We start from the raw sequence: 144,179 nt of genomic DNA on the forward strand, positions 1-144,179 counted from the left end.
AAAATACCATTTCTGAACTACATGTTCCCTCCCTCTTACTCTGGTCAAGCTAAATTCTGGCTATATTGTTTAAAAAAAGATTTGGAGAATCCGAACAACCAATAAATATAAGGCACCATATTCAATTTTGCCCAGGAGATATACAGTCTAATCAGATGTGCACACATTTTCTGAACCTCCTTTCTCTTGGCTGTACACTGCTGGTGATAGATTCTGCCTTGTCAGACACAGCAAAAACCATCCTCTTTGTTCAGTTGTGCTGTGGCAAATCCACAGTATGAAGAGTCACCTCCAACCTCAAAGACTAGTGACTGTACAGGAGCCAAGGGGTCCTGTCTCACACTCACCCAAAATGCCAGCCTGGCCATCAGTCAAGGGAGCTTTCATCAATGGCCACCTCCATCACTGCCTCTGACCGAAAGCATCTTCCCCTTCAAGTTAACAAGTACTTTTTGAGCACCTACTCAGTGTTTAGCAATATACACAGCAAAAGGAAGTGGAAGAAATGGATGTAGGAAGCATGAGCCCAACCGTCAAGTTTAATGACATGGCAGGAAGCCGAGGCTGAGATGCAAGAAATCAAGAAAGCACATGGCCTGGAGACGGTAGGGAACCTGGATTAGACTTAGGAGACCTGCTGACCGTGGGCAAGTCCTCTCCCCTCTGCAGCCTAAGCTCTCTCATCTGCAAAACTGGGAGGGCACGCAAGGCCTTCTGGAAGGTCTCTTCCAGTCTATAGGGCTGCGGAGTTGTGACCATTCAGGCAGGCTGCCTTGTTTGGCTGCAAAGACAAGCAAGTTACCTCCAGGGAGGTGGTGGGTGAAGATAATTATTGTCAGATACACAGGGGCTGGACATGAACCTGGAAACCCAAGGAACAAGCAACGTGGGGCTGGTCTCTTGATCTCTCCCTCCATGGTTCTGATTCTCTCTGTGATTCACACAGTTCTTTTCTCTCTGCCAACATATTCAAATTTCCTGCTCCATCATAATCTCATTTTACACTTGGCTTTGGCCGTGACTCTGTCCTGACCCTCTGCCTCAGTAAATCACTGGTAAATCTTCCCCATGTTCAGTAATTCCTGAGGAAGAACATCTGATTGTCCTAGAACATCTTTTTATACCAGATTGTAACCATAATCCAGCCCTGGGACACCGATAAGATGAGGCTAAGGCCCAGGGCACCTTGGCACTAAGCCTGGCAGGTGAGGCAGCAGAGGCAATGGCTGGGCAGCTTCCCTTGGAAGAGGGGATGGGTGGGTAAGGATCTGGAGGTCAGAGGTCGAAAGACAGGTAGAGTCCACAAGTGCTTAACACAGTACGTCATCTGGAATGCAGGTTGGATTACCCCATAAATGATGGTACTTTATCTTCTACACCTTCCCTCTCAGCATCTATAATTAGACTGTACCGGGAGGTGTGTGGGTCCTTACCCTCTGACTCAAACCTTCTGGAGACGGGGAAGGAAATAACAGTCAGTCTCGCGGCCATAAATAATCCCAGGGCTATCCCACTGATGGGACAGGCCTCTATACACAGTGAGGACTGGGACAGGACAGAAAGACCCCTTGATGACAAATGACCTGGACCACTTGTGTAACCTCGAGAAAAATCACTTAACCTTTTGGACCTTGATTTCTCACTTGTAATATGAGAATAAGATCCTTCCCACATCCTTTATTGAATTATAATGAGCAGCAAAGGAGGAAACAGATTGTTTATGGCTTATAAAAGCATACAGTCCTATGTACATTTAAATTAAAGAAATTAACAATAACTCTAATTAAATAAGAAAATAGTCTATATTCAGGCATAGAAAAAAAGAAAAAGACAAGAAGGAAATACACCAAAATGGTCAGTTATCTCCAGTAGATAATGGTAGTTATTTCTAGATGGTAAGATACAGGTGATTTTCATTTCTTCATACTTTTATCCTATATTTTTCAAATTTTCTACAATGCAAGTGTGATAAGCAGAAAAATCTTCTTTAAAAAAATGTGTGGGTCGGTGAGATCTCACTACCTTCCTTGGCGACACTAGTTGCCTTCTGAACATTTTATCGTTCTGTTCCTAAGCATTTCACTTAGAGGCTGGGCAAAGAAAATAAAAGAAGGTCAACTTCAAATCAGTCAATTTCTGTGGCGTGTTTGTGCCCCTTTAAAAGGATGCGCTGGAAAGAGAAGGCTGAAACCTCACAGCTGAAATGAGGCTTAGCCAGCGGGTTTGCATTTCAACTGTTCAGGCTGCCCTTGCTCCCTGCTACTAAGTTTTCACTCTGCCAAGCTGTTTCATCTCATTTGGGGAATCCATATTATGTTCTCATGAAAATTACTTAAAAGAAAACAAAGTTCTCAGACCCTCAAGTAAAGAAGGACGATGTGTAAGTTTCGCACCTAGGTGATTTATAAAGGAATATTGCATAATCGGACCCAACCCATCAGCAGTGGGCATCTGACTGTCCTGGTAACAAAAACACACACTTTCATCACTGAACTAAACATTTCTTGAGTCCCCACCATATGCCAGACTCTGTGCTACACAGAATATTATGGTGACAAAGACAGGCCCAGTGATCCAGCACCTAACACGGTGCCTGGACAGACAGGAGCTCCCGATCAACAGTCATCAACAGTCATTGAATATATGAGCATCTCTGCCCCTCTGGCTGTCCTCTTGCCCACAGACGTGGGCAGGGCTGTCTCCAAAGAGAATGAGAACAGAGTCACACTGAGGAAAAGGGGCAAGTAACCAGGGGTGTCAACTTTATGCCCTTTTCACCAACTCTACTACTTCCAAGATGGGGAGAAGGGGACATTATTCATCCCTTTGGAATCAAATTAAAATCAAAGATAAAGGAGAGACAGGAATGTCTCAAAAGCTAAAGTGTGTACCAAAGATAGGATATTAGATGGTACTAGGGAATCACAATTTTTTTGGAGTGACAATGTTATTGTGCTTATGTTTTGTTTTCAGGTTCTCAATGTATTCTGAAGCATTTAAGGAGGAAATAAGTCTGCTGTTCACTTTCAAATAATCTGGGGGGCAATGGAAAATTGGGGACCTAGGACACAAGAGCTACAAGATCAGCAAGACTGGCCACTTACTGATAATTGTAGAAGCTGGATGACAAGGTCACAGACATTGTACATGGAAACCAGCCAGAGAGCTTCAAAAATACTGATGCCTCTGTTCCAACCCCAGAGATGGTGAGCTAAATGGTCTGGGAGGTTACCTCGGCATTGGGATTTTTCAAAGATTCCCAAGTGATTCTAATATGCAGGAACCATTCGGTTTATGCTATTCTCTATACTTCTGTGTATGTGTGATTATTTGCAGAGCAAAAGTGGTTTTTTTGGGTTTTGGTGGGTTGGCTTGTTTGTTTAGTTTGATAATGCAATGAGAACAAAAGGTAGTTAAGCATATGAGGAAGGGCAAGGGGCAGGTCTTATCTGAGGATAGAGGACTTGCTGGTCCCTCTCTCTTTTCTTTTTTTTTTTTTTTTTTTTTTGCTGTACGAGGGCCTCTCACTGTTGTGGCCTCTCCCGTTGCGGAGCACAGGCTCCAGACGTGCAAGCTCAGCGGCCATGGCTCACGGGCCTAGCCGCTCCGCGGCATGTGGGATCTTCCCGGACCGGGGCACGAACCCACGTCCCCTGCATCGGCAGGCGGACTCTCAACCACTGCGCCACCAGGGAAGCCCCCTCTCTCTCTGTTCTTTAATCCCAGCCCCCTTCCACCTGCAGCTGACTTCCCACCTCTTGGTTCTTGAAGCAGGGTGGGAACATGCAGAACATGGTGCCACCATAGAAACCCACTGACACCTATAGATGGCTCCACCCTCAAGCCCCCAAAAGGAAGAAACCTGAGTGTGAAGTCTGGACCTCATGATGCAGCCTCCTGCCCCCCTCCCTCTTCCATTTACCCACCCCCCATCCCACACTCCCTGGGCTCCTTTTGTGACAGTGAATTATCCACTTTCACCTCCTGCCGGGAAGGGAAGGCCAGGGCTTCCTAACAGCCACATGACTGAGATTAATCATCCTTGGATGGATGGATACTTTTTACCCACTCATTTCCAGCAGGACCTGCAAAGCCCTCTCAGCTGGCTTCCCACAGACCCCCACGGACAGGCCCATCTGATGGGATAATGCTCTCTTTTAACCAGAATGTCTCAATAGTAGGTTTCATGTTCTCAGCTGTGCTCACGGTAGGCATGTGATTTTTCTTTCATGAAAATGCTGTTATTATAGAACCCTAGGCTCACCACCCTCCCTACAATAGTTCACTATTATTTGTGGGGGAATGGTACTTTGGAGAAGGATTTGCATGTGGTTCTCTAAAATGAGCCAAGCCTGGCTGACAATCAAAGGCCTCCACACAACCATAACTCCAGCCAGCCTCCAGACATTCACCAGACCCCTGGCTATGGCCAGAATGTGAGAGGACCCCCAAAATGAAACAGAAAACCCAGCGGACTGAATCCTGACTTTACACCTGTGGCTCCATCTAAAGTGTTCCCTTTCCTTCATTTTTCTTTAGTTAAGCTCTTCATAGATGTCTGTCATCGTTGGGGAAGCAGCCTCTGAGGCCCTCTCAGCCCTCAAAAGGGAAAGGAAATAGGTATGAAGAACCCGTTGAGTGCCACTGTTCTAGACACTTCTTATAGTGGAGGTTGCACCTCCAATGTCCATAGGGTCTGAACACGGGAAGCAAGTTGAGTTGGGCGAGCACTTGGGCATGGTGGGGACTGGGGTGCACACTGTCTCAAGGCATCCGCGACTTAGTGTCATACCACAGTTTCCTGCAGAAATATTGGCTTCATGTAGCCAGATCTATTTTTGTCAGAGGAGCTGGAAACCTAGAATTCCAAGTGAGTGCAATCTCTCCACTTTTAAATGATGGTAAAGAATTCCATTTTTAGAAAAAACATAGTGGCAAACACTGTACATTCCAAACTACAGGTGTGTTTGGGCTGGACCCCTCTGGACTGAAGTCTGCTGCCTCTGTTTGTATGTCAATCTCTCTCTACTCCTTCCCCAAATACCCCTTAGCCAGTGCCCTGGTCCCCAGGGCACCCCAAGTGAACTTCTGGTAGGGGTGCTTCTCCTACTGCATGGAAAACTTCCATGGACATGTTGGTCTCCCCACCTGACTGCAAGGGACCAGGGCTCATTGTCTGGGCACCCTCAGTGCCCAGCTCGTGCCTGGCATATAGGTCTTGAATGTGTGTATGTTTGTTGCATGAGTGGATGAATGAATGAATCCACATTTCAGTTACTCCTCATCACCAGCCCATGATGCTGGTGTTCTTATCCCCGTCACACAGATGAGGAAACTGAGCCTTAGACGGGACGAAGAACTTGCCCAGAACCCCAGTTCCCACCACATCTGCCCAAACCCAAACCTGTGCTCTTTGGGCTGCACCCACCGCTTTCTCCATGTCATTTTTCTCCTCGCGTGCCAACATTCTGTACCTACTGAAAGCCACAGTCTTGGCTTGAGACAAACAGCACGTTAAAATCATGTCAAAAGTCCTCCACTTTTCGGCTCAACGTGTCACCAAATCACTCACCGAGTTATTTACTGCTGTGGCCTCTGACCCCTTGCTGGGTCAAGGCCTGAAGTGGGTCAGCAAATCAATATTTTTAAGATGCCTATTAAATATCCAACAGCTGGTGCGTGTTAACGGGCGTCACCCTCCCCCATCACATAAGAGTTTTCAGACAACACAGAGCATCTATTCCGCCTCCGGCCTTTTAATTATTGGAAGGAAAATATCACCAAAACATTGCTCCCCCTCCGAAGAAGCAGAGCAGCTTGTGAACATTATTCCTCCTCCGCACGTGCACCCACTCGAACGCCCGCCTCCCGGGGAGAGACGCTCCGACACCACCCCCCACCCCCTCGCTGCGGCGCGGCGCTCATTGCGGGGAGGGCACAGGAAGTGCTCGCCTTCCCCTGACAGCGAACCCACGCCTGCTCCCGGGAAACTGACCTGCCGGCTTCAGTTCTAGGCTGGGCATCAGCGGGAACCCCACAACCTCCTCCAGGCACCCCCAAACCGTGCAGAGTCCTGGGGTCCCTCACCCCTTCGGCGAACTGCTGGGCGCTCCGGGCTGTGGGCTGCGCGCACCGTTGGCGGCCCGAATCCAAGTGCCTGGCCTGCCACCTTGTGGACACTTCTAGGAAAACACCCTGGCGGGCGGGCTCCCAGGGATCCCTCTCCACTGGGACAGAGAGAGCAGAGAGATGGAAATACAGATGAGAAGCAGATTAACGTGGCAAAATGAAAGAGAACCCATGAGGAGGGTTTAGGGATCATTTTTTCCTCCATTTAATTAAGCCTTTATATGAGGGATGGTGCAAGGTTTAAATGCTCTAAGTGCAAACCACAGATGCATCCTTAAAAAACGGTCTAGTGTTCCTTAAAGTTTGGTGAGTGTCAGAATCTCCCAAGGAGAGTTTTAAAATGTAAATGCCCTGCCCGCTCCGACCTATTTACTTGGAATCTAGGTCCGGCATGGTTTATTTATTTTTATTGTGGTCAAAAAAATATAACATAAATTTTCCACCTTAACCATATTTAAGTATACAGTTCTGTAGTCTTAAATATGTCCACACTGTTATGAAACAGATCTCCAGAACTTTTTTATCTTGTGAAACTAAAACTGTACTTTAAACAACAATTCCTCATTCTCCCCAACCAGCCCCTGGTAATCCCTATTCTTTCTGTTCCTGTGAAGTAAACTTTAGATACCTCACATAAATGGAATCAAGGTAGTATTTTTCCTATCATGACCGGCTTATTTCACTTAGCATAATGTCCTCAAGGCTCATCCACGCTGTAGCATTTGACAGGATTTTCTTCCCTTTTAAGACTGACTCACATTCCATTGTATGGGTAGACTACATTTTGTTTATCCATTCATCTGTCCCTGGACATTTAGGTTGCTTCCGCCTTTTGGCTATTATGAATAATGCTGCTGTTGACATGAGTGTGCAAGTATCTTTTCAAGACCCTGCTTTCAATTCTTTTTGATACAAACCTAGAAGTGAGATTTGGGGATCATATGGGATTTCTACAGGGCACCTCTAGTTTTCACAGGCTCCCTGGGGATTTGGATACACAACAGAACCACAGATATGGTCCCAGCCCTTCACCACACAGGGTAGGAAACCAGGGCTCTGGGTCGGGGTTGGGGGGCGGGGAGGGAGAGGGGGGATGGGACACATGAGGATGTTATTGAGGAAGTTTTGCTCCATCCTCCCCTATCTAAGGAAGAAACTTTGAGTTCTGTGTAGTTCCAGTTACTCAACCTGCATATAGCCTGGAAGACAGAGAGTAAAGAAGCAAATAAAGTAACTTCAAACAGTGATTACTGCTGTAAAGCAAACAGAGCAGGGTTCGTGACTTGGAGTGGGGGGCTGCTATAACTTCTGTGGCACTGACTGCGCCCAGGCACTGTCCTAAGGGCTTTACTTACACTAAATTCTATCAACTGCACAAACAACCTTATGATATAAGGATATCATAATCCCCACTTACAGCTGAGCAAAATGAGGCACAGAGCTTGCTAATATTACACAGCCAGCACGTGATAGAACCAAGACCTGAAGCCAGGCAGTTGGGCTCTGGAGACCTCGCTAAGGGCTGGCAACATCTGAGCTGAGACCAGAGGAGAAGTCAGGCAAGCATAGTTCTGGGACGAGCATTCCCAGGCAGCAAATGCAAGTGGGCAGGAACCAGCCTCCAGAAACTGAAAGAAGACCAAAATGGCTGAAGCAACATGTGGAGTCAGAGGAAAAGAGGAGAGCGTGCAGGAAGGCAAGGTCAGATCATAAAAGATCTCATTGGCTGGAATGAGGAGGCTGGATTGTATTCTCCTGACCCCGGGATGCCACTAAAGAGTTACCAGAAAGGGAGAGACTCGAGCTTTTGCTTTCCTACTAACAGTCTTCTTCAGTGATGTATATTCAATATGGTTGCAACAAGAAACCAAAGTCTGGTGGGGACCCTGAAGGTCCAAGTCTCTAGCCATGTTTCACTAATAATATGTGCACACTTCGAATGTCTGAGGCCAGAGCATCACATCCGTTTCTCTACTCATGAGAGTGTTGACACTGAGGTCAGCTCTTCTTGGCAGCCCTTACTTAACTGATGACCTACAGTCCACCTTAACTGCAGACTCTATAATTTGCTTTTACCTCCCTATGTTACCATCACACCTCAAAGCCCTGGGAACAGTATTTGATTTTTCTGGAGTTCTGACTTTTCACTGTGAAGGACGGGATGACTTGCCCGCACTTAGGCAAGACCCATAATTGCTACGGTGGGCAAATGAGTGGGAATCAGAAATTGCAACCCGTTAAGGGAAGAAGAGCCAGCCAAAGAAATAGAAGTGTTAGTATTTTTACCATGAGATATCACTTACATCTACATAAACTCAGAAGATTAAAAGAGCTCTTTTACATGATGCCATTTTTATAAGCCTTTGTTCCCACGGTGGGTGGACTTGTCAGGAACTGCTCATCCCTGAAGCCTTCGTGGCCTAACAGTCTCTGCCTTTTATCTTGACCAATTCACTTCATCAAAGAAAGGTCTAAATCCTCTGCTATCCTGAACAATTTTGTTTTGTTTTGTCTTGTTTGTTTTGAGGTAGGGCACTCAGTGCAGTATCCCTTCCGCACAGCACTCTGATTTCCTTGTGGGAACTTGCCTTTGACCCCCACTGGGATGCCATCCTTATAGTACAATAAACCCAGGTGCCTGCCCTCCCAGAGAGGGAGCTGGAGTGTTCCCAGGAAGCTCCTTCTGCTCTGTCCTTCCTCCTACCAACTTGGTACAGGTCGGCCATGTTAGCTTAGAGCAGTCGTGTGACCTTGGCTCAGCCAATCAAATCCTTGCTTCTCTTAGATGTTGAATCTTGACAGAAGGACACAAGGAAGGTGGCAAGAAATTTGGGTTCACTGATAAGATCAATGAGCAGAGCCTGCTTACCAGGACCTTCCAGGGCAACCTGGTGCCCATCTGCTCCAGGCCTAGGTCTTCAGCCCTCACTTGAAGCTTATAAACAACCCCATAAAGTTCTCAAAGGATACTTAGTTCCTTTATTCTAAAATTAGCCAGTGCTTCTGTTGTTTGCAATTTTTAAAAACCCAACCAGTGGGTTCAACAACGAACATTCAAGGATCAAAATCAGGTATCAACAAGCACCTAAAATCTGCAGAGTTACATGCCTCTGCTATGCGGAAATACAATGACGAGAAAAGGTGGGGGAATTCTTTTTCTTTCACACTGAAGTGCAGAGGTAGGTGCTCCAGGGCTGGTGTGGTGGCTCCATGATGTTCACATTGGGCCAGGCTTCTCTGTTTCTTCTCCACCATCTTTAACTCATGCTTCCATCTACAAGGTTTCCTTAATAGACGATCACTGTGGCTCTAGTCATCCCAGCCATGTTCTGGGCAGGAAGGAGGTACAGGGAAAAGGTAAGAGTCTCCTGCCAGCTAAGTGAGTCCCCTTGAAAGAACTGCTGGAAGTAACTTCTACCCACACCTCATTGACTGCCCCAACCTCAAGGAAAGCTACCAAATGGTTTGTGTTTTTTTAATTGGGCAAATTGCCACTCTCAAATTTATAGAACTCTATCCTTAAAAAGGAGAGGATGGTTAGTGAGTAGTCAAGTAGTAATCTCTTTCACATCCTGCTTTCTTTTATTTTTTGTTAAAAAAAAATTTTTTTTTATTTAATTTTTTTTTCAGGGGCACTGTGCTGCATGGCACGTGGGATCTTAGTTCCCCAACCAGGGATGGAAACTGTGCCCCCTGCAGTGGAAGTGCAGAGTCGTAACCACTGGACCGCCAGGGAAGTCCCATCCTGCTTTCTTGAGAATTGCTGAAGCTGCTGAGGACCCCCATTCATCTTTCTTCCTTGGTCAAGCCTGTCTGAAAAGATCCCCTAGTCTAAACTCTGGTCATGAGGAAAACTACAGGAAACTTCATTTCCATAGATCTGTCTTGGAATCCTGATTCCCACACATCTTTGCTGAGTGACTTTGAACAAGAGAGTTGATTCTTTAGGAGCTTAGTTGCCTCAAATGTAAAACCTGCCTCAGTCAAGGAAGACTGGCCTAGATAACAACCCACAGTCCCATCTAGTTCAAAGATGATGAGAAATTAACTTTTCCACTAGTCGGGGTGTCCAACAGCCCTGCCAAGAGCACCAAGGTAAAAGAGAGACACTGGTCATAACGTGAATAAGACTTTTAAAATTCTTCTCAGCCTTTACCCCCAGGAAGAGGCTTGAATTGTGCCTTAAACTCAGGCAGAAATCCATCTGCCTGAATTTCCTTAGAAATTAGAAAGCGAAAACTACGAGGACGCAAAACCAGGAGTGAACTCACCTGAGGCAGCTGGGGAGGAAGGGGGGAAATTGCAACTTTGGAGCAGAAATGTATCTCTGGAAGACAATTCTCCATGCATCTCTGCACATACTGAAAGCAGAGGTACTGACTGCTTTTATTCCAGCCTATCTGCTTCAGGATGATGTATAGAGAACAGTCTTGGAAGGTAGAGAGACTATCTCTCTCCAGAGCAAAGGGCCAGTCTGCCCATATAATAGCGACGTCTTCCTCTGGAGCTAAGAGCAGGCATGCTTATTGCCCATTATAAAAGATTCCAGTTCCCTAAGCTCAGGGCGCCCCTCCTGTAACACAACCCGCTACCTGTCTAGGTGTCACCTGACTTGCATCATATCACCCTGTGGGAATGGGGTCAGGGCACTGCCCCAAATGCTGATACTGTGGCTACTGCTACTGTAGGAAGTAATAAGGTTCTTTGTCTCTGAACCAGGACCAGGAGTCCATCAGCATCCACAACACTGTGGTGGGCTAAGTGAGTGGCTTGCAAGTAGAGTAAAATCCCAGACCCTTCTTAACTTTCCTTTCCTCTTCATCACCTCCCCACCTACCTTCCCTAACCTACCTCCCAAATGTAAACATGGGGTCCTCAGCTTCCAATCATCCCCCAGAAAATATAAATATTTTAACACTTTTAACCAAATCATAGAAACCTCAGAATAATTCTCCGTGTATTTTTAAGAACTTTCTAGTTGCAGAAATAATCCCTCCAGGCACTTAGCTCCCTGCTGTGGCCAAACCCTAGGTATAACACGGTTAAAGAATAGTTAACCATAATGATGGACATTTCCTGTGGGATTCAACCACGTAAGTCACAAGAAAGCAACTGTGTGTTAAACCCAAAGTTTCCCAGAAGGGACCCGAGAGCTGTGAAGGATGTGTATTTCTCTCCAGCTTTCATCCTCCAACATTATCAAGCTGAGCTGCTGATGCCTGATTTTTTTTTTTCTTTTTTAAGAACTGGAAAGTTAAGGGAATAGGACTGTAAATAATAGGCTCAGCTGATGGTGGCTGAAACGGTCCATGCTGTTTGACTTTCCAATATTAAAAACCTTTGGTCATCCCAAATACACACAAACAATGATCAGATAAGAAGTAATCTACTTTTGGTCATGCTCAGCAATCTGTTGTCATCTGCCTGGGCTACAGCAGAAGTCAAACACTGAACAGTAATAAAAACGATAGTGATCAACTCTGCCAATTCCATTCATTTCCAACCCATCTGCGCCCCATGTATGCTGGAAATTCAGCCCTCAGAGAGCAAGAAGGTGCATGTTTCAGCCATCAAACCCCAGCATGACCTTTCTTTCCCTTGTGAGAGAAGTCCAGGGTGAAAGCCACCTTTCTCAAACTCCATTCCCCTCAGAGAATCAATAAAAGTCTGTTTATTTCCATAAGCTAATCCACATTGGCAAACGGCCTCCTGTTTTACCTAAGGGAAGGGCTTTGTTGTAAAATCATCAAATGTTAGAGCTGATTGCGCCCCTGGAAATCTCCTCACTCAAAGCTTCATTTTCATATGAAGAAGTGATGCTCAAAGGGGGCTAGTGATCACCTAGAGCACAGAGCAGTGTCCATGTCCCCAGCCATTGCTCTTTCTACAACATCCCACTGCCTCAGGGCCTTTGCACTTACTGTTCCCTCTGCCCGGAATGCTTTTCCCAAACCGTATTTGCATGGAGTATTCCTTCACCTCCTTCAAGTCTTGATTTAAATGTCTTGGTGAGCCCTGCCCTGCCTATTCTATTTTAAAATTGCACCCATCCACACTTGCTATCCACTTTTCCGTTGTATCTTCTTCATAGAACAATCACCTTCCAACATATTTCTATAATTTACTTATTTGCTTATGGTCTGTCTTCCCACACTAGAATGTAAGCTCCATGCAGTCAGGGATTTTGTGAGTCTGGATAGCCGTCATAGGTATTCAATTAATATTTATTGGCAAAATGAGCAAACTACCACAATAAACCTTCATCTAGAGATCACAAATCCAAATTTCTACAGGAAACAGGCCCGAAGCGTCAAGGGTCAGCTAGGGACTATGGCAAACCTGAAATCTCATGCTACCACCTAAAAAGGACAGCATTACTTAGCACAAGCCAATCACTGCCATGTGACAATGCTGTTTTTATTTTGATTTTTTAAGAAAAACCTGAAATTGGAATTTGGGGATGAAAAGTAAAATCTACTGATTTCTACAGATGAGGAAAAAAATTTAATTGAATAATGAGTGTACTGTTCAAACTGAGCAAACTGTTCAAATTATACCGGTTTGGGACCTCTCCTTGACCCAAACTGGAAAGTGACAGGAATGGAGGGGAAGGGGAGAAGGGGCACATCAGAAGAGTTCCTCCTTTTGCTCTGTGTGTCACTGCAGATCTGAGAGAGAGGAACAGACAGCTGGGTTTTACCTAGTCTAAGAAACCAAGAGATTAATTGAAGAACTGGTTCAGGGAGGTTCAGAATAGATTATTGCATGCCAGAAGTTCCCCAAATATATTAGAAAGTCTCCCTCTCAGAAGGAAGAAACTCAAGAGGTTCCTCAATATGCATTTTGTGAAAACCACTCTGTCCCCATGGCCTTGGCTGAGTCTTGATTAAAGGTTAATGGTTTGATTAAAGACATAGAAGACCTGAAACCATGATACTCCTAGAAGAAAACATAGACTATATCCCTTGACATGAGTCTTAGCAATGATTTTTTTAGATATGACACCTAAAGCATAAGCAACAAAATGAAAAATAAATAAGTGGGACTACATTGAACTGAAAAGCTTCTGCACAGCAAAAGAAACAATCAATAAAATGAAAAGACAACCTATGGAATGGGAAAAAAAAATCCACAAACCATATGTCTGATAAGGGGTTAATATCCAAAATATAAAAAAACGCACAACTCAACAGCAAAAAAAACAAAAAGCAAAAACAAATACTCCAATTAAAAGTGGGCAAAGGACATGAACAGACACTTTTCCAGACACGCAAATGGCCAACAGGTTCATGAAAAGGTACCCAATATCATTAATCATCAGGGAAATGCAAATCAAAACCATAAGGAGAGATCACTTCACACCTGTCAGAATGACTGTCATCCAAAAGATAACAGATAACGAGTGTTAGAGAGGATGTGGAGAAAAGGGAACCTTTGTGCACTGTTGATGAGAATGTAAATTGGTGCAGCCACCATAAAAAATAGTATGGAGGTTCCTCAAAAAACTAAAAATAGAGCTACCATATGATGCAGCTTTCCACTTCTGAAAATATATCCAAAGGAAATGAAACCACTATGTCAAAGAGATATATCTGCACCCCCATGTTCATAGCAACATTATTCACAACAGAAGTTATTATATATGTGTATATATGTATATATATATATAATTACTCAGCCATAAAGGAAGGAAATCTTGCCATTTGTGACAACATGGACTTCGAGGGCATAATGCTAAGTAAAATAAATAAGAGAAAGACAAATACTGTATGATCTCACTTACATGTGGCATCTTATTTTTTAAAAAACAAAACCATGAACTTCTAGAAAAAGAGATCAGATTTCTGGTTACCAGAGGTGAGGAATTGGGGGAAGGGGGAATCAGATGAAGGTGGTCAAAAGTTACAAACTTCTAGTTATAGGTAAATAAGTATTAAGGATGTAATATACCACATGATGACTGTAGTTAACACTGCTGAATGTGACATGTGAAAGCTGTTATAGACAATCCTAAGAGTTCTCAGCACAGGGAAAAAAAAATTTTTTTTTCTTTTTTTTTTGTATGTATATGAGATGATGGGTGTTACCTAAATTTATTGTTGCAATCATTTCACAAGATATGTAACTCGAATCATACCCTAAATTTAAACAGTGCTGTGTGTCAATTATATCTCAACAGAACTGGAAAAAAAAATGGTTAAAAAATGTTGACAGTTTCCCAAGAAAGTAGAAGAGTCAAAAGCTTTTCCTTAGCGGAGGGTGGGATCCTAGGGCTTCCCTGAGTCATTCAGAGCTGAGTCAGGAGACCACAGCCTGGGGCACCCAGGACCAGCAGGGACATTCACTGGTCCCCCTCTGTTCCTATCCCCCTTTCCCCCACTTCATCCTCAACCCAGACTCCAGCAAAGCTAGTTGGCTAGCCCAGCAGGCTCCATTGGGGGGGGGGGGTACGTGCACCCCGGAGGGACTAGAAACCTCCCCAGGGTAACCACAACCATCAATAATTTGAAGGCAATCCAATTCCAGATTTCCCACTCACATCTCCACTATGGCCACGGTCTACAGTAGAAGCTCCTTGGCAACCTGTTGGTCCCCCTCTGCCACCTCCCTGCCTCTGGGCACCCAAGGCTCACTACAGACCTCAGCCCTCTCACCTGGCCTGAGTCTTCCCATGCGACTTGACCCAGGTGGTCCTTGGCTCAGGTCCTAAATAAAGGGAGAGGGTCAGATTTCAGAGCGAGGCACCGGGCAGGGCTGCTGGTCTCTCCCGGTTATACACATTCTGTTAAGGGCAAACTGGGGCCTTAGATACAAGGTATTTTGGCCATATAAGGAAGTTCTGAATTCAGATATTCAAAATTTCTGCTTAACATCCTCTCCTCTTCATCCCCAACATGCATCAAAGACAGCAAGTCTCCTGAGGCCGGGAACAAAGCAAAGAGTCACCACAGGCCTTATGTCACCAGGCAGCAGGCTCCAAGGCTCCAGGTCCCACTCATCTCTCTTTCTCTCTTTCTTAGAATTAGATCAGAAGTGAGAGAGGTGACACAGAAATGGCTACTTGAATTGGAAAATGAAGTCAGATGTTTTCTGGCAGGAAGCAAGTAGATTTGGCTGATGAGCTTGACCATGGTGGACATTGTCTATAAATTAAAATCTATAACTCCACAGTTTCATACAAATACATTTGAAGCCTTTGTATCTGATTAAAAAATATATGTATACATCACATTGGCAAAAGTGTATTGCAATGCCCTATATTTTTATTTTCTCATTTATAAGTATAGAAGGTTAAAGATGATGTCTTTAGGTGAAAAAATAAGTATCGTTAATAATAATTTGATAAAGATTAATAAATACTTTTCAGTATATTTCCAAGAAATCAAGAGAGCGAATAAGTCTAAGAGCTGGATAACAAATCTTCTGCAGTTCAGGCTGTTTGCAATTCTTTGCTTTTAATAAAATTGGAAGAGGACCTAACTGAGCTAGCAAATGATATATCATTATTAAAATAAATTCTGTGATATATCACTATGTGATTGTTGTCATATAACCGCGAAGGAATTCAAACTGGTATCATAGATCTTCTTCCATAACTGCTTATTTTATATGTGAAATTTTTTATTTGCGTCTATAAAAAATAGAAATAGAATTGGTGCTGCACCCGGCCTCTTCCCAGCAATAAGTCATACTCACCCATGAATACAGGAACTCGTTGTTAGAACCCCAATCATGCCATTTAGGAGATATCTTTCCAAAACCTTTTTTTATACTTTCTGACTAATATTGAAATTGGGATGTTATTATGCTATTGTAGTCAATAACGCACTAATAGTGTATCTGTGTACTACTGATAATAATTATAACTCAATCAGAAAGAATTTTTTAATACTTGGAGTTTTATGATCATAGGATATAAAGGAAGCATTCAATTTTAATCTGTGCATTTCTTTTGTTTGTTTTAGAAGGACATGCCACAATGATCAATAAAAACTTTCAAGCATAAACAACTATACATTAGGATAAGATTTTGTGGAGTAAGCAGAATAGATAGAAAATAAAGATGTAAAATGCTCAAATGCTAAAAAGGAGCTTGTTTAAATATTTAAAAATAGATAGTGATGAGTATCAGAGTCCTTTGGTTTTTAGATTCCACTGGATACATTTAAGAGAATAATGTAGGATATTTATTTTAAATGTCAATATTTAGACTATATCAAAAGTTACAGACTTTGCTATGCTAATTTTCTTAGGCGATAATGGTATTTATTGTCTCATGGGAAAATGTCCTTATTCTTAGAAGATGTACCAGCTGTCATGAAATTTGTCTATAGTAATGTATCAACAGGGCTATTATTACTTTATTGTTTTTATATCAGTTGACTCCTTTTCTTTTAGTTAGTTCATTTTGAAAGAAAACGCTATGTCATTAGCACAAATAGAAAATCAGCATTACTTGTTATAAAGAGAAGATAAACCTCAGTAAATAAAATGAAAACAAGACGACGTTTTAAATTTCTGGCTAGAGTCTGTCACTTACATGATGAATCTAAGCCTGAAACCTACTCTCTCTTATTTAAGAAGAGAGCAGGGTTGTGCTGGAGAAAGCAGTTTAGGGAGTGGTAAAAGCATGAAAGTAACTGCAGATCCAAACTGACTTCTTCTTTTTCTCTTAGATGAGGGTGGGGAAAAAAAGACAGTTAAAATGGAGTGTTTTACATGCTAAATGGGTGAGGTAGAGGATGCTAGGAGAACACACAGAGGGGGTGGAGGTCTCAGAAAGGCAAAGAGGGGACATCAAACCCAAGGTCTGTGGATGAAAGTAAATTAATCATGTGTGAGGAACTAAAGGTTCAGTGTGATTTGTGTTGACTGTACCTCCCGCTTTCCTTGGGAGAGTTCTAGTTCTCTCTTACTGTCCCAGAATAATTATTAACAGCACCCTCTTCCATTCTCAAATATATTTTGTCTGGAAAATCAATTATAGGTCTCCCTATGTATCACCAAAATGTGCAGAGTATGGTGAGAAGAAGCAAGAAATGAGGCTGAAGAGGTAGGCAGAGCCCAGCTGAATCTGGAGGGCAACAGGAAACCACAAAAGCCCTCAGGCAGGGGAGTGCCATGATGAGATTGCATTCAGAAGGCTCCATGTGGCCAATGGACTGGGGGGTGAAAGTGAGGAGGGTAGCATCCATGGGAAGAGGAGAAATGATCTGAGGCAAATGATTTTCAGAAGGTAGATTCACAAGGGGTTGGTAATTGATTGTGAGCATCGGATCAGGGGTAACGGAACAATACAAGCAAGGATGACAGCCAAGTTTTGGCCTGAGCGACTGTTTGCATGGTGGCACCACTCACTGAAAGTGGAGATGCAAGGAAAGGAGCAAGGTTATGGGAGAGCTTAGTGTCACTCGGGTTAGACTGAGTGTGACGTGCTTAGTGGACATCCAAGTACATATGTGTAGTAGCACCTACATGTACAGGTGACGGATTGGGATCTGTCAGCATCAGATAAGAGTTTCTCAACAGATACACACATTACATACACACACATATACAACTGAGGAACCACCATCCCCAAAAAGGACCAGTATGACAGCGAATGTTGGTGATAGCTGGTACATCGCCCGACATTGTTGACAGCCCTCCGTCTGTTTGAGAATCAGTGATGCCAAGGGCATTGGAAGCCAAGCCCATAGATGGGATTGTCCAGGAAGAACAGAGGCCTGAGGCAGAACTGGGAGAAATCCCAGGATATAAATGTAAAGTAGAAGAATGTGAGCCAGAGAGTGAGAAAGGGCGTTGCACAGAAAGGAGGAAATTCAAGGGAGTGTGGTGTTCCTCAATTAAGAGAGAATGCTTCCAGAAGAAGGAAGGGGTCAAATGCTCCCAAACAGTGACCAAAACAGCCAAGGTGGCACGGTAACTCTCAAGAGGTATCCACTAGACCTGACAACAAGGAGGCCACTATGGCCCTTGGTTGGGCAGCTTCCAGGCAGTTGATGGACAAAAGCGGATTGAGGGGTGGATAGAGGTGAGAGAGAGGACCCCGCTTCAAGACATTTGCCTGTGACCAAGACAAGAGCATTAAGTGACTCCCATTCAGCCATGCGGATTTCTTAGCACCAAGAATATGACCAGGACTCCAGGAAAGGTAGTAGGAATTACAGCTCTCCCATCCAGCCAATTTCAGCCCACAGAAGCCATCACTGGGCTCCCTGGGCTGGGGAGCCACTTGCAGCACCACACTACCTCTGTGCCACATGCCCAGCCAGGTGAATCATATTCACATTTGGACATGGGTCTTATCCATTGGTCTGCAGGAACCCCTCCATATATAAGACAGAACTATATCTCCTATACCTTCATAATCTCAACAGTAACATCAACTCTTACTACTAGACTTTACTACTATCATGTAGTTTACACTTTGACAACATTATATAATTTATTCTTTAAAAATAATCCTATGGCAAAAACACAATTATTTGCGTCTTATAATTAAAGAAAGTGAGGACCAGAGAGGTCAAAGTACTTACCCCAGGTCATACAACTAGTGAGAAGTAGAGCCAGAATTCAAGTCCACATTTGCCTGCCCCTGCTGGAACACCTCTGCTCCCCACAAGGCTTGCTAAACAGAAGCAGCTTACTCAAAACTGCCCAAGGCCTCCTGATGCTAAAATCAGGCAAAGTGTGCATCTCACTACATCTCTGAAGGAGAGAGAGTGGTGTAGAAGCTTGACCCCAGCCTAGAGACAGAAGAACCAAATTCAAATTGTGACCTTGGGTAACGAATTCACATAACCATCCAAGACCTACTTCCTCATGCATAAAAGGGGGGTGTGTGTTGACTTGATCATGTGTCCCATCAATAAAAAAAAAAAGAATACATACTACCTATACATATGCATTTATTTATCCTTTAATTTATAAGGTGCTTTAATGAAGAAATATTGCATGTATTATTAAAGGGCATAAAAATAAAATATTTAATAGGATGAGAGAAAGATGAAATAGGGAATATTAAATGTCCTGTTGATTGTGATGGCTTGATACCATCATCAGCTAATACCTCAAGGCATAATATGAACTGAGGTAAGATTGATTTATCATAATAATAGTAGATGATAATCAGTAGATCAAATATCTTGGTAATCTCAAGACATTTTGGCTGACTTCCTACCAGGTTTGATGGAGCTGTCATAATTTTTTCCTCATGATAGTGGTCAATGGAGAGAGGGGCAGTGCTGCTATGTCCCTGTGGTCCACTTGACCTTGCATCAGAGGTGTAATCTTCAAATGGGGCTGTCTTTGCAGAGTGCCCATTTGGTGAGGGATAGTTTCATTTAAACAGAAATATAATTCATAAATCTACCTACATAGGTGCGTGTTATTAGTTTCCTGTGGCTGCCATAACAAAGTTCCACAAACTAAGGGGGCTTAAAACAACAGAAATGTATTGCTTCACAGCTCTGGAAGCTAAAAGTCTGAAATCAGGGTGTCAGCAGGTTCAGACTGCCTCTAAAACCTGAAGAGGAGAATCTTTCCTTACCTCTTCTAGCAGCTGGTGTTTGCTGGCAATCCTTGGCATTCCTTGCCTTATTGATTCTTCATTCCAATATATGCCCCATCTCATGTGGCTGTCTTCTCTCTCTGTCTCTACCTCTGTGTCTCTTCTCCTCTTCCTATAATGACACCAGACACATTAGGTGTCCCACCCTAATTCAATATGGTCTCATTACTTCTACAACCAGCTCCATTTCCAAATAAATCTCATTCTGTGGTACTGGGGGGGTTAGGACTCCAACACACCTTTTTGTGGGAACGATTCAACCCATAACAGCATGCATAAACATGCCAAAAGAAAATGAAACAAGGAAGGCAGCTTTGTCCATGCTATAGACCCTCCACCTTTGACTCGGACACAGGACCTACTATACGTGACCCCTAGAGCAAGTGAAGATACTGTGTCAATCCATATACTATTTTTTTTAAAAATTCTTTTAAATACAGGGACTGGGATACTGAGAAGAAGCAGTCAGAGAGAGAGACAGAATAAAAGGTACAAGAGTGACCTCACTCAGTTAAGGGAGATGAACGGTTCAAGAAGGGGGGGTTCGGCAGGGACCAGCCGAGGAGTCACTATAATAAGGTCTAGGAGGGGCCCGTTGGATTTATCAACAGTAAGATCACCACGGCCTTTAATTTCCTTGGTTTTATACTTGTATTTTTCTCTTCCCCAATCCCAGTGGATAACCTTGTGCACCCTGTAGGGTACAAGCACTCTATTTTACAGACTTCTGTCCTAAGAGAATCTCAAAGGTCTCTTCCAGGTTAAAAAATGTAATAACGCCAAGAATATCCCTTTCCCAGAGGTCACTTCCAAAATGACTAAGAAATCAGGTGCCGTGTAATAGTATTAGATTGAACTGTATAAGAATTTTGAGTGGGCAGAAAGGGGAGACATAAAAAGGACACTCGAGGGCTTCCCTGGTGGCACAGTGGTTGAAAGTCTGCCTGCCGATGCAGGGGACACGGGTTCGTGCCCCGGTCTGGGAGGATCCCACATGCCACAGAGCGGCTGGGCCCGTGAGCCATGGCCGCTGAGCCTGCGCGTCCGGAGCCTGTGCTCCGCAACGGGAGAGGCCACAACAGTGAGAGAGGCCCGCGTACCGAAAAAAAAAAAAAAAAATGACACTCGAATCTATTATCATATTTATTTTTTTCTTAAGGGGATGCCTACAGGAAAGAATGTAAGAAAACACTGTGTTGAAAGCAACCGAGGGCCTTATTACTAGCCATTAGTAGTAGCAGCACTTACCATTTACCACCTGAAAGGCAGCAGGGTGCACTGGTTAATGGCATTAAAGTTTGTAGCCAGATTCCCTAGTTTGAATCCCACCTTTGTCACTTACTAGCTGTATAACTTTGTGTCATGTAATCTTTTTAGTGCCTGAGGTCCCTCATCTATAAAATCTGCTATAATGGTACTACTTCATAGGGGTATTTTGCAAATAAATCTATGCTAAGTGCTTAAAATAGTGCCTTTCTGGCACATAATAAGAGCTATGTAAGGGTTACTTGCTGTTGCAATGATGATAATGATGATGGTGGTGGTGATGATGGCCACTTACTGAGCTTCTAGACACTATGCTAAACATTTTATCACCTCATCTCTTTTTATCGACACAAAATAGCCTAGTGATTAAGAGAATGGACTGAGAAATCACACCGACTTCAAATCCAAGCCTTGCTAGCCACTTGCTAGCAAGTCACTCTGGACAAGTCAGTTAAAACTTCTAAGCTTTAGTTTCTTCCTAGACCTATGAAATTTTCCATGTAATCCATCTGGCATGCCACCTGATGACCAGTCAGTGTTCCATTAATGTGAACTCTTATGATTTATGACTTAATTAAGAAAGTACAATTACATCCATACTGGTCCAGTGTCTCACAGCAGATGTGGATTTGAACCTGACCTAAAGGTCAAGTCAGTTATATCGGCACCTGGTGCTATGGCTGGCACAGTTTAGGCCATTTTGTCATTCAATTCCTTGCATTTCGTGACCCCATACCAGTTATCCATTGACAGGGGTTTCTCAGAGCAGCAGGAGGTCTACATGGAAGCACCAACCCTTTCACCAGAACGACAGTAATCACGTACAATCTTTCTTAAAAGTAAAGTGCTGGCCTGCCTTGGCACTGTGGGAAAGCAAAAATTTAAGTTACCATTGAGTGGAGGGAATTTTGAACTGCTTCTAGACCCAGCCCCGAAATTGACTAAGGTGTGGCCTCCGTGGAACAGATTATCTTGTCTCTAGGGTCTCTTTGAGTTCAGAAATTCTACAAGTTTATGAATTTACAATCCAGGTGGGGATATAAGACCAAGATAACTAGCAAACGATTTGAGGCCATTTATGACCAAAGGATAAAAGTTTTGTGGGGGTCAGGGAGAACTTTAATTGATGATTTAGACAGTAATTTCTAAAATGCCCAATCATGAAAATATCCTGAGGTTCTTTTTTTAATGTAAAGATTTCTGGGCCCTATCCCAGACCAACTGAATCACAGTCTCCCAAGAATCAGTATTTTTACCCAGCACCTCTGATTCTGGTCAATGGACTCTACCACTAGACATTTAGATTTAATTAGGGTGGTGTTTCAGGAGACAGTATTTTTTTTTTTTTTTTGAGGTACACGGGCCTCTCACTGTTGTGGCCTCTCCCGTTGCGGAGCACAGGCTCCAGACGTGCAGGTTCAGCGGCCATGGCTCACGGGCCCAGCCACTCCACGGCATGTGGGATCTTCCCAGACCGGGGCACGAACCCGTGTCCCCTGCATCGGCAGGCGGACTCTCAACCACTGCGCCACCAGGGAAGCCCGGGGGGGAACAGTATTTTTTAAAAGCTCTACAGGTGGTTCTAATATAACCAGAGTTGAAAATCACTGGGTTAGATCATTGAATTGCTGGAAATTTTTTAAAAGGATCGGGTATTTGCACAGCCATATTCATAGCAGCATTATTTACAGTAGCCCAAAGATGGAAGTAACCCAAATGTCCTTTGACAGATGAATCGATAAACAAAGTGTGGAATATACATAGTATGGAATACTGTTAAGCCTTAGGAAGAAAGGAAATTCTGACACATGCTACAAACTGGATGAAGCTTGAAGACGTTCTGCTAAGTGAAATAAGCCAGACACAAAAAACCAAATATTGTATGATTCCATTTGTCTAGAGTAGCCACGCTCTCATAGAAACAAAGTAGAATGGTGATTACCAGGGGCTGGGAGGAGGGGGGGATGGGGAGCTATTGATACATGAGTCTAGTTTCAGTTTTGCAGGATGAAAAAGATCAGGAGGTTGGTTGCACAACAATGTGAATACACTTAATACTACTGATGGTAGTATTTAGTGTATCAATACATGGTTAAGATGGCAAATTGTAAGTTATATGGATTTTACCACAGGGTTAAGATTGTTAAACATGGTTAAGATGGTAAATTGTAAGTTATATGGATTTTACCACAGGGTTAAGATTGTTAAACATGGTTAAGATGGCAAATTGTAAGTTATATGGATTTTATCACAATCAAAAAAGAAATTTTTAAAGGGTAGGAATGGTAGATAAATAGCTTACTTGGTACCGCCCACATCCCCATCCCTGGCAGACATCGCTAATTGATTACTGAATACTCCCACACAGAGCCCAGGCCTTCCCAACCCCTGAACAGGTGAGAACAGTGTGAGAAGAGATGGGGAGAAAGTGAAATGATTAAGGTTATATGACTGTGTGTTTGGCAGAGGGAGTGAAAGTGGGGACGAAACGAAGGAGATTAACCTCCAAGGTGGAAGGGAGTACTAGGGAGGAAAAAAGACACAATAAACGAAATCCCCTCAAACACAATAAGCACTATCTATTCTTTTTTTTTAAATTAATTTTTATTGGAGTATAGTTGCTTTACAATGTTGTGTTAGTTTCTGCTGTATAGCAAAGTGAATCAGCCACACGTATACATGTAACCCCGCTTTTTTGGATTTCCTTCCCGTTTGGGTCACCACAGAGTACTGAGTAGAGTTCTGTGTGCTATACAGTAGGTCCACATTTGTTATCTATTTTATATATAGTAGTGTATATATATGTCAATCCCAATCTCCCAATTCATCCCACCCCCTCTTCCCCGCCCCCCCCCCCCGCAGTGTCCATATGTCCGTTCCCCACGTCTGTGTGCACTATCTATTCTTTAAAACACCACCTAGAGGGCAGAGGCCAAAAACTCCGTTTCTGTTGCCATGTTACAATATAGCCTTACCAGGGGACTAACTAGCCACAGGGGTCTGTTGGCAAGTGCCCTAGCGAGGACCCAGGGATGGGGCTGAAGGTCTGCCTGCCTCTGGAAGCCTTGGAGGGGCACCGCCTCCATCCCTCTGTCCTCAGATCCCTCTCCAGGATGCTACTGTGCACGGTGCTCCAGGCACAGACTTGGGTAAGTCCCTGTCCCCTGAGGCCCCGATGCACCAGCATGGCTGAGAGCTGTCTGAGGCGGGAGCCGCTTTATGGATGGGGAGGTGCTAGCAGAGGCTTTTTTGAGACATTCCACATGACAGTTGGCTAGACTAGGTTTCCACCTTTGCAGAGAAGGGTCGACTTTCTGCAAAGAAGAGGAGCCAGCACCTTTAAATGACTCACATCCCCTGGAGATGTTATCTCCCCTTCTCTCTTCCCAATCCCTTTTGTCTTTTAGAACCAGAGGAGACAAATGTGGTATTATGCTCTTCAATAATTCGGTTCGGGCTTCCCTGGTGGCGCAGTGGTTGAGAGTCCGCCTGCCAATGCAGGGGACGCGGGTTCGTGCCCCGGTCCGGGAAGATCCCACATGCCGCGGAGAGGCTGGGCCCGTGAGCCATGGCCGCTGAGCCTGCGCGTCCGGAGCCTGTGCTCCGCAACGGGAGAGGCCGCAACAGTGAGAGGCCCGCGTACCGCAAAAAAATAAAATAAAATAATAATTGGGTTCTTAATCCTGGCCTTAGCAAAGCCCAAAATCTATGAGGAAGGAAGCATGTGGTTCAAACTCAGGGTGTGGGTGTTTATCTGTTTGGAGAAGGTCGGGTTGTTCCCAGAATAATCATTACTACAAAGGCAAATCACTGCCTGAAGATGTGCTCCCTGCTTTCACGCTAATTAGTATACAAAAGGGAGGAGGAGGGGGGATGAGAAGCAGAGGGCAGCCACCAGCTGTGAAGATTTGTTATGTTAATTAAACAACAGGTTGAGACAGGAAAACCAGAGTCAGGTGTGATCTGTCCTGGGTGCCCAGCCTGGTCCTGTGATGCCCAGGGAGTTGGGGGGATGTGGTCGGGGGAGGGCCACCGCCTCCCCTCGGGCTGCCCCTCCTGCCCTAACACCAAGGGGTCAGCACTGAAGTCCTAAAATCCCTTCCAATGGACACCAAGAAGCAGCTCTCACTCCAACCCCAGAAACCTACTTGAGGCACCTGGGAACCACAAACAGTGTGGAGAGGCTTCTCTGTCATGGCCACAAGCGTTCTGCCAGCTCGAGGCATCACCAGAAAACCTTCCTGTGGCATCACGGCTGTATTTTATGTCGGCTTTAATTGTATGTTTATAAGAGAGGATAAATGAGTTAGTGAGCAGGGGAACACCGAGGGGAAATATGGAGCAGAGCTGAGAGTCTAGTGATAAAGCATAATGGAGCTCTACTACTAAGGAAGTAACTCTGCTTTTAAAAACGGGGTTGCAGGTCTGGGCAGCTGCTAAGTGCACTGAAAAACAGGTTGATGTGCCTGCTTTCAACCTCTTCATTTTTCCGGCACCCAAAGAAGCCACCTTGCCAATACACCTGCTTCTTGAGGTGGCGAAGGCAATCTGTCTGCTTGTCACCTTCATTGGTGTCTGGGGATGGCTACAGTAGTCTGGGCAAACGCTATGACACCAAGTCCCCAGGCAGAGCCATGGGCTAGAAAACTTTACAATTGCCTCCCTTGCTCCCTGGAAATTGTCCTTTCAAATGCAGGCAGCTCCACTAGACGCTGGGAGAGAGATGCACCATCAGAATCATGGGGATTTACAGCTGGAAGGCAACCCAGTCAGTGCATGATCTCACACTCTCATTTTGGAGGCAGTGGAACAGCTGAAAGGTGCAGTGACAGCACAGAGGGACAAATGGTCAGAAGCAGGGCCAGCCAAGAACCTGGGGCTCCACATCCAGCCCGTACTGGGGCCCCGCTCAAGGAGACAGTCGATTCTTCTCCAGTCACTGTGGGGAATCACCCTGCATGCCTTTGGTTAACTCCCAGGACCTTGGAGAAGAGGGCAAAGGGCTGGAGATCATTCATCCATTGTGCCAACTGATTATGGAGGCCCTGCTGGGTGCCACAGATGGAACTAAATTCTGGGGACACAAAGACGGGACTCAAGTCTAGCAGAAAGAGTAGAGCCACAAACCAAAAATCGACCTGTAGTTACACCGTGAGAGTGGGCACTGGAGCCCAGGAGAGGAAGCAGCAGGCTGCATGCGAGCTGGAAACGCCTTCCTGGAGGAGCTGGCATTTGAGCTGAGCCACAAACCCTCCCCTAATCAGCAGCCCTTTCCTTGGCCTTCCTTGTCCCATTGGGGCACCACTCCTTGGAATTCGGCACCTTTATACTCGCCCTCTGGCTGCTCAGGACCCAAAGGTCTGCCCTCGCCAGGAATACCTTCTGGTCCCTCTTACTCTCCTTCAAAACTAACTTCCCATCTTATTGGGATGAGGAACACATTCTAAAAATGGGTGGTGACAGTTGCATGACTCCAAGTCATTGAATTGTACACTTAGAACGGTGAACTGTAGAGTATGTAAATTATACCTCAATAAAGTTGTTTTTAAAAATTCCCAACATTTTTTATGTTATAGCACACAGAGAAAATGAGAGCATTTGCATCATGTCCTGGGGTAAACTGAAGAAAATTTAGAGTTTAGTAGGGAAAAAAAGCATTATATTTTATTTATATTAAGAGAAGAAAAATAAAATACTAAGGTTGCAGAAAGGTACTAAATATTGAATTTACAGAAAATTTCCAAATGAAATGTTTTCAAATATGTAAGTGATACGCTTGAATTCGTGTCCATGAACATACTTTTAATAAACTCTCCCCATTCTCTCGGGGGGGACACAGGTTGGAAATGGTTACTTGTAACTTGGGAACAATGCTTTAATGATAATTCTTCACATTCTTGGTGATCTCCATCAACAAGAAACTTTGTTCACACAAGAGGTAAGACAAAATTTTAAATCATTTTTACAATCATTCAAAAGTCTACACTGTCACCACTCTTATTCAACATAGTTTTGGAAGTTTTAGCCACAGCAATCAGAGAAGAAAAGGAAATAAAAGGAATCCAAATCGGAAAAGAAGAAGTAAAGCTGTCACTGTTTGCAGATGACATGATACTATACATAGAGAATCCTAAAGATGCTACCAGAAAACTACTAGAGCTAATCAATGAGTTTGGTAAAGTTGCAGGATACAAAATTAATGCACAGAAATCTCTGGCATTCCTATACACTAATGATGAAAAATCTGAAAGTGAAATCAAGAAAACACTCCCATTTACCACTGCAACAAAAAGAATAAAATACCTAGGAATAAACCTACCTAAGGAGACAAAAGACCTGTACGCAGAAAATTATAAGACACTGATGAAAGAAATTAAAGATGATACAAATAGATGGAGAGATATACCATGTTCTTGGATTGGAAGAATCAACATTGTGAAAATGACTCTACTACCCAAAGCAATCTACACATTCAATGCAATCCCTATCAAACTACCACTGGCATTTTTCACAGAACTAGAACAAAAAACTTCACAATTTGTATGGAAACACAAAAGACCCCGAATAGCCAAAGCAATCTTGAGAACGAAAAACGGAGCTGGAGGAATCAGGCTCCCTGACTTCAGACTATACTACAAAGCTACAGTAATCAAGACAGTATGGTACTGGCACAAAGACAGAAAGATAGATCAATGGAACAGGATAGAAAGCCCAGAGATAAACCCACGCACATATGGTCACCTTATCTTTGATAAAGGAGACAGGAATGTACAGTGGAGAAAGGACAGCCTCTTCAATAAGTGGTGCTGGGAAAACTGGACAGCTACATGTAAAAGTATGAGATTAGATCGCTCCCTAACACCATACACAAAAATAAGCTCAAAATGGATTAAAGACCTAAATGTAAGGCCAGACACTATCAAACTCTTAGAGGAAAACATAGGCAGAACACTCTATGACATAAATCACAGCAAGATCCTTTTTGACCCACCTCCTAGAGAAATGGAAATAAAAACAAAAATAAACAAATGGGACCTAATGAAACTTCAAAGCTTTTGCACAGCAAAGGAAACCATAAACAAGACCAAAAGACAACCCTCAGAATGGGAGAAAATATTTGCAAATGAAGCAACTGACAAAGGATTAATTTCCAAAATTTATAAGCAGCTCATGCAGCTGAACAGCAAAAAAACAAACAACCCAATCCAAAAATGGGCAGAAGACCTAAATAGACATTTCTCCAAAGAAGATATACAGACTGCCAACAAACACATGAAAGAATGCTCAACATCATTAATCATTAGAGAAATGCAAATCAAAACTACAATGAGATATCATCTCACACCAGTCAGAATGGCCATCATCAAAAAATCTAGAAACAATAAATGCTGGAGAGGGTGTGGAGAAAGGGAACTCTCCTGCACTGCTGGTGGGAATGTGAATTGGTACAGCCACTATGGAGAACAGTATGGAGGTTCCTTAAAAAACTACAAATAGAACTACCATATGACCCAGCAATCCCACTACTGGGCATATACCCTGAGAAAACCATAAATCCAAAAGAGCCATGTACCAAAATGTTCATTGCAGCTCTATTTACAATAGCCCGGAGATGGAAACAACCTAAGTGCCCATCATCAGATGAATGGATAAAGAAGATGTGGCACATATATACAATGGAATATTACTCAGCCATAAAAAGAAACGAAATTGAGCTATTTGTAATGAGGTGGATAGACCTAGAGTCTGTCATACAGAGTGAAGTAAGTCAGAAAGAGAAAGACAAATACTGTATGCTAACACATATATATGGCATTTAAGAAAAAAAATGTCATGAAGAACCTAGGGGTAAGACAGGAATAAAGACACAGACCTACTGGAGAACGGACTTGAGGATATGGGGAGGGGGAAGGGTGAGGTGTGACAAAGCGAGAGAGAGGCATGGACATATATACACTACCAAATGTAAAATAGATAGCTAGTGGGAAGCAGCCGCATAGCACAGGGATATCGGCTCCGTGCTTTGTGACCGCCTGGAGGGGTGGGATAGGGAGGGTGGGAGGGCGGGAGATGCGGAAGGGAGGGGATGTGGGAACATATGTATATGTATGACTGATTCACTCTGTTGTAAAGCAGAAGCTAGCACACCATTGTAGAGCAATTGTGCCCCAATAAAGATGTTAAAAAAAAAAAAAAAGTCTACACTGGAATTATACTGGAATAATCTAATAACTCTTTTTCTTTACTCTCAAATCAGTAATACTGACATTTTTGTGATAATGTAAACCAATTTCAAATTCAACCAACTTTTTCAAAATAATGATGACAAGGAGATCTGCAAAATGTACATAAATTATTACAACAATCAGCCTACAGCTGGTTTGGATGCCACTGAAAAGTACAGAAGCTGTAAAAAGAATTAATCAGTGTATGTGAAGACTGTAGGAGTGGTGCCCAGCAGGACACCCTGACTGACCCACACCTTGGATGACATACCTTGGTCCCTGGGCACCTGGGACACTAACCCCTTCCACTGCTCCCTGGGCCCTTGTCCTCAATGGGCAGTGGCGGTCCCCGCAAGTGGCTGCTCCCACGGATATCCAGGGAGTGGGGCAAGTGGTAGATGGGCTCATAGCAGTACTGGGGGCCAGGTCGACAGATCCCCTCCATTCATTCAGACACCCTCTAAGAGACACCTGAGGGCCAGCCTATCACCCCAGGCAGGAGGGATTCTGATCTTGGGGGGCACAGGCCGTGCTGATGCCTGCTAACACCTCCTGTGTTTGGACTCCCAGATAACCTGTGAGCATTTCTTAAGAGGCTTCAACCATGCTGATGGTCAGCGATATCCATTTGGAGGCCCTTGGGGGGATTCACTCGCTGGAGAGGCAGTGTGCTCAGAACAAGAGGAGCAGAGGGTTAAAAACATGAACTTGGAAAAATCTAGATTTAAGAAGTAGGTGGACAAGTACCACCTTGGGGAGAAAATAGAAGAGGAGGAAATCAAGTGCTGAGAGAACACAGAATTTAAAGGAAGCGAGTAATTAGCCGAGAGAGAGAATAAAGTCTGAAGTGCTTCTAGGAGGAGGGGGACGAGAAGTAAGTGATGGGAAAATGATGGAAATGATGGGAAAGTGGGCCTGAGGCTCAGGACAAGGTATACAGAGTTGGGGCAGGGGCGGTGCTATTAAAGAAAAATGATTCATGACACTTGTTAAAGATGGTAATGAAAACTGTATTGAAGAGGGACCACTGCAATGGGGGCTCTGCAGTAGGGGAGAGATTGTTGCTGAAGACGGGCCAGAGTGATGATACCAAAGGTGGAGGATCAGGACATTGATCAGATATCCAGGGTGATCAGGCACCAAGGGTGAGGAGATTTTTGCTAAACTGACTCAGCAGGATTCTCGCTAAGACGGGACTAAGCAGGTCAAGGACAGAGCCCAAGGTCAAGGATTAGACAAGAGGAGGACTCAGAGGAAACTGACTCAGGTATGGTCAAAGACATAGTCTTGCAAAAAAAAAAAAAAGGGCTTCCCTGGTGGCGCAGTGGTTGAGAGTCCGCCTGCCGATGCAGGGGACACAGGTTTGTGCCCCGGTCTGGGAAGATCCCACATGCCGCGGAGCGGCTGGGCCCGTGAGCCATGGCCGCTGAGCCTGCGCATCCGGAGCCTGTGCTCCGCAACGGGAGAGGCCACAGCAGTGAGAGGCCCACGTACCGCAAAAAAAAAAAAAAAAAAGACATAGTCTTTGGGAATTCCCTGGCAGTCCGGTGGTTAAAACTTGGTGCTTTCACTGCTGTAGGCCTGGGTTTGATCCCTGGTCAGGGATCTAAGATCCCACAAGCTGCACAGTGTGGCGGAAAAAAAAAAGAAGAGAGAGAGAGAGTCTTTGTCAGAGTGGCCCGGTAGCTTCAGAAGGTGACACGGCCAGTGGAAGTAGTGCTTTTTGATTTACTGGCCCGAGGAAAGGAGGCTTTGAGGGGTGCTACTGGCGGGGCTGGGGAGACAGCCAGGACCCAGAAAGGCAGGAGGTCAGGGATCCAGAAAGAAAGGTCTTCTTTTGGGGAAGGAAGGAGTTCCTTTGCCTTTGGGTTGGGAGCAAAGGTTTTCCCGTTGAGATAACAAGGAGATTCAAGGAGCCAAGAGCCACCAGCTCGTCAGTTGGTGCAACAGATGGGGACAGCCAGCCGATGGCAATGTTCCTTCATTATCCACGTGCCAGTGCTTTCTGGACAGCTGTTGTGCGCCAGCCTGGACACAAGTGAGGCATGGCCCTTTCCCATTAGGAGCTCAGAGTCCAGGGAACAAGCGAGCTATCAGACCACCACAGAGCCAGCAGAAATGACCGGGAGATGGCAGGATGCTGACTAGCCATAGCAAAAGCACCCAACCCGCCTTAGAGGGAGGACGGAGGCCTCCTGAAGGAGAAGGAATTAGACAAGAAGAGGCAAAAACTATTCCAGGAAACTGCCCAGGGGCAAAATGGAACACAGCACATGTGGGAACTGAAAGTGTTCAGTTTGGATGCAGGCACAGCAGAGAAAGCCAGAAGGTGATGGCCAGAGAGATAAGGCAGGAGTCAGATGATGAAGCACATTATCGTCTGAGTTAAGGGCCCTGAAGTCTGCCTAAGGTTCCTCCCAGTCTTTGGAATAAAGAGATCCATTCAAAGGAGGAAGCCTTTCTCTGTCCTCCTAGACTCTCAGGACTTTTAATCCACAGAGAAAAATAGTGGGGTATTAGGTCAATCAGATGATACAATGTTTGGATCCGATGGACAAAGTAAAGTGCCCTGAAGATCAAAGCCTTTACAGACAAGGTTCATTGGGTTCAATTGTTGTCCTGGTTCTTTTCTTTCTTTGCAGGGGTTACACAGAGCGCAGATGGGCCGTAACTACTTTTCCTTAAACACCAGTTTTGTGTCTTATTCCCAACTCAAGAATCTTTTGAGGTTCCCCACTGCCTGTCCATCAAGTCTGAGTTTCCTTGTTTGGGTTTTAAGGTTCTCCCTTAGCTGATTCACTCCTCGCTTTCCTTCTTTTACCTACCACAGACCTCCCAATCAGCTTTCTTGACATCAACACATTTATGGATTGCCTTAGAAGACAAAGACCCTGCAGTGAGAGTTTACATGTTGTTCAAGAGAATTTCATAACCTAAGAAAGCAAAAAAGTGTCAGAAGGTGTGAGGAGAGTGGGACTGCCTCAGGAGTTGAGAAGAGAGAGTCATAGGAGACTTACACACCTGTGCATCCCTGCCTCTGCACCTCTGGAAACTGCTTGATGTCTGGTGGCTGACAAGGAGGTGAGATCAAAGGAATAAGGAAGAATATTTGATCGCGATTGTGAAAATGAAGGATCAGTAAAGCATAATTGTAAACAGCATGGTCTCTGAAGCAACGCAGGCCTTCCTTGGCCTTTAGCAATTTAGATAACCCCCTCTGAGCCTCATTTTCCCATGTGGACAAATCTGATAATCATATCTACTTACAATGTTATTATGGAGAGTAAGTTAAATGAGATGCTATATGCCAAGTACTTGAAGCACGCAACACAATGCCTAGCAGATATTCAATAAAATGTAGTCACTAGTATTCATTATCATCATATTCTGAAAAAGAATATAGATGACATGGTAGCTAGATATCTGTCTCAGGACTCCTATTGCTTTTCCACACGACAGCTGGTGTGGCCTTGTGTGAGTTACTTCAACTTCTCTGTTCCTCGTTTTCTTAATCCATAAAATGGGGAAAATACCAGGTACCACAGACGTCACTGTGAGGAATATAATTCGTATCAGTGTAAGCAGATAGGGTAGGCGGTACCCGGAGAAAGAGAACCAGGAATGGCTTGCTTGACATAAAAGAACCAATTTTGGCCTAAGCCATTTTGTGATCTAAGCCTGGCCACAATGCTTGCCCTTGAACAGGTCTCAGCAATTAATGATCTTAAGGGAGGGAATGCAGAAACAAGGGAGGAGCAGTAAGAAACAATAGTGCAGCCTTGGGGCAGGGTCCTGGTTCCTCAAGTGATATACATAATAATATATCTTTGAGTTCTGCGGGAACTAAGGCTCCCATCCAGGTGGAGGATGGAATGATGATGTTGACCTTTGCCCCAATTCTATGCTGAATTCTCCTCTGCTCAAGCCCCTTCATGAATATGTATGTACCCTTAGCTTAAAACTTCCTCACTTTAGCTGTCCAGGGTGACACTGCTTTGGGAAAGATCCCTGGTGTTCTCCTTACTTGCTACAAGTAATAATAAATCCTTCCTTCTCCCAGTCTTTGGCTTGGTTGTGTCTGTTGGGTCGACACCCACCAAGAGGCAAACCCAGTTTTCAGGTAACATCGGCAGTGAAATGTGAAAGGAAGAGAAGTTTTGAGTGGGGTGAGGAAGAGGAAGGCTTACACAGCTGCTTCCGCCCTCAGTTCTCAGTGATGCTGGCATATAAATAGGCAGTAGAACAAAGTCCAGAAATAGATCCAAATACATTATGGGACATTATGATCGTCTCTCCAATCAGTGGAGGAAAATGGAGCATGCAATAAATGGAGTTGAGACCACTGGACTGCCATCTGGAAAAGCTGGCTCTAGCCCTCCATCCCCTTTGATGAGGAGGGAGTGAACTGCGCAGATGGGAAACAGAGGTGGGACAGTTTGCTCTCCATGCTTTCATAAATTTTTGAAGTTGGACCTATTCTAAAGTATTGCCTACTTAAAAAAGTTAAAGGGCAGGGCTTCCCTGGTGGTGCAGTGGTTGAGAGTCCGCCTGCCGATGCAGGGGATACGGGTTCGTGCCCCTGTCCGGGAAGATCCCACATGCCATGGAGCGGCTGCGCCCGTGAGCCATGGCCGCTGAGCCTGCGCGTCCGGAGCCTGTGCTCCGCAACGGGAGAGGCCACAGCAGTGAGAGGCCCGCGTACCGCAAAAAAAAAAAAAGTTAAAGGGCAAGAAAAGATAGACAAATAAATAGTTCTCCCAAATGATGAAAGATGGATTGTCCAGGAGAAGAGCCCGGAATCCCATAGATGGGACCAGTTTCTTACGGAAGTGAGCACGCTGTCCTTACAATAGGCTGAGCAACACAGGGACAGTCAGGGCTGGCTGTGCAAAACCTAGAAAAGGGCTCTAGGGCTCTTGGGGTCCCTGCCTGTCATTGGCCATAGGGTCACAACTTCAATGCAAGTTCAAGCACTATCCGGGAAGGGGTACAGCGTGTGTGCCGGTTTTCCCAGAAGTGCAGCGAAGTTTGCCAGATTGGCAGAAATCAGAACCACAGAAGGTATAGGACTGAACAAGTAAATTTGACAGGAGGTACAGACACAGGGCCTGCGGGTACCACTGAAGCCTGTCAGACCCAAAGAAAGGGAGGAGTAACAGGGAGAGGGAGTCCAGGGGGATCTCAGAGACAGAAGCACTGAGCAGTCACCAAGAGGGGCAGGGGAAGGAGACCAAGGGACCTTTCCCCAAGCTCACCCACTACTAGGCCTGGTCTTAGATGAGTCAGGCCTTCCAAAGAAGCTGGAGGCTGCACGTACTTGACCCCAGAAAATCCTCTCAGGCCTCACTTTCCTCAGCAGTAATTTAAGTTCAAGTGCCCAACTGGTAAAAGTTTACACCTCCCAGATCTGAGAGACCCCCGGCGCCCTTCACTCCCACAGAAGTGAATTCCCACGGACCTCTCCCAGGGGAACTGCTGGTTCCAGTGCCCTCCTGCACAAAGCAGGGGGCCTTGTCCAACTGTCCCAGGCTTTGATTTGTACCTCCCACTGGTACTTCCTAAGAGGGCTCACTGCATGTGGCAGAATGGTCCCTCAGTGGGTTCCAGGTAACAAGCAAGAAAAAAAGGAGTGCAAAATCAATGCAGCCCATAAATTCTCATTCCCTTGACTCTCCCTGCAGCTACAAGGACCAGAGTCTAATTCAACTGATGTGGAAGGCACTGCTGAGGAATTGTTTCATTAACATTTTTCCTGGTTATAAAAGAACTCTATTTCTTGCCCTTCTGGGTCTTACCCTGGAGATTAGACACAATGACAGCAGCCTTACTTATAAAAATATCCAAAAATATAGGATGAAATATAAGAAAAAGAATTCAAACACCAATTATCCTACCACCAGGGTAACACTGTTCTATTGGTATATGTGTTTCTGATCTTTTTATAAAAGCCTGGTTGATATAATTTGGAGGATATGATATACTAAATGAATAGCATTAATATACTATTAATACATGTAAATATATTAATAATATCAGTAACATATTAATATATAACATAAATATTATATATTGATATTAATATATCATTAATATATTATATAAGGATATATTAATATATTATTAATCATATATTAATGTATGCAAATAAATTATTTGACCGTGGACTCAAATTCCTTATAATGTTTAGTGGTTACATAATATCCCATTCAAGAGATATGATGAAATTTATTTACTCAATCCCACAATGTTGGACTTCTTTTTGGTAGTCAGTTTTTACTAATATAAATAATGTTTAATAGATAATGTTTTACCTAAAGATGGACCCACATACCAGATCAATCCTCTAGGAAAAAACTCCCCAATCTTAAGATTACTAGGTCAAAGGATATGTAGATTTTTAAGGCAATACAAAGTGCCAAACTGTCTGCAAGAAAAATTATATCCATTTACACACCCCAGCCAACCGTAGATTTTAACTTTTACTCTCTATATCAAACTCCAAAACCACTTCCTAGCTGAACTGTTGCCTCCAGGACTAGAAAGAGGGTGGTGTCCCATCAGCGTGATGCCTGTGAGATTCATCAGTCTGTAAGGAGAGACAGATCTGAAACCAACCAGGGAGGAGGAATGCAGTGGGCATGTGCTTTTTGATTCCCAGCCTCCAGTAACCCTGTTTCCGCTAATAGCTGCCTAGGGATCCACCTGAGGGCTTTTTTCTTGACAGCAAATATGTGGTGTCTTTTCCAACTGGATATCCACATGAAAAAGAATGAAGTGGAATCCATTCCTCACTCCAAACACACAAAAAATAACTCAAAATGGATCATAGACCTACATGTAAGAGCTACACTAGAAAAACTCTTTGAAGAAAAGATAGTAAATCTTCATGACCTTGGGTTAGGCAAAGCCTTCTTAAGTATGACACCAAAAGCATAGGGGACAGAAAGAAAAATAGGTAAATGGGACTTCATCAAAATTAAAAGTTTTTGTGTTTCAAAGGACACCACCAAGAAAGTGAAAAAGCAATCCACACAATGGAGAATATATCTGCAAATTATATATTATCTGATAAGGGACTTGTATCTAGAGTACACAAAGAATTCTTACAACTCAGTAATAAAAAGACCAAAAAAAACCCACTTTAAAATGAGCAAGGGTGTGAATAGTCATTTTTTCCAAAGAACATATACAAATGGCCAATACACACATGAAAAGATATTTGTATATCAGGAAAAAGTGAGAGAGAGGCATGGACATTCATATACTACCAAACGTAAAATAGATAGCTAGTGGGAAGCAGCCACATAGCACAGGGAGATCAGCTCGATGCTTTGTGACCGCCTGGAGGGGTGGGATAGGGAGGGTGGGAGGGAGACGCAAGAGCGAAGAGATATGGGAACTTATGTATATGTATAACTGATTCACTTTGTTATGAAGCAGAAACTAACACACCATTTTGAAGCAATTATACTCCAATAAAGATGTGAAAAAAGAAAAAAAGGGGGCAGGATGACGATGATCAAAAGAGGGATGATAACAAGTGGTGGTGAGGATGTGGAGGAACTGGAACACTAGCACATTGCTGCTGAGAATGTAAATGTTGCAGCCACTTTGGAAAATAGTCTGGCATTTACCATACGACCTAGCAATTCCATTCCTAGGTATACAGCCAAGAGAAATGAAAACATAGGTCCAAAACTTCCACATGAATATTTATAGCAGCTTTATCACAATAGCTAAACAATGGAAACAACTCAAACGTCCATCTCCTGCTGAATAAACAAAATGTGGCACACTCATACAATGGATTACAATTTGTCAATAAAAAGAAATAAAGCACTGATTCACGCTACAACATGGATGACCTTGAAAACATATGCTAAGTGAAAGAAGCCAGTTACAAAAGGCCACATAGTATGTGATTTCATTTCTATCAAATGTCCAGAATAGGCAAATGAGTAGAGACAGAAAACAGATTAGTAATTGCCTAGTGCTAGTAGGAGGAGAAGAGTGAGGGGGAGTGATTGCTAGTGTGTATGGGGTTTCCCTGGGGTGATAAAAGTGTTCTAAACATAGATTATGGTGAGAGTTGCATAACTTTATGAATATACTAAATACAATTGAATTGTACACTTTAAATAAGTAAATGGTATGTGAATTATATCTTTTTCTTTTTGAATTTTTGAATTTTATTTTTTTATACAGCAGGTTCTTATTAGTTACCTATTTTATACATATTAGTGTATAAACGTCAATCCCAATCTCCCAATTCATCCCACAACCACGACCCCCCACCCCGGCATTATCCCCCCTTGGTGTCCATATGCTTGTTCTCTACATCCGTGTCTCCATTTCTGCCCTGCAAACCGGTTCATCTGTACCATTTTTCTAGGTTCCACAGATATGCATTAATATATAATATTTGTTTTTCTCTTTCTGACTTACTTCACTCTGTATGACAGTCTCTAGATCCATCCACGTCTCTACAAATAACCCAATTTCGTTCCTTTTTATGGCTGAGTAATATTCCATTGTATATATGTACCACATCTTCTTTATCCATTCGTCGGTTGATGGGCATTTAGGTCGCTTCCATGACTGGGTTATCGTAAATAGTGCTGCAATGAACATTGTGGTGCATGTGTCTTTTTGAATTATGGTTTTATCTGGGTATATACCCAGTAGTAGGATTGCTGAGTCATATGGTAATTCTATTTTTAGTTTTTTAAGGAAGCTCCATACTGTTCTGCATAGTGGCTGTATCAATTTATATTCCCACCAACAGTGCAAGAGGGTTCCCTATTCTCCAAACCCTCTCCAGCATTTGTTGTTTGTAGATTGTTGGATTATCCCCATTCTAACTGGTATGAGGAGATACCTCATTGTAGTTTTGATTTGCGTTTCTCTAATAATTAGTGATCTTGACCAGTTTTTCATGTGCTTCTTGGCCATCTGTATGTCTGCTTTGGAGAAATGTCTATTTAGGTCCTCTGTCCCTTTTTGGATTGACTTGTTAGTTTTTTTTAATATTGAGCTGCATGAGCTGTTTATATATTTTGGAGATTAATCCTTTCTCTGTTGATTCATTAGCAAATATTTTCTCCCATTCTGAGGGTTGTCCTTTTGTCTTGTTTGTAGCTTCCTTTGCTTTGCAAAAGCGCTTCACTTTCATTAGGTCCCATTTGTTTATTTTTATTTCCATTACTCAAGGAGGTGAAACAAAAAAGATCTTGCTGTAATTTATGTCAAAGAGTGTTCCTCCTATGTTTTCCTATAAGAGTTTTATAGTGTCCGGTCTTACATTTAGGTCTCTAATCCGATTCATTTTGAGTTTATTTTTGCGTATGGTGTTAGGGAGTGTTCTAATTTCATTCTTTTACATGTAGCTATCCAGTTTTCACAGCACCACTTATTGAAGAGACTGTCTTTTCTCCATTGTATATCCTTGCCTCCTTTGTCATAGATTAGTTGACCATAGGTGTGTGGGTTTATCTCTGGGCTTTCTATCCTGTTCCATTCATCTATATTTCTGTTCTTGTGCCAGTACCATATTGTTTTGATTACTATAGCTTTGTAGTACAGTCTGAAGTCAGGGAGTCTGATTCCTCCAGCTTCGTTTTTTTCCCTCAAGACCTCTTTGGGTGTTCAGAGTCTTTTGTGTCTCCATACAAATTTTAAGATTACTTTTCTACTTCATTGGTAATTTGACAGGGATTGCATTGAATCTGTAGATTGCTTTGGGGAGTATAGTCATTTTCACAATATTGATTCTTCCAATCCAAGAACATGGTATATCTCTCCATGTGTTTGTGTCATCTTTGATTTCTTTCATTAGTATCTTATAGTTTTCTGAGTACAGGTCTTTTACCGCCTTAGGTAGGTTTATTCCTAGGTATTTTATTATTTTTGTTGCAGTGGTGCATGGGATTGTTTCCTTAATTTCTCTTTCTGATCTTTCATTTTTAGTGTATAGGAATGCAAGAGATTTCTGTGCATTAATTTTGTATCCTGCAACTTTACCAAATTCATTGATTAGCTCTAGTAGTTTTCTGGTGATATCTTTAGGATTTTCTATGTATAGTGTCATGTCATCTGCAAACAGTGACGGTTTTACTTCTCCTTTTCCAATTTGTACTCCTTTTCTTTCTTTTTCTTCTCTGATTGCCATCGCTAGGATTTCCAAAACTGTGTTGAATAAGGGTGGCAAGAGTGGACATCCTTGTCTTGTTCCTGATCTTAGAGAAAGTGGTTTCAGTTTTTCACCATTGAGAATGACGTTTGCTGTGGGTTTGTCATATATGGCCTTTATACGTTGAGGTAGGTTCCCTCTATGCCCACTTTCTGGAGAGTTTTCATCATAAATTGGTGTTGAATTTTGTCAAAAGCCTTTTCAGCATCTACTGAGATGATCTTATGGTTTTTATTCTTCAGTTTGTTATTATGGTGAATCACATTGATTGATTTGTGTATACTGAAGAATCCTTGCATCCCTGGGATAAATCCCACTTGAGTATGGTGTACCATCCTTTTAGTGTGTTGTTGGATTCTGTTTGCTAGTATTTGGTTGAGGATTTTTGCATCTATATTCATCAGTGATATTGGTATGTCATTTTCTTTTTTTTGTAGTATCTTTGTCTGGCTTTGGTATGAGGGTGATGGTGACCTCACAAAATGAGTTTGGGAGTGTTCCTTCCTCTGCAATTTTTTCGAAGAGTTTGAGTAGGATGGGTGTTAGGTCTTCTCTAAATGTTTGATAGAATTCATCTGTGAAGCCATCTGGTCCTGGACTTTTGTTTGTTGGAAGAATTTTAATCACCGTATCAATTTCATTACTTGTGATTGGTCTGTTCATATTTTCTATTTCTTCCTGGTTCAGTTTTGGAAGGGTATACCTTTCTAAGAAGTTGTCCATTTCTTCCAGGTTGTCCATTTTATTGGCATAGAGTTGCTTATAGTAGTCTCTTAGGTTGTTTTGTATTTCAGCAGTGTTCACAGTAACTTCTCCTTTTTCATTTCTAATTTTATTGATATGAGTCCTCTCCCTCTTTTCTTGATAAGTCTAGCTAAAGGTTTATCAATTTTGTTTATCTTCTCAAAGAACCAGCTTTTAGTTTTATTGATCTTTGCTATTGTTTTCTTTGTTTCTATTTCATTCATTTCTGCTCTGATCTTTATGATTTCTTTCCTTCTACTAACTTTGGGTTTTGTTTGTTCTTTTTCTAGTTCCTTTAGGTGTAAGGTTAGATTGTTTATTTGAGATTTTTCTTGTTTCTTGAGGTAGGCTTATATTGCTATAAACGTCCCTCTTAGAACTGCTTTTGCTGCATCCCATAGGTTTTGGATTGTCGTGTTTTCATTGTAATTTGTCTCTAGGTATTTTTTGATGTCCTCTTTGATTTCCTCAGTGATCTCTTGGTTATTTAGTAATGTATTGTTTAGCCTCCAAGTGTTTGTGTTTTTTACATTTTTTCCCCTGTAACTGATTTCTAATCTCATAGCATCATGGTCAGAAAAGATGCTTGATACGATTTCAAATTTCTTAAATTTACTGAGGCTTGATTTGTGACCCAAGATGTGATCTATCCTGGAGAATGTTCCATGTGCACTTGAGAAGAAAGTGTAATCTGCTGTTTTTGGATGGAATGTTCTATAAATATCAATTAAATCTATCTGGTCTATTGTGTCATTTAAAGCTTCTGTTTCCTTATTATTTTCTGTCTGGATGTTCTGTCCATTGGTGTAAGTGAGGTGTTAAAGTCCACCAGTATTACTGTGTTACTGTTGATTTCCTCTTTTATAGCTGTTAGCATTTGCCTTATGTATTGAGGTGCTCCTATGTTGGGTGCATATATATATATATATATATATATATATATATATATATATATAATTGTTATATCTTCTTCTTGGATTGATTGCTTGATCATTATGTAGTGTCCTTCCTTGTCTCTTGTAACATCCTTTATTTTAAAGTCTGTTTGATCTGATATGAGTATTGCTACTCCAGCTTTCTTTTGATTTCCATTTGCATGGAATATCTTTTTCCATCCCCTCACTTTCAGTCTGTATGTGTTCCTAGGTCTGAAGTGGGTCTCTTGTAGACAGCATATACATATGGGTCTTGTTTTTGTATCCATTCAGCGAGCCTCTGTATTTTGGTTGGAGCATCTAATCCATTCATGTTCAAGGTAATTATCGATATGTATGTTCGTATTACCATTTTCTTAATTGTTATGTTTTTGTTTTTGTCGGTCCTTTTCTTCTCTTGGGTTTCCCACTTAGAGAAGTTCCTTTAACATTTGTTGTAGAGCTGGTTTGGTGGTGCTGAATTCTCTTAGCTTTTGATTGTCTGTGAAGCTTTTGATTTCTCCATCAAATCTGAATGAGATACTGCCGGGTAGAGTAAACTTGGTTGTAGATTCTTCCTTTTCATCACTTTAAATATGCCATGCCACTCTCTTCTGGCTTGTAGAGTTCCTGCTGAGAAATCAGCTGTTAACCTTATGGGAGTTCCCCTGTATGTTATTTGTCATTTTTCCCTTGTTTCTTTCAATAATTTTTGTCTTTAATTTTTGTCAGTTTGATTACTATGTGTCTTGGCGTGTTTCTCCTTGGGTTTATCATGTCTGGGACTCTCTGCATTTCCTGGACTTGGTTGTCTCTTTCCTTTCCCATGTTAGGGAAGTTTTTGACTATAATCTCTTCAAATATTTTCTCAGGACCTTTCTCTCTCTCTTCTCCTTCTGCGACCCCTATAATGAGAATGTTGTTGTGTTTAATGTTGTGCCAGAGGTCTCTTAGCCTGTCTTCATTTCTTTTCATTCTTTTTTCTTTATTCTGTTCTGCAGCAGTGAATTCCACCATTCTTTCAGGTAACTTATCCGTTCTTCTGCCTCAGTTATTCTGCTATTGATTCCTTCTAGTCTAGTTTTCATTTCAGTTATTGTATTGTTCTTCTCTGTTTGTTTGTTCTTTAATTCTTCTAGGTGTTTGTTCTTTAATTCTTCTACATCTTTGTTAAACATTTCTAGCATCTTCTAGATCTTTGCCTCCATTCTTTTTTCTGAGGTACTGGATCATCTTCACTATCATTATTCTGAATGCTTCTTCTGGAAGGTTGTCTATCTCCACTTCATTTAGTTGTTTTCTGGGGTTTTATCTTTTTCCTTCATCTGGTACAAAGTCCTCTGCCTTTTCATTTTGTCTATCTTTCTGTGAATGTGGCTTTCCTTCCACAGGCTGCAGAACTGTAGTACTTCTTGCTTCTGCTGTCTGCGCTCTGGTGGATGAGGCTATCAAAGAGGCTTGTGCAAGCTTCCTGATGGGAGGGACAGGTGGTGGGTAGAGCTGGTTGTTGCTCTGGTGGGCAGACCTAAATAAAACTTTAATCCGCTTGTCTGCTGATGGGTGGGGCTAGGTCCCCTCCCTGTTGGTTGTTTGGCCTGAGGCGACCCAGCACTGGAGCCTACCCGGCTCTTTGGTTGGGCTAATGGCAGACTCTGGGAGGGCTCACGCCAAGGAGTAGTTCCCAGAACTTCTGCTGCCAGTGTCCTTGTCCTCACAGTGACACACAGCCACCCCCTGCCTCTGCAGGAGACCCTCCCACACTAGCAGGTAGGTCTGGTTCAGTCTCCTATGGGGTCACTGCTCCTTCTCCTGGGTCCCGATGTGCACACTACTTTGTGTGTGCCCTCCAAGAGTGGAGTCTCTGTTTCCCCCAGTCCTGTCAAAATCCTGCAATCAAATCCCCTAGCCTTCAAAGTCTGATTCTCTAGGAATTCCTCCTCCCATTGCCGGACCCCCAGGTTGGGAAGCCTGATGTGGGAATCAGAACCTTCACTCCAGTGGGTGGACTTCTGTGGTATAAGTGTTCTCCAGTTTGTGAGTCACCCACCTAGTGGTTATGGGATTTGATTTTATTGTGATTGCACCCCTCCTACCATCTCATTGCATCTTCTCCTTTGTCTTTGGATGTGGGATACCTTTTTTGGTGAGTTCCAGTGTCTTCCTGTTGATGATTGTTCAGCAGTTAGTTGTGATTCCGGTGCTCCTGCAAGAGGGAGTGAGCACACGTCCTTCTACTCCGCCCTGAATTATATCTTAATAAAGCCATTAAAAAACTGTTGTATGCCGTTGGAAGAGATACCATTAGTGATGCTGGGCAGGAAAGAAGACCCTACCACATTTTCTCATTTCACTCACCCCCTACACCCTAAGAACTATGATAACTGCGGCTGGGCTACATGTTTCAGGAGCCTAATCTGAGCCCACTTCTTCCCCTCCTGGCTTCTCCCTTGCAGCTATGAACTATTCCCAAGCCTTCCATACTTTCTCTGCCACACAGAAGCTGAAGAAGACATTGCATACTGACCTTCAAAAACACACTGTCAAAACTCACAGATGACACACTGAAACCACCCTACCTTCTATAGGCTTTGTTTCTAGGAATGTATCCTCTGTGAAGGCTTGAGCTGTTGACCCTGCAAAGTCCCCACCCTAGTACTTAGGCTGAGCTAGGGTGCAGCACTTCTCGATTACAGAGATGGCATATCCCACCTCCCCACACCACCCCCAATGATACCCACCCTGAAGACACATCTGAGAAACGCCTAGAGCAATGCTTCTCAATCTACAATGTGCCTACAAATCACTGGGGATCTGAAGTCTCATTTCTACAGAGCTTTCTGCTGTGTTCAATACATCCAGGGCTCTTGTCTTGGCTTACTAATATTCCAAGGAAGAGGCTACTTGAGCCAATATTGCACTCATTAAGATCTTTCTCCCTTTAAGCCACTCTCCTTAGTACAGTGGTGTGAAAATCAGAATCAGCATCACCTGGAAACTTGTTAGAAAAGCAAAATTTCAGGCTCCAGCCAGAGCTACTGAATCAGGAACAATGAAGTCATTTGAACAAGTCCTGCAGGTGATTCTGGTAGTCACTAGAGTTTGAGACCCACTGTCTTAGAACAACAGAAGATGTCTAAATGTGGACGCCTGCACACGCGCGCACGCACACACACACACACACACACACACGCCGTGTATGCACCATCCAGCCCCTACCCCTCCTCCCCTAGCCTTGTTTCAATGCCTCTCATGTGTCTTTTTTTCTTTTTGCCTCTAATGTGTCGTGAAGCCTTCGTAATTGCTATTCTTTTCACCTTGTGAGCAAAGAGGAACTTTTTTTAGTATGAAGAAAGTTCTACTTTCTTGGTGGGCAGAACACATAACCTTCAGTAGGTTTTGTTCAGCTCTCCCTTGAATGCTGGAGGGGTCCTCCTTATTCTGTAACTTAAGAAAGAAGGCATCCATTGCCCTGAAAAGGGCTTTTGTGGGGGCTTCCCTGGTGGCGCAATGGTTGAGAGTCCGCCTGCCGATGCAGGGGACACGGGTTCGTGCCCCGGTCAGGGAGGATCCCACATGCCGCGAAGCGGCTGGGCCCGTGAGCCATGGCCGCTGAGTCTGCGCGTCTGGAGCCTGTGCTCCGCAACGGGAGAGGCCACAACAGTGGGAGGCCCGCGTACCGCAAAAAAAAAAAAAAAAAGGGCTTTTGTGGAACTGGTTTCAACATCCTTCCCGTGTAGGCCACGGGGAGCCAACACCGTCCCCGGCAGAAGACAGGGGTTAGGGCGCCTCAGGGAAGAGAGAAAGCTGAGCGCTGCCCGCTTCCTCTTCTTCTGAGTCAACACGTTTTAGAAGTTCTCCTCTGTTCTGCATTGGGGTGAAGTCAGCCAGCAGGAAAGGGAGCCAGGCGGAGGGAAACCAATGCCATGTGGGGTGGGAGCCTGAACTGGTGACCTGGCCTCAGTACACGCACAGGCCTAAAGGGTCACAGGAAAAGATAGCTTTGGCCTGAGCCAGTCACAAGGGCACAGAGGCTGTGTTTTGGGACTGAGGGCCGAGCACACCCAAGTCTTGCTTCATCGTGTTAGCCAGAAAGTCTCCTCCATGGCTATTTCCCCAGAACCTAGCCCAGTGCTGGTACGAGGGAGAAATGCAATAACTACTCCTGTGAACGGCCTGCCAGCAAACTCACCCAGAATAATCAGCCAGCCCTTGTTAATTGTGACAAGTTTACAAACTTCTCTAAACCTCAATTTTCCTCAGCTGACCAGGAAACTGAAGCCCCCAAAAGTTGAGTGACTTTTCCATGTCACATGGCCAACCAGGGGCAGAACCAGCCTAGAACCTAGACCTTCAGACCCCCAGAGCCTTCACCACCCCCTCCATGTGTCACACCCCAGGTGAAGTCCCCATGGCCAGTACTCACTGCTTTTCTATCAGATTCAAGATATAGCTGGGGAAATAGTTCAGGGCCTGAATTTTTTTTAATTAATATTATAGTTTGGTGAGGAGGAAGAGGGCCTCTGAGAAAAGTAAGTCATTTCAAACCCAAAGCTATTTTTAATCGCCTTGGGTCTTCGTAACCTCCAGCACCAAGCACTGTGAATATTGCTGATAGAATGGCACTGCATTGAGCTGGAGATAGCAGACCTAGTCTATGATCCAGTTCTCTGAACTCTACTCAAACACGAAGAGCTATAAAACTGGAAAACGTGATTGGGCCTGATTTCTTGTAAGCACTGCCTAACCAGTGAGAAGGGGCGCAGTGACAATCCGCATGGCTGGGTTTTGTTTTTTGGGTTTTACACTAGAAGAAAGACTTGCTATTTCATACAAGGTCAAACATTCATAAGAAGAAGAATAGAAAACCTCTCTTAAAGAAAAAGAAAAAAGAAAACCCCTTGAATAAGTATAAATATTGAATAGATGCTATACAGGTGCCTGGAAATAAAATGATTTTCTAAAATTACCAGAATGCATTATTTACTGTACATGTCACTGAGGTAGAAGAATAGCATATTAGGAAAAGCAGAGGGTTAAAGGATTTTTTATGAGATTCGCAAGCAGTTCAGATGCAGTACCTCTGAGCAAAGGCTTCAGGTCTCCTCTCCGAGGGTTATGTGGGCAGCCTCTAGGTCTCCGCATGTTGTCACCCCAGTTGCAATGACAATGTCCAGAAGGACCCAGAGGCTACTGCTATTCAGGAAATCTACTCCTAAAAGGAAAGAACCCCCCTTCCAGTACTAATAAAAAGCTTCAGGTAATAATGTCAATAGCAACTATTGTTCTATTATAAATAATTTTGCTATATATTCCAATCATTTTTAAACTTGAACTTTTATATTCATCATCAATCCGCCCATGCAACAAACCTATGAGGTATCTAGACCAGGCGAAGCTTATTTACTTGTTTTGAGCACCTACCCTGTACCAGGCAACAAGGAACAATGAAGAACAAAACAAAAATGTCCCCTGCCCAAATGAAGCCAACAGTGTCGTGGGAGAGCAGGTATTAAATAGTAATTCCACATGGAGAAAACTTTGCTCTTTCTATCCATCATGCAGGAATCATTTATGAAAAGCCTGCTTCATATTACACTCTTACAAGGCACCATGACTCAAAGATGACCAAGACATAGGCTCAGCGTGTAGGAACTTCCTCTCTAGTTGGGAAGAGAGACTCCAAAAAAAAAAAAAAAGTCATCAGAAAAAAAAGCATTTGAGCTGGATGTGAAAAAACTGGTAGGATATTTACTTTTCCAAGAAAAGGAACCTTCTGGGCAGAAGAGCAAAGAGCATGTTGTGGTCAGATGTGAGGGAGATTTGGGGCTGGAGTGGGCATGCAGTTCTGGGAGGGCTGGCTTGTATAGGGGTTAGAATTCTTATACTTCAGAGTTGAAACATCATCTGGGCAAGAGGGTGCCTTTAAGGGTCTTAGCAAAGCATCAAATCAACTTTCCATTTTAGAAAAAAGAATTCTGTTGCCAAAGCAGAATATGGATTTGAGGAGGAAGACGGACGAGTGAAGTCAGTCAGGAGTTACAATCTATCAATACAATAGGACCATTCAAATAAAATTTTTTTTAAAAGACGCCATCTAGGAAAAGAAGATTGTTCAATAAATCTAGGCTGATACTATTGTGTGCTAAGGATGCCATTTACACGATTTCATTTAATCCTCACAACACCTTTACTAGGTATTCCCATTTTATTAACTGAGGCACAGAAGTTAGGGAATTTCCTCAAGGTCACGGGTCTAGTAAGAAGCTACAGTCTGGATTCAAAGCCATCCACCCATCACCAGCCATTGCACAGAGTGGACAGTCAGTAAAAGTTTGTCTTGGCTCAGTGGGCAAGCGTTGGTTACCCTGCGAGGAACAAATGCAATGATTGTTGGGGGAGTTCAGAGGGCAGAGAGGGGACAGAGGGACTCTCCCCCGCCTGCCATCTCTGGAAGTGTCATCCAGTCTCCCTGTCCTCTGCTGGAAAAACACCTGGGAATAATCAAACAAAAAGCAGTCTCCAGGAAGATCCACCAAAACCTCATTAACTGAACAAAGGATGATAAAATGGCCAGAAACAGACCACAGGGAACAGAAACTGTGGATTCTGGCTGAGATTTCTCTTTCCACCCACTCTGCCTGCTCCACAGGCCCATACATCATTTTTCCCTCAGACTGTTAATTAGAGAGACACCCGCCACCCTGACACAACACGTTAATTATGAAAACAGAGCACTGTGCACAACATAAGATGGAAATGAAGTGACATGCATCCAGTTAATTAAACTTTCACAGCTCCAATCGGTTTTAATTAGAGAAGCTATCCTTTTCACTCTCCTCTCGATCAATAAATAAACTTTGCAATACATACATATTTTTTAATCAATTAGCAAATGGGGGGAAAGTGTGAGTCTACTGCTGAGGAGCACCATGAACTCTCCCACCAGCCACACCTATGTGCATGGTCCATGTTGATTCTCAGTTGAGTTTACAAGCAACACAGTTTGAACCCATGCAACTTGTTTCCAAGTTAAATCAAAAATAAGAGAGTGGGCTTCCCTGGTGGCGCAGTAGTTGAGAGTCCGCCTGCCGATGCAGGGGACTCAGGTTCGTGCCCCGGTCTGGGAAGATCCCACATGCCGCAGAGCGGCTAGGCCCGTGAGCCATGGCCGCTGAGCCTGCGCGTCCGGAGCCTGTGCTCTGCAACGGGAGAGGCCACAACAGTGAGAGGCCCGCATACCGCAAAAAATAAATAAATAAATAAGAGAGCTGACACAGATATAGAGAACAGACTTGTAGTTGCCAAGGGGGAGGGTGGGTAGGGGAAAGATGGATTGAGAGTTTGGGATTAGCAGATGCAAACTATTATACAGAGGATGGATAAACAACAAGGTCTTACTGTATAGCACAGGGAACTATATTCAATATTCTGTGATAAACCATAATGGAAAAGGATATGAAAAAGAATGTATATATATGTATAACTGAGTCACTTTGCAGTACAGAAGAAGTTAACACAACCTTATAAATCAACTATACTTCAATAAAATTAAAAACAAAAAAATAAGAGAGCTGAAAAATGGCAGCCCTGCTGTTTCCACTCTACCTCTCCTCATTTTTGTCTATAGACCTAGAAAATGCTTTGAGGACTTCAGAAATTAAGAAAGGCTCGTAGTACAATGTCAGTAGAGAAGCCCAAAAGCTGTGTTTCTTTGGGTCATCAGGACAGTGTCTGTGTACCCTTGACCAAAGGACAGTTCTTCCTCTCTGGGAATGGCATCCTCTTTGACCAAGAATACAGCCCCCAGAGGGCTGCCCACAAATCACTGTGGAGGAAGGGTCACCAGCCTAGCCTCTTGGATCAGGCACCTCAGCCCTAGCCATTGATGGAGTCACACAGGCAGCAGCCACATGGGCCTCATGTGTGATCTTGTTAGCACCACCCATCTGGTGCTTCCAATAGGCTGCAGTGTTCTGCATCTACTGGGTGGATTTTTAAATCCCAACATTGGTGAAGAGAGAAAGTCATAAGAATAGAATAAGCAAAAGGTCAGTACCCAGGAGAGTTAAAAGGAGCAGAAGGGAGGTGTAGATTGGGTTGAGCAGTTCAGGAAGTAAAGCACAGAATGAGACATAAAAGCAGGGGACTCGTTTGAAGCGATAATTACCATGTGCATCTTCAAAGTACAATTCTGGGAAGCAGTGAAAGCAAAACAGACACAACAGAGAAACCCTATACAAGATGCTAGGGAGGAGCTAAGGGGCATGGGCTGGCAGATATTCACACCTCCATCTGACAGACATAGCTGATCGATCCCAGCTCCCTTTCAGGCTGAGTCCAGAAATGACTTCAAAAATCATATCAGTTAGCTTGACTTCAGAAACCGTGATCAAACTGGCTGTATTACCTCAAGTAACAGGAAGTCTATGGGGCCAGAGTGGGGGTGGGCTTGAGGGTTGGTTGATTTGGTGGCTCAGTGAAGTTGCCAAGGACTTAGTTTCTCACCTCTGCCTCTTCTGCCATCCTCAAAGTTGGCTTTATAGTCATCCTGGCTACAAGATGGCTGCAGCAGAAATCATATCCAGGAGAACAAGGCTCAGAGGATACAGAGAGATCATCATGCCCTACTTGCAGGAGAAAAGTCACCTGTCCCAGACACCACAAGCAAGCTTCTTCTCACAAGTCCATATTCAGAGTTGAGTTGCTTGTCCTTTCGAAATCATTTACTGGCCCAGAGAAGACAATCTTATCTGCCTTAGACTTATCCATCTGCATTGGAATGGATATTGGGGAATCAATCATCATATCCACTATGGAAATCCAATTCTCCATAGTATCATGGCACCCACAACTAGCTACTGATCAAATTGGCACCAGAGATACAAATCTCTTGGCAATGCTTGGACTGGGAGAAGAGTCAACAACTGAGGAACTAGAGAACATGACTCAGCAAGGGTGAGGGAGTAAGGAGGTGGAGAGGAAACCCTTTTGTTTGGTGAAGGGTTTGAGTTCTTGGAGTTGAGGAGAAGTCCTGTGCCCCCCATCCCGAAAGACCTGGTGCAACCTACCTAAACTTATGAAGAAAAGGAAAAAAAAATAGTTTTCAGTAGATGTGATACAAGTCAGGGGAAGCTGTGGTTCCATATTATTGGCAAGAACTTAAATCAATGTGCAGACCCTCAGGCAAGGAGTTTAAACCAGTCATCAGTTTCCAAAAGAAAGGTCAACTGGGAGCCAGAAATCTAGAATCCAAGACCTCAGAGAGTTGCCACAAGCAACTGTCATACAAAGGACACCCAGAGAAGTGGGGTACCTAAACGAGAAAACATTTCGCAGTCTCTTTCACTGGCAGAGACTCCCACTTTTTCTGAGTGGTCATCTTAAAGACACTTCTCCCTTAACTTGAGGTGAGAAGGAAACAGATAATAATAAGAATAATTATTGTTAATAATAAGTTGATAATAATAATTATCAACTACTGAGAGGAAGGAGGAGAGATGAGAATAGGTGGGCATCGGATATATAAGATAAATCCTCATTTTTCATAGTGGGAATTTAAAAATATTATCTAATACTCATAATTCAAGAAATAGAGGTATAGCATATTATAAGGCAATAACCACCAGAAAATTAAATCATAAATAGATCAAAGCAGGGGCTGGGGACAGGTAATGACCAGGCAAAAGACTGATGCTTGCCACTACAGGCTCTTCTGTACTATGGTAAACATTTAAGACAAAAAAATCTGAGAAAATAAATTTAAACTATTGTTCACTCTCACATCCCCACTCCCTGACACTTAGTAGGTGTTTAATAATTATTTGTTGAATGAATCAATGAACTGTCCCCAGTAAGAGCAATCATGTCATGAGCAACCAGTTAAGTATGAAACCCGTGCTTCGTCCCTCAAAGTTGAAACCCTGGACTTCCTTAGGTGGAAACGTGTAGGACTGCCTATATGATCATCCCTGGACTCTCAGTCTGGGCCTAGCCTCTTACAAGCCTTGAAGAGCATTTTGGAACACCTGTCAACGTGAAATTTTGACATCTGAAGAGCATCTCTTCTTGCTGATCAAGTCCCAGAGTTTCACCGTATCCCACAGAGTAAGTCCCATACTTGCTCTGGGTGTGCACCAGGTGCCTGCCTGAACAGCGCATTCAGAGCCGCCAACATGAGTAATGTACCCACAGTGGGATCTGCACGGGAGAGTCAAAGGAAATAGCTATCTGGAGCTGTCTAGCCACTTGACCTGATGGTCTGAAGCCTAGAGATAATCACATGTCTACAACAGATTACAGCACAGGCCAGCACACTCAACTACTCTGCCCAAGTCCCCCACCCAGCCACGGGCATTGATCAAGGAACTTTCACAATAAGTGACTTTGCTGAGGATTTCCAGGGAAAAAATTTTTGATGGTGATGGAATTTTCTTCAAACACACAGTGGGAAAATCCCCTTAAGGACCAGAACATTCCTGGCAGGTCATTTTCTTAAGTTTCCTTTGATGATTCCAAGAGGGTTTTAAGTTAGAAACAAGTGTTCTGATGTAGTGATTTACAGTATCTACTGGGCAGGAGCTGCCTGAATATTAAAATATTAGAAATTTCTAGTTTAATTTGTTATCAAAATGTTTTTGCAATCATGTGGTAACTACTGACATTGGGTTTGCATGTTTTAGTTAAAAGTGTACACTGTGCAAATTACTTAAATGTTTAAAGTATTTGGATTGGATCAGTTGAAAGAAAAAGAAGGAAGGAAGGAAGGAAGGAAGGAGGGGAGGAAGGGAGGAAGGGAGGAAGGAAGGGAGGGAGGGAGGGAGGGAGGGAGGGAGGAAGGGAGAGGGGAAGGGGGAGACAAAAGAAGGAAGGGAGGGAGGGGGGAGAGAGAGGGAAAGAAAGAGAGAAAGAAAGATAGAAAGAGAGAGAGGAAAAGAATGAAAAGAAAAGAAAGCAAGAATGAAAAATTCTGGTTTAATTGATTCCCTCTGGGGTATCCTCCCAACTGGAGATCAGCATCTGTCCATGAGACCCACCCCTGCACCAGTTTCCAAAAAGAGTCACTGGCCCTGAGCAAAATGGGCTAGAAGTAGAGACTTGCAGGCTGTATGTGAAGAGACATACATCGTATGCTATGTTTCGAGAGAGGTGGAACCAGCCACAGAGTCCTCTGGGGCACAGGGTCTGCCTGGACACGTGTCTGCTGCAGGACACCCCATCATCGGAAGAGTTACATCCTTTCCCTCCCTGTCCTCCTCGCTGCCTCACCCAGGGCTGCTCGGAAGATCAAGGGGTGGTGGCCGCAAAGCTGGTGTGAGGATAAATCCACCATCGGCCACTGTGTGTTCTTTGCCATCCCCAAAGAATGATTTTGAGGGACTCACTAAGTGAAAAAAACCAGACAAAGAGGGCTTCCCTGGTGGCGCAGTGGTTGGGGGTCCGCCTGCCGATGCAGGGGACATGGGTTCGTGCCCTGGTCTTGGAGGATCCCGCATGCCGCGGAGTGGCTGGGCCCATGGGCCATGGCTGCTGGCCCTGCGCATCCGGGGCCTGTGCTCCGCGGTGGGAGAGGCCACGGCAGTGAGGGGCCCGCGTACCGCAAAAAAAATAAAAAAACAAACAAACAAACAAAAAACAGACAAACATGTCACAAAGAAAGAAAACTACAGGCCAATATCACTGCTGAACATAGATGCAAAAATCCTCAACAAAATACTAGCAAACAGAATCCAACAGCACATTAAAAGGATCATACACCATAATCAAGTGGGATTTATTCCAGGAATGCAAGGATTCTTCAATATACATAAATCAATCAACGTGATACACCATATTAACAAATTGAAGGAGAAAAACCATATGATCATCTCAATAGATGCAAAGAAAGCTTTTGACAAAATTCAACACCCCTTTATGATAAAAACCCTGCAGGAAGTAGGCATAGAGGGAACTTTCCTCAACATAATAAAGGCCATATATGACAAACCCACAGCCAACATCATCCTCAATGGTGAAAAACTGAAACCATTTCCACTAAGATCCTGAACAAGACAAGGTTGCCCACTCTCACCACTCTTATTCAACATAGTTTTGGAAGTTTTAGCCACAGCAATCAGAGAAGAAAAGGAAATAAAAGGAATCCAAATTGGAAAAGAAGAAGTAAAGCTGTCACTGTTTGCAGATGACGTGATATTATAGATAGAGAATCCTAAAGATGCTACCAGAAAACTATTAGAGCTAATCAATGAATTTGGTAAAGTAGCAGGATACAAAATTAACGCACAGAAATCTCTTGCATTCCTATACACCAATGATGAAAAATCTGAAAGCGAAATTAAGAAAACACTCCCATTTACCATTGCAACAAAAAGAATAAAATATCTAGGAATAAACCTACCTAAGGAGACAAAAGACCTGTACGTAGAAAATTATAAGACACTGATGAAAGAAATTAAAGATGATACAAATAGATGGAGAGATATACCATGTTCTTGGATTGGAAGAATCAACATTGTGAAAATGACTCTACTACCCAAAGCAATCTACACATTCAATGCAATCCCTATCAAACTACCACTGGCATTTTTCACAGAACTAGAACAAAAAACTTCACAATTTGTATGGAAACACAAAAGACCCCAAATAGCCAAAGCAATCTTAATGGAAAACGGAGCTGGAGGAATCAGGCTCCCTGACTTCAGATTATACTACAAAGATACAGTAATCAAGACACTATGGTACTGGCACAAAGACAGAAAGATAGATCAGTGGAACAGGATAGAAAGCCCAGAGATAAACCCACGCACATATGGTCACCTTATCTTTGATAAAGGAGGCAGGAATGTACAGTGGAGAAAGGACAGCCTCTTCAATAAGTGGTGCTGGGAAAACTGGACAGCTACATGTAAAAGTATGAGATTAGATCACTCCCTAACACCATACACAAAAATAAGCTCAAAATGGATTAAAGACCTAAATGTAAGGCCAGACACTATCAAACTCTTAGAGGAAAACATAGGCAGAACATTCTATGACATAAATCACAGCAAGATCCTTTTTGACCCACCTCCTAGAGAAATGGAAATAAAAACAAAAATAAACAAATGGGACCTAATGAAACTTCAAAGCTTTTGCACAGCAAAGGAAACCATAAACAAGACCAAAAGACAACCCTCAGAATGGGAGAAAATATTTGCAAATGAAGCAACTGACAAAGGATTAATTTCCAAAATTTATAAGCAGCTCATGCAGCTGAACAGCAAAAAAACAAACAACCCAATCCAAAAATGGGCAGAAGACCTAAATAGACATTTCTCCAAAGAAGATATACCGACTGCCAACAAACACATGAAAGAATGCTCAACATCATTAATCATTAGAGAAATGCAAATCAAAACTACAATGAGATATCATCTCACACCAGTCGGAATGGCCATCATCAAAAAAATCTAGAAACAATAAATGCTGGAGAGCGTGTGGAGAAAAGGGAACACTCTTGCACTGCTGGTGGGAATGTGAATTGGTACAGCCACTATGGAGAACAGTATGGAGGTTCCTTAAAAAACTACAAACAGAACTACCATATGACCCAGCAATCCCACTACCTGGCACATACCCTGAGAAAACCATAATTCAAAAAGAGTCATGTACCAAAATGTTCATTGCAGCTCTATTTACAATAGCCCGGAGATGGAAACAACCTAGGTGTCCATCATCAGATGAATGGATAAAGAAGATGTGGCACATATATACAATGGAATATTACTCAGCCATAAAAAGAAACGAAATTGAGCTATTTGTAATGAGGTGGATGGACATAGAGTCTGTCATACAGAGTGAAGTAAGTCAGAAAGAGAAAGACAAATACCGTATGCTAACACATATATATGAAATTTAAGAAAAGAAAATGTCATGAAGAACCTAGGGGTAAGACAGGAATAAAGACACAGACCTACTAGAGAATGGACTTGAGGATATGGGGAGGGGGAATGGTAAGCTGTGACAAAGCGAGAGAGTAGCACGGACATATATACACTACCAAACGTAAGGTAGATAGCTAGTGGGAAGCAGCCGCATAGCACAGGGAGATCAGCTCGGTGCTTTGTGACCGCCTGGAGGGGTGGGATAGGGAGGGTGGGAGGGAGGGAGACGCGGGAGGGAGGGGATGTGGGAACATATGTATATGTATGACTGATTCACTTTGTTATAAAGCAGAAACTAACACACCATTGTAAAGCAATTATACTCCAATAAAGATGTTTTTAAAAAAAGAAAAAGAAAGCAGAGCCAGGCAAAATCTCACGTCACAGAGCCATGCCGCCTCCCACCCAGTACTTGTCTCAAACTTCTGCTGCTGTGAGCACAGGTCTGCCCCAGTTACACAAAGTGGATGTTGCCAGACACTATGCTTTCTGACCTGGCTTTGCTGTTGTGTCATGACCCACTAGATGATCAGCCTGAAAGGATGGTACAGCTAACCAAGGACATCCGAGCACAGGCTGAGAAAATCCATCCTGTTGAGCTGCAAATGTGGTCATCTCCAGCTGGCCTTGGGTATCTCAATTGGCTTTAGCCAAAGTCAGATAAAACCTGGTAGCACTGAGGCACCATTGTTTATATGATGTCTCCTCATTTTTAATGTGCTGCCGTTAAGGTAACATCCAGCACCACCGTGATACTGAGTTGAGGATGACTCCAGTCATGATCCCAGAGATCACAGGCCCTTTGTCACTCAGGGGACTTATGCCAACAGCGATGTAACTTCTGTGTATCGATCAGTATCAAAGCCATCCCTCCCAGGGTGAGAGGACAAGGGATCATTTGAATGATCTCCTTTCCAGCCTTTCTCTTTCCATCTGTACTTCCTGAAGGTTCACAGAGCCACAAAGAGGAGAACCATGATGGTTTGGGGCGGGGGGCGGGGTACCACAATTACTGCTGTTTCCACAGCACTATAATACAGATTCAACTTCAAAGAAAGAGTACCCCTTTCTGGTTCATGTCGGCCAAGTGGAGGAAGCAAAGAAGGAAGGAGAGACACCTGTATAAGGCAGAGGGCCCCTAGTTCTGTTTTAGTCATTTGTCACAGTGATTTACAGTGGGGCTGTGCCTGCATCATTTTCACTCCAATAATGAATCATTTATGGAAGAGTCCACGGTGCCTGCCTGTTTTATTGCCACACAGCCCAGCAAGAAGATCCATGGAACATTTTCTCGACAGAAGACTTCCCTCCACATCTGGGACACTAAAAACCTGAGATGCACAGGTTTCCTTCCCCGGGGCACAGACTCCAGCCATGAACTGTAGTGGGTCAGCCTGACCACTAGAGGGTACCCTGTGGTCAGATTTCCCTCTCCCTCAGCTCTAGGTTGGCGTCCCTCCTGAGCCTGGACAGAACCAAGTGTCAAGTGCATCACACAAATTAATACTTAGGGTTTTTTGGGTTTTGTTTTCTTAAGACTGACTCTTGGGATGATGTCAGACTCTCACCATACATATATATTTTGCTTTTGGCAATGTCCTTTGACCCATGCTATTGTGTACCCTAACTGAGGAATAATTCTCTGAACATCGTGCTTTCATTACGACAGCTGCTTATGTTTGCAAACCACTCATTTCAACACAACACACTATTCAAATCTCGATGACTCCAGGATGCCGGGAAAAGAGAAGTGACCCTCTCACCAGCCAAATCAGGGCTCATGGCTCTGACATGACGGTCATTGCTATGGGTTTTCCATCCCAAAGGTCTGATCCCCACCAATATCCTATCTGCTCTTCTATTACGGGTCTTCCCAGCCATCTTCTTCCAATGGGAAGATAACGATCCCTGGGTCACAGAGAGCTTTCAGCTGCGTTAAGAGAATGAATAGGTTTGGTCATTCCTGTGACAAAGATCTCAGTATACAAGCTGGGTGGCTGTAGCTCCAATGCTCTATGGCCGTGGACCTGAATCTCCTCTATGCAAAGTTTACTGGTCCATTAGAATGGGTGACTGTTCCCCTTCTTTTCTCAGCCATCGTTTTCCTCTCTGACTTCACTCTGAAGCCTCCCAAATCACAGCATCAACCACTGGGCAGTATGCTCATACATAATCCTTTCTGTTTTTCCACATATTTTCAGTGCATTATCACACTGACATCTCATAATACAAAGTTGAAGTGCGTCGAGCGGGTATTCATGAACTCTTCCAATTCTCCCAAGCAAAATCAGTTGGTTTGCTCTGTACTCCCATATGTTGCATACCCCTTTACGATAGATATTTTTGCTGTGTTGTAACTGCTCCTTTACCAGGTTCTACCACTAAGTGCTCCCCTAAGGCAGGGACTAGATTCATCTTACAGCTTTCTATCTTCAGAGCTTTGCAAAGTTCTCGACATACAGTCAGTATTGAATAAACGTTCCTTTGAAATAAAACACCCATTTGACAGATAAGGTAATCAAGTCACCCAGAGTGGCCAAGTACACCACATGCCACATCCACGGCTTGAAATGAGTAAAGGAAGGATGTGGGATAGCACACGTATGGTCCAACTAGAGGAGTACATAATCAATGAGAAAATATGTGCTGGATTCTGACTTTAGAACAAGCATCCCGATAAATGCAAAAGATTTAATAATAAGGCGTGATCAAAGTCCTAGATTCCCATCCAGGGACTAGTGGGGTCCTTAAACTTCTGTGGGTTTCAGCCTTAACTTATTCAGTTTGGAGGATAAGATCTATAATGGTTCATTTAGATGGAGCCGGCTGATTCTACAGCCCATCGATATTCTTGCTGAGAAGATGCTACATATATATTTGCATAGGTGTGCTGCACAGAGATGAACAGACACACGTGTCACACGGGATTAACAAGACAATATGCCATATCACCAAGTGGAATCAGGGTGGAAAGAGCAGTCCAGGCACCTTGAGAAATGTCTAGAGGACAAGAGAGCTCAGGGAGCAGAAGAGTGCAGAAGGTCGTACACAAGCGGGACTAACATGTGAGTCAGGAGTAACTGAGAAGGGAGGTAAATGACTCGAGAGGGAAGCACAGAGTGTGTGTATTCAGAGGACAAAAGTATCAGGAAACAGGGGAACTGCCTTTTCCCATGGTCCTTCCCTGTCCATGAAACAGGGTTTGTGTTTAAAAAACAAACAAACAAAAAAACAGTCTCCATTTCAGTTCAATGTCTCTCTCTCATCTGAGCTCACTCCCATTTCATTTCTTTTTGCTGCTAAACCCCAAATCTAAATTAGATTTTACCCTACAGTACAGTCTCATACCATTCTGAACTTTTACTTCATGGAAAAAAAACCTTAATTATACATCCATGTAGGCTATTATTTGTCTGTTGCCTTTATCCCCTACCAGACTGAAAGGTCTTTGAGAGCAAGACTTGTACCTTGTTTCTTCATTGCTGAATCCCCTCAAAACCGAGAATATATTGTTTAGTAAATGTGCAATTAACAAATGAAAAGCAGCAAAATTTGGAAAGTGCATCCCTATGTAAATGGCAAGGCTGCTTTCCAGGCCCCAGTTGCTGTGGCTCCCTCAGCAGCTTATCCCCAAGTCAAGTGAGGACAGTAGTGACAGGTGCAAATGCAGCCTGGCCTGCAAATCTGGACCTGTGCCGGCAGTTTGAGAAACACGACCTCGGAATTTCATCAGTAGCCCCTGCCTCTGGCTGCTATACCACATCCCCTCCCCATTTCCTCTTGGTCAAAACGGAAGACACAGGGAAGTTTCCAAACAAACTTCTCCTGATGAGCATTAGACCCCCTCCCAGCCCTCCCCAGATGCCCCAATTCAAGCATCCCGCCTCCAACCCAGTCTGGTAATGAATGGCTTTGTCTGCACACACCCAGAACCGTACAGTGCAGTCGTCTGACCTGTACCTCCACCTGCCCGTCCCTGGGGCTATTTCTGTTTTTAAAAGAGCTGAAGCAACTCAGTCTCAGAAAGCATAGGTGACCTCTTGAAGGTCACATAGCTAAAAACCCATACAAGGGGACTGAAAGAGAAGAGCTCAGCATCATAACACGAGTGACAATGCAGTGCTCACCATCAGCTAGGCAATCTGCTAAACGCTTCCTTGCTTTATCCCGGTGAATCCTCACAACCGCCCTGTGAGACAGGTCTATCATTAATCCCGCTTTACAGTAAGACCAGAGTCACAGATCAGTTACCTCACCAGCCCAAAGTCACTCAGCTTGAAGACCTGGATTCTAACTCAGGACCACATCTGACCCCATGGCCTAAACTCTTTCCCTGACATAGTCATCACACAGCTACCGAGATGATTTTTCCCTCCCCCAGCTTCTCACTCATTCAGTTATAAACTCCCTAAGCAATGGGGCTACACTGTAGGAAAAGTGACCCATGATTCATGAAAAGTGTTTGACAGTAGGATTCACCCAGCGAAGTCTTTCTTCAGAAAAATTCCACATCCAGTCTCCACCATTTTTCCAGACAAGGCTTGTTCCTTGCTCTCCCATCCACATCAAAACTTGGACCCTTGATGCCTCCACAGAGGCCTTCACCCATGCCTTCCCTCTTCCCTCCCAGTTGCTTCACCACCACACTTGACCTTAGCGAGTTTTCCAGAAGCAATGTCTCCAACAACCCAGCTCCTGTAACTAGCACGTGCCTACCATGCCTATGGGGCATCTCTTTACAATCCGAGCGCATCTTATTTCAGCCAAATCTACGGGGGCCAATTCTGTCAGTTCTGTAGTAAAGTCTTGTGTTTGGGCCTCCAGTGTGACCATCTGATGCTGCTGCTGGAAGCCAGCATTTCTGCAGTCCTGGGAGTAACAGAGCTCTTACAGCCCTGGGGGTGCCCTCCACCCGGGGCTCCTGTACTCACCTTTTAACACACAGCAACCTTAAGAGGGAGAGGAAGGCCAGAGCACAAAGGCTGTGAGTGTAGTTGCTTTCTTCCTTGCCTCTTCCCGCCCTGAAACCGAGAGCGTAGGAATAGCTCCTATATATTGAGTCCCTACTATGTATCTGCCTACCTTTCTCCATTTAACCCTTAAAACTACTCCATAAGTAGGCCATAATGTTCCAAATTTACAGGTGAAGAAAATGAGATCTAGAGAGATCAAATAACTTCCCACAAGGTACAAAGGATTTGGAAGCCAGCTTTGCCTGACCTCAAGGCTTGGAGTATCGGTCACCATGCTAAGCTGCCCCATCCACTCTCTCTATAAGACTTAAGCTTTTGCAAAGCAAAACCCAACTCTTACCTTCCCAGACAATGCCAGCAAGAAGATGAATCAGGAGCGCTGTTTACAGTCAGCATATAGTAGAGACTGCATATGACACACAAGCAGACGTTTGTATTCTAATCTGCAATGAGTTCTGCTCCCACCTCTGAGATTTCTTACTGTATAATTGTTCCCACAAATCCAGATTGAGTTGCCGCTCCTCTTATTTAGTCTTTGCATTAGGATTGTGTAGATTCGTTGGCCCGACCAAACTTAAAAATGGCAAATTAAACAAGAAGATGATGTGCTACACGCATGCGCTATCGATCAGGCTGAGACAACACAGAGCAGGAAGCCTGTGTTTTAACGCACCGCCAATATTTCTGCGACGCTTGACAACTTCCTCTAAGGCCTTTCAATAATTGCCTGTGTGCTTTGGTTTTTGAGTTGCCTAAACTTTGGGTGATGGAATCACAGCATGTTATTTTAATCTCTTTATAATGGACTGGAGTTCAGTTCAGATAAACACGTCTCCTGAGTGCCCGGGCCAGGAGGCAGGAAGGGTCAAGAAGCAGGTCTCTCCGCCTGCCACAGGGATCCCGAAAGGGCTGAAGTGCACCCTCCAGCTGAAAACTACAAAGGCTTCTGGGTCTGCTGCTCTTTTCCCTAAACCACGGTTCCCCAAATGTGGTCCCCAGACCAGCAGCATCTCCATCACTTGGGAAAACGTTACAAAGGCAAATTCTCGGGCCTTTGTTCAGATCAACCCTATATCCACATCACCCATTAGTAGCCACTCAATAAATATGTGTTGCTCATTGATTCAATAGCACCGGGAGAGGGATGAGCATAATGGAGAACCACACGGATGCTGAATGTCATCTCCTTCATCTCTGTCCAATGATGGCTTCTATTCCCCAACACAGTGATGCTCTAACTTGACCTCCTTCCAAATCATCTGAAAACACAGATTTCTAGGCTCCACCCCAGAGTTTCTGATTCAGCAGGTCTGGGCTGGGGGCCCAGAATATACATGATAACAAGTTTCCCGATACAGATGCTACTGCTGGTGCTGGTGCTGGTGTGGGGACCACACTTTGAGAACCTCTGCCCCAGAGGTAGGCCTCACCTGTCTCCACTTCCAGCCTCTCTTTCAGGTCTTGGCTATGAGACTTATTTTTAAGGCCTTCTCCCTAAACTTTTGAAACCTTGGCTCAAAATATTGCCTGATCCCCAAAATAACCAAAACCCAAACAATAATGAATTCCTTTCTCTTTAAAAGAACAGGTGAGACCTTAACAATAAAACAGTTGCTTTCTTCATTCAGGAAATAGAAAAGCAGAGACGGACAGTTGTTAGGATTTCACGGTCAGTTTTTACTGCTGAGCAGGTAGAGAACATGCACGCTGAACGTCTGGTTCCTTTTTGGAAGGTTGCTCTAAAGTCTCCAGTAGCCTTTAGAGTTTGCCCAGCCCCAGGCACGTGATGGCAGGGCTCAGTCAGGAAATGTCATGCTGGATCCACAGACCCACCTTCCTCTGGGGGACTGACTACCCAAAGCAGGACAATAAGCCACCGACTAATATACGTGATGGAACCAAAACAGGCTACAGCTTTTCCTCCCAGGAAACCTGGCATTGAAGGCATTCCCCACCCAGCAAACGCAAAGCCTGGAACAGAGACCCAAAGCAGAGCTGCATTCCGTTCAGTCTCTAAAGACAGAGCCACAATTTCCCACACTCGAATTAGGAAACATGGGACCAGTGGACCCCCCAAAGCATCTGGGACACATAGCCATCTTAGTTACAAGGCAACTGATGGCGAATTTGCACAATGAAAGATGCATTAAAATGTGTACATCCTATGCAAATGGAAAGGTGTCCCCAAATCTATTCTCTCATGGTTAGCCAAATCACGGTGTATTCTAAGTAACAGGCATCATTCTGCAGGTCAAAAATGGGGATTCATGGTGAGATATGAGTACTTAACAAAAGCATATATGAAAGGAAGAAACTTCCAGAACATCTAGAAAGTATGGCGGCCACACTGAGAGCAATACTGCTCGGAAAATGTAATTCTTCCTTCTCTGCTCAACCTCCCACCACTGTCACCTTTTCCAGAGGCCTGGCCTGAGCTGAAATAGGTGAGATTTTTGCTTCGCCAGTACGCTTTCCACCCAAATGTCTCAAAAAGAGTTACTTGATATTCGCATAATTCTAATAAAAATGTGTTTTCGTGCTCGAATTATCTGGACAGTTGCGTCCATTTTCCTTGGCCTTGGCGACAGAACCCCCAAACTTTGTAAGAAAGACCCTTGCCTTCACTGAATTAGTTCACTGGATCGGTTGTTTCCAAACCTGGCTTCTCCTCAGCATAACCTGCAGAGTTGTGTTTCTTGGTTTTGTTTTTGCAAGTACAGATTCCATGTCCCGGTCCAGCCTGCTGAGTTAGAATCTTGGGAAGGAGGAGGGAGAGCCAGCAAGCTGTGTTGGTTTCTAACACATACGTAGGAACAGCTACCCAACTAGGCGGGCGCAATGACCAGTCAGGTTTAGAAATGGCTGCACCAGGTAACACAGCTTTTCAGGCCTCAGAGCACATTCTCTGTCATATTCACAGTGTCCTATGGGGCCAGTGGGAAGGAAACAGTGTACGTCTACAGGTCCTCTAATGATCCATTTCTAGTCCATCCGCTTCTATCCTTAGGATTTTCTCATTTGCCGTGGGCGCCGTAGACTCAAGTTTACCAGACACACTGTTGCATGGCTTCCCAAAGCCAGGAAACTACTGCACTCGCCCGCTCCGCCCCATCTTCCTGGAGGCCTTGTAATCCGCCCCAGAATTCCGGCACAGCAGCATGGAAGGGAAGTGAGTGCAAATGAAGACATATGAGAAAAGGGTCCAGTTGCTGGGGCTCTTTGAACAGGAGAATCAAAGCCTCGGGGAGGAGCTGCTAGCGGCTGGGAGGGCGCTGGGGGTGGTGGGAGCCGGCCCGAGGCAGCTGGTGCGGAGAGCAGAGCAGCCGTTCTACCGGCACTCACGCCCACACAGAACATCTGTTCGCGCCCATGGACGTGCAGGGATCTTTCGCTGTGATTAACTTGGGGGGTGGGGCGGGGGGCAGGCGGGGGAGGAAGGCGTTCGGCTGCGAGGGGAGACTGGGAGAAGAGAGGAAGATGAACAGTTTGCCTTGGCACCTCTCCTGCCATCAGCCCTGCGGTTTGAGTCTCTGGCTGTAAAGGTGATGGTCAGACATTGGACACCGCTTTCACGAGAGGCTTTTATAACGGTTTTAGCGAAGCAGAACTGCTCCTGGGCCCAGGTAACCCCAAGTTGTGTGGGAGACCTGTCTGAGTCAGGGACCAGTCAGAGAAGCAGAGTCACTGTGAGTGATATGGAATAAGGCATTTATAACAGGGGTCAGACTTCACCCAACTATGGGAGGCAGCAGGTTGTTTTACGCAGGATGTTGCTTCTGAATCTGGTGCTAAACTTGAAGTTGCTATAGATCAGCTAGACTGTCAGTCAAGAAGGAAAACTGGATGTGAACAAGAGCAAGGACAACCTGGAACCTATGAGAACTAACTGGGACTTGCATCCATCTCCCACCACCTGCAGCCTCCATGCCCTGGGTGATGTACGGGAGACGCCGGCCACCTTCGCTCCCAAGCTGCTGATGCACCTGGCCAGGGATGCTCAGAAGCGGAGGATCTGGAGGGAGCTGCCCCAGCCAGAGAGCTGATGATCAATGATGCATGGCGGGGAGCTGCCACGGTGCTCAAGCTGACCATCCGAGGGGGGAAAAATGGCTGCTGCTTCCCTGCTGCCTTCTAAATCTCAGGCAAAATATTTCCTGCGAGCAGTGCTAACTTGATCCTATAAAGAAAGGGGGATCCTGTGAAAGGTCGCTCTTGCTGAGCTAAGGTGACGGAATGCAAATGTACAACAAGATTCTCTCCCTGCTCTGGCACTGAGACTGGTAGCTTTGGGCATACCCAGCGTTTCAGTAAGTTTGGCGTGAACTCTGGATTTCTTCCAGTGGGCAAAACTCCAAAACAAGAACAGAAAAATGGATGCAGCTTTTCAGGTCAGCTTGCTGGGCAGTAGATATCAAAAGTTTCTGGGGAAGGAAAGGAAGAACACAGCAGACCGTTCTGGGAGCATATATATGAAAGCCCATCTGGAGACTCCCCCAGATAACTGGGGGATACTTTATCCCCCAGGCAGGGGTTTCGAGAGTGGTACCACTGCAATTTGCACATGAATGGAGAGGTGACCCCATTTTGTGTTCAGGGATGGGGATGCCTGGACAAGCTGGTCACGTGGGTGAGTGACATATTATAGTGAGACTTTCATAAGAATTTCTAATTTCCCTCGAGCTGGAAAGGAATACGAGAGCCATTGCCTGGCTCTCCTCTCATATCGCCTCGTCTCCATGAGCATCCTGTGTTTTAGTCGTGCCAACCCACATGCAGATCTCTTAATATACCACACGCTTATGTGCTTTGGAACTTTTGCATTTGGTGTAGCCTGCACGTGGAGAGCTCCCCACCCCTCCTGCCCATCTTCACCCCCTACCCCTGAATAACAGACACTCAAATTCCAAATCTCAGATCAGGTATCCCCTCTTCGTTGACCACTTGACCGCTGGGGAGTTTCAGTTAAGGGACTCTCCCATGTACTGTCTACTGATACAATTCTGAACTCGCCTCTTCCAAGGCGTTCACTCTATTTTTAAGGAATCTTATTGAGGTATAATTGACCTACAGTATACCGCACATATTTAAAGCGAATAATTTAAATTCCACATATAAGCAATATCGTATGATATCTTAAAAAATGACACAAATGAACTTATTTACAGAACAGAAATGGAATCACAGACAAAGAAAACAAACTTATGGTTACCAAAGGGGAAGCGGGGGGGGGGGATAAATTAGGAGTTTGGGATTGACATATATACACTACTAAGTATAAAACATGTAACCAACAAGGACCTACTGTATAGCACAGGGAACTAAAATAATAAATTAAATCAAAATAAAGTGAACAACTTGATACATTTTGACATAGGTATACACCCATGAAAGTATCACAACAGTCAGGATAATAAACAAATCCACCACCGCTAAAAGTTTCTGTGTCATCCTGTATAATTTCTCTCCCTTACCTCCTCCAACTCCATCCACAGGCCAACTCTGATCTGATTTTTATCACTATAGATAGATTAGCTTGCATTTTCTAGAGTTTTATTTATTGGACTCATATACTCTTTTTTGCCTGTCCTCTCTCATACTCGGCATAAGTATTTTGAGATTCATCCATCTCATGTATGTCAACAGCTCATTCCTTTTTATTGCTGAGGAGTATTGCATTGTATGGATATACTGCAGTTGGCATATCCATTCACCTGTTGGTAGATATTTGGGTTGTTTCCAGTTTGGGGCTATTACAAATAAAGTTTATATGAACACTGTGTACAAATCTCTTTATAGACATTATTTCCTTTTCTCTTGGGTAATACCTGGGAATGAAACAGATATACGGTAAGTGTAAGTAGAATTATTTTAGAAACTGCCAAAATGTTCATCAAAGTGGTTGCACCATTTTACCTTCCCACCAGCACTGTATGAGAGTTCCAGTTTCTCCACATCCTAGGCAACACTTGACATGGTCAGTCTTTTTCATTTTAGCCATTCTAATAGGTCTGTCACGGTATTTTACTGTGGTTTTAACCTGCGTTTCCCTAATGACTATTCATGTTGAGTACCTTTTCATGTGCTTTTTTTGCCATCCATATATCTTATCCTTTATCAAATATATGATTTACAAATAGTTTCTCCCAATCTGTGTATTGTATTTTGTATTTTGGGAGAAACTATTTACAAATAGTTTCTCCCAATCTGTGTATTGTATTTTTATTCTCTTAATGTTGTCTTTTGAAGACCAAAGCTTTTTAATTTTGGTGAACACTAATTCATCAATTTTTTAAAAAACTGATTGTATCATTTCTTTAATTCTCTAGTAATTGTCTATTCAACTCTTCTAGTCAGTGAATTCCTTGAGGGCAAAGGCCACCTTCTGCCATCTCTGGATTCCTAGCATCAAGACAAGGCCTAGCACTTATGAGACACTGAAATTATAGTTCTTATGGTTACATTATTATTCCTGGTTGTTATGGGAGAGCCCTTGAGCTTCCTGGCATCTGCTGTGTAATAATTATTCCTATTTACAGGAAAAGAGATTTTTAATCAATGTGATCATTTTTCTTAAGCAAGGAATGCCTATGAAGGCCTCTGTACCTTTCCCCATAAGATATCTGTGTATTTGAATAGAGAGAATGAGTAACAGGAAAATTCTCTCCTGAAGACCCTTCATTTGGGAATCACTTTTAATCAGGGAGAGTCCTTTCTTTCTAGAATAAGTAAAGAAAAATCTTATAAGAGTGTCTCCCCATGGGCAGAAATCAAAGGGAACTTCACCAGGAAAGCAGTTCAAGTAAATTTCACCATCAGCCCCAGGAGAGGTGTTTTAAGAAAGAGATAAAACATCTCCTCGATCTGTGAGAACCACTATTTAGAGATTCCCTCCAGCGGTCCCACTATAGGCTGCTGGCCCCCATCAAGGTTTTCCACATGGACAACACCAACAGTGATGCTGGCTCCTTCAGGCCGACAGCAATGAAGGGCCCATCTAAATATTGTTGGAATGTTAAATTCAATAGAAAACGAATAGACACTTGTCTTGTGGAGTCCTGAAACGGCCATCTTTCACAACAACAAGATTCTAAGGATGATTTCAGTTCTGGAAATATGGGAGATTAAAATAACAACCAATAACCACAACAAAACCACTTGCTTCAAAAACCAAGAATTGCTGATAAAATATAATTTTTAAAATATTTTTAAACTATATTGTTAGACTCCCAAGAAAAAAATAAGTGGAAATTTTCAGGTGCCAAAAAGGAGCATGAAACCAGAGTAGCAGCTTAGAAGCTAGTAATGCTGTAGGTAAATAATACAATGGCTTGAGTTTTAAAACTGTAAGAGATAAGATGCTGGACCCAGTGCAAGATTGGAGAGTTGGAATTGAGAACCCTCAAACTGGAACACTGGAAAAGTGATATCCTCTGAAAATATAGACTAGAGCAAAATCTATCAGCACAGATAAACAAGAAGTCTTGTCTGTCTTTGAATTCTAGATGAGAAAAAATGTCTCCTTGGGGAATTAGAAATCTTAGACAGAACTGGGGCTCAAATTTACCCACATTTTCTAGGAACTCCTCAGTTGAGAAATTAGCATAAAAATTGATCATATACCTGTGATAACTCTGAGGGTCATGAAAAGCAAGATCATTAACGCCACAAGGAATTCAGGGAAGAAAAATAGGCTAATCAATTAAAATTTTCAAAATCCACGGGGAGAAATCTACCATACGGAAAAGGCAGCACCTGCAATAAATACAAGACTAGACGCTCAAGAACTTGAAGTAATGGAATTAAAATCTGAAAAAGAATTTTTATAAAACCATGTAGTATTTTAAATAATTAAATATTATTTAATTAAATATCTAATTTTTAAAAAAGAAACCTTTAGAAAAGTTGAATAACAGGCAACCTGTAGAAGTTCTAAAGAGTGTGAATAGTAAGCGTGAGCTAATAAACATTTTTAGATCCAAATCTATACCTAATAATGGTAACCCTTCAAACTCCCAAAGTATTTCCAAACAAATTATTGTTTGGAAATAATTCATGGATCAATAAAAGTATTTTAATAAATATTAGAAAATATTTTGCACTGAAAGTAAATGAAAATACCATATATCGAGATGTGGGGATTGTAGCTATGTAGTACTTAAAGGATATTTTTTATAATGCATATAATAGGACTTAATAAAGACTTAGAATTAGTGAGCTAAGCATCCAACTCAAAAAGCTGGGAAAAGAGTAACAGTAAACTCCCATCAAAAACTGGATAATAAAGGAAATTCTAAAGATCAGTAGGGAAATTAATAAAAAAGAGAAACAATAGAAAAATCAATACAACTGAAAGTTCTCTCACTGTCGTGGCCTCTCCTGTTGCGGAGCACAGGCTCCGGACACGCAGGCCCAGCGGCCATGGCTCACGGGCCCAGCCGCTCCGCGGCATATGGGATCCTCCCGGACCGGGGCACGAACCCACGTCCCCTGCATCGGCAGGCGGACTCTCAACCACTGCGCCACCAGGGAAGCCCCAAACTGAAAGTTTTTATTTGAAAAATGACTAAGTAAAATAAACAAGCCTCTGACAAGACTGATTAAGAAAACAGTGACTGAGTTAAAAATTACACCCATACACACATGCTACCAATAAAAAAAAAAAAATAGGAAGCTAGCTACACATACAGTGGAGATTGTCAGAAATCACAAGAAAATACTACGAACAACAAAACTATGAACAACATTAGAATATTTAGATTCAAGATACAATATTTTAGAAAAATATAATTCACCAAAAACTGTTCAATAATATGTATAAAATTTGAATCGATCTATAATCAGTAAAAAAAATGAATCAATAGCTTAAAATTTATTCACACATAAGTGCACACGCACACAGGCACATACATACTTAAATATACCCACAAAAAAACCCAACCTCAAACGATTCCATGGGCAAGTTCTACCAAACACTGAAGGAACAGATATTTTCAATCTTATTCAAATTGTTTCACGAAACAGAAAAAGAGGAAATGCCCCCCACTCATTTTATGAGAGTGGCATATCCTTGATACCAAACGAGACAGGGCAGTGTGAGAATCGAAAACCATAGGTCAATCTCACCAACACGAGCACGCAGGACATTTTTATAAACGATTATCAGACTAAATTCAGTGACGTAACAAAAAAACCTTGATGGCAGGTTTCATCTCAGGAAGGTTTAATGTTAGGAAATCTATTTGTACAATCCACCCAATAAAAAGTAAATAAGAAAAAGAAGCACATGATAAAATTAAATTCCCATTCTGGGGGGAAAATTCTTAGTAGAAATAAAAGTGATTTCTTTTAGAAAAAGGAAAATCTATCAAAAACAAATCATCAACAAAGCAATAGTGAAAAATTAGAGCTTCCCCTTTAAAATGAGGAAAAATATAAAGATGTCAACTATTATTGCTTCTATGCAGACTTGTACTGTCAATGTTAATCAGTGCAGTAAGATAAGAAAATGAAGTTTTAAAGTGTAAGAATTCGAAAAAAGAAAATAGTCACAATTCCCAGATAATGTTGATCAACACAGAAAAAGTCAACAACATCTATAGACAAACTCACAGAACTAATAAGAACATGCAGTAAAGATGCTGGCACACAAACAAAATACAAAGTCAATAACGTTCTCACACACTTGCAACAAATAGAAGATGTGATTTTGAAAAAGTTGTATGTGACAACAGCAACAAAAGCTATGAAGAACATAGAAGTACATCTAACAAATGATGTGAAAACATTTATGAACAAAATATGTTTTAAAAATTTAAGAGTACATTTAGAGAAACTAAATAAATGGAGAGATACACCATTTTGTTATCTGGGACATGGATTTGACTGGGTATAACAGAGATTTTGAAATAATAGTGGTTTAAACTATTAGCCTCTTTCTCTTCCTCTCTGTAATAATTTGGAGGTAGGCATTCCAGAGCTGGTATGGAAACTGGGGCAACTAATGTTATTTGCCGTATTTATAGATAGTTGCAGAAATCAATTTTCCCACATTAACCTATAAATTCAAGTTCCATTATAAATCCCAATGAATTTTTATATAGGATAAGCTCATCATAACATTCATATAAAAGAGTGAAGGCCAGGAACAGCAACACAATTTTGAAGAAGTAAAAGGACGGTACCATTTACTGTATATCGAAACACATGATGAGACAAAGGATTTGAACAAACATTTCTCCAAAGAACGTATGCAAATGACCAAAAAGCACATGAAAGGAAGCTCAGCATCACTTGACATTAGGGAAATGCAAATCAAAACCACAATGAGATATGACTTTATACCTATGAGGATGACTATAATCAAAAACAGAGACAACAACAAGTGCTGATGAGGACGGAGAGAAATTGGAGCCCTCATATATTACTAGTGAGAATGTAAAATGGTGCAGCCACTTCGGTGGTTCCTCAAAATGCTAAACATAGAGTTGTCATTTGAGCCAGCAATACCACTGCTAGGTTTCTACCCAAGAGAAATGAAAACATGTCCCCACAAAAACGTGCACGTGAATGTTCAAAGCGGCATTATTTATCATAGCCAAAAAAAGTGGAAACAACCCAAATGTTCACCAGCTAAAGGATGGATAAACAAAATGTGACATATCCTTGCAATAGAATATTATTCAGCCACAGAAAGGATGAAGTACTGATACATGCAACAACATGGATGAAACTTGAAAAATGCTAAGTGAAAGAAGGCAAGGACAAAAGATCACATATTGTATGATTCCATTTACATGAAATGCACAGAATGGGCAAATCTATAGAGAGTGAAAGTAAATCAGTGGTTGCCAGGAGCTAGGGTTTAAAGGGAAGAGACTGCTAATGCGAATACAGTTTCTTTTTGGGGTGATAAATGTGTTCTGGAATTAGACAGTGATAGTAGTTGCACAACTTTGTGAATATACCAAATTTTATATTTAATAAGGCAAATTTTACGGTACATATATTATATCTCAATAAATATAATAACTTATGGGGTTATAGCAATTAAAACAATGTGGTTTTAGTATAGAAGTAGACATCTTGACCAATAGAACTGAATACAGAGCATAAAAGGGATCTACATACACACAAGCCAGGCATATGACACAGGTGACATTATATAGGGAAAGGATGAACTCTTGAAGAAATGATGAAAAAAATAAAATTAGGTTGCTCCTTCATACTTTCCCCAGAAGAAACCCTAAACAGATTAAAGATACAAATATGAAAAAGCAAAACTGTAAAACCTGTAAAATAAACATAGGAAAATATCTTTAATGAATTTGGGATAGGAAAGGATTTCACAAGTCACAAAAAAGAAAAAAACAAAGGAAAAAGACATATACAGTCAATTGCTTTGCTAAAACACAAAGCAATCATAATATGATCATTTATGAATACACACCCTGTAGTTAAAATAGAAAGACGTTCATGAGAATAACATACATCAAGTTCAAGCGAATAGTTACGTCTGGGGACAGAGGAAAAAAGGAGAAAAAGACAATACTGGTGGGCAACAGCTGTGTGGGTATTAACTTATCTTCCTCTTCTTTAAGAACTCTAAAGCAAAGATGGCAAAATAATAACCAGCATTTAAATTTTGTGATGGGCACATAAGGGAATATCATATTATTTCCTCTAGTCTTCTGTATTTTTTTGAAGTGTTTCACAAATAAGAAAAGTTTTATTACATATTAACATACCATCTTGCTTAGAAAGTTGAGGGATTCCCAGATGCATCCTCCTACCTTCCCAGGGTCAGCACTTCTGTGGCGAAAGCATAGAATGTTAATCACCTTCTCGAAGTTAGAGAGCAAACTTGTGACAGAAACTGCGCTGAAACCCAGCTACACTCCACCGCAGTTGCCTGCTCCTTCTGGAACAGCACGTGTCTGCCGTGCTGCACAAGCGTTCAAGTTCTTTCCACTCTAAAGTGTTATGTGGATCTACTACACCAACAAGAAATCAGGGGAGAAACTTAAATCACTGCCATTGCAAATCACTATTTGCTGCTAGTCCTGAGGACTTATTCCACCATAAAATCAGTGAGGGAAAGGAGAGTAAGGGAGTGAAAATAAGTACTTTTACTCCTCTGAAGTGCAGAGTATTACTCCTGTGCTGCATGGGGCCGTCCCTGCTTCCCTGCTCAGCTGCGTGATCACAGATACCCAGGCAAAGGCAACCACCAGCGGCTGCCAAGTCAGGACAGGGCAAAGGTGCACTTAGAGAAGCTCCCGCTAAACCGGGGACCTTCAGCAAGGAGCCTGCCAACAGCAAGGAGGGGCCACGCAGCCGCAAGGGAACTAGAGAAAGCCCACCTGCCCAACTCTTCCTCTTTAGCGACAGAACGTGAGGGGGGCAGCTCTGGGCACAGGTTAAGAGCATAGAGTGGTGCAAAGCTGAGTTCTGGGAGCACACACAACATGCCCAAGGCAATGATTCTTAACCCTAACCACACATTATAACAGCCAGGGAAGCAAAAAATAAAAAGTAAAATAAAAATTTAATTTAAATTAAAAAAAAACAGATGACCAAGTGCCGCTCCCAGCAATTCTGATGCAATTGCTTTGAAGCAGGCAATCGGTTTGAAGCAGGCCATTGGTATTATTTAATAGCCCACCAGGCAATTCTAACATGTAGCCTCTCTGCTAAGGACTAAAAGCAATAATTTGGGAGGACTTTTAAGAGAAATGGTTTCCTCAGGGCTGACCATAAATGTAGTGAAATCAGATAAGCCCAGGTTCTAAAGCCAGCTCTGCCACTTATCATATGACCTGGGGCAAGTTATGCAATTTGACCCAACCCCTATTTTTTCTCATTTGAACCTGGAGACAATAACACCTACTCCTCAGTGATAGCAGTAATTGAGACGATATACGCAAAAGAGCGCCTGCCACGTGGCTATCATTATCAACAGTCATCTGGACCCCAGGAATGGCTCATCTGTGGTCAAGTGCATCCTGTGGTGGTGACTGAGAGCCAGAGAGAAGCCAGAGCCTGGCATGTCTCAGCCACGCGTGCATTTGTGGAGGAAGGTGATGACTCACACACAGCACCTTACCTGGTTCTTTCCGGATCAAACATTGGGCTTTGGCTTGGATGGCAAATCCTTAAACAGTTAACTCTGTTATTCAAAGGGATGGAAAAGAGCTAGTGGTAGTGCTATAGACTGAATGTTTATGTCCCCCCAAAATGCATATGCTAAAAACGAATCCTCAATATGACGGTATTAGGAGGTGGGGCTCTTTGGGAGGTAACTGGATCACAAGGGGCATTAGTGCCCTTATAAAAGTGACCCCAGAGAGCTCTCTCACCCCTTCCTGCATGGAAGGACACAGCAAGAAGATGCCATCTGTGAACCAGGAAGAGGGTCCTCACCAGACACCACATCTGCTGGTGCCTTGACCTTGGACTTCCAGCCTCTAGAACTTTGAGAAATGAATTTCTGCTGTTTATAAGCCACCCAGTCTACAGTATTTTGTTACAGCAGCCCAAACGGACTAAGACAGGTAAGTAACCAAAAGATTCCCTATTGAGGATTTGAAATGTATCACAGGCTGTGGTAGGCAGAATAATGAGCCCCCAATGCTATCCACATCCTACTCCCCAGAATCTGTGAGTATGAAAGGTTACCTGGTGGAGAGGAATTAAGGTTGCAGATGGCATTAAGTCTGCGAACCAGCTGACCTTGACATGGGGGGATGATCCCGTATTTGGGGCGGGCCCAATGTCATCACAAGGGTCTCTGTAAGTGGAAGAGGGAGGCAGAAGAGAGAAAATCTGGGAGATGGTATCGTGAGAAGGGCTGGACCAACTGATGCTGGAAGAAGCTACTGGAAGAAGCAGCGGCCGCAAGTGAGCAACGTGGGTAGCCTCGAGAAGCTGCCAAGGTGAGGAAACATACTCTCCCCGGAGCCTCCAAAGGAAGACAGCCCTGCTGACACCTGGATTTGAGCCCATTGAGCCCTTTGACCTCCAAAATTGCCTGATAATAAATCTGTGTTGATTTAAGCCGCTGAGTTTATGGTAACTTTTTTTTTCCAGCCTCTGATTCCATTTCACTTTTTTTTTCTTCTTGTGTCTTTCCTTAACTGTATAGTCCATCACCCTGGCTCAGTGCATGTCACCAAAAACTCTCCTGGGATTCCACAGTCTCTGACAGTCCATTACAGCTTGGGGTGCCCATCTTAAGTCTGTGGTAACCACAGCAATGGAAAACTAATACGACAAATACTTGTATAACAAGAAGGTTTTCAAGTCCTCTCCTTGGGTGACCCTGGCTAAACTAGATGGCTGGGTGGTGACTCAAGGAAGCTGCAGACCAGGGAAAAAATGACCTTAACAACTGGTGCTTGAGAAGCAGATTCCAAGACCTGAGGTTTATTCACTCATTCACTTGAGAACAATAGCTGAGTGCCATCTTTGCACTGGACAGCGGGTACACCAGATGAATCTGCAAGGCATGGTCTCGGACTGCAGGGCCTCATCATCTAGACGCAGGAGGCAGTGACAGAAACAGGGAATTATGAGTGCTGTGATCTATGTCTACTGGCAGGAAATATTCCCCGTGAAGTGATGTTCCAGCTGAATTTGGGAAAACCGGCAGGTATTTGTGGAGCAAACTAAATTCCAGGAAAAGAAAGGTGTGAGCCAATGCAGGGCTCTTGCGAACACAATCCCCTATAAGCTGCCCCACGTGGCCCAAAAGCAATAGGTAAGACTTGCACTCTACATACCCTCTCCCCAGACCAGACGCCCCTCTGGGACATCCCCGGCTTGACCGGCTGCACAGTACGGAAGCCCTGGCTCACATCTCTCTCTCTCACACACCAGTACGTTACAAGTCTCTGACGCGTAGTAGGTGCTCAGTAAAAACTGTTGAGGGAAGGAATGGATGGAGAGAGGGAGGGAGGGAAAAACACCAAACTCCAGACCTTCCTCATCCCTCACCCTCACTTCTAAGCTTACTTCCAGGCCCACTACTCAACCTCACTCTGATGTTCACCCCAGGAGCCCCCCTCAGCCCCACTCCCACTTCAGAAGCCCCCGAGACACAGCCCTGCCCATCTCCTCCCTGATGGACCACATTCCTGCAGTCTCCTCCCACCGCTCCCTCTGGTCTACCACCTACTGCTGGCCATAACCCAGCACTGCTGAGAGAGAGAAACTAAGATGCTGGTGCCCTTCCAGAGCCGTTCCACTCTGGAAAGGAAAATACCTTTTCCTCTGGAAGAAGAGAGAGGGAGACCAGGTTCATACAGGTGTGTCTCTATTCTAATGCACTGGAGACTAACCCTCCTTCCAAACAGAAGGTCACACTTGTTCTCTAAAGAAAAGAGAGTATTTCTTCTTCTATGACAGTGATGCTTTTTTAATGGCCTCTGGCACCCACCTAGAAATCCCAGGTTTTTTAAATGATAACATTCTGTGACATGGACAATTGCCATCTCGTTGTTTTTATTTAAAATGTGACAATCTTTTAGGAAAAATGTCATTTCTTCATTGATCAGTATTACATAATCTAAGTGGTTTTTTTTTTGCGGTACGTGGGTCTCTCACTGTTGTGGCCTCTCCCGTTGCGGAGCACAGGCTCCGGACGCGCAGGCTCAGTGGCCATGGCTCACGGGCCCGGCCGCTCCGCAGCATGTGGGATCTTCCCGGACCGGGGCACGAACCCGTGTCCCCCGCATTGGTAGGCGGACTCTCAACAACTACGCCACCAGGGAAGCCCTAAGTTGTTTTCTTTTAAGCTTCAAACGGGTCCCTACTCTCCCACCCTCTTACTGCTCAGTAAGACTACTGTTCCTACATGCTCCTAGGTATAAAGTCTAGAGCTTGCCAGGATGCTTACCATAGGGATCACTAATTATAAATATCGGCTGACATTTGCTTCAAACTATATTCACGTTTATTTGCCGTTACAACTGGTCCCCCGATCTCTGAGCTTTTCATAAACAAGCAAACAAACAAACAAACGAAAAACCTCAAACTAACATGGCAGATATTTCGACCAGCCCAAAGCAGTGGAAACACAGCATTGAAGAGTAAAGAATTTCCAAACCAAGATTTAAAATCAAGAATGTATTCAACTTTATAGTCAACAGCATCTGTGGCACACTGCACGTCATGTATCACTGTCCAGTCTAGACCATTAGCAGGGGAATTTGCAGTGGCTTCAGATGGGCCTAAGGAAGACACCTCACCCGTTTCACAACCTTGCAGAGGCCCGCCTGGGCAGAAACCACACAGCCAAAGCCTGATGTAAAAAAGAAGTACTTTACACAAACCAAGATGGAAAAGATGAATCAATGCAGGGTTTTTTTCTTTATTTGTATGGTTGTTTGGGGACCTAATGAGAACAGTATCCACACTGTGTGTGTGGGAGGTGTGACCCACACAGCCAGCCCGCTGCCCCAGCACTTTGTGTACTGTACACACTCCAGGGCAGAACTTGATTTGTGGCTGTGAACATTGTTGCTCAACTAGTCGATAGTTGCCTTTCTCACTGCACCTCTGACCACGTGGCAAAAATCCTCATCTTGGATCATACAGGCCGCGTTGCCCAAGAACCTGATTGGCCTGCCCTCGAGAATGGTTTCTCACCTGTGCATAGCTCTGTCAAAATGCTCCAAGAGGCTTCAACCTTTTTGAATGTTCTATGTGGCTTTCAAGCTGTTCTCACCCATCCAGAGAAGTTGCTTGCACACTTCACCTACCTCTGTGTGCACAGCAGGCCTGGCGAGCTTCTCACCACCACTCTGAGCCTTCTGACACCCAGCTCCTGATCCCCTTTTCCAGACCAGTTGGTGGCCCTTACCTGCACTCCCCTCATGTCTTGTATCTACCTGTATTGTTAATATGCAACAGAATCACAAGAGGATAATATGTGAATATGTTAGGTTCAAGCTGCATCTCATTTATCTTTGTATCTCCAACGTGTAAAACCATGACTAGCATCTAAGAGGTTCTCAATAAATGTGTAGGTGAAGCAGACGTATGTCATTGCTAAAGCTCTCTCCCATCAAAGGAAAGTCCAGAAAGTAAAGTTAGTCCTGCAAGGGCCTAGCAAATCCCAGCTAGACTGCTGGCTGGGTGGGAAGACCTCCCTTCCCCCTTGAAGCCCACGGCTGCTATTCTCCACTCCTTGTGAGCCACTGGAGTTAATTATAACAGGTAGTGAGGGGCACCTGGCTCTATTTTAGCATCACTCTACCAGTCTGACTCTGATTTTCTCTTAATGTCGAAGACAAAGGACATTTGGTCTGATGGGAATAATCATCAAGTGGGGTGTTAAAGAGATTTGCTGTCCAGAGCCTAACTCTGCAACATATGAGGCTGTACAGGTCATATCTCCTCTCTGGTCCTCAGCTTATTCATCCTTAAAATGAGTTTGGATGCCACTTCACACCCACTATGATGCCATAATAAAAAGACAGACGATAACATGTGTTGGCGAGGATATGGAGAAATTAAAACCCTCGTACACTGCTGGTGGGAATGTCAAATGGTGCAGTGCTTTGGGAAAAAACCACTTTGGCGGTTCCTCAAAAAGTTGAACTGAGAGTCACCATAAGACTGAGCAATTTCACTCCCAGGTATAAACCCAAGGGAAATGAAAACATACTTTCAGACAAAAACTTGTACATGAATGTTCATAACAGCATTATTCGTAAGAGCCAAAAAGTGGAAACAACCAATGAATCAGCCAATGAATGGATAAACGAAATGTGGTATATCCATATGATGTAATATTGCCCAGCCGTAAAAAGCAACGAGATACTGATACATGCTATAACACGGATGAATCTTGAAGACATTATGGGAAGTGAAAGAAGGAATGGGGACTCTTTCATGGGTACCAGGTCTCCTTTGGGAGTGATGAAAATGCTTTGTAATTAGAGAGAGATGGTGGTTACACAATATTGTGGATATACTAAATGCACTAAATTATACTCTTTAAAATGGTTAATTTTAAGTCGTGTGAATGCACCTCAATTAAAAAAAAATTAGAGTTGAAGAAAGTGCTTTTTTTAACCCAGCCTAGATTATATTAATCTTTTACCAACAGAGTCATAAAGTATCATTTTTAATATATATTTTTTAATGGAAAGGGGGGCCCACAAAAGCCTTCTGCAGCCCTGCTGGGGGTGGAGGTTGACTGTCCCACTGGGAGTTAGTCCCTTGGGGCAGACCCATCAGCATCACAGGCTTTAGAAATGTGAGTTATTGAATCCAAAGTGTCCTTTTTTTTAACACCAGGCTGGGGTGGCATTTAGAAACGAAATCAGTAATAATGACTAATTTTTTATTCAGCCTCCTTTCTTTATTCATCTGGACACTGCTAGATATTCTGCCTACAAAGGAGGCCTCCCCATTTTACAGATGTGGGAAGCGAGGCTGCTTAGAGAAGCTAAGCGGTTTACCAAGGTCACACAGTGTGGAAGAGTAAGAGCCCAGGAATGACACCGGAGTTTGTGCATCTGGCTTCTCCCATCATACCACGTGACCTCCTGCAAAGGGATATTTGGTTCTTACACAAAAGCATCTCAGCTGTAGCAAACCCTGAAGGTTGTGCCTTCACCCAGAGCTCAGTTTCTGATAATAGTCACCGTGGGCTTTCTAAAGCGTGCAGGCACTTACGTGGGGGCAGGACCTGCCATGAGGCTCTGTAGGCAATCTTGTAGAGACAGTAGAGGCCATAAAAACTATCAGAGATGGACTTCCCTGGTGGCACAGTGGTTGGGAGTTCGCCTGCCAATGCAGGGGACATGGGTTCGTGCCCCGGTCTGGGAAGATCCCACATGCCGCGGAGCGGCTGGGCCCGTGAGCCATGGCCGCTGAGCCTGCGCGTCCGGAGCCCGTGCTCCACAACGGGAGAGGCCACAGCAGTGAGAGGCCCGCGTAGCGCAAAAAAAAAAACACCGTCGGAGAGGATAAACAAGAGCACAAACAGGATCAGAAAAATCTGTGGACTGTCACTGGGGGCATTTTCTTTCCTCAACCTGAAACCGCCACAGATCAATTTCACTTGTAGACTGACAGCTAATCACTTTCTGATCTCATTAGCAGTTCCAGGGCTTAAGTGTATTAGTGAGTCTGGGAGGGGAAAGTGGGTTTCGCTCCAAATAGCAGAGGGATGGGGGAAACAAGCCTCACACGCTTGACTTTCTAGAAAGGTTCATGCGAATCAGTTGAGTTCAAGATCTGCTTGCATAAAGGTCAGTAGCAGGTTTGTAAGCCCGACCTAGAGGGTGGCCCTTTGGGAAACAGGTTAAGAGGGGCAGGAGCGCTTTTAGACCGGATTATTTAACCAGGGAGCCTCCTTCCAGATCAGCACCTGGGGCGACTTGGATACAGGAAGGTGGCCTTTCAGAATCTATGCCCAATTACCCAGTTAAACAAACAGAGCCCCAGGCGTCTCTCTGGATACCACATTTTATCATCTTTTGGCCGGGGACAGTTTCCAAGAAAGCTGTCCTGTTGAAAAATTGCTGGGTGGTGAGAGAAATCAGCAAAAGGTGCATATTTGTAAACAGAACCTCTAATATTCATTATTTTTCCCAGAAGCGATAAGGCCAGCTCCACCGCCACCAGATAAGAATGGCTTTGAAGGCTGTGGCTGTCATTCCGATGACAAATGTATTTTTCTTTGCTGCCCAGAGCACACGTCTCTTGACACACTCGCAAGGGGGAGGATGTTAATTGCTAAGCCCCACTGGAAAAAGAGAAGAGTGCTAACAACGCACATATTTTAATGAGAGGGTCTGCACTGCCAGGAAGGGTTGATTTAAACCCTTTGCTCAACTGCCTGTTCTCCAAGGAGAGTTCTCTGTCTTGTGGAGAAAATGGGGAGCAGGGGGGCAATTAGAAAAGAGGTGGTGTGACTGCTGAGCTGCACAGAGCTGGTTAAGAGCTGTCCTTGAGAACTGCTACTTACTGGGGTGGGGGCAGCATGTTCTCAGGGGAAGCCGCTATTACAGGAATGAAGCTGGTGTGGGGAAGATGCAGCAAGCCTGGCAGACGTGGATGCAGCGGGGTCTACAGTGGACGCTCAGCTGCCTTGATCCCACCTCCCTCTTCTTCTAACCCAGATCCCTGCGGCCCACATTTCCCTTCCGCGTTCCATGCTGAGTGTCTCAGGTCAGGGAGTGTGAAAGCTGGGAGGGACCACAGAGATCAGTTGCAGTCGGGGATGGCAAATACTTGCCCCCTGCACCTCCTTCTTCGCCTCCTGTGCCCAGAGTAGACATCATTAATTGATCACAATGCTCGCTCTTTTTGAGTCTAAATGCAGCCTTAAAATTCTCTTTAGCTCACCATTCCAAAAAGCCACAACAGATTCAATAGACCAGATGAAACTTTGCCAATTTTAGTTTTGTCTAACCTCATCTCATTTTTTTTCTGTTTTAACACGTTTCTTGTTTATTTGGCTAAAGATTCTATACTATACTAATGTTCTTGATTTTCTTCTTTTTTTCTTCTGTCCCTGACTCCCTTGCCTTTAAAACAAATAACCGCTTTATTGAGATATAATCCATATGCCATAAAATAAACCATTTTAACATATACAATTCAGTGATTTTTAGTATATTCCCCAGGTTGTACAACCTTCACCACTATCTAATTTCAGGACATTTTTAATCACCCCAACAAGCCACCCCTAAATCTATCAGCAGTCACCCCTCACTCCCCGCTTCTCCCCAGACCCTGGCAACCTCTAATCTACTTTCTATCTCTTAGGATCTGCCTCCTCTGGACACTTCATATAAATGGAATCATGCAACATGTGACCCTTCGTGTCTTCAAGGTTCATTTTTTTTCCTCTGGTATCCATTTTATTATTATTATTATCATTATTACTTTTGGCTACGCAGCTTGTGGGATCTTAGTTCCCCAGCCAGGGATCAAACCCTGACCCTCAGCAGTGAAAGTGAGGAGTCTTAACCACTGGACCGCCAGGGAATTCCCTCCTTCTGATCTTGAAAGAAAGCAAAACCTTCTCGTGGCTCCTACAAGTGTCCTGGGCCCCAGGCACTGAGGCTGCGGGAGAAATGGGCCCCGCCTCCCAGGCCGTCTCCCACCCGCTGGAACACCATCAACCCTGTAGCCACCACACACCGCCTCTGCCGGTTTCTGACACACCTCCTTGGGAGGTACCCAAAGGGCCAGGGCCTGGGAGTGAACAAGGTGGGGGAGGGGTGCTGCCCTCCCCCCATGTCATGCCGTGCCTGCCCTGCTCCCCGCTGCCCTGCTCATGGCACTGACCCAGAAATTAGATCCAGCTCATCCTTGACTCAGCCCACCCTGTGAGGCCCAGAGCTTTGATCCTAGGCCAGGCTTGTCTGCCTGGTCTGTTTCTCACTTAAAACAGCTCCCTCCAGAGGGTTTCCTTATGCAGAGAGATTGTCCACCATCAGGGCTGAATCCCAGGGTGGGCCAGCTTACGAGTAAATGCTCTGCTGTTAGCAAATCTCTTTTGCTTCCCCTGTTACCAGCGGGCTGTTCTGGAGGCAGCTCAGAACCCTGCGTGGGCAGCGGGCACAGGACACAGGAAGCTCAAATTTGTGCCTTTGTCAATTTTCCTGGCCTCTCCTCCCCAGTCTGTTCCCAGAAAACTCCTTCTGCTCCCTGAGCCTGTCCAGCTGGATGGGTGGGAAAGGGAGACTGGCTGTCAGACCCTTTAAAGGGACTTCCAGAAATTGGGGTGGGGAGACGGAATTTTGAGGAGAGGACCACACAAAGGGGGCCTTGGGGAATTTACATCTTCTGCGTGTGATTAAGTGGCCGACAGGCTGAAGGGAGGGCTGAGAGCCAAAGGCCAAGCCAGGAGGCTGCAAAGCACAAGACAGTTCCAAGGCCTGTGAGCCAGCAGGAGGCAGCGCAGTGGGTGAGGGTCTAGGCGACCACCACTCCTGGGTCCTGCCCCTCTCCCTGATCCCTCTCCATCTCTGGATCCCTCAATCCTTCCAGAACTTCCACAAAGAGTCAAACTACCCACAAGCAGTTATCAGACCCCTTGTTCATTCACTCATTCATTCATTCATTCACCTACCTTTTCCCAAGATCAGGATGTGGCCAGCACTGTGCTAGATGCCAGAAACGCATGAGCCAGGTGTGGCCCTCAGGAACGTGTGGCCCAGGGGTCATCACAAAGAGGAAAACAGCTCAATAAAGGCGACCTGGTGACAGCACCAAGGAAAGAGTGTTAGTTCTTCCTGGGGGTGGGGCTGGGTATCAGGGAAGGCTTTAGGGAGTGTACTGGTTCGCTAGGGCTGCCATAACAAAATAGCACAGAATGTGGGGCTTAAACAACACAAATGTATTTCCTTGCCATTCTGGAGGCTAGAAGCCCAAGATCAAGGTGTCAGCAATGTCGGTTTCTCCTAAGGCTTCTCTCCCTGCCCTGCAAGTGGCCTTTCCTTGCGTGTACGCATCCCTGGTATCTCTACGTACACCTAAATTTTCTCTACTTACAAGGACACCGGTCAGATTGGGTTGGGGCCCACCCTAAGACCTCATTTTAAATTAATCACCTCTTTAAAGATCTTATCTCCAAATACAGTCATATTCTAAGGTACTGGTGTTTAGAGCTTCAACATAGGGACTTGGGGGAGACACAATTCAGCCCATAAGAGAGAGGCTGCCTTTGGCTGTGCCACAATAGCAGAGCCAAAACCAGCCAGGTGGGCAGAACAGGCAACTATTCGTGATGTCAAGCCCAGCAGAGCAAAGACCCAGAGATATGAAACACTTTTCTCCTTCAGGGGGTGGCAAAAATTCTCATAGGTGGAAACACAGGACAGAGGCCAGACGAAAATGCCGCAGCATTCAGGAGGGCTGCGTGTTTTCCTGGCAGTTGAGCACGGGAAGGTGGATGGTGGGTAAGTGTTCAGGTTCTGAAAGTCCTCATGTGTAGATGGACTGTTGTGCAGATTAAATAAAACAAAGTTTATTAGATACCCAGTGTTTATAACAAACACTTACTACTCTTACAAGTGGTGTTTTCCTTCTCCACCTTTGTAATTCTTTATGTCCTTCGGTGACCATACACTAGTTTTATAATGAAAACATAAGCTTAAAAAGGTAGTGAAGAGGCAGCAGACGCTGGGGAAGTCAGAAGCGTGAGAAAACCCATTCCGTGTCGCTGTCTAATCAAGCATTTACTGGGTTTAGTTCTCTGCTCGGCGCTGCGTGGAGGGGAAAAACAATCTAAGGCAGGATCCTGCTGCAGCCGAGTTGACAGCTCATTTGGGAATACTCCTCAGAAGATGAGCCCACCCCACAGGTTGCTGGCAGGGGCGCTGCCATTGTAATCACAGCCCTCACTCCTCAAACCCCCAGAAGGCGCAATACTCAGAACCGGTAGCTAAATCAAAGCACGAGGGACAGACATGACTTAAAAAGACCTCCCAGAAAGTGGCTGAAGGCCATAAGCTCTCTTGGAAAGGACTCTGAGCTCACCTTTAGGTTTCCTTGGAACTGTAACAGAAAGAAAGCTTGGAAGATCTGAGTGTGCCGGTCTCCGAGAGGGACGTGGATGGAGCCATGAGCCTGGAGCCAGAGGGACAAACCTGAGTTCTGGCTCTGCCTTTTCTGACTGGGCAATTTTGGTGGAATCACTGGTCAATGAATCTTTCCGAGTGGTTGGTTCCTTCATCTCCAAAATCAGGAGCAGATTACGACCCATTCCCATCTGCCTTAGGACTGAGTTGCCATAGGATCAAACGCGGTAATTAAGGAGAACATGCTCTGAAACCCCAAAGTTCTACACACCCTTAGCTGTCTTCCAGAAGGGTGAGGCCACTGGGCTTCCAGAGTGAAGGTCCAAGGATGTCTCTCTAGTCCCAGCCTGGGTGTACGTGGAAAGCATCTGGTTGCTGGTGGGAAGCATCCCGCCTGAGCTCTCGGCATGGGTCCTGCGTGTTGTCAATGCTCCTCAAGTAATCCCAGTGTACGGTCAGGGTTGAGAGGCACAGCATCCTTACCAAATTGGCTGACTAGGTTGCTTTACTCTTTTAGCAAAACAGACTTCTTCCACAGTTGCAGTGGTAGAGGAAAATCTCTCCTTCCAAAACCCGCGTCCTCAGCAGAGTCAAATCCTCCCACCTAATTACTAAGGGCTTTGGATCTCAAAATTTAGTGTGTACAAGAGACATCTGGGATGCTTGTTAAAGAGGAGGAGGCCAGGGAACCACACACACACCCCGCCCCGAGATTCTGATCCAGTCAGTCTGAGAAGGGACTCAGGAAATCTGCATTTAATCACATGTGGTCTAAAGAGAGTGCATTGGACTCAACAGAAAAAAAAAAACCCTTAAATCTTATTTTTGCTCTTCTACTAAAACAATGAGTAATCTTGGCCCTCTAACAGCAAGAATAACCACAATAGTTATTGTTTATTGAGCACATACCGTATTCCAGGACCTTAGGGACAGTGGAGTCTTCCTAAGAGCTTCCTAAGAGCTCTTCCTAAGAGCATGCGCACCCAGCATCCCTCCCTCTGTTGAGAGTGCCCTTCCCCCATGTCATGTGACTCAGGTAGAACTGCCAATCAAATGGCCCAGTACCACCCCCCTGGGGAGATGGAGTCAGAGGAGAACATGTGACTCAATCCCAGCCAATCAGGTTCCTCCTCCTGGGAACCTGACTTGAGCAAAGAGAGGTTAGGGCCAAGGGCCGGTGCCACCTGCTTTCCCCAGGCTGAAACCCTAGCCAGCGTTTCCCAAGACTTGGTGGTTTAGCTTTCTCCCGTTTCATGAGCTATCCAATAGCCTACCTGTAGATCTTTTTCTGGATTAAGTTAATCAGAGTGGGTTTCATTTATTACAACAAAAAGTTAATGAAACATTTATTTTACAGGTCAGAAGCTGAGGCTGAAAGGAAGTAAATGCCCCAAGGTCTCCACAACCAGGAGAGGGCAAAGCAGGATGCACAGCTGGGCATGTGTGGCTGCACATTACCTGTGCCTGACATTACACCATGCCCCTCATACCCTCCTGGGAGCTCAAAAAACTGAGGGGGGAGGAGAAAGTGCACTTCAAAAAAATACGTATTTATATGCTTTGAAAGGTATGAAGAGAAATTTAAAAGTTACCATTAACTCCCACACTCATCCCTCTGTAGGTTTAAAAGCTCCCAGTGAGAGACCTAGACTAATTGTTAATTTATCCATTTCTATTAAATGTCCCAAGGGGCAGACCAGCAAATCTCTTACTAAATTATATATTACATTACAACACAGAGCAGAGCAAAAAAGGGCATAGAAATGCAAACAGTGGTTGTAGTTGGGAAATTGCCAAAGAAAAGTATTTCAACGAGGTAAACAATTAGGAGCAGAATTCACCACCACTTTGGCTGAGCTTCTATTTTATTTGATTAAATTACTGATGTTTTAGATTCATGGACCCTAGATTAGGAACCTAAAATCGCACAACAGAGGCTAGACTTGTGGTCAAAAATTTGATCAAGTCATTGAATGCTTCCAAGCATTAAATCTTCCCACTCTTGCTCCTAGAACACATGGCTTCCTCTACTTCCTCTTTCTTCTTTCCAACCATATGCATGAGGCTATCAGGCAAAAAAAAAATCTATATTTGACTCCACAATATGACTTTTGTTCTGCTATTCAGCACAGTGCAAAGCCAAGACCAAGCAGGTATTTGTCACTAAACAGAAACTAATCTAGCAGAATTTACTTTAAAAACATTCATAGTCCCTGTTCACTGAGTTTTGACTATTTCAAACTGACCTCACTGGAGGATTCCAGGCAGCCTTCTCATGCCCTGTATCCCCTATGTGTCCTCCACACCTAATGCGCCTCACGATAAGCCCTCGGCCACGTTCCACCCACTGCTTCACTGCACTTCTAAACCAGTACCAGAGTTTGTTGGAGAACCACTAACTCCATTGCTGGGAATTTAATCTAAAAATATGACCACCAATGTTTAGTGATCAAATATTTAGCCCTAAATGCTATTCAGAATAACATTGCTTATAATAGGAAAAAAATGGAAACAATGGAAATGTCTCAAAATAAAAGATGAATTAAACATATTATGGCATGATCATTGTAAAAATCTGGTTAAAGAAGAGTTAAATGTTCATCAGAAAAATGTACATGAGCAGCCGCGTAGCACAGGGAGATCAGCTCAATGCTTTGTGACCCCCTAGAGGGGTGGGATAGGGAGGGCGGGAGGGAGACGCAAGAGGGAGGAGACATGGGGACATATGTATATGTATAGCTGATTCACTTTGTTATAAAGCAGAAACTAACACATCATTGTAAAGCAATTATACTCCAATAAAGATGTTAAAAACAAAAGAAAAATGTTCATGGAATATGTTCATGAGAGATTGTTAAAAAAATGTATGGAACAGTTATATCTGTTGTGATTCCAATTTTGTAAATATATATGAGATATTCTCCCCCCCGAAAAGATTGAAAGGATAGTCATCAAAATAGAAAGGACAGTTATCTCTGAGAACTACAATTATAAATTATTTTTATTTTATTTTCTGACTAGTCCATATCACTTAAATTTTAAGAAGAAGAAAGAATTCTTTTAAGGCAGACTATTGGGTTGGCCATAGAATGTCCAAGCTAGTTACATTTACTGTTCCCAGGCAGATCTCAGTTAGCTGTTAATATCCCTCAGGACTGAATTTTCCGATCCTTAACTGCACACTGTCTGAGGAGGCCATTAGGATGATTCCAGGTATTCTGTCATGTACAAAGCTGTGGAGAAAGAATCCACAGAGGAAATTCTGTAAACTGAAGGGATTAAAAAGTAAGAGGGAAGAAAAAATAAACAAATTGCCAAAGGTCTGAAATGTAACTGGTCAAATTTAACAGGTGATTTGTGAAACTTTGCCAGCTTGCTTTTAAAAATAATAAGAAAATTAGTCTGATGCAAGTAAAAGGTCTTGGTTTGAAGAGGTCAGGTCTCAAGCCAGTCTGGAAGGAGCACTACCACCCTGGTGGCCTAAAGCTGGTCTGACAGAAATGAGGAAGACAACAATTATATGTCTCCCTCAGGGTCCAAACGCAATCTCAACTCCATCATCAGGCAACCTGAAGCAGGAGGTTGTTTCAAAAGATGTGGAGAAGTACCTTCCTCCCTAATATAGTTCAAGGTCTAGAGATCGCTGAAGACACCATCTTGGTTTTGACCCAACCTCCCAAAGCATCTCACATAGAAGGCTCGTCTCTGACTGCCTCTGTTACAAAGACACAAAGGATTAACAGGAAGTCTCTACTTCAGGCTGTGACATGACTCCACAGTCTGCTAATGTGGTCAGCCAGTTCTTCAAACTCTTTTTTTTTAAATTTAATTTTACTTATTTTTTATACAGCAGGTTCTTATCAGTCATCCATTTTACACACATCAGTGTATACATGTCATCCCAATCTCCCAATTCATCACACCGCCACCACCACCCGCCGCTGCTTTCCCCTCTTGGTGTCCATACGTTTGTTCTCTACATCTGTATCTCAATTTCTGCCCTTCAAACCAGTTGACCTGTACCATTTTTCTAGGTTCCACATATATGCGTTAATATGCGATATTTGTTCTGCTCTTTCTGACTTACTTCACTCTGTATGACAGTCTCTAGATCTATCCACGTCTCTACAAATGACCCAATTTCGTTCCTTTTTGTGGCTGAGTAATATTCCATTGTGTATATGTACCACAACTTCTTTATCCATTCGTCTGTCGATGGGCATTTAGGTTGCTTCCATGACCGGGTTATCATAAATAGTGCTGCAATGAACATTGGGGTGAATGTGTCTTTTTGAATTATGGTTTTCACTGGGTATATATCCAGTAGTAGGACTGCTGGGTCATATGGTAATTCTATTTTTAGTTTTCTAAGGAACCTCCATACTGTTCTCCATAGTAGCTGTGTCAATTTACATTCCCACCAACAGTACAAGAGGGTTCCCTTTTCTCCACACCCCCTCCAGCATTTGTTGGTTGTAGATTTTCTGATGATGCCATTCTAACTGGCGTGAGGTGATACCTCATTGTAGTTTTGATTTGCATTTCTCTAATAATTAGTGATCTTGAACAGCTTTTCATGGGCTTTTTGGCCATCTGTATGACCTTTCTGAAGAAATGTCTCTCTAGGTCTTCTGCCCATTTTTTGATTGGGTTTTTTTTTAAATTTTGAGCTGCATGAGCTGTTTATATATTTTGGAGATTAATCCTTTCTCCGTTGATCTGTTTGCAAATATTTTCTCCCATTCTGAGGGTTGTCTTTTTGTCTTGTTTGTAGCTTCCTTTGCTTTGCAAAAGATTTAGGTTTCATTAGGTCCCATTTGTTTATTTTTGTTTTTATTTCCATTACTCTAGGAGGTGGATCAAAAAAGATCTTGCTGTGATTTATGTCAAAGACTGTTCTTCCTATGTTTTCCCATAAGAGTTTTATAGTGTCCGGTCTTACATTTAGGTCTCTAATCCATTTTGAGTTTATTTTTGTGTATGGTGTTAGGAAGTGTTCTACTTTCATTCTTTTACATGTAGCTGTCCAGTTTTATCAGCACCACTTACTGAAGAGACTGTCTTTTCTCCATTGTATATCCTTGTCTCCTTTGTCATAGATTAGTTGACCGTGGGTGCATGGGTTTATCTCTGGGCTTTCTATCCTGTTCCATTGATCTATATTTCTGTTTTTGTGCCAGTACCATATTGTCTTGATTACTGTAGCTTTGCAGTATAGTCTGAAGTCAGGGAGGCTGATTCCTCCAGCTCCGTTTTTTTCCCTCAAGGCTGCCTTGGCTATTCAGGGTATTTTGTGTCTCCGTACAAATTTTAAGATTTTTTTGTTCTATCTCTGTAAAAAATGCCATTGGTAATTTGATAGGGATTGCATTGAATCTGTAGATTGCTTTGGGTAGTATAGTCATTTTCACAATGTTGATTCTTCCAATCCAAGAACATGGTATATCTCTCCATCTGTTGGTATCATCCTTAATTTCTTTCAACAGTGTCTTATAGTTTTCTGCATACAGGTCTTTTGTCTCCTTAGGTAGGTTTATTCCTAGGTATCTTATTCTTTTTGCTGCAATGGTAAATGGGAGTGTTTCCTTAATTTCACCTTCAGATTTTTCATCATTAGTGTATAGGAATGCAAGAGATTTCTGTACATTAATTTTGTATCCTGCAACTTTACCAAATTCATTGAATAGCTCTAGTAGTTTTCTGGTGGCATCTTTAGGATTCCCTATGTATAGTATCATGTCATCTGCAAACAGTGACAGTTTTACTTCTTCTTTTCCAATTTATATTCCTTTTATTTCTTTTTCTTCTCTGATTGCCATGGCTAGGACTTCCAAAACTATGCTGAATAAGAGTGGCAAGAGTGGACATCCTTGTCTTGTTCCTGATCTTGGAGGAAATGCTTTCAGTTTTTCACCAATGATGTTTGCTGTGGGTTTATCATATACGCCCTTTATTATGTTGAGGTAGGTTCCCTCTATGCCCACTTTCTGGAAAGTTTTTATCATAAAATTGTGTTGATTTTTGTCAAAACCTCTTTCTGCATCTATTGAGAGGATCATATATGGTTTTTCTCCTTCAATTTGTTAATATGGTATATCACATTGATTGATTTGCATATACTGAAGAATCCTTGCATCTCTGGGATAAATCCCACTTGATCATGGTGTATGACCCTTTTAATGTGTTGTTGGATTCTGTCTGCTAGTATTTTGTTGATGATTTTTGCATCTATATTCATCAGTGATATTGGTCTGTAATTTTCTTTTTTTTTTGTAGTATCTTTGTCTGGTTTTGGTATCAGGGTGATGGTGGCCTCATAGAATGAGGTTGGGAGTGTTCCTTCCTCTTCAATTTTTTGGAAGAGTTTGAGTAGGATGGGTGTTAGGTCTTCTCTAAATGTTTGATAGAATTCATCTGTGAAGCCATCTGGTCCTGGACTTTTGTTTGTTGGAAGAATTTTAATCACAGTATCAATTTCATTACTTGTGATTGGTCTGTTCGTATTTTCTATTTCTTCCTGGTTCAGTTTTGGAAGGTTATACCTTTCTAAGAATTTGTCCATTTCTTCCAGGTTGTCCATTTTATTGGTTATACCTTTCTAAGAATTTGTCCATTTCTTCCAGGTTGTCCATTTTATTGTCCATTTTATTGGCATTTAGTAGTCTCTTAGGATGCTTTTTATTTCTGCGGTGTCCTTTGTAACTTCTCCTCTTGCATTTCTAATTTTATTGATTTGAGTCCTCTCCCTCTCTTGATGAGTCTGTCTAATGGTTTATCAATTTTGTTTATCTTCTCAAAGAACCAGCTTTTAGTTTTATTTATCTTTGCTATTGTTTTCTTTGTTTCTATTTCATTCATTTCTGCTCTGATCTCTATGATTTCTTTCCTTCTGCTAACTTTGGGTTTTTTTGTTCTTCTTTCTCTAGTTCCTTTAAGGTGTAAGGTTAGATTGTTTGAGATTTTTCTTGTTTCTTGAGGTAGGCTTGTATAGCTATAAACTTCTCCCTTAGAACTGCTTTTGCTGCATCCAATAGATGCTGGATTGTCGTGTTTTCATTGTCATTTGTCTCTAGGTATTTTCTGATTTCCTCTTTGATTTCTTCAGTGACCTCTTGGTTATTTAGTAACGTATTGTTTAGCCTCCATGTGTTTGTGTTTTTTACGTATTTCTCCCCTGTAATTGATTTCTAATCTCATAGGGTTGTGGTCAGAAAAGATGCTTGATATGATTTCAATTTTCTTCAACTTACCGAGACTTGATTTGTGACCCAAGATGTGATCTATCCTGGAGAATGTTCCGTGCACACTTGAGAAGAAAGTGTAATCTGTTGTTTTTGGATGGAATGTCCTATAAATATCAATTAAATCTATCTGGTCTATTGTGTCATTTAAAGCTTGTGTTTCCTTATTAATTTTCTGTCTGGATGTTCTGTCCATTAGTGTAAGTGAGGAGTTAAAGCCCCCCACTATTATTGTGTTACTGTTGATTTCCTCTTTTATAGCTGTTAGCAGTTGCCTTATGTATTGAGGTGCTCCTATGTTGGGTGCATATATATTTATAATTGTTATATCTTCTTCTTGGATTGATCCCTTGATCATTACGTAGTGTCCTTCCTTGACTCTTGTAACATTCTTTATTTTAAAGTCTATTTTGTCTGATATGAGTATTGCTACTCCAGCTTTCTTTTGATTTCCATTTGCATGGAATATCTTTTTCCATCCCCTCACTTTCAGTCTGAATGTGTCCCTAGGTCTGAAGTGGGTCTCTTGTAGACAGCATATACGTGGGTCTTGTTTTTGTATCCATTCAGCGAGCCTGTGTCTTTTGGTTGGAGCATTTAATCCATTCATGTTTAAGGTAATTATCAATATGTATGTTCCTATGACCATTTTCTTAATTGTTTGTGGTTTGTTTTTGTAGGTCCTTTTCTTCTCTAGTGTTTCCCACTTAGAGAAGTTCCTTTAGCATTTGTTGTAGAGCTGGTTTTGTGTCCTGAATTCTCTTAGCTTTTGCTTGTCTGTAAAGCTTTTGATTTCTCCATCAAATCTGAATGAGATCCTTGCTGGGTAGAGTAATCTTGGTTGTAGGTTCTTCCCTTTCATCACTTTAAATATGTCGTGCCACTCCCTTCTGGCTTGTAGAGTTTCTGCTGAGAAATCAGCTGTTAACCTTATGGGAGTTCCCTTGTATGTTATTTGTCATTTTTCCCTTGCTGCTTTCAATAATATTTCTTTGTCTTTAATTTTTGCCAATTTGATTACTATGTGTCTCTGAGTGTTTCTCCTGGGTTTATCCTGTATAGGACTCACTGTGCTTCCTGGACTTGCGTTTCTATTTCCTTTCCCATGTTAGGGAAGTTTTCGACTATAATCTCTTCATATATTTTCTCAGGTCCTTTCTCTCTCTCTTCTCCTTCTGGGACCCCTATAATGCAAATGTTGTTGTGTTTAATGTTTTCCCAGAGGTTTCTTAGGCTGTCTTCATTTCTTTTCACTCTTTCTTCTTTATTCTGTTCTTCAGCAGTGAATTCCACCATTCTGTCTTCCAGGTCACTTATCAGTTCTTCTGCCTCAGTTATTCAGCTATTGATTCCTTCTAGTGTAGCTTTCATTTCAGTTATTGTGTTCATCTCTGTTTGTTTGTTCTTTAATTCTTCTAGGTGTTTGTTCTTTAATTCTTCTAGGTTTGTTAAACATTTCTTGCATCTTCTTGATCTTTGCCTCCATTCTTTTCCGAGGTCCTGGATCATCTTCACTATCATTATTCTGAATTCTTTTTCTGGAAGGTTGCCTATTTCCACTTCATTTAGTTGTTTTTCTGGGGTTTTATCTTGTTCCTTCATCTGGTACATAGTCTTCTGCCTTTTCATCTTGTCTCTCTTTCTGTGAATGTGATTTTTGTTCCACAGGCTTCAGGATTATAGTTGTTTCTGCTTCTGCTGTCTGCCCTCTGGTGAATGAGGCTATCTAAGAGGCTTGTGCAAGTTTCCTGATTCAGTTCTTCAAACTCTTAATGCCATTTACCACATCAGCAAATGTCTCTGTGTTACAGCTAGAGTAATTTCAGAATAAGCACTTCATAAAAAGGCAAATAGCTATGAAATATCTATGTCTTGAAGTCTTGAGGGAAACACTGGCAGGTCAGCTGGAGGCTGGCTGGTCTGGGATGGTCTTGCTTACTTGTCTGACAGTTGACCTGTCAGTGAGAATAACTCATTTCTCCTCCATGGCCTCTCAAGCAGGCAGCTCATCTCCTGCACACGGCAGCTGGGTCCAAGAGGGTAAGAACAGAAGTTCTCCAAGACCCTGAGGCCTGAGCATGGAAGTCACACATAAGTTTCCTGCATTCTATCAGTCAGAGCAAGTCACAAGACCAGTCTGGCTTCAGGAAGTGTGGAAATAAGCTCCACTTGCTGAAGAAAGGAGCTTTCATTAATTTCTGGCCAAGTTTAACCTATCACCCAGAGTACTTGCTGTCCCCATAGTTTAAAATTATCAGAAATGTAAAAGCAATTCTGTAACAACAACACAATTTTTTTTTTAGTTGTGCATATTGGTCTCAGAGCTACATATATGTTACTGTGTTTATTCAGGTAAAGATGTTGACCAAAAAATTAGGTAGGAAGGGAGGGCAGGTAGATTTATTATTTTCCAATCTGAGAGGTAAGACTACACAATGAAATAAAAAGTTCTTAGAGGGCTTGCCTGGTGGTGCAGTGGTTGAGAGTTCGCCTGCCAACACTAGGGGACACGGGTTCGTGCCCCGGTCCGGGAAGATCCCACATGCTGTGGAGTGGCTGGGCCCGTGAGCCATGGCCGCTGAGCCTGCGCGTCCGGAGCCTGTGCTCCGCAACGGGAGAGGCCACAACAGTGAGAGGCCCGCATAGTGCAAAAAAAAAAAAAAGATCTTAGAAAACAAATTTGCTTGTTTTTTCACAAAATTTATGTTTCTAGATAGATTAGAATTATTATTCTATTTAATCACAGATTACCTTTGGAAAACTTTGTTACAGTGGTTCTCAACCTGGCTGCATTATTGAATCTCCCAGAGAAGGCTCAGCCCCTGGAGATTCTGATGCAACTGTTTGAGGTTGGAAAATCATTTATTTGGTGTATGTCCAGCTTTTTTAGTTCTTCCCCTAATCCACAGAGGATATACCCTCTCTGCATGCCAGATCTTGGAGCATCAAAGTTTTCTGACTTTTCTGTTGAGTTCAAGGCACAGCTTGGGTTCCAAGTCAAAATTACACTCTCTGTCGTCCTCTGACCCCAGAATTATTTACTTGGGCTCTGATAAACAATCCTTTTACAATCCTTCTAAATTCTTCATTTAGAGGCTGCAATATGGTGGCCCACAGGCTAGAAATGACCCAAGTTTTATTTGACCTGTATACATACTGGTGGCCCAAACAATACATTCTAAAAAGAGGGGAGAGGAGTTAGGTGCCCACATTTATGAATCAGGACGTTTCACCTTAAGACCAGAGTGGGGCTTCTCTTGAAAATGCTAAAGATCTGAGAAGATACAGTGGAGTTAATAGGCTCTACTCAGCCAGTGTCCCGTTTTTCAGTCTGCAGCAGTTTTTATACCTGTCTGCTTTCACTCATTTACATTATCTGTCTCAACCCTGTAAGCATTTGAGTTTGCACCCTTGGTCTAGTTCAATACCAGCTGCCATTTTATAATTGAAGATTCTGAGGCCTAGAATCTTGGATGGCATTCATGGTATTGAGCCCTTATGCTGTACTTGCTAGCACACCTATTATTTCATTTGGTTTTCATTTCAACCCTGAGAGGAAGGCTTTACTAGCGCCATTTTATAGATGATGGAACTGAGGCTCAAAGAGGTTGAGTAACTTGCCCATAGGCACAAATAGCTGGTCAGAGATGGAGCTGATACTCAAACCCAGGTCTTTGTGGGTCTAAAACCAGGCTCTTTGTGCTCCTCCATGGCCATTCTTGCCCACCATGATGACTGCTTTTTCTTGCCTCCAATCCCTTTCACCTCCTCTTCTCCCCAACACCCATTTTACCTCTCCATTCGCACATTCTAACATTTCCTGCCTTCTCTCTCTCATCTCATATTGTCTGATCCTGTCCAGCAACTTACACCTGTTAGTCCCAAGGCTCATATTCCCATATCATACAGCATATCACAATCATAAAATAACTTGTTCTGAGGCAGGAAGGGGTCCAATTACCACCCATATAATTGGCAAAAGAGAGTCATTCATCACAATGGTCGTGGGATTGGAGGTCATCAGAGCAATTCCCTTTGTTGGACATTTTCCTGTTTGTTTCAGCCATGCCTTCATCACACTCCTTTACAGATCCTGGTGGACTCACTGGGACATTTCACAAGTTATCAAATACATGCATTAAGGATGGTTAATAGCAGCCAAGGAGCAGAAATCATTATGTGAGAATAAAATGCATTGCATAAAACGCAATTTTGGAGTGACAGAGTGGAAAAGGGGTGATATTTTTTCCCTCCAAGTGACCCGTAGCTAAGGCCCTGTGGGGTGACTATCTTGCATGGAGGAAATCCTCCACATCCTATAAATCTGAAAAATAGTGTGATGGGAGTCCCGTTGCCTTGCTACTTGAACCAGTCTTGCCACGCTGTGTATTGATTTTCTCTGTGTCATTCGAGAGGCAGCCATTGGTTCTCTAAGGAGCAAACCTTCCCCTGTCAGGTTGGGAAGACAAATATCCTAATCTTTCCCATTTTAGTCAAATAATTTGGTTTGAGTTTAATTAGTCTGTATGCTCTCACTGCAGTGGGAAAGATAAAAACAATTTAATAGAAGTATAGAATTTGAGAATAGAATAGGATGGAATAAAATAGAATTTTAGAGGGAGAGTGTCTAGTCCAGACATCCCATCCTGGTACCCACCTCTCAGACCTGACTCATGGATATGTTTTACAAAAACCTATGTGAGGTTTTTGTAAAAATGAGACTTCGTTACCAACATTTAAAAATCAAGTGATTTCACTTTTTTAAAAATTTCACTTTCTGGCCTTTCTTAAAAGAAAAACTTGAAAGTCTGGCAATACTGAGCCAGCACCCCTGTGACAAGAGTTGGCTGGAGCTGTGGAGTGGCTGCCCCCCAGATGAAGAAGAGCTACTCATGGAAGTTTGCCCCAGGCCCCACCAACCACTACTGTCTCCCCAATTCTCAGGCCAACAGGCAGTTACCACTTCACTCATTTAAGCTTTAGACTTGCAGAAAATTTAAGTAACATGCCCAAGGTCATTAATTCAACTTATTCAACAAATATTTATTGAGGCATGGACTCTGTGCCAGGTATTATTCCAGGCACCAAGGACACAGCAGTGAACACAACAACCCACAGTTCTGGTCCTGTAGGGTTGACATCTAGTGAGAGACACAGACAGTAAACAAAATCATGAAAATATACAGTATAACAAGTGGTGATAAGTACCATGGAGAAAAATCAAGCAGGTAAAGGAGAGATTTTAAGTGGGATGATGAGGAAGGCCTCTCTAAGAAGATGAGTGGCATTTGAGCACAAACTCAAAGGACAGGAATGAGGGAGCCATTTGCCCTTTTAGAGGGAGAGCGTTCCAGGCAGGAGTAGCAGGGCCTGCAAAGGACACATTAGCACCAGTACTAGGACTTAAACCAGGGCCAGGCTGTCCTTCCAATTAGAGACCATGCCACTGCCCATTAACCCTCAGCAGAAGTGCCAGGATATGCTTTTCCAGAGCACCTGCCATCTGTTTTCTCATGGAAACCCAAAACACCCTAAGTGAAAATCCAGATTTATGCCAATGATAAAATGGAGAAGGATTATTCACTTTACCCAGGGCTTCACAATAGGAGCTTGTATTCAGGAAACTCCCCTAGCACATGTAAAATGGTTTTGGAATTTAGAATTGTGATGCTCACAATTTTTTGAAAACCCAAAGATTTCGGCTGAGCCAGCCATAGTCCCTCACCAGGTCCTAGGGTTCCCCCACACCTCCTTAACCAGCGTTCTTTGCAAGCTGCCCAGCTAAGGTTGGAAGCCCAGACCCTCAGTGGGAGCCAGAGCCAAGTGACAGGCTGGGCTGGATTCCGCAATCCAGGGCTGCTGCTGCCAAAAGCACTGAGCGCTGACCCCTGGCTACTGTCGTAGCTGCTGTCATAGCCACTGTGCCCACCCACCTCAGCCCACCCGCAGGGTTTCACTCAAAGCCGTGGGGCTTGTTTCGTTGTTTCTTTTATTAGAGGCTATTGTTTTTCAGATTCCAAAAATACCCTATTTGGAAGATTTCGAAAACACAGAGGAGAATGAGTAGGTTTTTAAAAAACCTCCATAACCCCATCATCCAGAGAAAACCATTGGCATCCAGCCTGGCTGGCCACTCATTATTGAAGCTGTAGGGATTTAGATTAATGGTCCTCTTTTCTGTCTCCAAAAAGCTTCTCTGCCATGATGCCATTCCCCTCAAGAAAGCTGGAAGCAAAGGCTTGGATGTAGGTAATCAGAAAGGTAGAAAGGATGGAGCTCAACTTAAAATGGCTGGTTCAACTCAAGATGCAAACACCCATGTCTGTAACAAGCTGGGCAGATGCAGAATCTACAGATGGAGTGAGGGGGCTTTCTAGATGTGCAGGGGCACCTTCTAAAACCTGGCTTCATGCAGAGGCTGGGACCCCCCTGTAGAGATTGAAGGAGGGAGTGGTTACAGCATTGTGCAAGGTAGGAAAAAGGACCCAACTCCTTCCCTTCCAGTGCCTGGATGTGCTATGAAGGGCTTGGCTCTGCATGGTGCCCCTCAGGGGTCTAGCTCTATGGTGAGAATCTGCCTTAGTACCTGGGGCTATACTCCTGCCAGTGTTGCTGGCACCCCAAAACAGTAATGAGGCAGTGATGGTAGAGACGGTGGTGTGAAGGGGTGGGTATGACAATTACAGAGACAGAATGTATCAGTCAGCCCTTGCCACAGTAATGCTGTATGACAAGCCATCCGCAAATAAAGTAGCTTAAAACAGTAATCAGTTATTCTTACTTAAGCATCTATTGGTTAGCTAGGGATTGGCTGACCTAGGTTGGGTTCAGCTCCGCTGGGTTTCAAACTGCTACAGGGTATAACCTCCATGTCTCTCTAATCCACCTTGACGCGATGGAGCAGCTAGATTATGTTCTTCTTGTGCTAATGGTAGAAGTGCAGGAACGTAAACTCCATTTCAAGGTACATTTCAGGCCTTGGCTCACATCACATGTGATAACATTCCATTGACCAAAGCAAGTCACATGGCCAAGCCCAATATCAGCGGGATGAGGAGATATTCTGCAAACGGAGGGAAACGGCAAACTCACATAGCAATGGGTGAAGAGTGAAGAACTGAGGCCAATAATGCAATCTACCACATAGATGATAGGCCAACCAGCATAGGCATCAAGAGTTTGCAACAACTCAAGTAGGACACAAGGTGACAGAGAGCCAGAGAAGAATCATGGGACCAATGGGGTAAAATCACCCCAGGGTTAGGGGTAGCCAGGACACACCAGTGCTGCCTGGTCTGACTCTTCTGATGCCCTGTAGGGTCTGCCATCCTGGTGGTTGGTGGAGGCTCTGGAAAAACTATGTACTAAATGTTTATATTCCCCCCAAGTCCATATGTTGAAACCCTATCCCCCAATGTGATGGTATTAGGAGATGGAGCCTTTAGGTGGTCACTGAAATTAGATGAGGTTATGGGGTAGAACCCACAGGAAGAGGATTGGTGTCTTTATGAGAGTCATGGGAGAGTTTTCATCCTCCCTCTGCTCTCTGCCACATGAGAATACAACGAGCCATCTGCAACACAGAACAGGGCTCTCACCAGAACCCTGTGCTAGTATCCTAATCTCAGACTTCCAGCCTCCAGAACTGTGAGAAATAAATTTCTGTCGTTTGTAAACCACCCGTACAGTCTGCAGTATGGATACTTTGTTATAGCAGCCCAAACTGACTAAGACATCAGTCCATGCCCTCAACTTTCTTCTTTAAAAAATGAAACAGATGGAGGATTTCTTCTGAAGCCCCACCTCTCTCCTGCCCCCTTTCTTATCTTTATTCTCCTCTGCCTCCGTCTTCCTCTTCATTAATGTTACCTCTCCCATGGGGTACTTATCCAAAGCAGGTAGAATAGCAAGTACCACCAGAAACTGGGCAGGGGCAGATATTTCCAGGTGGGTTGGACCCCCTTAGAGAAGGCAGTCTAGCTCTATGGTAAGGCGACCTAACTTTAGAGTCAGGCAGAAACGTGGTCAAGTCTTAGCCCCACCCTATCAGTGTGATCATTTTAGTATTTCTTAGCTTCAGTTTCCTTACCTACAAAATGTATATAATCATTTTTACCTTGGCATTGCTGTGAGAATTAACCATGCTACTGTGTATAAGGCAGGAATTTTCCAGCACAACCTTGGATGCAAGAAATATTTCCTTAAGATAAAAGTAAATCTAACTCTGAATCCCCATCCTAAAAGTTAGTAGTAAATTCCATCACAAGCATTATTAGAGTTCTCTCCTGTTTCATGGTGTGATATAAATATGTGTTCATTAGTTTCTCTAAGCTGCGCTCCAGGGACTGTCACTTGCTCTTTCCTAAAGTCCCACTCTACAGGTGGTCAGCTAGTATATATCAGGAAGGTTACCCTCCAGAGGTAGCTACTGCTCTTTCGTCTGTTATCTACATTGTGATCATTAGCAGACTTACTATATAGCATCCTAAATAGCAGAAAGGGGTTTCATTGAGCAGTGGTTGAATTGTGACTACAAAAATATGTCCACGTCTGAATGATCAGAACCTGTGAAAGTGACTTTATTTGGAAAAATGGTCTTTTCAGATATAATTAAGTTAGAGATCTTAAGATAAGGAGATTATTTTAGATTATTCAGTTGGACCCTAAATCCAGTGCCAAGTGTCCCTGTAGAGGGAGATTTTACAGACAGAAGTGAAGGAGTCAGTGTCAAGATAGAGGCAAATATTGGAGTGATGTGACCACAAGCCAAGGAATGCCAGCAGCCACGAGAAGCTGGAAGAGGCAAGGAACAGATGGTCCCCTAAAGCCTCCAGAGGGAGTGCAGTCCTGACACACCCTGATTTCACACTTCTGGCCTCCAGAAACATATGAGGATAAACTTCTGTTGTTTTAGGAAACCACATTTGTGGTAATTTCTTACAGCTTTCACAGTAAACTAATACATTGATAACACTAATAGTGTGCTAAACTACATAAAGATGCTAGAAAGAAGCTCTCATTGGTCAACTATGAGGACTGACTAAAATATTTGAGAGACACGATGCTACCAACAAGGGATTAATTTCCAAAATATACAAACAGCTCATACAGCTTAATATCAAGAAAACAAACAACTCAATCAAAAAATGGGCAGAAGACCTAAACAGACATTTCTCCAAAGAGGACATACAGATGGCCAACAGGCACATGAAAAGATGCTCAACATCGCTAATTATTAGAGAAATGCAAGTCAAAACTACAATGAGGTATCACATCACAACAGTCAGAGTGGCCATAACCAAAAAGACTACAAATAATAAATGCTGGAGAGGATGTGGAGAAAAGGAAACCCTCCTACCCTATTGATGGGAATGTAAATTTGTGCAGCCACTATGGAGAACAGTATGGCGGTTCCTTAAAAATGGTCCTACAATCCCACTCCTGGGCGTATATCTGAAGAAAACTCTAATTGAAAAAGATGCACGCAACCCAATGTTCATTGCAACACTATTTACAATAACCAAGACATCAAAGCAACCTAAGTATCCACCAACAGTTGAATGGCTAAAGAAGATGTGGTATATATACAATGGAATGTTACTCATCCATAAAAAAAGAATGAAATAATACCATTTGTAGGAACACGGATGGACCTAGAGATTATCATACTAAGTGAAGTAAATCGGGGAAAGACAAATATCTTATGATATCACTTATTTGTGGAATCTAAAAAAATGATACAAATGAACTTATTTACAAACCAGAAATAGACTCACAGATGTAGATGACAATCTTATGGTTACCAAAGGGGATGGGGGGGGGGAGATAAATTAGGAGTTTGGGATTAACATATATACGCTACTATATATAAAATAGGTAAACAACAAGGACCTACTGTATCGCACAGGGAACTATATTCATTATCTAGTAATAACATATAATGGCACAGAATCTGAAAAAGAATACATATGTATACGTAAAACAAAAATAGTTGAGAGATACTCCCCATCTCTACATGAACCAGCATAAGAACCCACCAAGGCCTTTAGCCTGGACGTGTAGGGATGATGCGCAGACTTAATCTACAAACAATCCCGTGTTGAGCTGTTGGTCTGGATGCCTGATGTCGACTATAAAGGGACTAGAACCTTGCCTCTGGTGTACTATTACATCTGTATCAAGTGACTAGTGCACATAAGGAAGTGTTCAAAGCACCTAATAGGACAGAGAACCGGGGCTTCACCAAGTGTACAAGAGCATGTGGTAGGAAGAGTGTGCCGACTGCTCACTACTAAACGCTAGTTCAAGCTACTCTACCCTCCACATCTCTGAAATTCACTTATTCTTACCACCTGTGTTTCTTTAACATTTTTCTTTGGAGTATTGCAGACCAACCCTTAATATGTTGGACCATATGCTAAACATAAAGACTTGGTCCTCCAGTGTTTCGTGTGCAAGCAAGCAGGCTATGTAAGTGCTTCTTAATGGTAAGGAATATAAAGTTTGTCACAGCAAGTGGATTTTAAGTGAGATGTAAGAAAGAATTCCTTAATGAGACATCAAGGATGTTGTGGAAACTCCTTTGGTGGAAGTCTATTAAAACAGCACACTTTTTCTTTCTGGCCGATTAAAGTATCACTTCCCTAAAGATAAGGGATCCTTATATCCCTTCCAAAGTTATAAGATTTTATTTTTCAGTGCTTAAATTAATAACACTTTCTTCCAAAAGTTAAAAATAATGATTAACAATAATAATAAAGCAAGAGGGAAGAGATACGGGGACATATGTATAATTGATTCACTTTGTTGTACAGCAGAAACTAACACACCATTGTAAAGCAATTATACTCCAATAAAGGTGTTAAAAATAATAATAATAATAAATGCTAGTTCAATGATGGCTGTGTGGCAACATTTGACCTGAATTTGATTTTCTTCTAATCTGGTAGTGAGTTTATGCTGGCAACTGTTATGTTGCAAAAAGAATTTAAGACTGGTGTGTGATCAAAGTAGCTCAGATCAGCTCTACAAAGGCTCTAAAGACCACATGGATCCTGAAACATCAGGGACCCTACAATCATCCCTTCACACCGGTCAGCAAGCAGGTGCCACTGTCAAGGTCTTCATGGGCTTCTGAGACAGGTGGCTCAGCGCTCTGTTGCACAAGTGGGTTTGATGACCTTGTCTGTTGCTTCAAGCACAGGGACCTGGAGTCCTCCTCCTGGATGTTCCACAAGCCTTTCCCTCCGACTCCCCCAGGGAAAAGAACGCAGATCTCCACTGCCCTCAGCCAGCCCCGTCTGTCCCCTTTCCAGTTCTGCAGAAGCTGTTGGCTTTCACAGTGCCCACCTCTGTCTCCTCCAACCACATTGCTCTGTCCTCTCCTCCTCTTGGACCCCAGCCATGATCTCCTCTGAGATTATGCCTAGAGGCCTCCACAAAAGATGAGGAGAGAAGGTGCTCCCAGGCAACATGAACCTCACCCTCAGGCAAGAGAACATCAGTGTGGGCCAGCACCCTTGGAGTGGGGAGAAGGAAAACTCTGAGAGAATACACGTACAATATCAAAAGAATTAAATTTTCCTGACACATAGGCAAATTGCTAACACAGTGCTAGCTACACACTCAGTGAGTCACATTAATACCTGTCGACATCCATCAGACCACACCACCTAGGAATGGTGTGTGTGTACGGGCAGCCCCACGGCTGGTTTGCTCACTTATGTATCCTCAAGGCCTAGCAGAGTTCCTGGCACATGACAGGCATTCCATAAACAGTGTTCAATGACTAATTTGCTATTCCATGAATGAACAGCGTGGAGTTTTCTAGAAACTGGTGCAAAGTTTAGAGATATGATTAGATATGAGATCTACTAAGTTTGTGGGTAAAACCAGGCAGTTGCTCAAAAAACATACAGCCATTTTGGTTGCTGACACTGGGGTCAGCCATTTATCTTTATAGACAAGTTTCCTTTTTTTCTACTTTTCTGTGTGTTCCAAAATGTCTGTAATAAACAGATAGCAGTTGCACTTTGGGTAAATTAACTGTCTAAAACATAATTTCTTCCCTTCCCCACTGCCTATTTTCCTATTAATTTTGGAGACAGAAAGATGCATGTGTTCCCCACATTGCATGTTCCTGATTGGTCCCACTGGTTGGTAGGGTAAAGAATGTCATTTGCAGAAATTGAAAGAAAATGGATCTAAGAGGCAGCTAATAGTGGTTAATGACTCTGTCTAATCCCTCCCAGACTTCACGGATGGGGTATGAGGAAATCTCGAGTTCTTCAGTTCCTTTATTTGTTTACCCTGAGCTTCTGGGTAGGAATAACTTTCCTGCCATGTTATCAAAAAACAGGTGGAGGGCTTCCCTGGTGGCGCAGTGATTGAGAGTCCGCCTGCCGATGCAGGGGACGCAGGTTCGTACCCCGGTCCGGGAGGATCCCACATGCCGCGGAACGGCTGGGCCCGTGAGCCATGGCCGCTGGGCCTGCGCGTCTGGAGCCTGTGCTCCGCAACGGGAGAGGCCACAGCAGTGAGAGGCCTGCATACCACAAAAAAAACAAAAAAAACAAAAAAAAACACAAACAGGTGGAGTAAATACCTTCACCAGGGAGAGCAGGACCCTGTGAACCTCTAAAGGAAGAAATGAGTCAACACAAAAATAAGACATTTGGGACCACATCTCACAAACCTGCACAGTAGGACTGTCTCTACTGGTCACATGCCTGTGATGTCATGTCTCTAACAGGAGCTCTCTCTGGGATGGGGGTTCTGAGGGTTGTCACCATTTAAATGACACCATGAGGGGAAGGTGAGGATAGGACCAGAAAGGATTTTGCTGGCTCCTTTCCAGCCCCAGTGGAGGTCCTCTGAGGGCTTCTGAGGGGCCGCACCGGGTTGGGAGCTGTTCCTTTCCAGGAACAGGAAAGCAGAGTTGGCAAGCCCTTAGCACTAACATGCCAATGCTGATGTCCCTTCATTCTCCACTGCTCTCGTGGAAAAACAAGAGGAAGTAACTCACTCATCAATTGCAAGAAACATTTAGGTCACTACAGGAAAAACTGGGCAAGGCTCAGAGGATGAATGGTACTCAAATCCATGCTCTCAAGAGGAGGAGAGGAGGGTTTCAGCTTCTCCTGGCTGAGAAAACTGAGCAAGAGGGGTATATAAGGCCAGGGGCTGCCCTGGCCCACGGTCTTGACCTTGAAGACAATTGCAGACAATAAACTCAGAGAAAGCAAAGCCAAAGAACATATCCAAGACTACACGGCACCACTGGGTGTCAAAATGCCAGAAGGATCGGGGTGTTTCCAACTCTGGAGGGATCCAAGCTGGGCCTGGGGGTCTAAGTCTGAAGACAGAGTAACTGCTCATTCAGAACCAGCAGCACAAGAGCAAACAAGGATGGAGTTTGAATGAATGAGCACAACAATAAGTGAATGAACGGAGGGCTGGTGTCATGGGGACAACGCTGGAACAGGCCCAGGCAGGAAGCTTTTGGGCTCCAACCAAAGGATGATGATGGGGGGTTGTCCAGCTTAAAGACAGAACCAGCGTGAAAGTGGCTCAGTGTTGGCTGCAAGCAGAGCAAAGGCCTGGATCATTATCTCCAAAACCCCATTTCTCAGAATGCTTGTCCCAGGATATCATCCTTGAGTAAATACTTCCCCAATGAAATAATTTAAGGAGGGGCTACACACCACGGGCTGGTAATGGAGCCCTATAATGCACTTATTGAAAGCTCTGAGACGGAACATGCTAAAGAAACCTGTTGAACCGAACATTTCTCAAATGGGTGAGGCCATAGTACATCTCTCGTCCATTAAAAAAAAAATGCCACATAAAACACCAATTAATACCATACGGGACATGAGCCCTCCTCTGAATACACTTTGGGGAAAGCTGGCCTGGGTGCATGATCCCTTCAACTATTTTTTGTTTAAGATTAAAGGCAGCACCCACAAGTGTTACACAGTCAGCCCTCCGTATCTGCAGGTTTCGCATCCCTAGATTCAACCAACCACAGATGGAAAATATTTTTTTAAAAAACAAAGTTCCAAAAACGAAAAACTTGAACGCAGGCAACTATTGACATAGCTTCACATTGTTTTAGGTATTATAAGATGATTTAAATTATACGGGAGGATGTGTGCAGGTTATATGCAAATACTGTGCCATTTTATATAAGGGACTTGAAAATCCAAGGATTTTGGTATCTGAGCGGGTCCTGGAACCAATCCCCCGCCCCCATACTGAGGAAAGGCTATAGTCTCTCCCTCCCTCCTTCCCTTTCCCCATTCTCTCCGTCCTTCCTTTCCTCTCTCCTTCTTTACCCTCCTTCCCCTTTTTTAAACTGGGGGTTCCCTTTCATTTCCCTCTTTTCCTTGCCCACCTTCCCTGACAATGCACAGCCATTCCTCGGGCCTGAGAGTTGATGTCCCATCATAGCTGTAGCTGACCCAGCTTCCCCTCATCCCCGGAGCCATCCAGAGATCACTACCTCAGCAATTTGCAAATGGTACAGAGGGTGGGCACTGCTCCAACAATGGCCCTGTTAGCTGCCAGCTCCATTTCACCAGCCTCCAGGTTAATTGGCTCACGTGACAGAGATGGAGAGTAAACTGCACCCCATTAAATCGATCCTCTCTGGGTAACAATCCACTGTGCTCCCCACCTGTTTTCACAAAGCTTCCAAGAGACAGGTAAAGGCACCGGGCTTAAAGATGAGGAATGGTTTCTCATTAGCCTCCCTTTTCTAGAAGACGGCCTGGGCCCCCTGTCCCCTCCCCCATCCCCAAGCAAATCCAGTGGGTTCCCCACTTCTGTGGCCTTTGATAGCTCCACAAAGTCATCAAAGGCCCTGCCTCTGGGTTTCCAGTCTTCTGTGGAAATAACTGCTCTTTATTTCTGAGAAGCTTTAGGTGAGGGTTTTTGGGGGGGAGCGGGTTGTTTTTCTTTTTTTTTAAAGCACATTTAGAGTCTCCCCAAGACTTTTCAAATAGTCGCCAGACCTTGGATTCTAACACGCTGTTTCATCATATTCAAACATTGACTGCACGGGTGGAAACCTATATTCCTTCTCATACTTAAGAGCCTTTTCCCCTGACTAATGTCTGCCCTGCTATTTTTTTCTAGGTACTATCGATCTTCCCGCTTCCCTCCAAAGTGCCTTCAGAGTGTAATAGAAACCTTTTATTAATGGACTCCCCACAGCTTAATTCTTTTTAGATAAGTTTAAGCGTGCACGTGCACGCACACACACACACACACACACACGAGAAAGAAAGCAACAGTTGACAAACTTTTATTTGCCCCAAAAGTCAGGCCACCTGTGGAGTGGCTTATAGGGACTTGGGGGTATGAAGTGAGCAGGCGGCACTGTTATAAACAAAACTTCAACCAGCTGCTGGGGAGCTCTGAGTCACCCAAAGCAAGCAGGATGTTCCACTAATCTACAGACTGTTTGGTTACACCCAGAGCCGAGTGGCACCAAGCCCAGCGGTGACTGATGCATCAGGGCCCAAGGCAGCCAAACACCTCTTAGCGGGCCGTCCCAAGATGCCTCTGGAGCAGCTGTGGGCTGACATGTCGTACGTGTTTGACGTGAGAGGGAGCGCATTTCTTTCCCAAGATCAGCCTCTACACAGAGAGATTAAATCAGTCCCTTACAGAGAAACGGGTTTTCCCACGCTGACCTGTGTTTGTGAAAAGCTGTCAAAAGTTCTTGCGAGTGAAGCTAATCAGAATGAAAGTGCTGACAGGACAGATCATACCCACAATCCGAGTGCCCTGACCACAGACGGAGGCTCACCACTGAAACCCTCCAAGGAGGTCAGCAGCGGGACCCAGGGCAGGTGCTTGCAGAGGCCTCCTCACCTGCTACAAACCTGGGCCTTCCCAGCAATAGGGCCTTTGTGGCCTCGGCTACAAGGTGATTTCACATTCTATAATGAGAGCAATTAGGCAGAGATGACTTTGGACTAAGCAGAATCCTGAAAGAACAGATTTAAGCTAACTAGCTCTATGATTAAGCAGAGAATGGGACAGCTAAATTCACCATATGTTCCTCCCCAAATATTTACCCCATTCGCCTGTTATCATGCCAGAAATCCCTTCAACAGGGGAAGGCTTAATGTTAAGACTTTTAAAGCCATTAGCACTGTAGTCTAAATTAACTTGCCCGAATGGTCAGTTGGTTGGTTGGATGGTGGTTGGTTGGAGGATGGGAGAGATGAGTGGATAAAAGTATAAATGGATAGAAGGAGGCATGGAGAGAAGGCAGACTTAGGCTCCAGAAAATATAGAATAAGACAGTAGAACACACATCAGTAGGGGTAAGAAAATGAGAAGAGGAAAACAAAGAACATGAGAGACTGCCTAATAGGACCCATTTTGTAGAGGAGATGATGTGGATGACCGTGACAATACTGGTGGAGAGTGGAAGATGGAAATGAAAATGCAGATGGAAATCCTAGGAGAGGTGAGACAAAAATGAATATCTTCTTCACAATTCTGACCAAGTTTTTTTACAGTCAGAATCTCAGCTGTGCATAGAGCCATTAACCATCATTTCATTCCAGCCATTCATCCAACTACTACACTAGTCCCTTCCCTTCTCCAACTCATGGAATGTAAAGGAAAACGACCCAGAGGGAAGATTGTCCGGTTAAGGATATTTAGTAACTGGACCCCTGGATAGATCTTTAGAGTGGACCTCACTGGCCACAAGGGTCGTTGTGTGGCTTGGGAGAAGCACACACTCTCAGCAGCTGGAAGACCCGCATGCTCCGAACGTGTAAATAACCTTGAGCTCCTCTGGCATGTCTAAGTTCTCTTTTCCTGCTGCCCCTTTGATCTCTTTACACCGACTCAATATTCCACCAAAGATCCGGAAAATGAAGTACATTTCAAAACCCTACCATTTGGCTACTGGTTGGCAGTGGAAAGATTTAGGAGAAAGGTAAAGAGTTGGCTGGAATGACATTGAGGGTCAAGTGAAGACTTCCTTTTTGACCTTTGGCCCTATCGGCAGGGATGATCAAGAGCTGATGAGCAACGTCATCCTGCACCCTCCACCTGAAGTCACCTCCTCCAGGGAAATGCCTGCGTGCTCCAACTTTCACCAATCCTTTCCACACCATGCAGTCTGACCCTCACAGCTCAGCATCTCAGTTAATCCCTGACTCTAGCTGCTTCCTGTATACAAAACTGCCTCACCTGTCTTCTATGTCAACATCCCCATGGTGTCTGGCGGTTTTACACAACAGAAGGTTATTAATGAACGTGTGTTTAACGAGCATGCCCATGCAACTTTGGTAGAACTGAACTTTTAGCACAAATCATTTTGGAAAATAATTTGGCATGAGTCTTCCGGCAGAGACAATGGCTGCCCACCAATAATCATTCTCCCCCATCTTTAGACGCCTGAATTTTAATTAGGCATAGCCAAGCTAGACACTATATTTTGTAGCCTTCTTGCAGCTTAATACATGGCTATGGGACCAAGTCCTGACAAGGAGATGTGGGTAGAAAAATATGTGGCACTTCTGGGTCATGCCCTCGTAAGGAAAGCCCATGTGCCCTCTTAACGTTTTCCTCCCTTGCTGGCTGGGACAGGATGGGAGCTGGAAAAGCCACCAGGACCAGAGGTGCAAGCTGGTGTGGACATGGCAGAACCACTTAGCTCTGGTCTGTTGTATAAAAGAGAAGTAAATTTCCTTCTTTGTTAAGTCATTATATTTTTGAGTTTCACTGTATTTAGGGCTTTACTTCTAGCAATTTAATCAGTGCCCTAACCATTACAAGTTTTAAAATATCTTTGGCCAAGTAATTCCACTTCAGGACACACTAGTGAGGAAATAACACTAAAATAGCAAATAACAACAATAACAATAATAATGAGTTAAGCTTTTGTTCAATTCGACTATTATTTTTTCATATAAAAAATGACAACATCCTAAATTTACAACACTAGGGAAATTTATATCACTGGTCCAACACATATGCCGTCAGGCCTTACCACTTCAGAGCCTTAACTTATCTGCATTTCTTTGCCTGAGGATTTTCTCTGCCCTTGCACGAGGCAGGCTGGAAACGCTGGGAAACAAAGCCTTCTAGAAATTATCCACCAACCAATGATTGGCAGGAGTTGGTGTACACAGAACAAACCTTGGGAAATGCTGCCCATTTCATTTCAGAGATCATAGTACTGAGGTGCAAATGATTTACCCATGGCAAGAAATGGGTTAAAACTCAAGTCTCCTGCCTTTTCTCTTTGCTCACCACACCACACTGCAGTGTTAGGTGGGGTATAGATACAGCAACGCTGGAAGGCTTGTCACCTGTTCCTAGAAAAGGGCTAAGAACCCAACGGGGGGTCAAAATTAAGAGTGGCATCAACGGTAGATTAAACCCAGTGATACTTTAAATGGAGAAAGTGACTGCCGATTCAGCTACGACACTTGTAGCCCCATAAAGTGGTTGTTCCCACTAATCACACTTAAGGAACAGGTTCAGATCCCAGCTTTATTTAATTACTTCATTCAGGTAAATGGACTGGAGGGGAAATTCTTCTAGAAAGACCTGCCAGTAAATTTCAGCCTTGGTATCCAGGAGTCCATCCTCTGGGGATAAAACCAAAGGGGCACTTGCCCTGATGGACCCCTTAGCTTTAATGGCCTCACAGGGTCCCTCCCACAAGGATGGAGGGTTGTCCTGCCTCCCAGCCAGGTCTAACTGTGCTTTCCCCTTCTCAAGCTGATTTCTTGTCACTGCGCAGCAAACCCACTGTTTACATCCATTCCCTACTGCGTCCTTTCTGTTGAGGTTCCTCTTCTTTATCTCATTTCTTCTGTTGCAATTTGTGACTGGGTGAGGAAATGCATCACAGAAAGAGCAGCTCTCTTGCCTTCATTGGTCCCGGTTCTGTTGGCACAAATGGTGGGCTAGAGATAAGGTGAGACTGGGCCTCCAAGGGTGGGAGACAAGCCAGACCTAAACACCAACCCCCAGGCAGGTGTCTGCTTCCTCTTTGTCGGAGCCCTGCTGTATTTACATTTAGAGATTTGGAGAACTGTGTTCACCAACTGTCTTTTCACCTTACCTACAAAGCCTCCTTTAAGAGCATGAAGAAACTGTCTCATCAGGTAAGGGTAGCCCCGTTTAGAGGATTCAAGCTGAGTGCTTTCTCTTGAACAAGAAAAAATTAAAATACAGCAAAGATCTCTCTCACATTTCCTTAACAACCAAGTTCAGAAGAAGGAGACACTCCTGACCAGATAAATGTGTGTTTCATCTGAAGGTGTCATCTTTAGAGAATCACAACATTGGGCTGTCTTCATTTCTTTTACAAGTTGATTCTCCTTTTGAAAAACACAGAAGGGCCCCAGTCACCCAGTTTCAGACTTAACATCCTGGATCTTAACAGGTAACAAAAAATAGAAAGGATGGATGAATGGATAAATAAAATGCGTTATAAACATACAGTGGACTCAGCCATAAAAAGGAACAAAGTTCTGATACATGCTACCACATAGATGAACCTCAAAAATATGCTAAATGAAAGAAACCAGATACATAGGTCATACATTGTGTGGTCACGTTTATATGACATATCCAGAATAGATAAATCCATAGAGACAGAAAACAGAGAGGTAGCTGCCAGGGCCTGTGGGAGGGAGAAGGGGGAGGGACTGCTTGGGGGTATGGGATTTCCTTTTGGGGTGATGAAAATGTTTTGGACTTAGATAGAGGTAGTGGTGCACAACACTGTGAAAGTACAAAATGTCACTAAATTATATACTTTAAAATGGCTAATTTTGTTTTATAAGAATTTGTCCCAATTAAAAAGAAAAATAGACGTGACAAATCAGGCAGCCACTTCTCTCCCCACAGACAAGCTGGATCTGTCTGAATGCTTGAAAAATAATTCATGAAAATTTCCAAATTTACAGAACACTCCACCATATGACAGGTGAGGCCTAGACAAGCTTCCACAAATGCCTGACCAGAAACCTCAGACAGGTTCAACAGGGCCTAACTTTGAAGGAGCAGAGGGTCACTTGTCTGGGCTGTTTCAACTCTTGACCTAGAACTGAAACCAACCTGGGAACTGATGTTCAGAGTGTGGGCAGCCTCCTTGAATCACTCTTTCCTCCCAGGGTATTTCTTTCTGAAGCACTCACAGGTCTGGTCTTCAGGCTAGCCCCATCCTGGAAGACCTAGTCAATATCACTTAAAAGAGAAGGGTCCTATTGACACCTGTGGGCTTTCATTCTGGGAGAGCTGTTTGACCTGAGAAGAAGGTCAACAGTTGGGGAGGCAGTAGAGGCTTGGTGTGGGGTAAAGGGGGTTGGCGGGGAAAATATGGATTGAGCCAGGCAATGCAGATCTTGCTTAAATTGCTTCTCATTCTAAAGAACTCTTTTTCTAATGAGGGCACCAAGTTCCTCATTTCCCAATGCAGCTGTGTTACCAAGCAAGGACTGTGTGCCCTCGGCACAGAAAGTCAAACTCTGACAGCAGGTGTTTGATGTAAAGTAAGTGTTTATTTTCAGGGTGCCACACAAGAAGGACAGGGAACTCATGCTCAAAAAACCAGAACTCCCAGTGGCTTTCTGGCAAGGGTTTTTAAAGACGCTTTTATGGGAGAAGGTCATAGGATGCCTGATCAGCTCCTGGACCTTCTTCTGACTGGTTGATGGTGAGATAGCAGGTGATGTTTTGAGAATCTCAAACTGCTGGTTCCCAGTCTTGGGTCTATGTATTTGTGGTCAGTGTAGTCACCGTCCTCCATTTGGCTAGGGGTCTTAGTTTCTATAGAACAACTCAAAGATATCTACATCCCTCAGGACGAACTAGGAATCCTGTGACTCTAGCGTCCTAATCATTAACTGCCTGAGCCTGCTCTTTGGAACTCGAGGAAGGCCTAGGAGAACGAAGCCTTTTTTACAAAGAAGAAACAGGAGACGCAGAAAGGCTTTTGTACCCGAGAAGGTCCCATAGGGTCCTGCTTGGTTTCAGTCCCCTCTTTTCTTTGACACTCCTCAATCCTGAGGGGAACGGGGACAGAACAAGGAAGGGAATAAAGTTTTGGAAAGAGAGGTTAATCATAAACTCAGTAAGGGAATTCAGTTTCGGGGGACTCGATTAATCCCCACTCCTGTTTTAACTGCCCTCAAATCTTCAAGGGAATAGGGTGACAACTGCTCTGGCTACTTCCTGCTGGAAAGGGACATAGTCCTGCCTGGATCTGGGGAACAGACACCATTTCATCTGGACAGGTTTTTACAATCTGATTTGGCCCATACCCTGGACACCCCACTCCCCCCCTCCCAGGCTCACTTTGGCTCAGGCAGAGGCACGTTACTCTGGGACCCCTCCCACACATTCCTGTGTGAGGTAGGAAGTGTCTTCTCAGACCCCTAGGGGAAGGTCACCAACCTCCTGGCTACTCTATGTCTTCACTTCTGATGGAAGAACTATCTCCCTGGCTCACCCCCATGGGTTTCACCAGCTCAGGACCATCAGTCTAACAGCTGAAGTTAGGATTTCAGGCTTTATAATGGGGGTTGGACTTCTAATCAGTCACCTCTTGACTGCTCACTTGATCTCTCTGCCTCCCACTGGAGATAGGACTTGGGTCTTACAACATGGTGTCTCCCTCCCTGTGCCCAGCACATAGCAGAGCCTGAAAGGTCATCTGCTAAGTGATCAATAAGTTAATGTCAGAAATTCATATGAAGCACTGGAAAAAGCTTTGAGGGTAAAAAATGAGAAGAGGTCCCCATCTATTAGGAAGGCCAGTGAGCTGCTATACAATACGACAGATGCTGGAATGGAGGTTTGTATCAAAGGCTTTGGGAGCACAGAGGAGACTGCAAGTGACCCTCTGGGGAAAGTCTGGACCTGCTGAGCAGGAGAAGGTGGAAGGAGTTGGACAAACCACAGAGGAGAAATGAACTGGGACCTGAAGGATGAGGAAGAGTTCACCCAGGACAGAGGGGTGGGGTATCTTAGAGACAAGTCAGTCATTCAAGGGTAGATTTTACTACTAAGTCCTTTAGGCAACTGGCTTTTCCCTTATTTTCCTTTCTTCATTTTTCAATCTTATTTTTACCCTTTGGAATACCCAAGTGGCTTTCTTCTATGGGTATTTTTTATTGCCTTGGTTTAAATGTTTTTAAAAGAAATAAAAGGAAAGAAAACAAAATGGGATCATCTTTCTATACATACATTAAAAAATAGAGTAGCACACACACCATAAGATATATGTCATTGATGGATTTTTTTTTTACATTCTGTTCTGGTCTTAGCTTAACAGACAAGCTCTTGGATGGGTCCTGATGGGACTTCAGATGTGCTCCACCTCATGTCCTCCTGGCTCACCTTTTCACTCTAGCCAGTGATGAGGCGACAGCCGTGTGGAGGAATAACCTGACAACACCTTGTTTCAGCTGCCCCAGAGCTTCCCTGCAACACCATATGGGACACCATGCATTTCTAACAGGACACAAGCCTGGAAGTGTGAGGAGTTAACACATGCTGGGGCAAACCTTGACTAATGGAGGAAGGGAGACAGTGGGTACATTGGACAAACACTCCTGTCTTGTGTCTCCTAAGCAGACATTCCTTAGGCATATGTTGCATAGCTCCTCAAAGGGACCCCATTGGTATCAAGCCCCAGTGTCCCAAAGAGATGCCCAACGCATTCAGTTAACAACGCCCTCTCGAATTAACTTCCCCTCCTTGCCTGTTACACTCTTCCCAGTACCTTGTGGTCACTTCCTAAAATAATATGGATGTAAGCCCTTCTCTCAGGCTCACACTTTTGGGAAAAACCGAGGTTAAGACAGTGGATACCAGAAGTGGACCTAGAAAGCAGACTCTTGGGATGGGATTTTGGAATTTTTTCACTCATGGGTCAGACACCCTCCGTTGCTGGTGGTAAATGAGGTGGTAACAAGCACTGGTGTGCAGTAGCATCACAATAACTAAGACTCTCACTGGTAGTCATCCTGGATGAAGCATAGGTGAAAGGTGAAGCATAGGCTTATGTGGTAGTGGTAGCCCTTGAATGGTAGGGACAGTGTCATTTCAAGAATTATGGAGGTATGCACTTTTTTGTCAATGACTTTAGATACTTTGGTAAAAAGAAAAAGAGAGGTCAACTGAAGATACATATTCAATGATCAACTTCAAGATACCCTGTGAAAGTGAAAATGTATCTTTTGTAGTTTTTAAGATAGAAGATATAGCTTATTTCCTAAAGCCAGAGAACAGGCTGTGGTGAAAACCACGGGCAGGATTTAATAATAAGGTTAGCAGAGCTCCAAAAGAGACTGAATGCACAGCCTCAATCAATCTCTTTAACAAAGTCAGAATCCTCAAAGAGCTGGTTCCAAAAACTCAGGATGGGGACATTTGGATAGATGAGCCTGCACACTTGGAATGCTCAGAATCTTCTTAATTTGCAGCCTAGCAAGTGGCTCCCTCTCCCTCTCCAGAAAAAAACCAGTCTTTTCTCATCTGCAAACAGCAATAGGACCTCTCCTGAGGAAAGAACCTTGTAGGATGACACTTGTCCTCCTCGAGATCACCTTGCTTCCCCTCATAACCTCCAGACTAAAAATTGGAGTCAGGTTACACACAACCCAAGCAAGTAAACTCAGCCCTTGCTAGGAAGGAAGGAAATAGCATATAAAACCAAAGAATTGTAGGATCTGCTCAGACCCCTAGGGGAGGGTCACCAACCTCCTGGCTACTCTATATCTTCACTACTGATGGAATCACTATCTCCCTGCATCATGTGTTTCTGCCATGAGCACAAGCCTGGTTATATGTGCCAGAGGAGGGAGCAGGTGAATGGATCTTGAAAGTTGAATATAAGGGTGGATGAGGAAGAATTTTACTGAGATCAGACCACTGTCCCATGAATCTGGGTTTAATATTCTTCCGGGCGAGGATACCTGGAACCAGTCCTAATACACTGCTAGGTTGTCTCCTTGAAGCCTGAACACCACAATGGGACTCAAATGCAATAGAGATTCACCAGACTGTCTCGGTGGGGTAATGGGGGAAGAGGGGAAATGGAAGGCTCAGGAACATGTAAATGTTAAAGCGGATTTGTTATGCAAAGCTGAGAACCTTCCCCTAGGCTGTGGCTCTGAAAGGGCCTACAGGGTACACACTTTGAAAGGAAAGCACTGGTGAGGGAGTGCTTTCTGGACCATCTTCGCAGACCTTGTAAAGCCCGAGGGCCTTGGTGCTGTACCTAGAGTGCCTAGTGAATAAATGGCCTTATTCATAAAATTCTCTGAGAGTCTCTTTCAGACAATATCAGTGGGGAGCATCCCTTCTGATTCTTAAGCTGATACCCTTAAAGAGGGCATTTTCAAATGTCACAGAATTTACACATTGAAAAATATTCTCAGGACCTTAAGCAAGTAGAAATGTAATATTATCATTGCTTTCTCTCTGTGTCATGAACTTGACCCCCTTTGGAAACAAACAGATGGCTCCCAGATGAAGAGAAGTGTATAATCATCTACAGAGGGAAGAGAAAGAACTTTTGAAGCAATGTCATACCAACTTCAAATAGGGAACAAGCCAGTAACTTCACAAAGCATTTATATAAATCCAAACCAAAATCTTAGGCACCCCACGTAAATCAAGTCAATTTTGTGGGAAGTCTGACAGAGTAAACGGTCCTTTGAAAAACTTGTGTGCCTCTGCCTTTCCTCTGGCTCTCTCTGCCTAAAGGAAATTTAGGACCCTATGCATCCCCACTCCTACTCAAGAGTATTTAAAAGCTCATAGATTCTCAATATTCTGTTACTGGAACAGACTTAGAGCATCCCAACCAGTAGTTCTCGGGCCCAAATGCTATAGAGTGAATTACAGAACTTTAAGAAAATGCAAGGTTCTGGATCCCAACCCTGGAGATTTTAATGTAGTAGGTTTGGAAGGGAGAGGTCCCCAAGCAATTTCAATGACCAGCCAGGTTTGAGAACTGTGTCTGTCAATCCTTCACTGTAAAATCTCAAAGTTAATTGATTTCATAAATTTATGTTACACACACACAGACACTTGCAGAAGAAAAAACCAATAGATTCTGGACAGAGGAAAAAAAAAAACAGTTTGCATCTCTTAGTCTTTATTTCACCAAATTCAAAGCCTGAGGCAAGGACTTATGTACAAGTATTTTCAATAGTTTATTTTAGGAAGCGATCCCAGGGAACAAGTGTGGGCAACTAGGAATAATGAAACAGAGAAAAAGGGTACATCTCCAAGATAATCATCACAGTAAGTACCTGAGGGTCAGTCCCACTGGGGACTCCGATGGTCTGTGTAAATGCACCTTAGGATTATACAGCTGAAGGAAAGAAGATAGGAGCATTTATCCACAAGCCTCTATTATCCTTAGTCAAGGATGCTCCATATGGTGGTAATACCACACGCTGCAGGTTTCTTAATGCATCAGCATGGCTGAGCATCTCTTGTGAAGTAGCAGAGAATGTCCAAGGTAGAAAGCAAGAGAAATGAGGATCAGTTGAAGAACGATGCTCTCAGGATCTAATTGTATGCAGCTGGTGACCCCAGCAGTGCTGAAATTTAAAAGGCGGGCCAAGATAATATGAAGCAAGCTACATAAGCTGTCAGATAAGTCCACCCCTTACACTGCTCAGCTCTGCTCAAGCCTTACTTTCAGTCAAAACCATCACAGAACCTTCAAGGTGTTAGCCAGCCAAAATCTCAACAAAAACCTTCAAACAGCTTTAGTGGTATAAACTCTAGTCCCTGCTGATGCCAAGGCCATATCTGGTATTTTTCATCTCCCTCCTCTATCGCTTGTTGTAGGTTTCCCTCACCCTCAGCCAGCACTGCAGTGACAGCTCAGACCTTGAATCAGAATCCTCAGTGGCTTTACTCTTCTTGGACTGTGGTTGCTGCACTTGCTCATTTACAGTTAGCATAGAGACACCCCAATGAGTCCCCTTCATTCCAGATACAGTCCTTCCTGTCCCCATTGTGTAGCAGCAATTCTAGTTCTTAATGATAGTCAGGGTCAATCACTCCCGCAAATATGGTCCATCAGCATAAGGAACCTAAACTGACTGGGTGGTCATCATAGCTTCAGATTCAGCAGAACCTTAGCTGGGTCCCTTGCCTGTGGTTCTCTAGCCCCTCTCACCAAAACCCCAAAACCAGGCCTTCTAATCCCGCACAGCCTAAATTCTCAAGGATGAGAAGTATGAATTCCACAAGCAGGTCATGAGAATTGTTGATATTAGGGGCTGGTCCTCTTAGATCCTGGACCTATGTAATCTAGCTATTGAGGACAAGAGGCAAAAAGCAACAATGACACAATAATACTTCTTCAAGGTCCTATGCATTTTTAAAATACTTTATGACTTTAAAGGATTTTATAAACTGGGACTTTATAAATATTAGGTACTATGGACACAAGGCTTCTCAAGAATCTATAGAAACGTTAGAGACTGGGGGAAAAATGTATTTGTTTCAAAATACAAAACAATAAAATCACAAAATCTAAATAAATATTTAATTCAATAGCTACAAATATAACAAACGACACTGTCACCAATTGTTAAATTTAATATGTGTAAAAACGGAATTATATTTGAAGAGAATTTGCAGGCTAGATTTTTCTCACGTCAAAAGGATTTCTAATTATTCATGAATCATGGCCAATTCTAGTCAATTACAAATAAATAAGTTATAATAACTATATAATTTTAAAATCTAATTTATAAAAATCTGTAAGACTGTATGTGTGTGTTTAATGTGAAATATGGGTGCTTTGTAATATGTATGCTTGGATGTACAGTGGGAAATCTCTGGCAGTAGTAGTTTGGTCCATAAAATTCTTAAATAAGCCTTGTTTATAAACATCAACTTGATATTATCATTCCTGTGATTATGTCATTAATTCTAATTTATACATGTGTTGACTTCATATGGAAATATCTTTGACTCTTCAACCTGAAATCAGAACATACCTGTTAATATGTATTATTATAATTTAAAATTTTAACAAATAATCTTGTGTGAAGTAGCTGACTAATATATTTAAATCAATCCTTCTCAGGAAATACACTCTATTATCTATTAAATGAAAGTTTTACCAATGGCAAAACTGGTCCACAAAGTTTTACCACTGGATAATACTGATTAGAAATTCAAGTCCCTGGACTTCAGCTCAACTCTGAACTGTTTAATCCAAGAGGAACAATCAGTCCTGCTTTATATTATCATAAATTATCATCTTTTTCAGATCACTTCCTAGTTTTCTCAGGCCTAATCGCCAGTTGGGATTATATTCATTTACAAAAGGATTATGAAATTTCAATAGTTTAAAATTTAACAGGCAACCTGGCAGAACTGTCAGAGATGAACGATGCTTTAAGGGCATAAAATTTTAAAAGATACATAGTGAAGATGCTGCTCCAAAGATCTGTTTACTGAAGTGTGTGGTAAGATGGTGGTGGTTTCTTTTGGACAATTTTGACACCATTTCTAATGAGAGAAGAGACCAATATTCTATTTTGTTTAACCGTGGAAACAAGTGGGACCAGAAGCTTCTTCCTCCTCCCTCCTGGGAATAGACTTCAGGTTCACAGCAAAATTCCCCTCTCTTTCATTCTGTGAGATTTCACAACAGAGGCCCACTGGCTATGCTAAGGCACTCTAGTTATTTTGCAAACCAACCAACAGAAGAAAAATGCCCACAGATGACATAGCACATCTCGGTGTGAAGACTGTAGAAATGGTGGCATTATTTCAGTGCCCTCTTGACTGTTTTACGCCAGTGTATTTCCTGTGTCTGAATCTTCTATGCAAAATCTGACCTTAAATTGGGCTACCTGATACCAGCTCAAAGCTTTGTGGTTTTTCTTGAATAATATAGGCCGTTTTTGAAAGTTGGGAAAAAAAGACAAGAGGATTTATCTATCTGAGGTTTATGGGAACTTTAGACATGTGTCTCTTGAGGTCCTTTGGAGAGACAAACAGTCTGATACCAGGAGCCCCATTATTTAGCCTTCCTTAAACACCAGGTCAGATGTTTTGCTCCCCTGTTTCCCATTTCTGTCGTCAAGGGATGTTCCAGCTTTGCTCTGACACCCCATCTTCATTGTCTGTCCTCACCTCTGCCCCTGCCACCCAGGGAATCTGTTTACAAAGCCATCTGGTTAGTCTCTGAAAGCCACAGAGCTACAGTGCTGGCGGCCCTGACCCCAGCTACCAGAAGCTCACTCTGCAGACTAAAAAAAAAGGCAGGTTTTTGTTGTTGTTTTTAAGTTGATGAAACTAACAAGGTCCAGTAACTCCTTTGGAAAGCTGGGACTTGGCGATAAATGAAAATTGAAGACTTTTTTTTCAAACTTCTCCTCCATCCATTTTTTAAAACTACAAATTTAAAACTAGAAATCATCAGGAAAAGTGATTGAACTTAGGGGCAATGCCAGTGAGCCTGGCGTCTCTTAAGTGTGTTTTGAGAACCCATAGAGCCCACAGTGGATTCCTACTCACACATAATTCTGCAGAATTTGAGAACCTACAGCTGTACACAGATTTAGAGAAAATATCTCATAATATCTCAAAATATCTCATCCTGGCACAGCTTGCAAATAAAGCATGTGTAGTACATGAACATGCTGTCCGTGTTTGCATTTCAGGTAGGCAGACTGTAAAGCAATAGAGCAGGGAAAGCAGGACCTGAGTCAGCCCTTGTGGGGTTGCTGCTTTCAGCGCTCTCTTGATGAAACCCAGACGCCCACACAAAGTCAGCACAGATTTGAGGAAGGTTTACCAAGTGTCTTGGGGAAACTTCTGTGGCCTGCGAATGGTTGTCTGAAAATGTGTACCTGAGGTTTTGCATAGCATGCCAGGAGTGCTGCCCCGGAACCGCTTAGGGAGCGCACAGCATCCCTTAGGCTCTGCTGCCTGGGGACTTCCAGGGCTGAGTGATGAAGAAATGATGCTCCCGACACGCTCCCGAAGCGGTCAGGGTTCTCTTTCTGTCACATAAACAGAGCCTCAGAGCAGCATCTCTGCAGACACCCATCCTTGGCTTCAGCACTAATTTCAATCTCCCTAGGGTAAGTCATAATAGGAGGGAGAGAGGACCAGAGAAAGCAGCTCTTAACTGGACGTTGTACCATTTAGCTGACTCTGACTCTGAACCTCAACTGCCTCATCTTTAAAATGGGGATCATAATTCTTATATAGCTGGTTTTGAGAAACAAAAGTATGTAAAAGGACTCGGAAAATATAAAAAGCACAAAGTAATGAAAGATATCATTGCGAGGCTCAGCTCTGATACCAACTAGTTGTGTGATCTTAGTGATTATGAATAAAACTGCTAAAGGCCCTTCTGAAAATGCTGTGAGCCTGTGAAAGATCAAAGAAGAATTTTAAAGAGCCAGGTACTTTCTGTCCGGCTAATATGATGCTCAGCGCAAATGTATTCTCTCGGCCTGATCACGTGGAGTCAGTTCTTCTAGTTCTAGTTTAAGTGGTGAAACCCATCCTCCTCTCCACTTTTCCGCCTCTTGTAGTCTTGGGTCTACTTTAGAATTTTTCCCTCAAAGCGCCCTGGCTTTGGAGAGGAAACTGAACCCTTCCGCAGAGGGTCAGGCAGCTCCGTTCGTCTCTCTCTTGAGTTTTAATTCTATGAACAAACTCGTACTTAGTGGCCTGCAAGGTGAAATAATTTGGGATATTAACAAACGCTGCACCTATGACTGCGGGCAGCCCGAATCTGCTTCCTAATTGGCAGAGTTGGGCACACCCAATCTCCTTCTATGAGCATTTCCGTTAGAGTTGACTGTCCTAATTAAAACTGTGACCCAGATATAGTCCCCTCTGATCCAGAGAGCTGATATAACTGTCTCTGCAGGAAAGAGTTTCCAGTTTGAGTTTTAAGTACATTAAAGTGAACTAGACTCAGATTTCTATCAAGTCAACCTCCAAAGCAGTGAAGGAGGTGATGTGCTCAGCTGGGGAAGAGGAATTGGGACAAATGCCTTGAAGCTCCCAAGCTGCCAAGAGTTGACCTGCCCTGACCCAAACCATCGCGCTCAGCCAGGCTGATGCCGGGCCCCTGTCCGCGCTGTGGCCACGCCCATCTCTGTGCCTTTGCTCTTGCTCTTGACTTCTCTTCCAGAATTGCCTTCTGCCCTTCTTTTCAGTGCTTCAGTTGGTCATGCAACAAACACTTTCTGAACATATTTTGTGGTTCAGCACTGGGCTAGGTACTGTGGATCTAGAAAGATAAACCTGATATGACCAAGGCTCTCAAGGAGCTTGTTTCCTGGCAAGGGAGATGGTATTGTGCCCAAGTCACTCTAGTAGCAAATATGCAGGGAGAGTGGGATGAATGCCTGATAGAGTGGCTAGGAGAGTATGGAGAAAGGAGAAATCCCTTATGACAGAAAGGGGTGAGGAAGGCTTGGTGCAGGAGGTGGCATTTTGTGGAAGCCTCGATAAAGGTTTCAGGACACGAAGACTGGCACAAGGTGATGTGGAATTGGCTTGGCTTGGCTGGGATTGGCTTGGCTGCATCTGCAGGCCTAATAGGTCCAGGAAAGGATCTGAAGGGACCGTGCAAAGGAAGGGAAGCAATGTTTATTGAGCACCTACTATGTGTAAGTCCATATGTCTTCATATAGTCTATATTACCACTCTCCGTAGGTTTTACTATTCCTGTTTTGTGGCTGGTAAAACAGAGCTTCAAAGAAATTAAGTCGCTTGCTTTAGGTCCCAACAGCTAGTGAGCGGCAGATCCAGGACTTTTAGGCATGTCTGCCCAACTCCAAAGCCTATCCACTTTCTCTACACGAAGCTTTCTCTACGGGAAGGATCTGAGACTCGAAAAGGCAGATTACAGAAATGTATATTCACTTCCTAGAAAGCTAAAGAAGTTGGATTTATCCTTCCTCTTTGCTTAGTTGCTCAAACTCTACCCTTCCCACTAGACTTTGCGTGCATGTTCCAAGCCTTCTGATATTACCAGTTACTGTTGACAGGGTCCCATTGCCCCTGTAACATAATTTATTTGGCCCACGTGAATCTATCATAAATCCCCAGTAAAGATGCAAGTTCTTAAGGAAGAGGAACTGATCTTACCCTTCTTCCTTACCCCTGAATGAGCAGTTGTGGAATTAATTATCTCTTTTCCAAGAAGATGTAGAGATCAGCAGTGGCTGCCCCTCCTCAGTATGGTCTGCCTGCACTGATGTTAGAATGAGTGTGGACTCCTCAATTCCCTAAGACCCATCCACAGACATTTGCCTTCCCTGAAGTTTCTCTCTACAAGGAAGTCACAGGGAAACATGCCCAGTTCTGCTGAGAGCAAACAACTCAGTGGGCCAGTGGGCCACAGTTGGCCTTGCTTACTCATACACTGGCCTGAGAGTTGATTATGGAGCTTTTACTGATGGCTCTAAAGAGCTGCACCTCCCTCCCTAAGTGCGAAGGAGAAGTTCCCAGCCTGGAAGGAGACACGGCCCCAAGCAGCTCCAGCTCCCACGTGGAAAGGCCTGCAGATGGTGCCAATTCACAGCCTAGGAATTTACTTGGGTATCTCTGAATTTAGGGCCTTGATAGATGTGTCAAAGGGAGGGGGTTTCCCACTGGTGTGGATTTGATGGCCCTGATCATTTCCAGACCATTTAACACTTCCTCTCTTATAATGGTTGATTTTCCAGGTCACAAATTTCATGGGCATACTTGCTACTTACAGGATAACTGTTGATCATTTAATTGCAAGGTAAGTACCATGGAAAGGATGAGAAAATCACATGGTAAACAATTATAACCTACAGTGCTTGGTTATTTTTGAGTCTGCTTGGCTACCAGTCATTTATTTTCAAAGTAAAATTTAGTCCCAGAAAAACTCCCATTGGTGTACCTAGGGATGATCAAAAAGCATCTTCCTTTTCATTCATAATTATATCAGCAGTATATTAAGTATGTTCTTATTTACTCTCCCTGAAATCTAATGTGGCCATTTTCTTTCCATGGTACATTCCCCAATGTAACAGAGTAGAAGAAGGCCAGAACTGGGGGATACAAACCTGGTAAAGAATCCCAATCCCAGCAATTACCAGGGTACCAATTACCAGATAACACCTTAGGCAGGATACTTAAACTCTCTAAGCCTTAGTTTTTCATCGCTCAGATGGAGTGAACATACCTACTTCATGGGAATATTGTTAGCAACAAGTAAGATAATTGATGTAATGTGCCTGGTGCATAGCCCGAATGACTGTAAGTACCCACATGGCGATTACTCTGTGTCAGCCACTGTCTTAAACACTCCATATTACGCATTGACTTGATCTTCACAGCCACCACCAAAAAGGAGCAACTGTTATCAGCCCCATTTTATGGATGGGAAACTGAGTCACAAGTAGCTTGCTCAAGCTCATCAGCTATCAAGTGGTAGAGCTAGAATTTGAACCCAGGAAGACAGGCTGCAGAGTCTGTGCTCTTCACCTCTGTACTAGACCGGTCCAGAGGCAGTGAGCACAAGTTACTTAAACTCAGAAGGCGCTGTGTGATGATGTGGATTCACCAAATGAATGAGAGGATCAGATGTTAGGTTAGAGGTTGTAGTAGGCGGCCTTTAAGATGCCTCTCAGTGATTCACGCCTCCTGGTATTCAGGCCTGTATGGAATCCCCTCCCCTTGAATGTGAGCTGGACCTAGTGGCTCGAGTCTGAAAATTAAAATATGGCCAAAGTGATGGGGTGTCACTACCAAGACTAGGTTGCAAGAAGGTTGTAGTTTCCATTTTGGAGCCCCTTTTACTCTACTGCCTCTGAGGGAAGCCAGCTGCCATACTGTGAGCTGCCCCAAGGTCAGGTCCATGTGGCAAGGAACGCATGTCTCTTGGTGAACAGCCAGCCATGGTTTGCCAACAGCCATGCCAGTGAGTTTGGAGGCAGATCCTCCACAAGTCGAGCCTTGAGAGAGCTGTAACCAGCATTGTCAACATCACCAACTTCAGCCCACAGTTTCTAAACCCAATAAGCTAAGCAAATACATGGTTCTTTCCAGCACGGTCAGATCCTTCACGAACAAACTTACCAAAGACAAACTTACAGCCAAACAAAAAGAGATAAGGAAGAAGATAGGTTTGTCTATTTGTTGGTTTATATTTTCTTAATAAGGACCATTCACGTCCCTGGCAGAGCGGGGGAGTGGATGGAACTATGTCTGCATCAGAAAGAATAAGAACTGGGTCCCTCCCAGTCCTGTCCCAGTCTCTCTCCTCTTCCTATCTCTGCACTGAACAGCCACAGAGCTTTGGGAAAGTCTGTGAACCCTCTGGGTCTCAGTTGTCCCATCTGTAAAAAGGGGTGATACTTAGCCTACCTGAGCAATGAAGTGGACTGAGCCAGGTTACCCTTCAAGGTTCCTTCTAGTTCTGAAATATATGATACTCCGTTGCTTTATTCAGACTGAGTTTTAACAGCTCTGTTACTGCGGTTCTCAAACTTTCTGGTCTCGGGACCTCTTTACTCTTTAAAAAGTTTTGAGGATCTGAAAGTTCCTTTTGTTTTAGAGGGAGATATATATATATATATATATATATAGAGAGAGAGAGAGAGAGAGAGAGACATATATATATGTATCAGTCTTTACTGTATTAGAAATTAAAACAAGAAAATTTCTAAAAATTATTAGTTCATTTAAAAATACTAAGCCTATTACATGTTAACATAAAACTATAATTTTTTATGGAAAGTAGCTACATGCTACATTTTCTTAAGATAAATGAGAAGAGGGGACATTGTTTTACATTTTTGCAGTTCTCCTTATGTCTGGCCTAATAGGAGACAGTTTCTCATATCTGCTTTTGCATTCATTCTGTTGCAACATCACATGTCGGGCAGCTTCTGGAAACTCCTCAGTACTGGTGGTGAGAAAATGAAAGTGAAAAGAGCAAACATCTTAGTGTTATTATGAAAACTGTTTTGACTTTACAAAACCCCTGAAAGGGTTTCTGGAACCCCCAGGGGTCCCTGGACCACACTTTGAAAACTGCTGTTCTGTTAGTACTGGTTGGAAATGCCAAGATTTCTTCTCAACATTTTGACTACCTACCCACCATCCAAAAAACAAACAAAAAACACACGTATATACAACACACAGACACACACAAACACACACATACAAGGGCAATTTCCACACTTTCTTTCTAAAGCCTCTCTCTGAGAAACTGCAAGTCAAAGTAATTCACCCCAAGGGACTTCCCTAGCTGTCCAGTGGTTAAGACTCCACCCTTCCACTGCAGGGGGTATGGGTTCGATCTCTGGTCGGGGAACTAAGATCCCACAGGCCTCGCAACGCGGCCAAAAAAAAAAAAAAATTCGCACCAAGCAGATCCTCTGCAGAGACTCTGCTCCTCAAGGCAGGTGTCAGCTCATCCTCCAAATGGTGGCTTCCTGCTTATCTACAGAACCCAGTGAAAGTAACAAATGGCTTCTTGAGGGTCTCCATCTAGCTTCTCCAACCAGATAAATAGCTGAGGAATTTCAGATGCTGCTTGCCTTTGAAGCTTTGGCTTCAAAAACAAATGCCTAGAGGAAGTCAGCAATGAGCAGGCCTGCTTCAAAAGCTAGCAACACACACACCCCCATCCAGCAAAACAACAGGGACCCTCTAAAGCCTCTGCAGTCAGCCGACCAGGAAGCAACCCAAAGTACGGGTGGGGGAAACATCAGACCAGTTGGGGGCTTTCTGAGAAGACCTTTAATAAAGAGCTAAGTGGAAGAGGAAATCACTAGATCTGGTCATACTAATTGGGTGGGATATGAAGTAGGAAGGCTGCTTGCTAACAAGGAGTTTTAGTTCTGGTTCTACCATCTTGGTGTTGGTAGCAAATGACTTTTTCTGAAAAGGACAAAGGGGGTAAGAAAAGTGCTAAAGTTCCTTCCAGCTCTTTCATGCTGCATTTATCACCAATAATGCACATAGGTCTATGGATATATTTCTGAGACAAAGAGAGGACACAGCCGCAATCCCATTTATGCCTGAAGTACATAACTCTTTCATTTATTCAACAGCTGTCAAGACCCCAGTTTGTTGCAGGCACTGTTGTAGCACTGAAACAATGCTATTACTGAAGTGATATTCAGTGTTCTATCACTGAAGCAGTGACCACAACAATGAAAAATGCTTGCCTTTATATTCTAGTGGGAGAGATAGACAAACAAAATACATCAGACGTCAGTGGTGATAAGCGTCATAGAGAAACTTAAAGCAGGGAAGGGGAATACAGGCTATAGGGCTGAGGGTTGTTTGCAATTTTAAATAGACTGGTCATTGTAATCAAACCATATCTATGAGCCTCGGAATTTGAAATATTATATAACTTTGCATGAATTTGGCCATCATAAAGTCAATCAGCATTCATCCCTACAGTGAGTCGGTTAATCAGTCGGTCAGTCAGCAAACATTTACTTGGAACACTGAAGACGTTGCAACTTTGGGAGCTTGGGGAGGTAGCCCCCTTGGGTGCATATCAGTTATTGTTCAAGAGGCAGCATAGGGGGATTTGTTCCAGGACCCCTCACGGATACCAAAATCTGAGGATGCTCTAGTCCCTTATATACAATAACATGGTACACTCAGCTCTCCACATCCATGGGTTCCGCATCTGCGGAATCAACCAGCAGCAGATACAGAGAGCCAACTCTACTTACTTGAAGGGTTGTCGTAGGATGTAGCTTTAGTCACACTTGACACTAGACATAGAACCACTCCCAGATGGTAGCCATCAAAGCAGAAATCAGAAGAGAAGTCCAGGAGGGAATTGTCTTTGGGCACATGAGACACTCCCTCACGGAACCCTCCCCCCAAAATAAATGGGGTCCAGTGAGATTTGAGACTTATTTGGATCCCATTTGGCTGATTGAGTCTTGGGAAAATCAGGTTACACTACTCTTTTTCAGTAGATTCTGCTGGGCTCCCAAAGGAGAAGGGAAAACAGCTCCCACTGATGATTATAATTGACCAACAGAGCTGGCTGCAAAAGGGGCCGTTCCAAACAGATCAGCTGATTTTATTAGAGAAGGAACTGGTTTTCCATGAAATAAAGGACTGTTACACCTCTGCCTAACCGGAATCCAGGCTTCGCCACCCTCACTGTCCGAGGGCTGACCAAACCCACTTGGGATATGAGCATCCCCACTCCTGCCCCAAAAATGTTGCCATCAAATGACTATAGCCCGTTCTTCATTTGAATAAGAATCCTGCTCCATCTGTTAGAAGGAGCAATATCTGTTCATGCTAATCTGATTGCTCCTACAACTTGTATTAAAAAACATGGAGGTTACCAGAGGCTTTACTCTGACCTTTGATTTTCCAATATCGCATCTGGGGTAAGCTCTTCCTTTTAATCTCTACGGACAATAGGCAAAATATCACCGAGGGCTCTGCCGACAGAGGCAGAGATCATAGAGCATGTGTCCATGACCCCAGGTTAGATGATTATAGTAACGCTTTTTAGGCTCTTCTAATAAAGAATATGCTGAACAGGCTCCAATGCGCGCGTGCAAAAATCTAATTGCTGTTAACATGTCACTCCCATCACGGAGGAGCAACAATGTCCTGACGGCTTGTCAAATCCCGAATTGATTTTGAAATTGCTTTAATGAGGCAATGAATAAGTTTGCAGGGGCCCTGGCCATCTGAGAGGCCTCCGCGGCATCAGCCCAGATCACCTGCATTTGCTTTGTTGGCCGCTTATAAATGAGGACAGGGCACACAGAGGATTGCTGTTTGGCGGCCGAGTATTTGCAAGCTCTGAGCTGGGATTTCAGTCCCTGTTCCCACCTCTGAAGTCCCTTCTTGCATTTTAGATTTGTTTTGAGGTGTGCGTGTTTGTGTACATTTCCCTTCCAGCTTCATCCCCCCCTCCCCCAATAAATACCTCCAACGGAAAGGGCTGAGCTGGTTTTTCTCAGAAGCACAAGGAAGGGTTACGAGTTCCTTCTTGCTCCTCATCCAATACGTATGAGAGTCGCTCTGAGAGTAATGTGCCTCCCCGTTTTGAGCTTTGTCCTGTCAATCAAGACTGACAGTGGATGGGCTTCCCTGGTGGCGCAGTGGTTGGGAGTCCGCCTGCCGATGCAGGGAACGCAGGTTTGTGCCCCGGTCCGGGAAGATCCCACATGCCGCGGAGCGGCTGGGCCTGTGAGCCATGGCCGCTGAGCCTGCACGTCCGGAGCCTGTGCTCCACAACGGGAGAGGCCACAACAGTGAGAGGCCCGCGTGCCGCAAAAAAAAAAAAAAAAAAAAAAAGACTGACAGTGGATAAAGATGGATAGAATCAAGCTTTCTACCTGCATCACTGCCCAAGGCAGAGGAGTTGAACAACTGTCCCTCTGCCTCCAAAACTACTGCACCCACTTTCTGTTTCCCCTGAAGGATGAGAAAAGTTGGTAACGGGTTTCCAGGCTGTCAAAGGCTGGACCTCACGGCTCTTCTCGGTATCCAGCCAATAAAACCTAGTGGGGCAGAAAGGGCCACGTTTGTTTTGATATCACGCTCTGATAGCAATATCACCGGGTATTTTGACGTTGCAAGGAGGGTTTGGGCACAGTACCAAAGAAACCTTCCAAATCTGACCAAATCTGACATGATGCGCCACCTCATTCCTGCTTAAGATGTGGTTTGGGATTCATGATGGGGAAATGGTGTTTCCCCGGCCAAGAGAACTGAATAAGCTTTCCTGTTTCCTTGTCTTTCACATGTAAACAACACCAACACTCTTGACAATGGGGACAAATGTATGCCCAGCTTGCAGTAAAAATGAAAAAAAACTGCCAGTAACACTTCACAATCCTTGCTTTTATCACCTGCCTCCCCGGCCCGGAACATTATTTCTTTCAGAGCCAAGGTAGAGAGGCAAACTGCCTATTTCAAACGGACATGAGCGCATTTTAGAAAAGCATCTGTGTGTATTATATTCCGTGGGGCTGCGTCTCATTTATAGAGCCCCTGTGCTTCCGAGCGCCTGACCAGCATCCTTAGCAGGTGCAGATGCCTTCAAGAAATTGGATGCTACAGTATCCATACATCAACGTTATGATGATGTATTTTTCATGAAATCTGTAAATGAGGTCAACAGGTTAGGGATATTCTGGATGACAGACTCTATAATGGTTTTTGAGGAATGGCCTGTTTCTCTCTAAAAAGTCAATTTAACCTTTTTTTTTTTTGAATGCTCGCTCATTACGGTCTGATCTGGCTACTTTGGTACAAAGCTCCCTCCGCCACGGCATGCTGTGACAAAGAGGTATTTACTTCTCTATAAACCAATGAGTAGAAATGCAAGTTTGTTAACATGGAAGGGATAGGTAGTTGGTACCTCTGGGGTTTCTGATATCTTGTCTTTTCTTATCACCAGAAACATAGTCTCAAGCTGAAGGAACAGATGACTCGGTCGTCAAAGAAAAGAGTGACATAAAAGGAAAAAGAAAATGCTGAGGGTCATGAGTGCCAGGAATTAAAGTTCCAAAATGTCATTTTATACTCTCAGTGAAATTGGAAAGTAACCTCAGCTTCTGCCAAGACCTCTGTCCGTCCCAGAATCAACTGCACGTTGGGGCCTATTATTATAAGAAGTGTCTGACGGGGCTCAAGAGTGAAGGAAAATGGAGCTCTTATGTTCTGCTGTCCATTCCCCCGCTCAACGCTGGGCGACTCAGGGCTGAACGCAGGCACCCAGCACAACTCACACACCTCCCTACCCCACTGAAGGCCAAAAGTAGAGCTGGGTCCCAGGAAGGAGAGACACCAGGGACAAAGGTGACAGAAATGAAGCATGGCTCAGACTGAAACTGACTACTGCCAGCAGAACCGGCAAGGCTGAAGTCTAGTCACCAGATTTGCTGTCTGGGCATGAGTGTGTTTTATCATTTTTCTGGGCCCTCCTCTCCGGAGCTGTGAAATAGGAAAGACAGGAACTCTGTACAAGAAGGCAGTTATGAAGAAAAGGAAATGTTAGGGCTGCAGAGGCCTTAACAAAGGCCAGTTCTGTGAAAGCAGTAAATATTGAACTCATGCTGTAGATTTAGATCCTGACCTATATACACTTATGTATTTATGTGTGTGTATACACAAACACAAACATAAAGAGAGAGAGAAGGAAATGTGGTTTTAAAGATGTAATGGGAACTTTTAAGCAACTTTAAAAAAGGAAAATACCCTTCTATATTACATGCATTACTTTCTTATTGTCCTTACGATTAACAAAATGGTGTAGACAGTCTCTTCCAGATCAATGAGCGTGGCCTCAGGCCTAAACGCAAGAGGGAAAATGAATCCTGAGTGACAGAGCCTGGCATTTCACTTGTTCCTGCCACCTGCTCTTGGAGGTCACCAGCACCACAATATGTAATTACCAACCTCATGGCCACCTCTTCCTTCCCCTCTCGCACTGGCTAATTGATGGCCTTCACACCAGTGCTGGGTCAGCCCTCTGAAAACATCTTGAGCAGGAACTACTCCTCCATCTAACAGATGCCGCTCACTCGGGAGCCCCCCAGAGCCAGGACCTCAACGATGGCTTGTGTTTGCTCAGCCGTGAGAAAAAAATGATAGAGCAAAGAACAAGATTACAGATCTACTCAAAGCAGAAGGATTTATTGGTCCTCTTCCAGGAGAAAGATACCTGAGCTTCAGTTTCTTGCCTTTCTTTTCAGGTCTTCCTTGCTTCCCTCTGAAATTACACGCAGACAGTGAAATCATTGCCTCAGCAAATGCTGAAATATTAGAAGGAGTCCACATGGCAATGGGTGGATCACATCTGTCAGCGGCTGCAAAGAGAGCCCCCAACTGCCCCCAGAGCTTCTGTACAAATGAAATACAAATCGTCAGCCCGAATCTGGGACTCTATGCCTAGGTGCTGTGCTGTGATACTGACCCCTCCAAAACCAGAACCGACTTTGCACCCAGGAGAATTTGGGGGAAACTGGTCTCTCTTCTTGCTCATCTCTGAGCCACTAGAGAATAAAGCTCCTAGCTGACTCCTGGAAGCATGTCACCTCTTTCTCCCCAGGCAGCAAACCCCAACTCCCCTGGGGGATGCAGATCCTCTGTGAAAGGTCTGGTTTCCATTCTAAGCCCTTTTTTATTTCAGCCCATGATTGTAGCCCAGCCAAGACAGGACAAGAGGCTTCCCCTTGAAAACGCGAGGGCAGGGTACCACTCAGGGCTTCTGGTCATTGAATACCTCTGTAAACACTCTCACTTGAACCCCTCACTCTACTTATACACGTAAAGTTCAAAAAACACAAAACTGGCAGCAGGTGTTATGTGCTAAGAGTCAGCTTAAAAGCAGGGCTTCAAAGGCCAGTGGGGTAGGCTAGATATTTTTTGTAGCTAAAGCTATCTGTTTCTATCACTTGCTCTAGATTAGGGATCAGCAAACACAGCCTACAGGACAAATCTGGCCTGTTGCCTGTATTTGTCAATACAGTTTTTGGAATATAGCCATGCTGGTTCATTGACATACTGTCTATGGCTGTGTTGGTCTCACAAAGGCAGAGGTGAGCAGTTATGACAGAAACTATGCAACTCACAAAGCCTAATGTATTTCCTATCTGGCCCTTTATAGGAAAAGTTTGCCGACCCCTGCTCTATTGGTTGTCCTGACATCTCCCAATTATTGTTAGTGGCAGCATTCATCAATTCATCTGCTATGGACTATTTTGGCTTATGATGGAAAAGCTTACATAATCCTTCTGAAAAAAGGAAACTCATATGCACTAGGTCCTGGTTTGAAGTGGTTATATACATGAAAGGTAGAGCTCACAATTACATGCGAGCAAAATAGTCCAATGATTTTTTTTAAAGAATGACAAGGCCGGAGTTGCATACGTTTAACTGACACCCACACTGTGGACATTGAGCAAGTGCTTTAAAATCATGGAGCAAATAAAGATAAAAGAACTCTGCCCTGTAGAGTATCAATGCAAAAAAATTTATTGAAGATTGTTTTGTATCAGACTCGACTCGCCAAAGTCCACAGATAGGAAGACAAAGGAAATCTCTTTAGAGATTTGTCTCAAATTTGTCTCGCTTGATCAAATACCAACTATTAAGTGATTCTTCACAAAGAAACCTTTTCATAAGGAGTAAATTTTAAAATGAGAGCAAAGAAATGGGTATTTGTTTTTCCACAGAATACATAATGCCAAATCTAGCCCACTTCCTGACTCTGCCCCACGCCTATTGGCCATTTTAGGTGTCATTGTTGAAACCTTCCTGCTGGTCTGATACGAAGTGAGACAAGGTCTCTGCAGAGCTCTGACTTGTGCGTTTTCCAAGCAGTACGTAACTAGACCTTACAGCAAACTTAAGTTGTCTAAGTCTCCCTCAAACCCCAATCCCTTAGACAGAACTTGACCAGGTCCCATTGGCTTGGCCAAAAGAGTTGAAGATTGACACGGATTGGGGGTGGAAGTGAGCTGGAAAAGCTCCCTCCTGGGCCAACTTGGATTTTCCCAATTGTTGGATCACAGACCAAAGGAGTTAATTGTCCAGTATTGTGAGGCTCATGTTTGCACCACAGTCCCAGATGGCTGCATACATGCCCCACCCATTTGACCAAGCCCCTTTGGGTGGTGGGCAAAGAGCCTTGAACCTTCCTATACTGACTCCAGGCTAGGATGGGGCAGGCACAGTCAGACAGGCAGGCAGCATCTACATCCACATCCACATCTCTCCCACACATACCCACCCAGAGAAAGCCTATTTCTTACAATTAAAATACAAGTCACATTTAAAATTCAAGGGCAGAAGGACTCTGCTGGGGTTGAGAAAGATGAGTGCTACAAATGCATCCCCTCTTTATTTGAAGCTCATCTCCCCATAGGACATGGTGCCCTTCCACTGTACACTGTTCACACTATTTTATAATTAAACTGTGTCTTATCCCTCTATGAATTCCCGGCGTCTGGCGCAGTACGTGGCAAGTAGGTGCTCAATAAATGTTTTCTCATGTGTCCGTTCATTCAAGCAATAAATGTTTACTGAACACCTACTATGTGACAAATGCCTTGCTAAGAACAGTAAGTTAAAGAAATGAATAAGACAATATGTGTGTCCAATGTTCCTCAAATCTAGAGGAGGAAGAGCAAATAAACAGATAATTACAATATGGGGTGGAGATGCTTCAGTCAAGACTTAACAGAGTTGGGCACCTAACCTTGCCGTGGGGTGGGTGGGTGTGGGAGTAGTTAAGCCATGAATGAGGACACTTCCTCTCTCTGGAAATGTAGATAAATGTTGTCATATTGGGACTTGGATCTTTACAGAGTGCAATAAGAGAGGAGTTTACTTTTTGACTATGAAATTCATATTTTTCAGCACTGACAGTTCACTAAGATGTGGGATTGCTCTTCACAAGCAGAGAAACTTAACAAAAGGTTGTTTTGATTCTCCTATTGATGTGCAACAACATCACCAAAATTCCTTGGGTCTTGCCTTGCTTTAGGCACATGGCAGTTAAAAATAACAATAAAAGGGAAAAAAAATCAATCGGTCAGTAAGTTAGAATCAGAGGATCATAGAATGCTAGAGTCTATAAAAGGGCATTTAAAATGTTACTAGAGTCTGTCTGATGCCAGATGACTAGTGTGACCTGTTTCATTCTTCTGTTCAATTGATAGAGTGACTGACGGATAATTTGGGCTTTGCCGGAAGGGAGAGTTGCACAGGAAGACTTGGCATGGGGTGGTCATTTGATAAATGGGCTCTGAATGAATGAAGGCAAACACCTCAGGCTCTGTAGAGCAAAGGGGGCGCCTCAAAATCCACAAGCTCAAATAACACTGCCACATTGACCTTCTCATCAATCATCAGTCAAGGTCCAGCAATGTTCTGGGAGCAGTGGAGAATGCAGAAGAAATTATACCTGGTCTCTGACCTTAAAAAATATACAAACAAGGATATGAACAGGCAGTCTTTGGAAGAGGGAAGTCAAAAGTATATGAAGAGATGCTCAGACTCATCAACTGTTGGGAAAAGTGCAAATCAAAATATTAATGAGCTGTGATTTCATACAAATAACCTGGAAAAAAAATGTTTTTAACTGGATGATAATATTGAGTGTCAGCTTAGAGGTGAGATACAGGGTCCTTTATGCATGGTAGGTGGGAATGGAGACCAGTGCAGCTTTACTGTGAGTAATTGGGCACTTCCTAGGCAAATTAAGCATGTGTGTAACCTACATATCATTATTCTGGTTCTGGGTATGCATATATCCCAAAGAAATCCTCACACAGATTCATAAGGGACCGTGAATTAAGATGCTCATGGCACATTATTTGGGATGATGGCGTGAAGTTGGAGGTAATCTTGGGCACCCGTCCCTAGGCGACTGGACAGATAAAATTTGGAGGGAAGGGGTATAACCCATGGTGTACTACACATAGTTGGAAGCAACTGACTAGATGTCCACATAAAAACATGGATGATTCTTGAAAGCTTAGGGATGGTTGAAAAGAGTGAGAAACAGAAGAAGATATATAAAACAATACCATTTAGGAAAGTAAAAAGTTACACTCACAAAACAAGTATAATCTTGTAAGAAATTTTCACAAAGTGATTTTCTTTAAATACATTAGAATAGTCGCCTCTGGAGGTAAGATGTGGAAAGGATAAATAGAGATTTCGGTTCCTGGAAGTGGGGTGATGCTCTAACAAATACGTGTGGAAGTGGCTTTGGAACCTAACAGTAGGCAGAGCCTGGGGAGAATTTGAGGAGTGTGTTAAGGGAAGGCCTTGTTGTCTTGAATAAACTGCTAGTAGAAATCGTGACTTTGAGGACACTGCTGATGAAGGCTTAGAAGGAAATGAGAAACTTGCTCTTGGAAACTGCAGGAAGAGAAACCTTATTATAGAATGGCAAAGTTTAGCAACACTGTTACCTGCAGGTATTTTAAACTAAAAATATGCCTAATGAACTGGGCATTCAAGTTAAGATGGAGTGTTTTCAAAGTAGTGGATGTGCCACCTGGTCTCTTGCTGATATTTATAGTAAAATGCACAAGGAGAGAAACAACCTGAGGAAAACACTGTCATACAAGCAAAACAGGTTTTAAAATTTTTCACCTTCTCCAGGCAGCAAACAACACTAAAATTCAGAAATGACTTCCAAGCAACTGCCAAGTCCAGGCACTGCTAGGAAAACAGGGTCTAAAGATAAAACTGAGGATGTAAAAGTAAAACTTTAAAACCTCAGAAAGATCAAAGGTGGTGCCTCAGAGTCTATAAAATCCCCCTCAAAGAGGAAAGGAAAAACTCCACTTTCCCTCTACTTACACTCCTGACACCAGATGTGCAGGATTTTCCACACCAAGAAATTCTCTGATTCTCAGAGGACACCAACTGCGTGTCCTACAATTTAACTCTATTCTGACACTAACTGCCCGGAGTTAACACAGCCCCAACAGGTTAAGGTCTTGGCCCCATAAGACTGTTCCCCCCCTGCGCCCCCGAACTTCAGACCCCAATCTCAAGTCTGTCCTATTTGCTAGAAAGGACACAACTCAGGGACGGCCAAATGGAAGAGATGCAGAGGGCAAGGTATGTGGGAAGGGGCACAGGGCTTCCATGTCCTCTCCAGGGGCTCCACCTCCCAGCACCTCCATGTGTTCGCCAACTCAGAAGTTCTCTGAACCCCTTTAGTCAGGGTTTTTATGGAGACTTCATTACACAGGCATGATTGATTAAATAATTAGTGTCCCCTGGAGGTCAGGGGGTGGGGCTGAAAGTCCCAATTCTCTAGGCATATGGTTGGTTCCCCTGGCAACCAGCCTCCCACCCCGCCATCCTTAGGGGCTTTCCGAAAGTTGTCTCATTAACATAAACTCAGGTGTGATCGAAAGGGACTTGGTATGACAAAAGAGTCTCCTTTTACCTTTAGCACTCTGGAACTGTTCCAGGAGCCAGGGACAAAATCCCAATAAAAAAAAGATGCTCCTAACGCTATCATCATTTAGGACATCACAGTGTTCTGTGGAGCTCTGGCCAGGAGCTGCAGATGAAGACCAAACACATATTTCTTATAATATCATAAGGTATTAAGGGTATGCCTCACAAATCCTCTCAATCAAACTACAGGGTCCCTAGGAAGTTAAGGGTATTGGACCTCAGCCATCACAAAAGGGGTTTATCTCAAAAACATCTGTAAGTATGGATTTGCCTAACGGAGTGAACCCCAAAGAGTTTCACAGGAGACCTACAAGTTTCTTAAAATACATACTTTTGGAAACATCGCCAACTTGGACTGCAGGAGACAGAGATGGGACAGAATGAGGAGATGCTTTTTGACTCCCAAAATTCTATTGGCAGAAAGCAAGCTAAGAGAGCTGCTCAGCTGCAAAAACGTACTACCTTCCATAAAAAAGTAAAGATGATCTAGAGGGCAGAATTGATAGCCCAGAGAGTGGAGCCACGAACCATGGAGAAATAACCCCAGGACTTGGGTTCTAATCAAGAAACATCCAACATTTGCTTGGCTGGCTTTCAGAATTTCTATGGTCCAATGAGCCCTTGTGCCTCCAATTTTCCACCTTGTTAAACAGGAATATATTCCTGACCAACAATATATTCCTGTATGTTGGGTATTTGGGGGCCAGCTCACTTATCTCTTTAGTTCCACAGGTCTATAGATCGAGTCTACACTTGAGGAGCCTCATCCACACCTGAACGACTTAGATGCAATTCTAGACTTTGAACGGATGTAATGAGACGAGGCTTTAGGGACCTTGGTAGCGGAGGACTGTATTTTGCATGTGGGAGGGTTGTGAACCATTGGAGGTCAGAGGGTGGACTGTGGAAGGCAACCTTTAAGACAGCTCCAAATTATTCCTGCCCCTGATACTCAGGCCCTTGTATAATAACCCCCTTGAGTATGGGGCAGACCTTAGTTTTTTTTTTTTTTTTAACTTTATTGGAGTATAATTGCTTTATAATGGCGTGTTAGTTTCTGCTTTATAACAAAGCGAATCATCTATACATATACACATACCCCCATATCTCTTCCCTCTTGTGTCTCCATCCCTCCCACCCTCCCTATCCCAGCCCTCTAGGTGGGCACACAGCACCGAGCTGATCTCCCTGTGCTATGCAGCTGCTTCCGACTAGCTACCTATTTTACATTTGGTAGTGTATATATGTCCATGCCACTCTCTCCCTTTGTCCCAGCTTACCCTTCCCCCTCCCCGTGTCCTCAAGTCCATTCTCTAGTAGGTCTGCATCTTTATTCCTGTCATGCCCCTAGGTTCTTCGTGACCTTTTTTTTTTTAGATTCCATATATATGTGTTAGCATACGGTATTTGTTTTTCTCTTTGACTTACTTCACTCTGCATGACACACACTAAGTCCATCCACCTCACTACAAATAACTCAGTTTCATTTCTTTTTATGGCTGAGTAATATTCCATTGTATATATGTGCCACATCTTCTTTATCCATTCATCTGTCGATGGACACTTAGGTTGCTTCCATGTCCTGGCTATTGTAAATAGAGCTGCAATGAACACTGTGGTACATGACTTTTTTTGAATTATGGTTTTCTCAGGGTATATGCGCAGTACTGGGATTGCTGGGTCATATGTTAGTTCTATTTTCAGTTTTTTAAGGAACCTTCATACTGTTCTCCATAGTGGCTGTATCAGTTTACATTCCCACCAACAGTGCAAGAGGGTTTCCTTTTCTCCACACCTTCTCCAGCTTTTTTTTTTTTTTTTTTTTGCGGTACGCAGGCCTCCCACTGCTGTGGCCGCTCCCGTTGGGGAGCACAGGCTCTGGATGTGCAGGCCCAGAGGCCATGGCTCACAGGCCCACCCACTGTGCGGCATGTGGGATCCTCCTGGACCGGGGCACGAACCTGCGTCCTCTGCATCGGCAGGCAGACTCCCAACCACTGCACCACCAGGGAAGCCCCTCTCCAGCATTTGCTGTTTGTAGATTTTTTGATGATGGCCATTCTGACCGGTGTGAGGTGATACCTCACTGTAGTTCTGATTTGCATTCCTCTAATGATTAGTGATGTTGAGCACCTTTTCATGTGTTTGTTGGCAATCCGTATATCTTCTTTGGAGAAATGTCTATTTAGGTCTTCTGCCCATTTTTGGATTGGGTTGTTTCTTTTTTTGATATTGAGCTGCATGAGCCGCTTGTAAATTTTGGAGATTAATCCTTTGTCAGTTGCTTCATTTGCAAATATTTTCTCCCATTCTGAGGGTTGCCTTTTGGTCTTGTTTATGGTTTCCTTTGCTGTGCAAAAGCTTTGAAGTTTCATTAGGTCCCATTTGTTTATTTTTATTTCCATTTCTCCAGGAGGTGGGTCAAAAAGGACCTTGCTGTGATTTATGTCATAGAATGTTCTGCCTATGTTTTCCTCTAAGAGTTTGATAGTTTCTGGCCTTACATTTAGGTCTTTAATCCATTTTGAGTGTATTTTTGTGTATGGTGTTAGGGAGTGTTCTAATTTCATTCTTTTATATGTAGCTGTCCAGTTTTCCCAGCACCACTTATTGAAGAGGCTATCTTTTCTCCATTGTATATTCTTGTCTCCTTTATCAAAAACAAGGTGACCATATGTGCATGGGCTTATCTCTGGGCTTTCTATCCTGTTCCACTGATCTATATTTCTGTTTCTGTGCCAGTACCATACTATCTTGATTACTATAGCCTTGTAGTATAGTCTGAAGTCAGGAAGCCTGATTCCTCCAGCTCCGTTTTTCTTTCTCAAGATTGCTTTGGCTATTTGGGGTCTTTTGTGTTTCCATACAAATTATGAAATTTTTTGTTCTAGTTCTGTGAAATGTGCCAGTGGTAGTTTGATAGGGATTGCACTGAATCTGTAGATTGCTTTGGATAATAGAGTCATTTTCACAATGTTGATTCTTCCAATCCAAGAACATGGTATATCTCTCCATCTGTTTGTATCATCTTTAATTTCTTTCATCAGTGTCTTATAGTTTTCTGCATACACGTCTTTTGTCTCCTTAGGTAGGTTTATTCCTAGGTATTTTATTCTTTTTTTGTTGCGGTGGTAAATGGAAGTGTTTCCTTTATTTCACTTTCAGATTTTTCATCATTAGTGTATAGGAATGCAAGAGATTTCTGTGCATTAATTTTGTATCCTGCTACTTTACCAAATTCATTGATTAGCTCTAGTAGTTTTCTGGTAGCATCTTTAGGATTCTCTATGTATAGTATCATGTCATCTGCAAACAGTGACAGCTTTACTTCTCCTTTTTCAATCTGGATTCCTTTTATTTCTTTTTCTTCTCTGGTTGCTGTGGCTAAGACTTCCAAAACTATGCAGAATAATAGCGGTGAGAGTGGGCAACCTTGTCTTGTTCCGGATCTTAGTGGAAATGGTTTCAGTTTTTCACCATTGAGGATGATGTTGGCTGTGGGTTTGTCATATATGGCCTTTATTATGTTGCAGTAAGTTCCCTCTATGCCTACTTTCTGCAGGGTTTTTATCATAAAGGGGTGTTGAATTTTGTCCAAAGCTTTATCTGCATCTATTGAGAGGATCATATGGTTTTTACTCTTCAATTTGGTAACATGGCGTATCACATTGATTGGTTTGCATATATTGAAGAATCCTTGCTTTCCTAGGATAAACCCCACTTGATCATGGTGTATGATCCTTTTAATGTGCTGTTGGATTCTGTTTGCTAGTATTTTGTTGAGGATTTTTACATCTATGTTCATCAGTGATATTGGCCTGTAGTTTTCTTTCTTTGTGATATCTTTGTCTGGTTTTGGTATCAGGGTGATGACGGCCTCATAGAATGAATTTGGGAGTGTTCCTCCCTCTGCTATATTTTGGATGAGTTTGAGAAAGATACGTGTTAGCTCTTCTCTAAATATTTGATAGAATTCGCCTGTGAAGCCATCTGGTCCTGGGCTTTTGTTTGTTGGAAGAATGTTAATCACAGTTTCAATTTCAGCGCTTGTGATTGGTCTGTTTATATTTTCTATTTCTTCCTGGGTCAGTCTCAGAAGGTTGTGCTTTTCTAAGAATTTGTCCATTTCTTCCAGGTTGTCCATTTTATTGGCATAGAGTTGCTTGTAGTAATCTCTCGTGATCCTTTGCATTTATGCAGTGTCAGTTGTTACTTCTTTTTATTTTCTAATTCTATTGATTTGAGTCTTCTCCCTTTTTTTCTTGATGAGTCTGGCTAATGGCTTATCAATTTTGTTTATCTTCTCACGGAACCAGTTTTTAGTTTTATTGATCTTTGCTACTGTTTCCTTCAATTCTTTTTCATTTATTTCTGATCTGATATTTATGATTTCTTTCCTTCTGCTAATTTTGGGGGGGTTTTTTGTTCTTCTTTCCCTAATTACTTTAGGTGTAAGGTTAGGTTGTTTATTTGAGCTGTTTCTTGTTTCTTAAGGTATGATTGTACTGCTATAAACTTCCCTCTTAGAACTGCTTTTGCTGCATCCCATGGGTTTTGGTTCGTCGTGTCTTCATTGTCATTTGTTTCTAGGTATTTTTTAATTTCCTCTTTGATTTCATCCATGATCTCTTGGTTATTAAGGAGTGTATTGTTTAGCCTCCATGTGTTTGTATTTTTTACAGATTTTTTTCCTGTAATAGATATCTAGTCTCAAGCGTTGTGGTCAGAAAAGATACTTGATACTATTTCAATTTTCTTACGTTTACCAAGGCTTGATTTGTGACCCAAGTATGAGCTATCCTGGAGAATGTTCCATAAGCACTTGAGAAGAAAGTGTATTCTGTTGCTTTTGGATGGAATGTCCTATAAATATCAATTAAGTCCATCTTGTTTAATGTATCATTTAAAGCTTGTGTTTTCTTATTTATTTTCATTTTGGATGATCTGTCCATTGGTGAAAGTGGAGTGTTAAAGGTCCCTACTATGATTGTGTTACTGTCGATTTCCCCTTTCATGGCTGTTAGTATTTGCCTTATGTATTGAGGTGCTCCTATATTGGGTGCGTAGATATTTACAATTGTTATATCTTCTTCTTGGATTGATCCCTTGATCATTATGTAGTGTCCTTCCTGGCCTCTTGGAATAATCTTTATTTTAATGTCTATTTTGTCTGATATGAGAATTGCTACTCCAGCTTTCTTTTGATTTCCATTTGCATGGAATATCTTTTTCCATCCCCTGACTTTCAGTCTGTATGTGTCCTGAGGTCTGAAGTGGGTCTCTTGTAGACAGCATATATACAGGTCTTGTTTTTGTATCCATTCAGCCAGTCTATGTCTTTTGGTTGGAACATTTAATCCATTTACATTTAAGGTAATTATGATTATGTATGTTCCTATTACCATTTTCTTAATTGTTTTGGGTTTGTTATTGTAGGTCTTTTCCTCCTCTTGTGTTTCCTGCCTAGAGAAGTCCTTTAGCATTTGTTGTAAAGCTGGTTTCGTGGTGCTGAATTCTCTTACCTTTTGCTTGTCTGTAAAGGTGTTTATTTCTCCATCAAATCTGAATAAGATCCTTGCTGGTTACAATAATCTTGGTTGTAGGTTTTTCCCTTTCATCACTTTAAATATGTCCTGCCAGTCCCTTCTGGCTTGCAGAGTTTCTGCTGAAAGATCAGCTGTTAACCTTATTGGGATTCCCTTGTGTTTTATTTGTCATTTTTCCCTTGCTGCTTTTAATATTTTTTCTTTGTATTTAATTTTTGATAGTTTGATTAATATGTGTCTTGGCATGTTCCTCCTTGGATTTATCCTGTATGGGACTCTCTGAGCTTCCTGGACTTGATTAACTATTTCCTTTCCCATATTAGGGAAGTTTTCAACTATAATCTCTTCAAATATTTTCTCAGTCCCTTTCTTTTTCTCTTCTTCTTCTGGGACCCCTATAATTCAAATGTTAGTGTGTTTAATGTTGTCCCAGAGGTCTCTGAGACTGTCCTCAATTCTTATCATTCTTTTTTCTTTACTCTGCTCTGCAGTAGTTATTTCCACTATTTTGTCTTCCAGGTCACTTATCCGTTCTTTGGCTTCAGTTATTCTGGTATTGATTCCTTCTAGAGAATTTTTAATTTCATTTATTGTGTTGTTCATCACTGTTTGTTTGCTCTTTAGTTCTTCTAGGTCCTTGTTAAACGTTTCTTGTATTTTCTCCATTGTATTTCTAAGATTTTGGATCATCTTTACTATCATTACTCTGAATTCTTTTTCAGGTGGTATGCCTATTTCCTCTTCATTTGTTAGGTCTGGTGGGTTTTCACCTTGCTCCTTCATCTGCTGTGTGTTTCTCTGTCTTCTCATCTTGCTTAACTTACTGTGTTTGGGGTCTCCTTTTTGCAGGCTGCAGGTTCATAGTTTCCATTGTTTTTGGTTTCTGCCCCCAGTTGGTAAGGTTGTTTCAGTGGGTTGTGTAGGCTTCCTGGTGGAGGGGACTAGTGCCTGTATTCTGGTGGATGAGGCTGGATCTTGTCTTTCTGTTGGGCAGAACCACATCCAGTGGTGTGTTTTGGGGTGTCTGTGGCCTTATTATGATTTTAGGCAGCCTCTCTGCTAATGGGCGGGGTTGTGTTCCTGTCTTGCTAGTTGTTTGGCATAGGGTGACCAGCACGACGGCTTGCTGGTTGTTGAGTGGAGCTGGGTCTTGGCATTGAGATGGAGATCTCTGGGGGATTTTCAACGTTTGATATTATGTGGAGCTGGGAGGTCTCTCGTGGACCAATGTCCTGAACTCAGCTCTCCCACCTTAGCAGACCTTGGTTTCTAACAAATAGAATATGGGGAAAGTGTTGTGATGTCATTCTGAGGTTAGGTTATAGAAACATTGTGACTGCCATCTTGGATCTCTCTCTCTTGCTCTCTCATTCACTCTGGAGGGAGCCAATTGTGAGCAGCTCTATGGAGAGGCCCATGTGACAAGGAACTGACTTCTCTAGCTCACAGCCAGTGAGGACCTGAGGTTTGCAAACAGCCCCACAAATGAGCTTGCAGGTGGATCCTTTCCCACTTGGGCCTTGACATGACGGCAGCTTCAGCAACACCGTGATTGTTGCCTTGTAAGGGATCTAGAGCCAGAGGATTCCAGCTAAGCTGCACCTGATTCCAGACTCTGAGAAACTGAGATAATAAATGTTTGTCATTCTAAGCTGATGAGTTTCTGGGTAATTTATTATGCAGCAAAAATGACTAATACAGATTTTATCTCCAATTACAGATTTGATTTTCTAAGGGGATAAGAAATGTTTTTAACGTATACTTTTAAAATATTAAGAGGCATTTTCATCCTGTTTATAATTACCTAGTTGAGTAATTATACACAGTCCACCACAGTTTTATTCAGTTAAGTCCTCATTCTACAGAGAATTTTGTCTGATTCTGTGCAAGGGCATGTATGAAGTATAGAGATTAAAAAAGAGAAAGAGAGAGAGAGAAGTCAGATCCCCGGGTTTCTAAGAGCAGATGTCCCTTGGGGAGGCAGGCATGTGAGACAGAATAGTACAAGGTGATCTGGACCACGATGAAGGCAAGTTCAAGGCAGAATAGGAACCCAGGGGTAGCAGTTTCTGAGGCCCACTGTGGTGTCACTAAGAGGGTGTACTTGACTCAGGACTCAGTGACACAAAAACACACCTAATTTGCTGCTGCTCAATAACTAAAAGGCCCAACAAGTGTCACACTGGATTTCAGCACAGCTGGATTTAGGGGAGCACAGATGATGTTATAAAGACTCAGTCACCCTCTCTCTGTCTCTGTTTCCTCTATTTTGGCTCCTTTTCAAGCAGACTGTTGATCAAGGGCTGAGCTGATCTGCGAACTGTCAAAGTAGTCGATTAAGACAACATGGCAAAAGGAAAGTAACAATTAAGCCTTCATTTACTTACTGCCATAGTATAGGGAAGAGGCTAAAGCCCTGGCCCCCACAATGTTCCATGGAACCGCACCTGGGGAGGGGCAGATGTATCAGCACAGATGGGGGGAATTGTCTCACTGCTGAGGGAGCCCTAAACAATAGGCTCCTGCCTTTCTCTGGATCTGGGGTGAGAGGGAGTGGGGATACCTAGGAGGAGAAAAGACCTCAGTACTGAGTCAGAGTAGAGAAAGTATCTGCAAGGTTCCCCCAACTTCCCCCACAAGAAGGTTTCAGCGAGTCCTCTGCACACCCCCCAGTAAAGAGGCCTCTGACAGAGGTGCCTGGGCCAGGAACGCAGTTATGCATAAGATTAGGTTGGCCATGGGACCTAGTCCTTGACTGCAACTCCCTTCAGCGCCTACCATGCATTGGCTGGTGTGGGGAGGACAGCTTTCCCCTGTGAGGCCTGCCAGGTAAAGTGTTAAGGACTAAATGTTTCTGCCCCCCTCCCAAATTCCTATGTTGAAGCCCTAAACCCCATCTGATAATATTTGGAGGTAGAGCCTCTGGGAAGTAATGAGG

This window comes from Delphinapterus leucas, chromosome 8, assembly GCF_059928025.1.
Source record: "Delphinapterus leucas isolate spDelLeu-1000000601 "Yukka" chromosome 8, BTC_Dleu_Yukka2, whole genome shotgun sequence".
Taxonomy (NCBI): domain Eukaryota; kingdom Metazoa; phylum Chordata; class Mammalia; order Artiodactyla; family Monodontidae; genus Delphinapterus; species Delphinapterus leucas.